Consider the following 123,609-nt stretch of genomic DNA (forward strand, 5'->3'; position numbering starts at 1 on the left):
TTTAACATCAGGTGCACTGTATGAGTGCCAGTTTCATATGACATTTATCAGCATGGTATTAGTGTCTGTGGCTGATAGATTTATTTATTTTTTGAGAAGAGAGACTGTATCTCATCCTTACTCATCATTGAATATTGCAACAAATCTCACTTAAGAAGAAAAAAAAGAACTGGTATTTTCTATCTGGCCTTTGAGGTCCCAACATCCCCTTCTCATCTCTCCTTTCATCTCCGTCTCCAGCGGGTGAACACCCTTTGTGCTTTCAGTAGGTGCTGTATGTTATGGGTGTTTGCGTAACCTACAGCACTTTGGCTTGTCGTGGGAAATTACCCCGGTGACAGAAATGTCTTTGCAGGGGGAAACGTCAGGAAGAGAAAGTCTCCCCATCTCAGACGGAAACCTCAGCAAACATGGCTGGTGACGCAAAAGGGCGTCAGCGAAGGGAAAGACAGGGCTTCACGATTATTTTCAGACAAACTTAAACAGAATCTCTTGTCAGACCCCTTGCTGCTTCATCATTTGGTATCTGACATTTTAGAGGAGGAGATTGGAACATGTATGAATTCATGACTCAGATGGAAGAGGGATAGAAGGAGACACGGTGTCTCGGTAGCTGTCACCCCTCAGAGGCCTGAATTAAATCTCAACAGTGACCCTTTCTGTGCCTGAACATTTCCTAGACATGTGGGTGTGATTGTCTACACAAGTGAATAATGTCTGTCTCCTTTTTTTGGTGATGGACTGGCAAAGTGGCCAAAGTATAAGCCTGGTGTATTCTTGAATATGGCTGTCTCCAACGTGGGTTAACCTGGAGAGGAAAGTTAATAAACACAATGACTGATGGGAGAGATTAACAGAGAAGCATTATGGGACAAAGTTAAAAGAGAAGTGACAACTTTCTCAAATCCCGAGATTTGTATTTTTCTTCTTGTTCCTAAGTCTCAAACAGAGATGGGAGATGGTAGCCTTTGTCTTTTCTAGTCCAGCCATTGGAAAAGTCCAGATAGGTTGACTTTGTCTTAATTGTCCTTGCAAGGTTCAAGGCTGATTTAAAACAGTGGATGGCGTGCACCTCATGAAATGCCTATATTATATATTTGGTAAGAATTGTTAATATAATTGATGTGCTCAATCAGGGTACATATAATTTTGTATGTGTACACATTTGAGTGTGCAGTACATCTTTAAAGGAATAGTTCCACATGAGATGAAAACATTGATAACCCTTTCAAGCAGCCATTGAGCTTACCTTATCCTAAAGAATGGAAAGAGTGGGAAACATGTTATTAATAGGCCATACCTTGTTTGTTCAATCAAAAACATAACTTCTGTTCCAAGCTGAGTGTATGTATTTTGGTTTTGCATGTTTTCTGTTAAGGTCTGTCAGTAGCAGTTTGTTTTGGTCTATTTATGATTACTTTGTCTTTTTAGGAGGCCTATTTCTTTGTCAGTCCTCTCCAGGTGTCCTGGTTTAGCTGGTTTTTAAACAAAAAAAGTCAGTTTGATAAAGTACAGATGACAGTTTTGGAAAAGGCAGCATCTCAATGGTTGTTGTAAATCTTCCTATAGGCTGCTATTAGACTTTAGCCATTTCGCAAAATGCCGTTATTCGTAGATATTCCACAACAGTTTCCCTTATATTGTCCAAGTAATCATGGAAGAGGACATATAAAGACCGCTAAATTACACACCTAGAGGTGGATATATATATATGTATATATTGCGTCTTTCTAGTCCTTCGACTACTCAAAAGTGCTTTAACACTACACGTCATCTTTTACAACATTACAACATTAACTGATGGCAAGGGCTACCATGCAAGGTGCCACATGCCCACCAGGACTAACAAAACATTCACGCAATAACACTTTTTTTAACTGATTCAAGGTTCATAATTCTTCACAATATACCATAACTGTTTCTGCCTGCTCTGACTGAGTCATCCCGATCTGTATTTGAAGATCAAACATTGTGACAGGTTCCTGTTGGCTATCCCTAGTGATCAGTGGGGGCATTCAGCTTTAATTCAGCACAACGCTGACAGATAACTGGATGAGACAGCACTGTGCATTACTCTTTTATGGGAGAAGAAGAGCAGGCATCCAGCAGTCTCTGCCTGTGGTGTAGAAGAGAAGTTATGTTGTGAAAGAGCATCCTGCCTTGATCTTATTTTCTCCCAACAGCCAATCATAGTGAGAAGACACGTTGTAAGATACCTAACAGCTGTAAAAAGAAGACTGACATGATGACGGAGGAGACAGAATAGGATTGCGTTGTAAGCCACTGTTTTACGTTAATATGTGCGTAGAATGAGACGGCCTGTCTGCTCCAAAGTGGTCTAACATGATTGATAATCTACTTTTATTTTTTATTCAAGCCATGTGCACACAGATAAAAAATATGATATGATACAGAAAATTTGTTTGTTTTTTAATTCAAAATAAAACTTCCATATGGTAACATTACATTTGCTACTGTGGGTTGCTACTGCTCAACAAAATAAGGTCAGTGCAGGCTCTGGTCTTCGGCATGATCAGATTACCGGTATGTGGACCTCGGGGGGGAAAAAGTGGCTGTTGTTTTACTTTATATAAGTCAGTTTGTGGTAATTTGATGAAACACAATTTTGATTAGTGAAATGCACCATGTGAGCACAAACTACAATAATAGTGGTCATAATAAATAAATGTATAAACACAAGTGATTTACCATGTCTGTTGAAAATGATCAGTAAAAACATAAAGGAAATAAAATTGACAAAAAAGCAAATGGACAAAAAAAAAAAAAAAAAGGTACATGGAGAAAATAACCATAAAGGAAATACACACAACATATACACTCTCTTAAGCCTGGTTATACACATATATAAGTTGTTATAGGGAAAAAGTAACACCAAACTAGAAAAGTATACATTTTTATATACAGCCGGGGCGGCTGTGGCGTAGTGGAGAGCAAGGTAGTTCTCCAATCAGAGGGTCGGTGGTTCGATACCCGGCTTCGGCAGTCGATGTGTCCTTGGGCAAGACACTTAACCCCAAGTTGCTCCCGAAGGCTTTGCCATCGGTGTGGACTGTGCATGAGTGTTAGTTAGAGTCTGATGGTAGCCTGTCATCAGCGTGTGAATGGGTGAATGATATGTAATATACTACTGATTGTAAGTCGCTTTGGATAAAAGCGTCTGCTAAATGACTGTAATGTAATGTAAATACCCAAAAGGCGGTATTGCTGTAAGAGACATTAGACATGATATAGAGGTTTGGATTATAAAAGAGGAAGACACCCTCAATATGTAAACAAGTCCTTTAATGTTGGCACAAAAGGTGTAATGGCAATTTAGAGACACTGACGTGGTTACTAAGTGTTCCTCACAATGTTTCCCGCCTTTTTCATCATATTCTTGAGGGAAATTGCTGATTCAGCCTGTCCTTCCTGTGTCATTGATTTGACAAGTATCCTGGTGGTATGATATGATTTTATCTCAGTGCTCTGGGGGCAGTATTGTACAAATTGGGCATGTTTGGTGCAATATAATAGTGGGCACTGTTTTATTGCAAATTGTACAGAATTATCTTGTGCTTCTCTGGAATTGAAAGAATGCATATTTCTCAGTCTACTAATATTTGAACTCCACCTTTTCAACCTGAGCTCCTTCCTCCACCTACGAGCTCACTCAATGTAGTTACAATCGGCAGAAAGACTACTGGAGGCGTGAAAGCAATGTGTCACTCACAAGGTTCTTGCTTGATTCAATTGTATTCCAGTCAGGATTTGGATCAGAGTCAGCATGTGAGACATGGACTATTTATTGATTGGTGTTTTATAGCTAAATAAAACTTGCATATTTGGACCTATAACTTAACATATAAAATAAATACAGTGTCTTTGAACACTGGTCCTGAGAAGTTGAAGTAAATATTACTAAGTTGTCACTGTCACGCCTGTTCACTCTTCCTGCACTATTTCTCTCAGCTCACAGCCCAGCCCCCCCCCCTCTCTCTCTCTCTCTCTCTCACCACACTCTCCCTCTCTCACCTAATCAGCCTCATGCAGTGCACCTGTCTGCCACGCCCACCTCGTCAGCACAATCACTCTCACCTGCTCACTCTGCTGCACCTACACCCTGCAGTATTTAAACCCCAGTCTCACACACACACTCACTGTCAGATCGTTCTCTGCATTATGCCACACCTTCCAGCGTTATTCCCCGGACTGACTTCCCGTTGCCGACCCCGCTTGTTTGGACTTCCCCGCCTTGCCTCTGCCCCGGTTAACCGACTCAGCCTTCTGTCACCGACCACGAGATTTGCCTTTGCTCCTTTTGGTTTTTGTCTGCCTGCTCCGCTGACGGATCAGCGCTCTCTAGAGTGGAATATTCCCTGTGAGTTATCTCCTGCCTGTCTACCTGTTTGTTCCGCTTTGAATAAAGCTCCAGAACTTTACTCCGTCTCCTGGTCGTACTGCACTTGGGTCCACACACCACCCGTTACATAAGTTTTACTGTTTGTGACGTCTTTGGCTAGTTTTCTCTTATTCTTAAAACAAGGGTGAATAGATCTGAACAGATTTGATAGGGTACCATTCATGTCAAGATGACAAAAGTCATAATTTATTGTCAGTGCATTTGTAAGTAGTTTACTGACTTCGAATGTTGTAATATCCAAACACAGAAACATCTGTGAAACTTGATGCACCACATCTGCATCTGTTTCCCATTCACAAATGGATTTTTGCACAATCGTAGAGAGCAGACCATATTTTAAAGCGTATCTAGTAAAAAGGAAGAACCACATACTTGATTTACATCTATACCTGACTTGACACAGTTGGATAGAGAATCCATCACCAGAGGTGAACATGGTGGACTGATTCATGGAACTCAGGGATCTGAGAATTTGCTGGTCGGAGCCTCTTATGTGGCATATGTGGATCCTGGACATTGACAGGAGATGGAGATGAAGATGACGCACCTGTCATAGACATTTATTCAGCGACTAAGGCAAAGAAAAAAGGCTTGTGAATATGAAAAAATCTAATCTTTTGTCAGCCAGATGTTATCCTTCACAACACAATAAGCCAACCAAAGTACTTATTTTCATCTCTTACAATGTTCAACATATTAGGGGGAACTGGTGTTTTCTTAGATATCTGTGAATTAAATGTATTTGAACAATTGAAGAGCAGTAGACAAAAGGGAGCAGGTAGTGGGGACAGCATCCATTGGCTCTGTATGCAAACATGTGAGGGTCCGGGCTTGCCGGCATGTTTTTAATATGATGGAGAACCAGTTTCTCAAAGCGCCTCCCCAGATTTTAATTTCTCTTGTATAGTTCATTCTTGTGTAGGATGTATCTTATCTTATTATCCAGGAGGTGGTTAGCTTAGCTTAAAATAAAGACTGGAAACAAAAGGAAACTTTTTGTTTCTTAGTATAAACTCTGTTTTTAAACAGTGAATCCTGCCATGAGTCAAACATACTCATAAATCTACATTTTATACCTCTAAATAATAAGAGATTTTAGTCAAGAGCATGATGAATTAGGTTTACATCTTTTCCTTCAGACAGAGCCAGTCTAGCCGTGTCTCCTTGTTTCCGGTCTTTGTAGGCAAACAGACTGCAGCTTCATATTTAACGCACAGATGTCAATCTTCTCAGCTAACTCTTGGCAAGAAAGTGATTTCCCAAAATGTACTAAGGATTAGTATTTTGTATCTTAATTGAATCCAGAAGTTTTTCAGTTAAGGCAGATTGACCACCACTCGGAGCCAACTGATACATATTGAGTGTATTTGTAGTACATGCACACTTTTATGCTGGTTCTGCTTTGAATGATGTTGACATGGAACTTAAAAAAAACTTTTATCAAAGCCCTGTTTGATCATAACAGTATCCAGGTTTCTGATCACCTGTTTGCAGTTGCGTCTCGATTTCTCACCGTCTCTGCCATTATGTTGTTCAGAAACACATTTCAGATGGCAAATCCAGGTTTCTTAAAATCCTGAAATAATATCCATAATCAGGATACTGGTGAAGCTTTAAACATACTCTGTTTACATGTTCAGCATCAATGAATTGTTCTGCCATAGTGTACTCGATATTGCCTATGTGAATTGCTTTTTTATGTTCAGTCTTATTTTGAAATTGAGTTTAGTTTTACCAGCATTGGGCTTGCCAAGGAAACGGATCAGCAGATACTAAAATAAGAAACCTGTCAGTTGGCATCTGTCAGCATTGCTAATTATAATGTATGCAAAGAAGGTATGGGGCCCTCTATGTAGATTCCTCTGCAGTCAAGACAATACATGTACAGTACAAACCACCTCAGGGTTTACTACGTGAATCGCCACCCACAGTGCTACGATGCCCTCCCATTGGGCCTCATGCTGACATTCTGCATTTCAGCACAACTCAGCCGCAATATGCTGGGACGACACCACCAACTTCCAACACCCACCTCCTCTCTCTGCAGAGGGGACGATGAGTCATTGCATGAATAGGAAGTGAGATGGTCATTAAATCAAAGGTATGTCTATGCTGTACAGTTGAGACCTCAAGAATCCATCTCTTTTGTCTTGCATGATAATTTGAAAGCACTTCAAAGAAGATGTGATGGATTCAACCTGTCTTCTCTTCCTCTCTACAGCTGCACAGAGGAAATGAGGCATCTCCCTCAAAGTCCTAAAATTCATCACAATAATAGGCTATAATTCATGCATTTCAGATAGGAGCACCAAATTGGCATAAGTGACAATGGAGACACTGTCCCTAGAGTGTACACGTTGTCCAGACAGACAGATATGTGTGAGAATGGACATTAATAAGCTTATTTCATTCAGCAGATCCTCCATCCATGGCTTCATTTTTATCCAACCTGCAGTTATTCTCCCTTAGGACTTGAACTGCATGTAAAGTTGACTGCCTTTCATTTTCCTTTGATAAATACCGTGCAGTTAATGACCTCAGATATTTTTGTGTGTTTGCATGTGTCCAACCATGGATTTATGATATGTTGGGAGATTAACACATTACATTAGTCATTTAGCAGACGCTTTTATCCAAAGCTACTTACAGGAAGTGTATTCAAGAGAACTACTAGTCACCAGAAGTCATAAGTGCATCTCCTTTCTTAAACAAGCATCTAAAAGCATAAACCAGAGCAAAAGTATAGTGCAGAAGCAAATTACTACGAAAACAATAATTGCAACAAACTAATACGAATACAATAGGTGCTACAAACTAATACGAATAGGATAAGTGCAATATACGAATACAATAAGTGCAGCGAACTGATACGAATACAATAAGTGCAACAACTAATACGAATGCAATAAGTGCTACGAGGAAGGCTCAGGGTAGTACTTCTTGAAGAGGTGAGTTTTCAGCCTGCGCCGAAAGATGGGCAGCGACTCTGCTGTCCTGACGTCAGTGGGGAGTTCATTCCACCACTGTGGGGCCAGGACAGACAAAAGCTGTGACCGGGTGGATCGGCCGCAGGGACCTCTGAGCGACGGGCAACCAATCGCCCCGAGGCAGCAGAGCGAAGTGGTCGGGCGGGGGTGTAGAGCTTGACCATGGCCTGGAGATGGGAAGGAGCTGTTCCTTTCACTGCCCTGTAGGCTAGCACCAGAGTCTTAAACTGGATGCGAGCTCTTACAGGGAGCCAGTGTAGAGAACGGAGAAGGGAAGTTTTGTGGGAGGACTTGGGGCGATTGAACACCAGACGTGCTGCAGCTTTCTGGACAAGCTCCAGAGGTCTGATGGCTGACGCCGGGGCTCTGGCAAGTAGTGAGTTGCAATAGTCCAGGCGGGAGATGACCAGAGCCTGGATGAGCACCTGCGCCGTCTCCTCAGTGAGGAAGGGGCGAATCCTCCTGATGTTGTAGAGGAGGAATCTGCAGGAGCGTGTGACCGATGCAATGTTTGCTGAGAATGACAGTTGGTCGTCCAGGGTCACACCCAGATTCCTCACAGTCCGAGTTGGACACACTTGGCAAATTTTCATTGGAAAGATATGCAACTGAACAGTGATCTGCCTGCTTGATATACAGATGTTGAATGCAGAGATTTGCTCCATGAACTTAACATCTAAGCTTTATCAATCAATCAATCAATCAATCAATTTATTATTTAAAGTGCAAAATCACCATGGTACATGGTCTCAATACACTTTACAAAATATCAAGTACAATAATAACAATATTAAAACAATATTAAAACACCACAGGAATATGATAAAACAGTTAAAAATTAGTTTAAACCAAAGTATTGAGTAAAAAGGTATGTTTTAAGACGGGACTTGAAAATTGCAGTGGATGAAGCTTCTTTGATACATAGTGGGAGGCCATTCCATAGAAAAGGAGCACGGTAGGAAAAGGCCCTGCCACCAGCAGACTTTTTATTGATTGGTGGGATGACAAGGAGGTTAGAACTAAGAGAACGGAGTGGACGTGGCGGAATGTAGGGAAAAAGTAGATCAGTTAAATAAGAAGGTGCAAGTCCATTTAATGCCTTATAAGTTAAGAGAAGAACTTTAAAATCGGCTCTAGCCTGAATGGGCAGCCAATGTAATGATGCCAGGACAGGAGTTATGTGACAGTACCTACTTGTTTTTGTTAAGAGTCTGGCGGCTGAATTTTGCACAAGCTGAAGGCTCCTAGTAGAACAGATGGGGAGGCCAGAAAAAAGGACATTACAGTAATCCAAACGGGAAGACACAAGGGCATGGAGAACCACCTCGGCGCTACGCCGGGACAGAGCAGGGAGGATTTTTTTATCAGTTCATGAGTTCCAATTTCTTTATCCAAACTCTGTATTTCAACATTTCACTCTGTTGAAAGATATCTCATTCTTCCAGTTATCTTTGTAACTTAATCTCCAACACCTCATGGTTCTTTGTTGGTTGGCTCATATTTCCCTCATATTTTTCCTTTTTGGCGATGGGGTGGTTAGGGTTTTAGTGTTCTGGGTCCATCTGTGGGACCAAACTATTAAATCAACTCCTTGTGTCAAAGACAGAACTCTGTTTGACGAATTTGGTGTGAGACTGGGAATTAATAAAAGGGATTTTAACCAGGGCATGATGATTAACTTGATCAGAGATGAAATGTTAATGTCAAAATTGTAATTGTTATATATGTCAACAATTACACAAACATTTTTGGCAGTAACATAAACCAACAATATGAAAAATAACGACTATGTTGTATAAGTCTGCCTCCAATTAATTAATTCCAACTATCGTAAGTAAGAGTATTTTAGTCAGTGACCAGCAGGGCAGCCGAACATGCAAACATTTTAAATTTGTCTAATGATAGAATAGCTATTTACTTGGGTTCAAATGGAGATTTCTATTCAAGCTAATTCCTTATTTATGTGGTACCAAATTACATTGGTCTTTCCTGGAAGTTTCCAAGGAAAAAGTATTATCTGTAGGCTGTTAAATTCACTTTCGCATACTTTCACATGACACATCTGGCTGAAACAAACTTCAAGCATCATTTGCAAATTCTATTCATCTGGCTCTGTTGCTGCTGGATAATAATGGTTGTAGGCACACAGGATAATGAGATAGTGCACTATGATCTCATTGTTACTGTGTTTAGTCACACAATGGTCCCTGCATCAAGGAGACGCAGTCTGTCTTAGTGATGTAAGAATTTTTGTCGAGGACCACAGTGGAAGACTTGGCATGAAGTCTTCTATGAACTGCAGCTTCTCACAATGGATGGACAGGATATCAGCAACAGAGCGGATCTGGTCGCTGTGAAAATGGCAACATGAATAAACAGGAAATGCTGAGACCGTTGAGGAGCACCCTGAAGAGTATGATGATGGTAATCGTCTCGCCTACATAAACATTAATGTAGTTTATGATTGTTTCGTGATTGGGATCTGCTCCAAAATGTAATGGGTTCCTCCTTGGCCCATGAAACACACTTCCACCTGGCTTCATGAAAATCGCTTGAATCATTTTGTCCCTAACCCTGCTGACATCATTGGGAACTTTTTCTGGATTGAACCTAATGTTTAAAACAAACACCCAAGTCAGTATCTATCTTTAAATTTCTGTATCGTTTCTTCTTATACTAATTTAATTTGGCTTACTACTGTCACTTTTTATTACATTTTAACTTGTTTTCATATGCTAAAGAAGCAGAATTGGGTTTATTGCCAGGTTATTCACATACAGGGAATTCGCCTTGGTGTTTGGTGCATGCAATAAACAATAACAATAATATACCATACAGATATCAAGGAAATAAAAATACAGGTGACGTACTGCAAGAGTCAAGCGCATTAATATAGAATAGACAAATTATAATAAAACACTAAAATATACATTATGTACCATATAATCAAAATTGTGAAGCACTTTGTAACTGCATTATCAAAAAAATATAATAAAATATTAGTTCTCACTTCAACAACCCTCGGAATTGTTACCATTAAAGCAAAATTGTTGAATTTGGTTTAATAGATTTTTTTTTATTATGACATTCCTGTGAGTTCAGATGATTTTTAAGAGGGAAAAACAGCTTACATTTGTCATGTTGGAAAAAAGGAAAAGTTAAAAACTGATGTTCAGTAGCTACTCTGAAAGCAAACAATGATAAAAGAAGGTGATCGCCATCAATCTCAATGTGTGCTGTAGTAATTGTTACAGGTTGAACGATGACTCACTTAGAGCGAGTCACTGTGTTCAAGCTCTTTGAGGCTTATAGTCTGTATCCTGGAGACATGTATTTTATAAAATACATTAATAAAGGTTAAATTAATACAATGTAGTATATGTCATATTGAATTTTAAATGAAAGTATACCATACTGTAATGGTTTTATTGTAATCCTTATCAGACATCACCTGGCTTTTTAGATCACCAGTATGCATAATATTTCTAATAAAATATATCTATATAATCATGTTTATCACACTGACTCATTCATAAGCACACACTGAGTGACTCATCTATCACTCTGTATCAGTTATTCCAGTTTTTCCCCTCATTCTGCCTCTCTCTTTATGGTATTCCAGAGCATGCCCAGTCAGTGTGACTCAACCTGCAGAGCGATGCTGCTACAGGACACCCCCACCAGGTTAAATTACGCTGCCTTCAATCCCTAAAGCTACGGGATAACGTTTTGTTTCAACTCCCAACCCCCTTTTTAGCATTTATAAGTAGTATAACAAGTAATAAATGCTTAAAACACACTTTAATCTGGTTGAAAGTAAGTATAAGGACATTTTGTGTATTGATGTGTCATCAATATAAAGGATACATTAACCAGTGTTTTTATAGTGAGCATAATGAATGCTTGATAACAGAGTTTATCATTGCTGTCATTGTCATACATAACTGTATATAATGATGTATGGTATACACTTATTCTCACAGTGTGTTGTAAGAGACTGTATGAAATTATTGAAGTGGGGAGAGTTATTGCACATTCTTTTTTTATTCTATTGGTTTAAAGCCTTCTCCGGTATTAACATTTTCAGTAAATTGCAACACCTTCCCCACAATATGTCAGGGTAACACAACACTATTCTGTAGGTACAATTTATTTCGCCATTAATAACTAAAAGCATACTGGAATTACACAACACTGACATGTCAATTTATGATAGACATGTTAGCAAAAAGATGCTTGTTTTCCCATCCAGCTGTTACCAAGCAACAAATGCATTTGTTTGGAGGATGTTTGTAGTCACTCTTCTTTTAGCTCAGTCTTTGGTCTCTGCCAACTCCTGAGGAAAATGTTTGGTTCTTGAGTTGCTAACCACGACGTTCACCAGCTGGTCACTAACTGTTTCCTGTTTTTGGTGCTGATTACATCAGCTGCGTTTGATCCCAACTACACAACTGTGGGTGAAAATGAGTCCAGCCACACACCATCGCGGCTGGTAAAATAATATACTTAATTTTCAGTTTTGATATGTTTTATCTCAAATCTCATGAAAAAGAAGCTTTTGGCACAGTGAAACATATGGATGTTTGTTGTTAACACTGTAGAATTTACATTTAGTATTGGTATTGAAGAGAAAAACGCTTTACATTCATCTTTATTTAAGCTTTGCTGCGGTGCAAGAAGGTATTTTTTACAACCAGTGCAAGATTTATGGAAAAGTGGTTAAAACTGCTCTCATTAACATAACATTGTAATACACACAGAGTCTTGCCAACTTCATCAGTAGATTATACACCACAGATGTTGAGGAACACAGCAGCAGCCAACATAAACTGTAGAAATAGTGAGAGAGAACATTGTGACAGACAGCAAAAACATAATTTGAGCTCATTTCCTTTTCTGTGCTCAAGATGTGAACTTAAAGTGCACGTGTTTTTCCGGCCAATAGAACATCTGCCTATACACATTCTCTCAAATAAAGTAAAAAATAAATCACATCATGGTTTAGCGTCATTCACTGTCATTTCATTACAAGGAAGTTCTCTGGATCCAGGCCAGACATTTGTGAGTGGTGAAGATGGCTTGCAGGTGAATAGTTGAAATTCTTTTCATACATAAAATGGAAAAAATATGAACACATCTAATTGATGGATGGTTGAATGCTTTAAAAACATGGATAGTTTGTTTAAATTATTTTGATAAGTGTAGACATAAAATAGCTTCAATGGAGGGCTGCAACAACCTTATTAATAAAAAAATACTGTGTAATACTAAGAACATATTGAAGGTACATAAGAGAACATAGAGTATAAAGGGAAATATATCTGTTAAAGGTAAACTTTGTGCCATGGCATCTTGCTTTTATCACTGATAACATGATAATTAGCCACTTTCGACTCCAACACTATCATCATCTTTGATCAGGTCGGCCTGATCACGTCAAAATGTAAATGCCTACCTGAAGGAAGTAGAGGATGTGACCTACTGGGGTCAGGACGACAACCTGCTCCTAAACATCAGCAAGACTAAGAAGCTGATAGTGGAAGAAGAAGGGAAGGAACTCCCTTAATATCAGTGAGTCCTCAGTGGAGAGGGCACACACCTTCAAGTACCTTGGTGTTCGTATCACTGAGGGCCTGAACTGGGCACTACAAACTGACTCAGTAGTGAGAGATGTAAGGCAGAGACTGTTTCACATGAGACGCTTGAGGAAATTTTGGGTAGCCCCTCAAATACTGAAAAAATTCTACTTCTGGATCATCACCGCCAGGCACGGTATCAGCACCAAACTGGACCGCAAAACCCATCAAAGAGCGGTTCTCTTGAACATAGGCGGTGCTCTATCCTGCCTAGAGATTATTTACAACCCTTCTCCCCTCTTTGCACAACAGTTCAGGAATTGGTGGGATTACATTTCACTGGAAATGTACTTTATATGATTACATGTGACGAATAAAATAAAACAATATTTATTGAGTTTGTACAGATTAAACACTCCTGAATAAAAGTTACATCTCGTACTCTGCATGCCACAGTTTCCCCATCTGTAAAGTTTCAACTGCACAAGACCTGTGGGAACCTCAGCTTCAGCTCACATGCAATTCATTGACATGATTCATCTTTGGTGAGCATGTCAGTTTCTGGGCCTCCAAGATGCACTTCAAGGCGTTGTTTCCCGATCTTTGTCACGCACGATGTTCTCCACCTTTCAGCCTAAACCCTATGGTCATCTCCTCCACCCTCTTCCTCACAGGTGTTTCTTTCTTTCATCCACAGTGTTTTCCCCCAAAGGACCGCAGCTGACTGGATGTTGTGCAATGTACTGTTCAACATGTCAAACCAGAGGAAAGCAGCCATGGCTGAGATACATCAACTAGTGGTTTTGGCTGCAACTTATATCTGAGCTTATAGTCCACTCCAATCTTTTGTTTTACAGAGAAACTTCTGAACTTGTCTGGGTGCTTTTATACGTATTCGTTTAGATGTGACTCAAGTGTCAAGATAAATTGAGCTGGTTGCATTGAGACATACCTTAGTCATAAAGCAGGCATCTCACGGGCAATGCATGTGTGTCCTACACAAGGGATGGAGCCTTGACAAATCTCCACACGCATGCACGCACATACCCCACCTGCACCATGACAACACATCCATTTCTCTTCCTCCCCGTCATCTCATAACTTTCCGTGATGACATGTCCACATTTAATGAATCCTGACAGATGGATGAAGAAAAGAACACAAGCAAAACGTATATTTGATGCATGTGGGAGACTTAAACGGAGTGAATGGAATAAAATAAAAGCAACAATAAGTTTGAGGTGAGAAATCCTGTCAGCTCTCTGCAGAGATTAAAAAGTTAAAAACAAAGTGTGAGTTGAGTAAAAAGACTCCCAAAGAACATGTCTTATGGCCACCAGGACCTGTCTCATGTCATCTAGTTTATACTGCCCTCTAGTGGTGCAACAACATCCTAAAGCCTTAACTGAAACTATAGAGGTTTCAGTTTTGACCTGTACATTTTGCTGCAGTGTTCAGACATTAACAGACACCTTCGTTAATGTGGATGACTGAACTTGACTTATACAGACATACTGTGTAGCAGTTTCAGTGTATATTACTTAAGCGGAATTTCTGTATCTCTACCTGAAAATTTGACTTCCGACACCGCACGAGTGGCAGCCTTTTACAGCTTCCCCGCTAATAAAGGATTATCTTATCTTTTGTGTTAATTTTTTTAATAATGCAGAGTATTTTGCGTATACGGTTTGGTCATTCATTTGTCTATGAAGGCCTTTTGGTGTTCATACTGTATATTCTGGAGGAGTAAAGCCACAACATTTGGCAGATTTCATACACAGATAATCCAAACAAGTTTAATAAATCAATAATTTGTAATAATAGTAAATTCATAACATAACAGACCAAGAGGCCTGCATATTTATACATTGACCCTGAACACTAGCCTTTCTTCTGCCTCCTTGGTGAAATTGGGTGCTTTTGTTTTAATGACATCTGCAGTGAAGGTGAAGATACCGGTCTTTTTCACAGCAGACACTCTTGACATTTCAAACAGAAAAAGCAAAGGTGTTAATAATAAAATGAAGGACGACTAATTCCATCTGGATGTTGGTTCATTGATATTGTTCATGCTGGCTCACTGTGACAAAGTCATAGCATACTAGGACACTTAAATATAAGTCAAAATGTCTGCTGTGAAAAAGGTCTACTGTTTTGCAACAAGAGGTTAGCCCAGTTTCATGAAACAGCCTCACGTGGCGAACTGTGCCTCCTCATGAGACCTTACTCCCCCCTTTAACCCTCCCCACCGTGTGAGAGCTGTAACACAAATTTGACTAATTCTGGGTGCAAGTAAAGCGCATTACACTTATGTATTCTAATGTGAGTTTAGAACACAGTAGCCTGTTGAGGATTTGTTGAACAAAGTAAATGCCTTATGACTTTCCTGTGAGATGCCCCAAAAGATTATGAGGACATTTTTTGTCAATATGCTCTTACCTTATCTTAGTCAACAGATTGATAATGACCAGTTATGTATTTATGCTTAACCTATTGAAGTCCTCATTACACAAATAATGAGGACAGCATGATAACACATAAGTTATTTTTTTTCCCTTCTCCATGATCCATATAACGCCCTTCTGCAGTCTTAAATCTAACTTAAGAGCTGCAAATCAACAGTTACATAGAAAGTAATTCAAAAAAACTTTATCTTTCTTTGTACATTTCAACAACTTTACAACATTGAATAAAAACAGTTAAATGTCCTTTGGTCCTTGTGTATCATAGTGTACAGTATTTCGCTGGCATCTTTCAACAGTTGTTGCCAGAAACAGACACCCAGTCCTGACCGACACCAATGGACAGTCTATTTATGGTCACAAGAAGAAATCTGCTTCTTCCTCCAAAATTCAGGATTAGCATGGCAGAGACACTAATTCTTAATACCTCCCAACAGAGCCCATTCGGACATAAGGAGAGGGATCAGTCATTCTTCTCCCTCTTCTCTCTGCGGGCCTTTTGCTTGAGCTGTAGTATCTTCAGCTCAGTCATAGTGGAAAATGTCCTGTACACCCACACCATCTGTCAATGTAAAACACAAACATTCACGTATGGTGTTGTACCTTTAACATTTTATTTGATGTAACAAGGTTGAGGATGAAAAATAAAGCTTACCACAATTATGACTGTGTTCAGCAGGAGAGGAATTGAGTACACCAAAGATATGAACATGCCCTTGGAATCAAAGTACTGGAAATTAGAAAAGGACCTGCAAAATAAAAAAAATACACTTCATGAAATTTTCTTAATGACTGAAGATGTCCTGTTCTTGAACAACAGAGCCTCTACATACACATTATTTCCCACATGAAAGTAGCAAAATAGTTTTCTGCTGAATAATGAATGGTCCTACCTCCAGTTCATGGCTGCCAGCTCATTTAAATATTCAGCACTGTACACCAGGCCAACTGTAAGATAGAGATAATGTCAGTCAGTAAACAATACAGCCACAACATTTAAATGTATAATCTTGTTAAACCGATCCAACGAGATTTACAGGATAAACTGTCTGTTATCTGGTTTTGAGATCTACTTCAGTCTTTACTGGTAACACACACTGATATGAAGTTGTCATTGCTTGACTGAAAATATGATGAAACTTTGATACCCATGAGGGACATTTAAAATGACATGAGCAGAAGCAGACCAGGGATAAACATGACAAAAAGGAGAAGAGAAACACATACAAATAACAATACAATTAAACAAATCAAAGTTTGAAAGCAATGTAGTGTGCCTCTAATCACATGTACACAAATTTGTATTGTTGCTTATGTATATAATTAAGAATACATAATATGATGCTGTAAAACCTGATTATCAATTTTAGGTCAATCTTGTGATAAATCTTTCGGAGCAGGTTGAAAACTCACCTCTTCAAGAAGTACTACCCTGAGCCTTCCACTTAGCACTTATTGTATTCATATTAGTTTGTTGCTGCACTTATTGTATTCATATTAGTCTGTTGCACTTATTGTATTCGTATTAGTTTGTTGCACTTATTGTATTCGTATTAGTTTGTTGCACTTATTGTATTCGTATTAGTTTGTTGCACTTATTGTATTCGTATTAGTTTGTTTCTGTACTTTTGCTCTGGTTTATGCTTTTAGATGCTTGTTTAAGAAATGAGATGCACTTATGACTTCTGGTGACTAGTAGTTCTCTTGAATACCTATGTTGAATACACTTATTGTAAGTCGCTTTGGATAAAAGCGTCTGCTAAATGTAATGTAAAATGTCTGACAAACAGTGAGGTGTTTTAGTAATGAGGGTGTGAAAAATAAAAAGGTATGAATACAGGAAATAACGTTAGTAAGTTGATAGTTGACTTAATATTACAACTAACTGAAAAGTGTGTAGTTATACTGGCTAACAATACACAGATTCCATTAAGTACAGTCATTGTAGGCATCTCTTTTATTCACTTACCCATGACCAGGAAGTGACAGACCTGAGCTCTGTAGTACCTACACGTCACCACGGTCAGAAACAAACACACAACATGGAACACCAGCAGGCCGATGAGCCAAGTCTCCGACCACTGCACCTATGGACAGTAAATAAAAGCACATATTGGGGCAGCTGTCACCGTAATATAACCGCCCCGAGAGGCTATTAGCCGGGATAGCTAACGTTAACTCGTAGCTAGCTAGCCCCTCGAGAGGAATGAAATGTAACTTACAGACACGAGAAACGTCCATATGGATGTTATTCTGATATTGCTGAACCCATCGATGGGGATAGAGCTGATATTCTCTGCTTTCTGCTCCGTCATTTTCACAAAACCCTGCTCAGCCTAAGCGTCTGTAAACAAGCCCAGGCTGCTTTGTCGCAGTAGAATTACGTCACAGGGTGATTTCTTCTTCGTTGGTTTGTATCCACGTTGCATTACAGCTACCCTCGGGTTTATTCTCCCTTCTCATATACAGTTTTTGCTCAGTATCTATAAATAAAAAAATGCTGTGTTGACGTGTTTCTCCACTGTACCCACTTGTTTGTTGCTCATGTATCAACACAAACAAAATGTAATTGTTTTCACTCATATAAATTCTACATTCACCAGGACTGAAGTCTTTTGCTACTTTAAGATTTTTTTTTTTAGAAAATAACTAAGGCCTATTTATATGACTCAATCAACAAAAATACTTCTGCGAATATCATAATGAAATAAAACACAAAGTGGATAAAAAAAAAATGAAATAACAAAAATCCCAAACAAACACAACAGCAGGGCTATCTCAAATCAATTTAAAGCTATCAAGTAAAAAAAACAAACTTTAATTCTTGTTTGTATTACTTATTCTTGTCTCTGCTCTATTTAAGTTGTCTATCTGAATTGTATTATTATATTGTTAGAGTACTGTGTACAGTACCAGTCAAAAGTTTGGACACACCTTCTCATTCAATGGTTTTTCTTTCTTTCTTTTTTTATTTTTTTCTACATTGTAGATTAATATCCAAACTATGAAGGAACACATATGGAATTATGTGGTAAACAAACAAATGCTCAACAAACCAGAATATGTTTTATATTTTAGATTCTTCAAAGTAGTTGAATGAGAAGGTGTAAGAAGGTAAAAGACAATCTTACCCCTGTTTTGTAATTACTTTCCATATGTATTATATGTATTCCATGTTTCAGTTTGTATTTTTAATCTCTAGTTGTTGCATTCATAGGGACTTGTAGCATTACTTTTGTGTAGGAGTAAATGCAGGGATACAAACCCAAATCCCCTTAATCAAAATCAAACCCGACTTATTCTTACACGCACATAAATGCACACATATGAACTTACACACACACACACACACACACACACACACACACACACACACACACACACACACACACACACACACACACACACACACACACACACACACACACACTCATGCTCATTCACATCTTGACTCATTTTTTTCCCTTTGTTTTCTTGTTGTTTATAATGTATTATTATTATAAATCATATCTTGTAAAAATGCTTTTTCAACAATATTTCATACCATATGTATTTTCTTTTTGTATTCGTTATAGTATTGTGATTTAAAAAAAAATATTATATAGGTGGAGGCTTCAAATAAGCCCAGTGGGCTTTCTGCCTCTTCCTGCACTGTAATATCATTGATCAATGTTATTTGTTATGTTTCAATTGTGCAAATAAACTAAACTAAACTAAACTAAACTAAACTAAACTAAACTAAACTAAGGTGTGTCCAAACGTTTGACTGGTGCTGTGTATATGCTCCTGTAGGCTCATAGGTGTATCATGTTTATGATGCAAATGATCTTTTGCGTGTTCTCGTGAACTCGTCTATCCTCGCGAGATTACCCCGGAAATAGTGGGCGCGAATTCGATGAGCAGCGGCACCATGGTCCACCCTCCTCCCAGACAGTCTGTGTTTGTGTGCGGCTGCCTCCAACCACGGTCGGTAAACAGTCACTTTACAAACGAACAAGCCGGTCTTTGCTACTTCTTACAACGACTCAAAACCAACACAAACACACCCAGCTGCTGTCCGGCTGAATATCTTAGCTGTTAGCATTCTGTTTAGCATGAAGCGTCTGTTAGCCAGCTAAGCTAAGTTAGAGTGTAACGACCAACCCGATGTAACGTTCTGACGTTACTTTCGTTTTCGTTGAGCGTCGACCTGTGGCATTACAAAGCCAATAAGAGCTGCAGTTTAAACCCTCAGCTTGACTGTCTGCGCCACTTGAATCGAGGCTGTGTGTTTACTTTCAGTTTCCTTTCATCCCAAATGTAAGTTAGGTGAGCGAGATGTCGAAAAGGAAAAGCAGCGCTGTAGGAGACAACCCCAACAAACGGGTCAGACCTGCTGCGGAGGAAGACGTGGAGGATGAAGACAGTGACCAGGAAGAGCCAGCACAGAATGGACAGGTTTGTACCGTCACTCTCCTCCCGTATCTGAAGATCTTGCTCCTACAGGGACATTATCATCTATTTTCCCTTTACTTTACATTACATTACAATCATTTAGCTTTTATCCAAAGCGACTTACAATAAGTGTATTCAACATAGGTATTCAAGAGAACTACTAAGTGCATCTCCTTTCTTAAACGAGCATCTAAGAGCATAAACCAGAGCAAAAGTACAGAAACAAACTAATACGAATACAATAAGTGCAACAAACTAATAAGAATGCAATAAGTGCAACAAACTAATAAGAATGCAATAAGTGCAACAAACTAATAAGAATGCAATAAGTGCAACAAACTAATAACAAACTAATACGAATACAATAAGTGCAACAAACTAATAAGAATGCAATAAGCGCAACAAACTAATACGAATGCAATAAGTGCAACAGACTAATATGAATACAATAAGTGCAACAGACTAATATGAATACAATAAGTGCAGCAACAAACTAATATGAATACAATAAGTGCTAAGTGGAAGGCTCAGGGTAGTACTTCTTGTAGAGGTGAGTTTTCAGCCTGCACTGAAAGATGGGCAGCGACTCTGCTGTCCTGACGTCAGTGGGGAGTTCATTCCTCCGCTGAGGGGCCAGGACAGAAAAAAGCTGTGACCGGGTGGATCGGCCGCAGGGACCTCTGAGCGACGGGGCAACCAATCGCCCCGAGGCAGCAGAGCGAAGTGGTCGGGCGGGGGTGTAGGGCTGGACCATGGCCTGGAGATAGGAAGGAGCTGTTCCTTTCACTGCCCTGTAGGCTAGCACCAGAGTCTTAAACTGGATGCGAGCTCTTACAGGGAGCCAGTGTACTCTGTCTGTCTTTACTTAGTTTCTGAGAATGTAAAAAAAAGTTAAAAACACATACCGAGTAGCGTTGTATATATTACTATCATAAAGTATATGTGAAATGACATGCAGAGTTCCCCTGTGTTTAGGTGCAGTGTGCTGGTGAGGTGGTGAGTGATGCAGGGATTGTGGAGAGCATCACACTGAAGAACTTCATGTGCCACTCTCTCCTTGGCCCGTTCACGTTTGGTTCCAATGTCAACTTCGTAGTCGGCAATAATGGAAGTGAGTGTGGCCCCTGTGGTATTCAGGGTTAATTGAACTAATTCAAGATTAATCCTTGTTTCCTATTGCAGAAGCAAGTGAAAGTCTGTGCCTTGAACTATAGCACTAAATTTGACCTAACCTGTTATACATTACATTTACATTTACATTACAGTCATTTAGCAGACGCTTTTATCCAAAGCGACTTACAATCAGTAGTATATTACATATCATTCACCCATTCACACACTGATGACAGGCTACCATGCAAGGTGCCACCATCAGACTCTAACTAACATTCATGCAACATCCAGTCCACACCGATGGCAAGCCTTCGGGAGCAACTTGGGGTTAAGTGTCTTGCCCAAGGACACATCGACTGCCAAAGCCGGGTATCGAACCACCGACCCTCTGATTGGAGAACTACCTTGCTCTCCACTACGCCACAGCCGCCCCTATTAGTATACAGTGTTTAGACTTTTGCTGTGTTTAGACTTTTGCTGTCCTATAATTAAACACCTCACTTTTTAAACCACATGTAGGAAGAAAAACTTGCACCAAATCATCATATCTTGATCAACCGTCTACACTCATTTTTGTTTCATTCGATAAACAATTAAATATTTGTGGCAGTGGATTTAGCTTTTCTTTCTGTTAGTGTTAAATATTTATTTCTTCATACTATGAGTTCAACATGTGCTGTTCTGAAGTCATCAGGACAATCCCACGTATCTCTGTAAATATCCATCATTAATTTATATGATCAGTGCTCAGAGTTTTAAGTTGTGCAAGTGCACTTTACATTTACATTACATTACAGTCATTTAGCAGACGCTTTTTTTTTCACTTATCATGAATGATCCAAAAGTTGGATCTGTGTAATGGCTTAAACCTAAATCTTTCTAGAATGCTGTATTTTCTGTAATCCTTTTTATCTTTGATTTTGTTCTTTCGTTTATTTCAGTATAAAAAATATTTGTTTTTTTGCTTATGTGACAGGTGGAAAAAGTGCCATTCTGACAGCTCTCATAGTTGCCTTAGGCGGGAACGCACATGCCACAAACAGAGGTTTATCCCTCAAGGGTTTTGTGAAGGAAGGAGAAAGGTAGACCTTGCACCACATCATGTAATGTACATCATTTTTGACACGCAGGTTGTATTTGCTTTAAGTGTCTGTCAGTTTAGGCAGACCTTCCATGAATTTTGTCCTTCAAGTTCTTCTCACTCCCACTCTGCACTTTAAAGAAATTCTGGTGTAAACATATCTTCCATGAAGGCTTATTTACTTACTAGCGCTGCAAATTGGACAATGAATCAAGTATCTATTGTCTTTTCTCTATGAGAGAATAGGACTCTCAAATCCCATCATGTTTGACATTTTGATAAGTATCACATGCAAAAGAAACTAAAAGTTGCATCTTTGGACTTGTAATATATTTAATGTGTGTTACCCTTTCCTCAGCTCTGCTGATGTATCGATAACCCTGCGTAACAAAGGAAGGGACGCTTACAAACCTGAGGTGTATGGTACAGCCATCATTGTAGACCTGAGAATAACACGTGAGGGGTTGAGAACCTATAAACTGAGGAGCAAGTCAGGTAAAGATTGTTATAGAAGAGTTATAGAATACTCTTATTTTATTTTTTTTATGAATTGGCAGCTATTCTGGTAATGGAATCATAATTTAAGTACACAGTTGGTGGCTCCAGTCTTTTACATGTGGAAATGTGCTGCTTTTCCATGTCTGGATATTATAGTAACATATAGCAATTTTTCATGTCTCGTTAGGCTCAAGGAATTCTTCATCAATTTCTGACATTTTATAGACCAAATGATTCATTTTTTGATGGTTAAAAAGAATCAGATCGATGGATAATGTTTAAACAACGATACATTTATTCTTATCACAATTCACGACGGCGAGTGTGTGAAGGTGTAGTATGCAAATTACCACTTCTGATAGCTGCTTGAATCTATATTATTAGCAATTCATAAACGTATGTATTTTTTTCCTCTTTTAGGTCAAATTGTCTCAACCAAAAAGGAAGAGCTGTTGTATATCCTGGACAATTTTAACATACAGGTATGAGCTATGCAAATCATATACATTACAATGTTGTTTAATCTTCATTACAACAAAATGAAATCTTGTGGGATAAACCTGTGTTATTGTATTGGTTAGAGGGAGTCATTTTTACCTTTTCTCCAAAGGTCAACAATCCTGTGTCAGTTCTCACTCAGGAGATGAGCAAATACTTCCTACACTCAAAAGGAGAGGGGGACAAATACAAGGTGATTGTATTAAAACACATTTATATAAGATTTTTTTCTCTTTTGTATTTGTTAACTTTAACTGTGATTTCTTTCTTTATTTTTTTTATTTTAATTCCTCAGTTTTTTATGAAAGCTACCCAACTGGATCAGATGAGAGAGGACTTTGTTTACATCAAAACCACCAAGCATGTCACAGAGGATAAAGTCGAGCAACATAGTGAAGTAAGAATCAGTTTGGCTGACGTATTCATATTAGAAGCTATAAACCAATATTTTACAAAAACAGAGCAATGACGATTAAATATTGGACCTGGATGTTCGACAGGTGGAAACAAACACAACTCCAAATGTAAATAATCAACGTTTTGCATAAATGCGATGATATGACAGTGTTTCCACTGTCCCATGTGGCCAAAAAATATCAGTTATTGTAGGATTAATTATATTGATGTGGGACTATACTCTTAATCAATTTTAAGGCTACAATGTGGATGAAAATGTGTAACACTTTGACCAGCAATTATAGCTACTCCTCTTTTTTAACTATGTTTTTATATGACCATACACAATTATTACATTTCTGTTTCAGTGCTTGAAAGACTTGAAGCGGAAGTACCTGGAGAAAGAGGACCGTTACAAGAGCATGGCATCTTTGGATGAAATGCACACCAAACTGGAGGAGTTGCAGAAGCAAATGGCCTGGGCTTTGGTGAGATCATTTTCTCCTTTTTTTCTCTCCCAGTTTTCTCTATCCACTCCCCCACCTTCCTGTGAATATGGATTAGTGCAATAACTGTTTTAAGATCATTTATCGACAGCGGACACTCGTGGTCATCTGTATCATTGGTTGTTGATATACTAGATAACACCCAAAAGCATTAAAGAATTTCAGAACAGAGCATTAGTAGTTTCCAACAATATCTTCTAATACTGTGTATATATCACCAATTAGTGTTCACTCTGATCAAACAAACAGGAGTCAAGTGTTCTCTGATCAACCTCGGGTCCCTGATGAGAAATCTCCCTTATATGTTGCAGGTGATTGAGATGGAGAAGGAGTTGGAGCCAATTAAAGAGAAGCTGCAGTCAGACAGACATTCTACAGAGAAATATGATGAGAAGGTGGATGAATGGAAGGTATGAAACTTTTGTAGTATTCTCCATAAAATCAATGTGTGTGGTGTGTGTTTTTAGAATAGCCGGTAATTCCTAGTAATTCAATAACAACTGCTCTTGTTTGATAACACACACCGCAATTTAGCACTTGTCCACGAATAGCACTCTTCTATCCTCTAACCTTAACCCCCCCCCGCTTCTCTGATCTGTGTTTATGCAACAATGCAGAACAAGGTCGAGGAAGCTGAGAGGAAATCAAGGCAGATCCAGGAAAAGTTGGAGGGGATCACACAGCAAGTCCAAGAGCTCCAGCCCAAATGCGCCGAGCTCAAGACTGAGGCCCAGAGAAGAAATACCCTTCTCAAGTCTAGTGAGGTCAGAGTTCAGATAATGCATTAGTCCAGCTGTAAAGCAGACAGACTGTCAATTGTTTGAGTCACTTTCATTCGAGTACTGCAAGTGAATTGAATAAGTCTCCCACAATATAAAGCAGTGTATCTGATCTTCCTGATTGGTCATCTGGTCAGATGTAATTTAGGCCAGTTAAAGTTATTCTAGTGTTGGTTGTTGTGTAACTGACCAGTGTTTCTAATCTCCAATTCTGTTTGCGAGCTAGGTCACTGTCCACAGATTCAAGGCTAACCTGAGGGACCTGGAAAAGGACAAGGTTCAGCTGTCCTCAAGGATAAATGATCTCAAACTGAGGTACGGCCTCATTTTGAGTGTTGCATTCAAGTTTGTACATGTATTTGTTTTGTGTTGACTCCCCTGTGCTTTTTGTCGTCCTTCCAATTTTTGCTATCTCCTTTTTTTCATGCTTCTAGCATCAGCCAGACATCAGGAGCGGAAAGCCAGGCCAGGACGGAGCGTACGGGGCGGATACAGGCTGAGCTCGAAAACATGGGTCACCACATCTCCACTCTCAGCCAGCAGATTGACCAATATCAGCATGTCTGCAACGGTGCCAAGGAAGAACAAGTAAAAATAAGGTAGGGAACAAAAACTGGGCTTTAAAAGCACATAAATAAATGTCTGCGCGTTCAGAAAGTGTTGGTTCAAGAAACTCCACTCTGTGCCTGACAGTTGAAGTTGAGCTGGAATAAATGTATTGGGGTTATAGGAAAGAAGATTATCATTTACAAATCATATCAGTATGTTCCTTAGTCTTTCTGTTCTGTCAATGCTTCCACTGCCAGTAGTTTAAAATGTAAATGCAACAGATTTTAGGATTCCCTGGTCTTTTAGTCCAGATAGGCCTAATAAGTGTCCTCAGCAGTTTGGCTTTGAAACATCGATGGGTGGACCATCCCAAATTTAAAAACGGATTTTAGAGTATTGGCTCCCAGCCAGTCCTAAAAAAACCCATTAGAAACAGATTTATTGGTCTGTTGCAGATGTGAAATATTAACACCCACCCCCGTCTGTCCTCAGGAGAGAGCTTGAAGTGCTTCAGAGGTCCATCGAGGCCAAGAGAAGGAACCTGCAGACTATGGAGAGCAGTCGCTCCAATCGCCTGCGGCGTTTTGGAGAGCACATGCCTGCACTCCTCAACGCGATCCAGGAAGCTCACAGAAAGGGCCAGTTAAAGCACAAACCTCGGGGGCCTCTGGGTAAGACCTGGTTCACAGTTGTGCTTTGGTGAATGTTTCTGTTCCATGCCTGATGTTTTTTTCTCACCCTACTCAATCAAACAATCGTGCATAATGAAACATCCAATGTGACAGTGCACTTTGCCTGGCAGGTAATTAAGATACATATGTAGTATAGATGAGTTCTTCATTCCTTTGAAAGCACACCAATGTTAGACCCATTTAAAACCCGTAAAAAGGCCACTTTTATAAAGTAATATGTTTTTCTGTCCTTTAACCAGCCATGCTAAAAGCCCAATAAAAAGGTTACATCTCTTTTCACATTTCCTTCCCATCTACAGGATACCATATTAGCCTGAAGGACCCAGAGTTAGCCTTGTCTGTCGAAGTATGTCTTAAAGGGCAGCTGCAGGCCTTCACTTGTGATAACCATGACGATGAGAAGGTGCTGCAGGGCCTCATGTCCAAAGTGTTCCCAACTGGCCGTAGACCTGCCATCATCACCAGCAGTTTTCTTTCAGTAGTCCATGATACAAGAAGGAGGTGAGGTCATGGACAATATTCACATTTACACAGCTTAGTTTTGAGTCTGTTACTTAAAGGACACATTTTGCTTGAAGTTTCCCTTAAACGAAAGTTGTCTTGGTTGATTTTGTCTTTTTTGTCAGGGGCGTGAATCACCCTGAATACCCCTCCGTGCTTCAAGCTCTAGAAATTGAAGACCCAGTTGTGGCAAACTGCTTGATTGATCAAAGGGGTATAGAGAGCATTCTACTCATCAAGGTAAGCATGCTTGCTTCACAAGAAAAGAAAAGTCCCAGTAACACAAGCAGGGCTTGACATTAACTTGTTTGTTCACCAGCCTCTAGTGATTTTCCAAAGTTACTATCCACTCAGCATTTTCACAAGCCATATTTTCAGTGTCTGGATAGTTTTAGTTTGATTAAAGTTGACTAGGGTGTGCTACACCCTTTGCAACTGTTTTTGATCACCCAAATCAAGACTACATAAGACAAAGAAGAGTAGCTCCTTATTGCATAAGTGGTGCAGGGGTGTAGGCGATAATTTGAAAAGGTTAAAAAGACAAAAGCTGTAACCGTAAAAGTAAAATACCTATGTGGAATAGAGATTCAAATTCACAAAAGTCCTAAAATCACTATTTTACTGTAATGCATCACACCATTATGTATTATTAATAATAATAATAATAATTAAGCCTCCATTAGTCCCACAATGGGGAAATTATTTCTCTGCATTTAACCCATCCTGGAGGAGCAGTGGGCTGCAATGAAGCGCCCGGGGAGCAACTTGGGGTTAGGTGTCTTGCTCAAGGACACCTCGGCATGTTGCCGGTAGAGGGGTTTGAACCACCAACCTTGTGGTTACGGGACAAGCGCTCTACCTCATGTGCCACAGCCGCCCCAGAGATGTCACACTAATAATGCTGTATTCAAAGCTATTTTTGACATGCATGTGCTAAAGGTTTCTAGCTGACTGAGGTATTTTTTTAAATGATGACAACAGGACAAATCAACTCTGTATGTCTGTGAGTTCATCTACAAAACTCCTGAAGGAAGTTGCAAAACACCTTGTGAACAACATACTAGTGTTCAGAAGATTTAGGTGCATTGACATGAGTTTTGTTTTTTACTCTGTGTGTGTGTGCACTTTGGGTGGTGTAGAATCGGACAGATGCCCGGAGAGTGATGCAGAGCAGAAACCCTCCTCAGAACTGTACCCAGGCCTTTTCAAAAGAGGGAGATCAGATCTTCAATAACCGGAATTACACTGCTGAGCAGACCAGGGCCAACTATCTGTCGGGAGATGTTGAGGAGGAGATCAGGTTGATGGATAATAAACTTGTTTAGCTTCAATTTTTAAAATATACACACCGTACATTTCACAACAGGGAGTAGTCGTACGAAATGCTTCTATCTTAATAACTTCTCTGTCTCCCGGGTCCTCTCTTTTCTCTCAGGCACTTGCAGGAGGAGATAGAGAACCAGAAAGCTCAGGCATCTCGATACCAGGAACAGATGAAAAAGCTAGATGATCACATCAAACAGAACGAAGGGCTGCTGAGAAGAACCCAAGTAGAGCAGAAGACTACCAAAGTAACCCTTTTACCACTCACACACAATTTCTAATGATAATTCCTTCTGTTTTCTAGTATCAGACAGGCAAACTGATCATTATTATGTCAGCTTTTGGCATGCCAGTTTAATGCATGAAATTAAACGGTGATTTCAAATCAATGCATAAATATAGCATAACCAGTTGACCTTTCAGTTGAAAAGCTGCTAAATCAAAAAGGAATAGAATCTAGTACTCTACACTGATGTATTTTATTCATTTGTGTATTTGTTCCAGGATAAGGCCACAAAGCTACAGCTGGAGCTGACGGACCTACAAAATATGGAAGAGCCTCAGTCAGAGGACCTCAATCCACTGGTTGGTACAGAACACATCAGTGCAGAACAATAATCAGCCCTGATGGACTTAAATTGTACTTATCTCAGTGGATACACATAGGAAAGAACATATCCGAATATTAACTGAAGGAAACAACCCACATAAATGCATGATCTCCAAATAAGTCACATTCCATTCAGCAATCAGCAGAGGTGTCTCAGGTGATATGCTTCTGTCACCTCTCTACTACAGGAGGAAGATCTTCAAGAGATTGTGTCTAAGATATCGTCCAAGCGTGCCGAGTACGATGAGGCCCGCGCTCAGATGGCTGACTTAAAGGCGTCCTATGAGAAGGCAGAGCAGGAGTACAAGCAGCACAAAGAGCAGATCAACACCTTCGCTGAGGAAGCAGACCCAGTCAAGGTGATATATAGACAGACCCCAGGTTTTCAGATGTCTTGTCTTTGGGGATAAAGGAAAGATTTAGAGCGGCATCATTGTAATTTGACTAAAAATCAACTTGTATTATTGCTTAATTGCCTAAATCAATGTGTTTGTCGTTGTGTGCTTGTCCTTTTGTCCTTTTAACAGGAGGAGCTGAGTAAAGCTGATCAGGATGTGATGAAGTGCAAACATCACAAGAAACACTATGACGAGAAACGCAGTGCCCATCTCCGCAACATACAGACCTTTGAAGCCAACCAGCAAAGCAAAGAGCAGGACCTTCAGGTGTGAAAAACCGAGATACAAGGGGCAACTTGACGCAAAGGTCTTTCCCGCAGGGCTTCGTTGCTAATTTTAAAATTTTAAATTCATAAGATGAACAATTCCGTATCATTTTATTTTGCATTCATAGCTGTGGCTGGGTCCTTATGTTTTCGGGTTGTCTGTCTGTATTTACGATCCATTCTTGTGAACGCGATATCTCAGGAAAATCCTGACCGCTTTTCTTCAAATTCTGGCACAAACGTCCACATAACACCCAACGTTGAACTGATGCGAATTTTGTCACTGTGACCTCTCAAATCACATTTTTGTCCATAACTCAATAATTCATATACTAATTATGACATTTTCACACAAATGTCCGAGAGGATAAAATGATGAAGTGATGACATTTTTGACAGACATAGACGTAAACTGCAACGTGACTTGCTGGAGAGGGCATACAACTGGGAGGCAGTAATTCCAGAATACCCCCAGAGGGGAGCTGTCTGCTTTCAGTGAAATCAATAGTGTGGGTCCTAGAACAACATTTTCAGTTTGAGATCAGAGAAAAACTTTCATGAATGCACAGAGCAACACAGAGCACACTTAACTTTTCAGCATTGTGAATCTTTAGTATATATTGTTTTTTGTAACTTTAAATAAATGTTAAATTATGAATGCTATAAATGATGCACATTGTCGTATCACCTGCATGGAGTCTCAGAAACCGATGGTTTGTTTCACCCTGCGGTTCAGGCATCCGTGGCCAAGGCTACAAAAATCTGTCCAGAGCGCCTAGAAGTAAGACGGACAGCTAGGAGTCTAGACAGTGAGATCAACCGACTCAAGGTGAAGATCACTACCCAGCAGGAACAACAGGGGGACCGCGAGGAGGTTGTGAGGTATGTCTTTAAGACCATGGTATCACATGATTATGTATTGATTGAACTGTAGTGTCATCACATACGTGTAAGCATTTGTTTTACATCTTCACACCATAATGAAAATGTTTTAAACATCTTTGTCTTTCTCACGTTCTTCCCATGTTCAGGCAGTATCATGAAGCTCTGGAGAACTACAAGAACATGGCACAGCAAGTGAAGTACCTCAACAGCTTCATCAAAAGTCTTGACAGTGTTATGAACCACAGACTCCAGGTGTATGCTCAGCTCAGGAGGTGAGATGTAAACAAATTGTGTCCAGGAAATTGACCTTTACACTGCAAATGCTAGTGAACATGAAATTAGGAGCTCTTTCATTTATTTAATATTTTTAAATGTATATTATTTCTTCCTTACATGTCCAAATTGATCACTTTTCCCTGCAGATTCCTCTCGGCCCGCTGTAAATACTATTTTGATAGCATGCTGGCCCAGAGAGGCTACACTGGAAGTATGGCCTTTGACCACAAGAATGAAACCCTCTCCATCTCGGTAAGACCACACTCAAGCCTCATTTTCCCCTCTAACAATGTTCATTGAAGCGTTATTCTGTGCAACACCTGTGAACTATTGTTCACATGTTCAGTTAAAAAAAACAACTGTGAGAGTCAGCAGTTGGCTTTGCAGCATCTAGTCTATTAAAAGAAAGACTAAACGATATAGCACCAAGGGAAAAGTCTAAATGAGAACAGGTTGAACTTTTTCATTGATTGTCATTACTCTTAAAAACACTTTTTTATCCAGGTGGTGTAAAGTGAAATGAAACTGATTTCTCCTCCTTTCCTCTGAAGGTGCAACCAGGCCAAGGAAACAAGGCTGACTTGAGTGACATGCGCTCTCTGTCTGGAGGCGAGCGCTCCTTCTCCACTGTTTGCTTTGTTCTCTCTCTTTGGGCCATCACAGAGGCGCCTTTCCGCTGTCTTGACGAGTTTGATGTTTACATGGTAATAAGAGACAGTTTTTTATTGATATTGCATGTTCGTCTGAACAAGAGTTAACACTGCTTCGTTTGTAGAAAGTTCATTTGCAGGGTTTTTGGCATTACTTGAAACTGTCTCACTGTGATTAGCCTTATTTATCAAAAGATAACATGATTGTTGGTTTTTGGTTTTCTTCCATTAGGACATGGTGAACAGGAGGATATCAATGGACATGATGCTGAAGGTGGCTGCTGGTCAACGCTACAGACAGTTCATCTTCCTGACCCCACAGAGCATGAGGTATTCACTGATACAACATCACTTATCAAAGATCTAAGACCACCTGGATGTGATTGTTTTACTTAGTTACTGCATATTCACCTAGTAAATGAACCATGATGAAGTAATCCATTCCAGAGTGAAGGCCATGGGTTTTTAGTCTGCCGTTTAGTTTCTGTGAGACAGAGCATCAGCCACTTAACCTTAACGGCACTGTCACATCTTTGTTCATTTTCCTGTTTGTTGTTTCAGCTCTCTTCCGGTGAGTAAAATCATCCGCATCCTCCGTCTCAAAGATCCAGACCGTGGCAACAACACACAGAGAAGTCAAGACGAGGAGCAGTAGTGTTGCTACTGCTATCCTGGCTTCGGTCTTGAGAAAGATTACTTTTCTAAGTGACTGGAAGCTATACATATTGTTTAAAGTTCTGTTTAATAGGCAGTTTAATGTTTTGTAAGGGGATTTTTTTTTTTATATCCCCTGCCAAATGTTAAATGGCTCAAAAATGGACAAATTGAAAAGTTGTCGATGTCATTGTAAGAAATATTTAAAATTCATTAAACCAAATCAAATTGCAGTGTTGGTGTTTTGTAGGTGATCGAAATGTTTGTAGGTCCAAATATTTTGATTTGGATCTGCATCAAAACATTCATCTTGAAAACCCAATTGAGGTCGGTCTTGAGAGGAGGAAGGATTTGCACCTTTAAGGGCTCTGTGCCAAATCCTCCACAAAAGGCGGTCCACTGGAATGCACTTCCACTGATGCACATAATATCTGTTGACAACCTACCTGACCTCCTGAGGAAGGAGGTACTTTTTTATTACATCCCAGAGAGCTACAACAAGCCGACAACATGAAGCCAAAATCTCTTCCATCGAGGTTGTTTGACAGAAATTCTGCATCAGTTGAAACTCTGAATGTGCAAGCAGCAAAATATCAACGGCATGTGGATCACCAAGAGAGTTTGGATCACTCTGACCACAATGACAGCCAGTCAGTGGCAGAAAACAGCAGACAAAATGAGAGGAGCCACAGAGAAGTTCATTTTGCATTCCTGCCAGAGAGGTATGAGCCGCTGGTGGATGAGGAGGCAAAAGAAGAGAGGAAGAAAAGGAAGAAAGCAAAGTACAAAAAAGTCAAGAAGGTTTGTGTTTTTCTTGCTTTACATTTTCTTGAAATGTTGACATTCAGTGAACAGGAAACTGTATTAAGGTACTGTAATAGTTTCACTTTGGTTAAGTAAAAATGAACCCCAACATTTCATTTAATGTTGAGGTTCACAATCAAGTTGTTTTAATGGATAAATTATTGAAAAACCAGCAAACTCAGAAATTGATCAACACAAATCTATTGCCACTGCCATGCTACAAATTATCTCGAAAATGATTAATTTGCTCAGTATGAGGGCTATTTTTTTGTACTTTGGCTTTTATGCTGTCATAATTCCACATTTAGGTTGTGATTATTGAGGTAATAACTAGTCATAAAAATGATAGTTGAATTGTGTACAGCTTTAAAGCTCACTGATCATTAGAAGGTCATAAAATTAAATAAACTTGATCATAAAAATGAAGATAAAAGCGTGGAGAAACAATAACAAAATATACCACAGTTTTTGCTTTGCTTTATTATCTATTCTCCTGTGTGATCAATAAACCAAAGGCTTTAAACTATGACCTCAAACAGCATGATTGAAGACATTAATACTGATTAACACGTTTATCAGTGACCAGGCAATCTTTGTTTGTGTTGAACAATAACATACTCTTATTAGTATTTTATTGTTAGGTACTATATATATACTGTTTTATATTATCAGTTTGACTCAACTTCCAAACGTATGCATACCTATATGGATGTAGAGATTGAATAGCAGTTCAACTGAAGTCATATTTACTCACTATAATGAAAAGGATAAACTTTAAAAAGTACAAGTACTGAGTTACATTTTGTTCATGTTCAGTGAATATGAATTTATACAGTGTATTTTGTGTATGAAAATTCTTAATTAATCCAACTTTTTTCTTTTCTTGTAGTTTTCATTTGGGTAAATTGAAATGTGAACTCAATATATGGCATTGATCAATGAGCCTCATTCAATTCATTCTAATCCAGTGTTGATTATTGAAAAACTCTGGAACCAGTAAGTTGATGAATCTACACCATTGGTTGTCTAAAAGTAATCAAATGATTGCAGATGCAAGTTTTATCAGAACTGAAATCAATGAGCAAAGATCACCTTTACCCAACAAATCATCAGCAGTCTTTCAACAGTTTAAATTGTTTCATTTGTGATTTATAGAAAATTACTTGTGAAGTGTGATCACAACTAAAATTACTTTATTTGGACATGTCAAACTATCATTATACGTTTTATAATCTTTACCCTGTTATAATGTCATTTGTTTTGTACTTGACCCAATAATCAGTTTCAAATTTAAATATATTCTACTGGTGAGTAGCGTCCTTTGTACATACTTCACTAAGGAAGTATGACTGTTTATGCTCAAGTTTTCTAAAACATCTGACTTCCTGTATCCGCTTCAGCCGGTCAGGCAGTTCCTGTTCAAATAGTACAGCAGACAATAGTGTTCACTGGGCTTCTTGTTTATATAACAGCCTAAATAGAGACTGCACCTCTCCTCCTGTGGTGCTATTGTTCTAAAGCCCCACATGTGCAGTTTTGTTTTAAACAGATTCTGCCTGAATTCATGTCAACTCTTAATTCCCATATTTGTTTAACCTAATTCTGTCAAAAACACTAAAAAAAGCTTTGTAGCTGAATGATGTTGGAATATAAGTGATAATGAAATGGCCGTGTGGTTTAATTCACCCTTTGAATCCTACTCTGAATGACAGAGCAGCTATCTTAAAAATATAGATTACTGCGTTATTGTTTAAGTCTGCAGAGTTGATGATTTAGTTATGAATGTATGTTTGTCTTTCAGAATGTTGGCAAGGCACTGCGCAGCACCTGGAAGTGTCTAATGCTTGGTCTTTACAATTTTGCCCTTGGCTACTCTACTCCAATCACGGTGGCGGCTACGTTTGTCCCTGACTTTCACCCAGGAAGAAACACGACCTGAGCCCAGCCACCTGCAAACTGCACTGTAGCTACCAACCAGTTAACCCGTGGACACTGACCAAAGACTTTGATATGTTGAGTATGTTTAAGTATTTGAAATTAGGTTTTTATATAAAAATAAAAAGATTGTAATCAAAATATTAGAAGAATGATTTTTTACACCTTTGCCTAGCTCACTGTGAACTTGTTATGCATTTGCTTTTCTTACTGTAAAATTGTGATCTTATCGATTGTTGTAGCTATAATAATATAAGGTATTGCTCACTTATTTTTAACCAGATTTGGAGGAATATACAAGTTAAGATCATAAAATCAGAGACGGAATCTGTAACGTTGCTCTTTGCATAGATCCAATATGTATGTAGGCTAAGCACTCCTTATTAAACCTAAATTTCATATTGCTCATGCATGTATTAACCCCTGAAAAACATGTGCATTTTTCATTTGGAGAATCTTTTTTTTTTTTTTAATCAAGCATCTAGCTGGTGTTTGCATGTGTGCAGAGGGATAATGTGGGGATGTGGCATCTGCAGCAGGACAGGAATGGCAGGAACATTTGCTGTAGCTGCAGATAAAGTGAATCAGGTTAAATATACGTTACAGGCAGGAAACAGGGAAGTGATCGTCAGTGAAGTACGAGTTAATCAAGGCTGAAAGGGTGTGGAGAGATACAGGGAGTACGAAATCAGAACAACTGGACCGTTGATCTCAAGAGCATTCTGCAATACTCAACCCGTCTAAGCATCAGACTGATGGCCAGCAGGCAACTGATGGTGATTTGGAGGCTTTGGATACATTTGTGTGGAATACAAGTTTAAGATGATTCTCGGATTGGGATTTTATGGTGTGACTTTTGAAGGTTGTTTCTAACATTTCAGTGTTTCTGTTCGTGTATGAGTTTGTTCAGTTTGAAGGTTTTTCTTGTCATGATATTTGTAGGTTGATGTATGATAAAATGTAAATAAACTGTCCAACAAAATTAAATAATTTGTTAATGGTGGAAAAATAAAATAAAATTTCATCTCGAAAAAAAGGAAAAACACAAACTTGTAATTTCCAGAATGTTATTGAATATAAAAGGACACAAGCTAATATAAGGAACACAGAGTTGTGTGAGGGAATAAAATAAACTCTTATTGCAGGTTGCTTTCAAATGCCTTTGTTGTCACAGGCAAAGCTACAGCACACTGTTGCCAACTGTCGAGTCTCCCAAGGCCAGGAACCTATTTAGTTTGAACTCAAAGTCAATGGGACGTTCCCGGGGAGACCGGTAGATCCCAGTCATCGCTGAACTGAGGTAGGGAATGAGCGCACAGTTCTCTTCGAACAAGGCCAGCTTCTTTTTGTACTTCTTGCGGCTGAAGTCCGTGCTCTTGTTGTTGAAAGCTGTAAAAAAAAAACACGAGATTTAATTAATTAGATTGATGAAACATAATATAATTGCTTTCATAATTGTTAAGTTCAAGCAATTCACACATGCTATTTCATTTTGGCGCCTTGCCTACCTTTCAGATAGAAGGCCACGTAGAGGAGTGATGATCTTTGTATACTGAGGAAAGGGTACTTTGGTTTGAGACACCCAACCGCTGTCATGGCCTTGATGACTGATACTGCCACACCCTAAAAGAAAAAAACAGACTTGACTCAAGCAGGGCAGATGTCAAAGACACTTAAGCAAAATACAAATATAAAATAAATGTTTGAGTTTGTGTCTGACCTGTTCCAGATAGCCCAACGTTGGAAGGGAGGTGAGGGGTATAGGTTCACAAAGAGGAGGAACTTTAGTGGGCAGCTTCTGGTCCCAGTAGGCTTCAGGAATCCTTAAAAGATAATATCTCAACACCAACTTTCTATCAGTATACTATCTGTGATGGCCAAATAAAACCACCCTTTCTTTAATACAGGTAATGTAAAACTTATATGTACAACTAACCGTGTGAAAAGAACACATGACTTACAAAACGTTTCTTAAATACAAAGACATAGTTCCGCACCTCATAAACTTGTCCTGGTGCTGCTTTGTCTCACAAATGTAGATCCTTTCTCGGTATTCCACAGCATATTCCATCTTTCCTCGAACCAGAGCTTCATACCTTATGAAAAGTAAACCTTACATGAACGGAGAACTATCTCATACACAGCACTTATTGTACGTACATATTTCTGTACACACTTGAATCCCTTTGCACTGACTTATTTTGTTTTGGTTCTTAGAAAATGTTTTCTCAGGAAGTTAGTAAAAGTGAATAATCACGTGTGTGTCACAGGCAGATTTGAACATCATATGATGTTCAATATAACAAACCTTTGCTTTCCATCCAGATAAGTGACCGGGCAGAAGCCCTTCATCTCAACCTGCTGGGGGAACCTGTTTTTCACCTGAATCTCAGTTATCTTTCTGGGCAACAGGTGGGGTTCTGGGAGAGCGTGTGCACAGCCAGGAGGTACGAAATGATCTGGAGTGGACAGGAACCGCTGTGGTCGAGAGAGCAACGTACAATGTCACTGTTCAAATCGTTTATTTGCGCGTTATCAATGCTTTTATAAATGTAACTTAAAAAATATTTCTATTTTGTTTTCCTTCACGATTTCATAGTGTGATATACAAATACTTTCATCCACTGGATAGTGGAAAATCAGTTTAAATGGACAAGCTGTCAGCTTCGCCACACTGACCTCTAGATGTTCTTCGCCACACATCTTGTAATAGTGTCCCGCGTACTCAGCGGCGTGAGTTAAGGCTGTGATATCTGAGCAGTCCACCAGGTGGTGATGTAGAGCCAGACACACGGGGCAGTAATGGCCAAACTCTCCAAGCCGACACTGCAGCTCCCTGGGTGTGATGCACAGTCTGTTGATGGAGGCAGCTTGCTCTTCAAAATTAAAAAGCAAAGGGGGGGATGATTAAATACGTTTTCATTGCATAGAGGGTTTGGCAGTTATTTTACTGTAATGTCAAAAGCCATGCTGAGCTCATTTCTGGATAAGCTTCTAGTACTTACTGCTGCGCGTCCTCTCCATGTAGTTGGAGATATATTTCATGCTGATGCTGACCTCCTTTATAATGCTGTTCCAGATCCACCATTTGCTATTCAGGCCATCGAGCAGGATCCAGTTCTGATATTGGTGTTGGAAGTGTTGCCTTACATGCTCCATCTGCTGCTTGTAACAGGAGTTACGAATGTGGAGGATCTCTGAGCTGTCATGCGTCAGGTGAGGCCTGCAGTGGTAGAAGAGAGGGGTACACGACATGTTTTCATACATTAACTTTGAAGGTTTGTTATTTTAAAAACAGCTCTCATACTTGTGATTTCTGATGTGTATTCATAAAGATGATTATAGTTGCTACTGATGTGTGTTTTCTCACTAACTTGTTGGGCTTCATCTTGTCCAGAAGGCCTCTCCTCAGCACCTCCACTGTGTCCAGCTCCAGCTCAACAACTATCATGGGAATGATGCTCCGAGACAACATCATCTCTGCTTGCTTAAGTGTCTTCGGAAAGCCATCCAACACGTACCTGGGATGCCATTAAATATTAACTTCTCAAACAAACATCCTCAAGTAGCATGTGCAGATTTCTTGAGAGTCATAGTAAGAAAAAGTCTTGGCTTGAAACTAAAGAAAAGCACATTGGTCATTCTAAAGTAAAAGTTAGGATCTTTTCAAGCCTTGAGTTTTAATAACTAAACAGAACGGATGTCCCTAACTTACCCTCGAATGCTGCAGACCGAGCTCATGAGCGCCACCTCCAGACACTGAATGGCCAGTTCATCAGGCACAGCGAATCCCTGGGAGAGATGCTTTTTCACCTGGACAGCCAGATCAGTGTGCTCCTGATTGCTAAGCACTGTACGCATAACACTGCCAATGGACAGACAGGCCAAGCCATATTTCTGAGCAAACATCTGTGCAACTGGAGAGTTCAAGCAAAGTGAGAGAAATACAGAACATGGAAAAAAAGGATGAAGAGAGAGATTAGAGATTGAGAGATTGACTGAGTGTAATAAACAACAACTCTGTGTGGATGATTTTGAAGCTGTCTTGCTGTCTTACTAGTGGTTTTTCCAGATTTGGGTGGTCCAACAACTGCCATTTTAACAGGAAGGGACAGGGTGGGCTTTGGCTGCCTGAGGTACTTTAAGGGGTTCAGCATAAATGTGCTGCGGTTCTCCTTAGACCCAAAGAAGTAGATATACTGATGGAAGATTAGGGGATATGTGGTATTGAGAGGCCACTGCAGAGGCTGGAACAAATCTCTCTCTTTATATTGCTGTAGAAGGGGGGAGTATGGGGAGAAAACAGTTTGTTAAAATGCACAATGTACAGGACAGTCATGAAAGTATTTGAAATAAAAAGACACATGTGACATTTCCTAAATGATATACCTTTATGGGATCCCAGCAGCCAAAGGCACTGTGGAGCTTATAGGAGGAGAGCAGCAGCTTATGTGCCAGGCTGTATGAGATGGGTTGGCATCTTTGGATGAGTGACTCCCTGTTGGTCAGCAGGGGCTGGATTTTCTGGAGCAGCTGATTCTGTACAATACGGGGCTTGCGAGAGGCACTGATTGAGACTTTGGATATGTTGAGTTCACTCAGGAGCTCCTGATGATAGAACAGCACAAAGCAGAATATAGGAGTATAAGGGAAATTACATGAATGTGCATTATGCAGACCTCATAAAGTCACATTAGGTTTATCATAGATCCAACTTGTGACTCTGTAAAGCAATAAGATTTGTTCTCGCAATCAAAATGTAAAAGTAATTAATTAGTTAGTTAGTTGTCAAAAGTAAAATTAAATCGTAACGTCTAATGATGACAATTTCCTTAACTTACAACCTTGTTTGTTTGAATATTGTAAAACTTATTTCAATCTTATGTATATTCTATGCAATTCTCCAGACTGTTGCAAAATAAAGTAATAAATGTGCATGTCTGGCTACTTCATTAGTATGGTGTTTTTGTACCGTCACAGTAACGAGGCTGTTTTCATCCGTCAAATAACGATCTGATATCTCCATCTCCAGCCTCTCAGACGCCGCCTCCTCAGTTTCCTCATTCTCCATGTCTTCATTTTCCTCCTCAAAAGGGAACTCCTCCTCCAGCATGTCCTCTATCCCATCCTCTACGTTACCTTCAGCTTCATCCTCTTCATCGTCTTCTTCATCCTCACGATATCTTGACTGAGGAGTTGAAGATAGGAGTAAGGAAGGTTAAGCAGTGATGGAGAGGGGATAACGGTGGTGATAATGAGTTTGTTTACCTTTGCTTTTGCTGCCATTGTGAGTTCAGCCCTTCTCTTGGCAATGTTGTCCTCCTGTACCAAAGAGATTTACTTGTGGCAGATACTCACACACAATCTATAGTCACTGCCAGGACAGTCAGTTAGAATAATGCAGACAATAAAGTTGTTTTTAAAGATATTCTCCTGAGTGGACACTTGCTTACCCTGTTCTTCTTACGTAGATCATGAAGGAGGTTCTTCCGTCCTTCGCGGTGGTTGCGGCGCTCATGCCAGCTTTTCAAGTATGTCGGCAACAGACGGTTCTGGACATCTGTGACATCCACCGCCATTATTACCACAACGTCCGGGAAAAGATGATTCTGCAACATATACTGCACCTCATCTGGATTGTGAGGGAAGCCCTCCAAAATAAAACCTGTAGATCTTCAAGATGGAGAATGGTAAGGTCAACAAATACACTCTACATGTAGGCAATGTACATAAATACATATATAATGAATTAAGGTAAATAGGTGTAAAATATGTAGGGAAGTGTATACGTATGAAAGGTCTGTATGTGAGCCTGTGTTTTTAAGAGGGGGAAGAAGCAGAAAGGGAGCATGCATGAGAGATTTATTTAATGATTTATTAAAGGAACAATATTTGGGGAGTGACGCTTATTAGCCCTCTTCCTGAAAGTTATTATAATGTGCATTACATTAAATACAGTAAGTAAAGTGTATTGTGTGTATGTGTAAAACTACATGTATGGCTCTTCTTTCCAGTATGGTGCGATAACCATATCCAGGATCTGTGGAGTCAGTGGATCTCCATCAGACAGGTAGGCTTTGATTGCCTTTTCCTCATCAGTCAGAACCACTTCCTGCTGTAGACACACAAAATATTTCAAAATATCATTATCCTCACAGGCACCACAATACTGGAAATCTTGCTACAGGGGAGTTTATCCAAAGCTGACCTCCGTGTCATTTATGTTGGCGGATGTCTCCTCTAGCTCCTCCGTCTCCTTCTCGACGTCCCCCCTGGCTTCCTCTATCAGGGCTTCCAAATCATCAGGAGACTCCTCTGAAGACTCTATCTCATCAGCATACGGGACCCGCTGCTTTGTCTTGGCCATAATGAGCATTTGGAGTTGTTCTCTAAACTGAATATGGAAGATGCCAAGCTGTTGGGCGAGCCACTCACCATGAGTGGTCTTGCCGGACCCTCGGGTGCCAAGCAAAACGACCCGCAGGACAGGAGGCTTGGATGGAAGGAGATAAGAAACTTGTTAGGGATTTTTTTTAGCTTGTCTTACTTTGAATTTTTATTTCTCTACTTATGTCAGCTTGTACCTTGAGAGGCTCAGTCTGTGCAACAAATTGAGCAGGGTTTTGAAGGAAGGATACCCTGGCTTCGAGGTTTGAGAAGTAGAAGGTCTTCTCACGGTACATGGCGGCAATTTCCCCCGTACACGGCCACAGGACATCATGTTTTTTTAAGGCAACAGGGCAGAAATGTTGGGTATCGCCTAATAACCTCTTGACTGTTGTGTCACCCTGCTTTCATTGAGAGGAAGGAGAAAATGTTTGTTTATATCATTAATTGACGACAAAGCAGTAAATAAAAGGTCTGTATCTTCAGTATCTTAAATTGTAGTATTATAAACCAGTTTATGATGTCAAAAATGACTTATTTACTGACTTCTTCCTCCTCCTCAGCTGCATCATTGTCACTGCTACCTTCCTCGGCTCTCTCCATCTCAGCTAAGGCTTCCATATCCTCTGCCTCCTTGTCCAGGTCCTTTTCTGACAGTTCCCAAGATACATGCTGAAAGGGTTCTGAAAATCATGCAAACCAGGTTGAATTAAATTTCTTACACTATTAGAAAAAACATCAAAAATCTGTCACAAGTATATTATACTATATATTAAACCTGATTGTCCATTCTGGTCAATTAAAAGACATACGGTTTTTGGTGTAACAAAAAATTCAAGACTGTCATTGATTCAAGAAAGGTTGCCCTCACTCTCCATTTGAAGAACCATCTCTTGTAGAAGGTCCTCAGGGCTTCTGTCGCCAATCTCGAGTACTGAGTGGGCGACAGTTAATGCGGACTGCATTTGGCCCCATTCAGACACAAACTGTTGCAGTTGCAGTTTATAGTCATTCATCTCTGGGCCGTCTGGATAAGCCAGGTCCCAATGATCAGGTTGTACCACATCTTGAGCAAAACAGAATGTAAATGGTGAGAGTTTAGGATGGAGAGAGAAACGGTTATTTTGTTTAATGCTGCTTTTAGGGTGCATGGTATGGTTAACTAATATAAAAAAGGAATGTAGGATTTGAAACAATGATATTGGCAGGATTTGCAGGGCTGGTAGTGTCGGATTGATCAGGATTTTCTACAAAGGAAATGAATTCATGCTTTATAAACAGTGCGGGTTAAATTCTGCAGGATCAAGGAGCCTTTGTGAATTTAGGCTGCTTTAGACATACAGCTGGTACCTTCGGTCTCTTCGGTAACTGTCTCCAGATTAGTTTGCAGCTCTGCAGGCTTGGCCTCAACCTCTGATTCTGTCTCCTTCTGGTTTCTAAAATGGTCAGCAATTAAGCACAAGACCAAAGGCTGCATAAACAATCCATTTCCGATTTAATAAGCGATCAAATTTGACAGTATAATTGCAGCTGCACTCACAAGGCCTGTGTCTCCTTCTCAGATTGTTCGTCCTGCAACCTCTTCCTTACTGCTTTGTCCACGCTGTCCTTGTTTGTCTCATACAATCTCTTCAAAACTGTTCAACACATTTAAGTGCAATGATACATGAACACTGACAGAACTTTAATATATACTCAAGTCTACATAGTCAAATTATGCTGTTGTGTGTCTCGTACCCTGATTGCCATCACTGTCACTGAGACAGAAGAGAACGTCTGGCAGGATTCCAGCTTGATGTAAGGCATTCATTTGGGAAAAGTTCTTGGGATAGTTGTCAAGCACCCAGCCAGCATCAGATTCAGCCTCTTTAGTCTGTAACTTCAGAATTCAAGCTGTTTATAGATATGATACATATATTTCCTATCTCAACTCGATTTCTTAATTAAACTTTAGCTGGTTCATTAATTTGAATGAACTTTGACATCATGTTTACTGAATATGGTGAATGGCAAATGTTAAAAAGATTTCTTACAAATAAATTAAATCCATTTATAAAAATGGATTGAATAGGACAAAAAAGCTTGTGTAAATGCAGCTGCCATGTTTCAGATTTTGACAAACCTCTTTTATACGCTTCTCCAGCACGTCAGCATACAGGCTGAAGGGAGATGTGCTCATATGTTTAGCTTCTTCCAGCGCAGATAGCACCATGGCTTGTACCTCTGGATGATCCTCTGTCACTGAAAACAGCAGAAAACATTTGCACACAAATATGGTATTTTATGATGGCACAGCTTCCACACATGAGTCAAATGTTCAAAATAATGCTATATTGTAGTTTGAAGGGCTGGTGTGTGAAATAAAACATTGTTAGGGGAATAGTTCTTAAGCTATGAAACTTTTTGTTGAAGTTATCTCAATAATAACATTGTTACTGTATTTAATACAACTGTACAGGTGAAAATGAAAATCACGATCATCAACAAAACTAAACTTGCCTGAGTTCAGATCGCCATCCTGCTCCTGCTCCATCTTCATCTTGATTTTCTCTATAGCGATCTGTGTTGTCTCCTCTTTGATTTTGTCAAGCCTCTCCTGCTCAACCTTGTCCAGAACCGGCTGCACCAATACCTCCATATCAAGCACCGAAGCATTGTAGTGCTGAGCTAGAAGCTTACATAGAGTGCTCTTCCCCGCCCGTGGAGGTCCAATGATGGAAACTCTGCAAGGGGGACTGGGCATCGGCGGAAGTAAGTACCGTCTGGGGTTTGTGACAAACTTCTGGTAGGCCTCCTGAGATGAGAGGACGTACAATTTGTCCTGGAAGCTGCACAGGGGTTGAAATGAGAGTTGGTTGACATTTTTTCCCAGTCTCATTTGAAGCTGTATAGATTCCTCACCTGGCCACAGAATACAAAAGATCACTCACCCAACACATAATTCAGGCTTTCCAGGAATGACCTTGCCCTCCCTGAGAGCAACAGGACAGGTCTGGCTCCAGCGGCTCCTTCTCCATCTAAAGCCAGGGGCCACTGTTCTGGAGGAGGACATTGTTCTCAATAGGTCTTCCTGGAATAGAGATGGACTCAGTATTAAACAAGTAAAAAAATCCAGCGAAAGGTACATTTAATGCGTCAGCATTGCCTTTGTGTTTATAGATGTGGGTTATTTGAAATACATTTTTTAATAAAATCTGAATATGGTCACTAATGGCAGACCGTGTCAATGTCCTCTGGCAATTCTTCATCATCAGTCTGGTGGAGGAGGACTGGAATGGAGACACGCTTTATTGCCATGGATCCAAGACGAGACATTACAGACTAAAGACAAAACAATAAAGAAAATAAATCAGCCCATAGAATACATGGGTAGTTGAAAATGCACATTTACGCTCAAACACACACACATATGCCACACAGACAGCATTGCTGTATCAAATTCAAGCCAGCGCCGGACTAACAATGGCTACTATTTAAAACATACTTTGGTGAAAAAATCTATTCAAGAGCATAGGAAATGCAAAGTTGTATTGTTAATTATCATGTTTGCAATACTGCAGCCTTGAAGATGATTCATTTATCCCTATTGCTTTACCGAATGCAGCTCTTCAGGTGGGTTGTTTCCATCCAGCTCCAACAGGTAGAGTGGGTTGTGGCCTGTCATGTAGTCCTGAAAAAATACAAATTAACTTACAATTTACTAGGTTTAAAAAACATGTATTTAGCAACCAGAGAGTTGTTTTGTTTTTGAAGGGCAATTCATCTTAACCTTTATCTGATTTGATTTACAACAGAACATTAAACCTGGTTGTTTAATCAGTCTACTAGTCTGTCAGACCATCTCTATATTATAAGTTATATCTACGGTAACATCACACAAAACAGGAGACCACAGAGGATAGCAAAACTGTCTTTAATAGAAGAATAGAACATATTTAGCTACCTTTATAATATAAAAATACTGGTGGCTTTCTAAATAAAGGTTAAAACTTTTACACAAACGCAATATCTTTGACTGCACCCTGGCTTGAGAGAAAAATCACCCATCAGAGGGGCAGATATTTATCATGTAATTGCACACAATCCATTGACAAAGTTCACAATATTTATAATGATTAATAAATGGATGGATGACTTAATTTCAAATGATCAACCCAACTAAAAGCTGCATTATGTGTGGGGAGTGATATGTTTGTTTAACTTCGCAGTGTGTGAGCCATTCAGAAATGTTGGAGCCTTGGGGAAACTCACCTCCAGTGGTCTGAGCATAGTATCTTTGTACATGTTGATTCTAGTGAAAGCATTTTTGGCAAAATTTCCGGGTGTCCAGCCAATAATATCCTTTTGAAGTTCCTGCAAGCAAAACAACCCCAATTTATATAACAGGATATCATGACAGCACGGACAGGCCTTTTTTTTTTAAGTATTAAAGGTTATGGTTGAATAAGAAATATTCATTGGAAAAAAATAAAATAAATTAGAAAGAATAAAGTAAAAAAATTAAATCTAACTTTTTTATTTACTGTGTCCAAATAAGGCCAAATATAATGACATTAGTTAATGCAGGTAATATTACTAAGAATAATCCAAAACAAGTTATTCTCTAACGCCAAAGACAGGAATGGTTAAACCCCGTGGAAAGAGGTGTTTTCCTTTTAGCCATACCTTCTCCTCCTCCTCCTCCTCCTCCTCCTCCTCCTCATCCTCCACCTCCTCATCCTTGTTCTTCCTCTTCTTGTTAAACACTTCCTTACGTTTCCACTGTTCTCCGCTGTGAAACTGCCCTGTCTCTGGGTGCTGCTTCAGACCCGACAGCCGATGGACCAGGTCCTTATCTGCACACTGGTGGAGGATGGCAGTGTTAAGTTCATAGATGTACCAAAGTTTGTCAGAATATGAATGTTTAAATTGTAAATACTTACAAGGTAATTCAAAAAGGAAATATATTACTTGAAACAGTTGCTGCTTAATGCAATGCACAACTCTAAAAAGAGGACAAGTTGGTTACCTTGATGTTGATGATGAAATCAGGTGTTAGTTTGAGGTTTTTGATCAGCTCCAGCTGCTCATGAATTGTCAGACCCTCTTCTGACAAGAACGGTAGGCAGCTCAGTACATACCCTGTAGTGCAACACATGTTTAATCGAGAACAAGCAGTAGCAGAGCTCACACACTAGTGTTTTGAACTGAAATGTGCAATCTGAATACATGACCACTATGCTGAAACTGAGTGAGCTGCATGATTTACCATAGTGCTCCACTTCTGGTGAGTTAAGCCTGGCAAGAATCAGCTGGAGCACCATGTCTTCTGGTACACTTCTCCCCTCAGACAAGATATTCAAGAGCTAAACGAAAAAGAAAAGCAATTCATACAGCATATTTATATATACAGTATATGGGAAGACACATGATGTTCAAAAGGATCACATAACCTTTGACACTCACCTCTATGCCTTGCTTTGTTTTGTTTCTTAAGTGTGTGTTTAGCAGATCTGTATCTGAAAAATTATAAAAGCTGATGAGAAATATCTGATTGAATATGGGACAATGAACAGAAATACAACGATTGTACTTACCATCAATTAAGATACACTTCCAGGACTCTGCAATTTTTTTGGCCAAGGTGGATTTGCCAACACCCTGCCACAAAGAATACCACAAAAAGAATATGGGGTCACTTAATTATATTGAGGGTATTAGAAAAGATGCCAGTGTTTTGATGTGCTGTTGCTCAATTGTAGGGGCTGGTGGCAGCACTCTAAACAGAGTTTGTGGTCGGGGAGTGGAGACTGAGACCTCAAAACCAATAAACTGCACCCAGCAATGTTCTCTGTACATTAAACCTACATTCTTATAGCCTGTAAAATGTTGTTAGCACTTGAGTTGTTAACAAAATTTAGTAAGGACTCTATTAAATGTTTGATACTCATTGTGTTTATTTTTTTGATGTAATAGCTTCATGCTCTATGCATATTTGCCAACTAGCAAATACCAAATGATGATGGGACATCTTATATACAGGTGTGAGTCAAATCTTGAGCTTTACGTAAGGAAGGCCATTTATGCATGTGTGTGTGTGTGTGTAAACCATTTATGATTGTGTGTGTGTAAACCATTTATGCATGTGTGTGTAAACCATTTATGCATGTGTGTGTAAACCATTTATGCATGTGTGTGTGTGTGTAAACCATTTATGATTGTGTGTGTGTAAACCATTTATGTATGTGTGTGTAAACCATTTATGCATGTGTGTGTGTAAACCATTTATGATTGTGTGTGTAAACCATTTATGGTGTGTGTGTGTAAACCATTTATGCATGTGTGTGTAAACCATTTATGATTGTGTGTGTATAAACCATTTATGCATGTGTGTGTGTGTGTAAACCATTTATGTGTGTGTGTGTAAACCATTTATGCATGTGTGTGTGTAAACCATTTATGTATGTGTGTGTAAACCATTTATGATTGTGTGTGTGTAAACCATTTATGATTGTGTGTTGAAGGCGAGTTTGTGTGTGTAAACAAAGATACATACCGGTCTTCCCACTATGATGAAGCAGGTGGGTTTGGCAAGAGCCTCTCTCTCAGCTTCATCTTCTATCAGGTTGTCCACCAAACGGTCTACTTGACCTAATTGAATATCAACGTAACGTGCAGAGAGAATGACGTCATTGACAGAAAAGTGATAGACAAGATCAATGTAACAGAAGTTTACTCACCGTCACTTTGGAGCATTGTTATATGCTTTTTTTTTTTTAATCCGTTTAAACTTTTAACATCGTTTGAGGGACTAAGATAACGTCACCTTTACGTAACCTAACGTTCGCTTCTCAACGTTAACAGTCACCCGATGCGGTTACCGTAGCAACCAACAAACTAAGGGGGGGAGGAGGGGGGGTCCACGTTGACGATACATACTAAGATAAGATAAGATAAGATAAGATAAGATAAGATACTTCTCAATTCCACACTTGTTAGTAAGTTAAGCGCGTTAAGAGTGGAGTATATTCAGTTTAAACTGCCATAAACAATTGTAGCTGTTTTCTGCCAATGAAAGGTAAAATCGAGCGTCAATTATGAATCGCATTTTTCAGCCCTTCGAGCTTTTTGGCTTTGAGAGCCACCGTATCAGATCGGTCATGACAGTCACCTGACTAAAACAAAGTCATGTTACTTTTCACTTACATGCTAGCCGTAATTACTACACACGGTTAATTAATCAAAAACGTTCAAAGACGTAATTTAGGCTACCAAGGGAAATGCATATCATCTTAGCTGGGGAGGAATTGTTGCTAATGCGGCTAGCTAGCTAAATTAATGGTAAGTAACGCAGCTTAGCTGGGACATAGGACGCAAATACAATGCACCCAGTGGCTAGCAGTGTCATGTTTAACTGACGTATGTATGTATACCTTGTCGCTTTTGTATTTTATGATGTGAGGTATTGGATTTTTATATCGTGTTTCGTTTGCTCTGCAGCTTGTCTTCTCTACTGGGCTGTGACTGTTTGGAGGATACAGGGATAAAGATGCCTCAATCAGCCGCCACCATCAGTGGGATCCAGAAGATGGTTCTGTATGAAACCAGAGCCGTACGTCCGCAATGATCTTTATGTTGTTATTGTCACTTTTTCGTAATGACTTGCAACACGCCTGATCAGTCGGTTCAGCGGTTACACCTGCAAGTAGCCAACGACAGCTCTCTCAATTACAGCCCTTGACAAAGTGCTGATTGTAAGGACAGGATGAGGGGAAATGATTTTTATTGAGCAAAGGAAAGTTACCAGAGCATGCCTGTGGTAACTTTATTTGCAGAAACTTGTTTTACATTCATACAGGTCCACATCTTTTCTCTTTGGAGCCATTTAACCCCCTCATTTGTTATTGCATTAGAGGCACACACTACCTTGCACAAGCACTGTTTCCCAGCTTTCTAAGCCGAAAGAGCTTTGCTAGTAAGGAAACATTTTTTTATTTAGGGCAGACAATATTCAGGACATTTGAATGTTCAAATCGCTGACATTCACTAGCTCATCACAGCCAAAGTCCATCACTTGTTGATAACAGTTATTGCTCTTGCTGAAATGTGGAATCTAGTGATGGATTTCCTAATAAGATAAGATAAGATAATCCTTTATTAGTCCCGCAGCGGGGAAATTTGCAATCTCACTGATGTAAGAAAGCCACCCTTCATCTATGATTAATGTCTTTAAAACAAATTCACAGATGTAAACACAAGGGTGGAAAAGGAAGTAGAGATTTCTGTAGGAAGTCAGCAAACACTAGGTGGCAGCAAAATAATGTTTGGGATGATTTGCTACTCCAGGGTTTCCCCAGTCTACTTTGATTTACCATGAACTCCATGGTGTCAATTACAATGTCTAGACAGTCAGAATGATATCAATTTACCAGACAACATTACCTGTAAATATACATTTTGTTTTGATTAAGTTTGTACACATTTGGTATAAATATGCCAATATGCTCACATGACAACAAGTTCTTGTGCATGCTTCTTTCCTAATTGTGGGTGTTGCTTTGTTTAGCAAATCCATTTTTCCCCCTTATTTTCAACGACCTACAATGACACCAGTGTTTAAATACGGGTGTGCTATAACAGTGTGATTGATGGCTGATTCAAAGTCACAAACATTTAGACGGTTAGGAACGAAAACATTTGTCACAGTTGAGCTATCATAATTTCTTATTAAACCCCTACCTGCCCATTTTACCGAACGGTGGATGAACTGACGATGGCTCCATAGGATAGTGTGAAACAGGACCAAATGGCTCTAATGGTTGCGGACTGTACTGATACATGGTGTTCCAATTTAATGGTCTTTAGAGGACAGAAAATCTTTAGTCATCTCCCAACCCATTGTGAGAAAATAATGATTTGAAAGAAAAAGTCATACAAGAAAGACAGACATCTTAACAATGCACATAATCGAATGTAGCCTTATGATAAAATATGTGCTGTGCCCAAACGTACTCTAGACTGTAGCTACTATAATTACAGTGTAGATTCTCACATACGATTCTATGATGTATGGATTGCTTTTGTGTGTAATTTCACAGGCTTCTGGTACATTTATTTCTCCTTGCGAGGCTCTTTGTGGAGAGAAAAATGATGCACATTATGGGAAAATAATGCCTGAAGACAGTTATACTTTAATAATGATCTGTACTGTAGACTTGGCTTATAATCACATGGACTGTTTATGTCTATTGAAATTTGAAAATGTGTCTTCTCCTTTGACACATTTACCTACAGTGTTCTTATGCAATCACACAAGTTAAAGGATTATTATTGTAATCAATGTGCACATATTCCCAGAAGCAACCATGTAGGCTATATGGCAAACACCAGCTTTGCAAAAATGTATCATAGTAATAGTATACATGTATGTTGCTTTTATGTTTCTTTCCAGAGATATTTTTTGGTGGGGACCAATCAGGCACAGACCAAACACAGAGTCCTGAAGATTGACCGCACAGAGCCTAAGGACCTGGTCATTATTGATGATAAGGTAAGTGCAGAGTTTCCACCAGAGTTAGTGCAGTGCTAATGTATATGGTTATGTAATACAGTACCCGCTCGGATAAAATTGTACAATCACTCAGCCTGTCCCAAGTGTATTATGGGTGACAGCTTAGCTGTGCAAGGCTGCTTGCGCCTCCTTTTTCTTCTCTGTTGCTCATTACCAGGATCTATGAGCTTGGATTTGATTTTTTGCGTTGTGGGTGATTATGATTATGATGTTTGTTGTTATGTAGCATCCATGACTAAATATCCATCACCCTACACTCTCATTCCTGCAGATATTATTCTGACCCTGTTTGTGGTTCATTTGATTGGTAGGATAGAGTGTTTTATAAACAAAGTGTGGTTGCTTGAGAATGTGATGAAGAAGTGAAGGTGAACAGGTTTGAAGCTTGAAACGCAGCCTCATCTTTCACTTTCTCTTAGTTCACATGTAAGAAAAGCTAGCGCACATAATTAGGGCTGTGTATTGGCAAGAATCTGGCAATACAACACATATTATGATACAGGGGTTATGATTCAATATATTGCGATACTGTAAGTACATTAAAAAAGTTAACTTTTTCATGCACTCAGAACAGTAGGATCTGCTTTTGCATTTATCAGTACCTATAACATCCAACATCATAGCACCACTTTTCTGTGCAATCTGAGCGACTGTCTGCTATGAATCTTTACATGTAAAGTTTAAGAGAATTTATACAGTATCACAAAACATTTTTTAAGTTGTGAAATCCATGATTTGGATGAAGAAGGCTCCTGTGAAGATGACTTGCATGCAAATGTGGTTGGTGGGTTTGCATTTCTTTCATAGCTGCTGTTAATGCATTGAAATTCTTCTCTTAATGCCTCATTGAGGATCTTCAACCCTTTTCTATAAAAAGGCGATTGCATCAACAAGGCCTTCTAATCATTTACATACTATTGCACAGAAAATAACTCTATATAAGTCTCACTGGCTCTGAATTAGGCAATTAGTTAACATTTGCCCCCATTGTGCAGCCGCTTGTCTTCTGTGAAATAAATACACATAAATGAACAACTTCTTACAGCTTTATTCATGAATATCTGTTTGTGTATTTGTCTATAGCATGTGTACAGCCAGCAAGAGGTCCGGGAGTTGCTGGGCCGCCTGGACCTGGGAAACCGCACCAAGATAGGCCAGAAGGGTTCCTCTGGTCTTTCCAGGGCTGTCTCAGCCTTTGGCATTGTGGGTAAGTAGAGCCCCTCGACTCTCTTCTTCACTGGCATAGCAACAACCATTGTGGGGCGCAATGGTGGCAACGTGTAACTCATTTGTTCTACAGCTATCCATATTGACCTGGTTTTGCATATTGCAGTAAGTGCTGGAGATGGAAAAACATAAAATAAAAGGAACACCTGGGACTTCATTGTAATTCATTACAATATAGCCCCGCATCTACCTTTGTGGAGCTTATAATGTTAAATTTCCATCTGTGGTGTAATCATAAGCAACAAGAAGCTTTTTTTTTTTAACATTTCTAATACTTTCCTTTTCTTTAAAAAAAAATTACAATATTGTTTGGGAGATTTGCTTATAACTATAATATTGATATACCGTGCCTATTAAAACTCTTTGGTGTTATTTTATTTTTTGTTTATGTTTTGTATTTTTCTAATCACTCTCAAAAAGCCACATGAAATCCCTTCTTATTCAAAATGGTCTGAATACTTTTTATAGACACTATATTCTTTAATATATATAAACTAAATTGTGTTAATAACTAATCTCTGCCCACAACGCCTTTTCATTATTTTAGTAAATTAACACTTCTATTAGTTGTGAAAACGCAGGGTAGGAAATGTTATCAAAGCTTCAAATAAATAATGATTTATTTTCTGGAAAAGACAAACCTTTGAATCACAATGAAAACTATAATTCTTGATTCATTTTTGGAGGAAGAATAGCTCATATCGTCTGTATCTGTGCTTTGGACATTGGCCTACAGACCCAATTACAAAACAATCTATTTTTTCTGGCCTTTTGTAACCCGAGACATGGAAAACAGGTCATTTTTTTCAGGTCAACTTGTTCTCTCTGTCTGCCCCATAAATATAAGCCAAGGTTTGTGTTAGATGAGAAGTTTGTGAAACTGCTCATCACACTCTGTATGTCCTCCGCCTGCGTTTTGCACTCCAGTGGCTGTGTGGGAAGTAATTTGTGTGACTGAACTCTGAGTATCATGTCCTCAAGTCATCACCTACATTTCATGTAACACACACTCTAATACACACAACAGAGGAGTGTTTGAATGTGTCCCCATTACTTGTCTTGGTGATAATTTTTCAGGACCCGTCATCACTGAACCTTGATAATTCCCCTGTAATGGCTGTTTCTCTGTCCTCTGGACGGGTTATTGATGGTAGTTAATTTGTTTGTCCTAGAAGCGTTCATTTGTAAGAAAACAATTGCAGACACGTTGGAGTTACTCATTTCTGCAACACATACTTTCTTTTTTTTTTTTATACATTTTTGCATTTATCCCCAAAAAGGAATCTAATTCAAAACCACTTATGAGCCAGAATCAAATGAAACCAAACGATAACCTCAACAAACCAACTTTCTTTCAAAGATGTTACTGCCTATTAATTCACCTATTTCCCTCGTAAAATTAAGCATGTGCAAAGTGGCTCTAAACTTTCATATCAGACAAACATTATGTTTCGGTAATACCAGCCGGACCAAATTAAGGTTAAAAAAATCATAAAAACATAAATTACAAGATTACCAGTCTACAGCCATGCTAGAATATCTGTGAAGCTGCACTTAGACACAGTTTGGTTTTCAGGTAGTTGCTAACTTTAACATGCCGACATAGTCACACCACGGAAGTTAACATGCTAATGTTATCTTAATTCAATGTTAGAACCATAAATATCAAATATGGTGGTGATTGGGGGCTGTTTTTAAAATCAGTGTTTCTTCCTCTGCAGAGCATGAATGTAAAGAATATAATTTCAAATGGGAATCTATCCACTACTTGTTGAGATATTTCAGTCTGGACCAAAGTCGTTGACGGACTGACGAACTAACTCAACCATAAAGTCATGCTGCTAGTGTGGCTAAAAAATACATCACAATTGCAACAGTTGTACTGTACATTCTTCTCTCCAGTTCATCCAGTAGGTGTTTGTGTTTGTGTATGGAGCTGTTTCCATTTCCATTTGTGGAAGAGAAAGATGCTAGCAATCGTTAACTAATATTAGCAAGGCCCATCCTGGCCATGATAGCAACACATCCAAGCTAATAATTCAGCGTCATCACTGAGGCTGCAGATAGGTCGGTCACACTGACACAGACATATTCTGACTTTGACGTCTTCTTGAATAAATAAGATTCTTCATATGGAATAAAAGAGTGTTTTGGCCAAGTTGGGTTCAGTCTAAGTTGAGAGACCCTTTGCCTGGTACATTTTTAGAACTGTATATAATGAGTACTATTATTGTAAGTAGAATTGTATTCTCCTTCATTTGCCTGTTTTGTCAGTCTGACCCCATCACTGCCAGGAAGCAACAAAATGAACTAATATAGGAATTGTCATTCAGCAAAACCAATAGGGAAATAATATTAAGTTTGCTCTCATTTAAGACATAACTTGCAAGCTTAGTTGATTGTTATTGTGCTGTGAAAAATACCCCACATTTGCAAATTTGGATACACCAGCTCATACTTACTGTAAATGCTTGAATGAATAGGCACTCACAGTCCCAATTAAAGTCATCCTTGGTCTAGTGTTGCCTGTAAAAGAGGAATCCTTTGCACATTTGAATAGACTAATTCTTAGGTTGTTTAGCAGATGTGTAAATTTAGTCAGAAAAGCATAAAACTATATAAATAAGAATAATGATGTCTTACAGGTGACTAAATATTATATTATGTGAGGCAAAATTAAGCAGAATTACTTAATAATTAAATCCACCATCAAAACAGAAGTGTCATTCCATATTTAATGAAAGTATGACCACATAGAGCGACTTGTAAGATACTCGTACAAAAATAAAGAATATCAAACAATTGAATCTCAAAACAGGTATCAGTGTAATATTTAGACAGAATGAAAAAATGATCTTAAAGGGATAGTTAATCCCCAATTCAAAAATACATACGTTTCCTCTTACCTGTGGTTCCATTTATCAATCTATATTGGCTAAATAAATAATCTATAATAAACATGAAAACCTCTACATCAATGTATCTCTGGTGTGGAGTTAGAAAGAAACAATTTTAACAGACCAGCTAGCTCTTGATCTCTCCTTGAAGCTAGCGGCTCAAGGCTACATTTGCCACTACTAGCATAACATACCAAGCTTTGACCTTTGACCCAACTGTTATGGTTCAAGGTGCATTTTTGGTAACATAGGTGCCATGTTCTGACAAGGAAAAAGAATAAAAGGAATAACTCTGGTTCTTCTGCATTGATTTAGATCCTTTGTTAAAAAAAGTCCACCATGAGTCTGACAATGTTATATGGAGGAGCAGTGCTAAATCAGTGTACTCTTTGATTCATTTAGTGCTATCTTGGCAATTCACACATTTTTAACCCTCAACCCCTAAACTCTGCGATTATACCACTGCCTTGAGTTGTATAAAGATGTATAATGTGAGCGCTTTGGATGTGTAAATGGGGATATCTAGCTTATTAAATCTAATAAATAAGATGCAAATCTGATATTTTACCTTTCCTCCCTGATAAACACACAGATCTTTCAAACTCCATGCCCCATTAATCAAATTTTGCAAACACAGAGACTGAAATAATTGATAAAGTGGAATAGTGTTGAGCCATGTTTTAGACCGACTTTATTTATTTATGTAATTGGTTGTTTTTGTATCCACGGATTTACATCATACTGTAGGAGCCAGCATTTGTAGCATTCTCTTTGTATGTTGAAACACAACGTCAACATCATTACAGCACAATGATACTGGAACATCTGTTATTCTAAGTAGTCTGAATGAACAAGGACTTCTTATTCAGGTGCAAAATTGCCTCTGTGACACACAATTCATCTGTGAACAGTTTAGTCTCAGCAGTAATATAATGAAGGTGTGTCGTCAGCATGCACAATTACATAAATTTCTGGTCTGGATGGGGCATAATAATCAGACCATCTAAAAAAAGCAAAGGACATCTTCCACAACCCTTCACTATGTTTTGAATGTCCCTGAAAATAAAATAGCTCATCAAAAGCTGAAATTAAATCATCGATTATGTCACGGTTGCTTTCTGGGTCAGATTCGAATTATGTAAGACTGGATGGACCGTGTAGTGTATAGGTAAGCTAGTGAAGTATGAGACACAAACACTCCCAACTCCCCTCTCAAATGGAGTCGTTTGCTTGTTTGTATTGTAAAGGCTGTAGCTGAATGCATGCAACAGATATGTTGACCTGAACTTCAGTGGCATTGACTTATATATACTTAAATAAATCAGGTTATGTCAGGGTTAAGGTGGGAAAAATGTTCCTTGAAAGAAACATTTGACTAGTTTATTTAAAAAATAAATACATTTGTATGTTTTTTTTGGTTTTTTTACACAGGGTTTGTACGTTTCCTCGAGGGGTACTACATTGTGTTGATCACCAAGCGTAGGAAGATGGCTGACATCGGTGGCCACTCCATTTACAAAATTGAAGACACCAGCATGATCTACATCCCCAATGACTCGGTCAGGGTTACACACCCTGATGAAGCAAGGTACTGTCTCGTTTCCCCACCTATAATGGTGCAGTTTAAGATCTTGTGGCCAGTCAAGTGTTTTTCTTTTTTTATCAGTCATATTTTCATCTATACACTTTCACCAGTCATTATTTAGCACACCTACACTTAAAGGACTCAGTTAGTCATGAAATGGTAAAGTCTTTTTTGATGAACATTGCAATAAATCAAAATTCTGAATTACAAGAAATTCTACATAATGTCAGAACTTTTAGGAATCTGTTTGAAACCCATTTTGAGAAAAAAACGCTGTTGATATTTGCAACATAAAGTCTAGGTTTAATATCATATCTTTAAAATTGTATGAGTTTGTGCGCTCAATTAGTTTTTTATAAACACGCAAGTGTGATCGTAACCTTACTGCCTTCTAAGATCTGTAATAAATGTATTTTGTCAATCATCACAAATGTACTTACATTTTGATAGATAGACTATTAATATATAAGCTTAATGGCTTATTAATAAATTCCCTATATAGATGACTATTTTTCTGATACTTATATCAGATGGGCGTTTGACTGACTGAGTTTTTGCTCTCCTAGATATGTGCGGATCTTTCAGAACGTGGACTTATCCAGCAACTTTTACTTCAGGTAAGGCAAATTCTTAGTCAAAATTCTCTCGTAAATTTTTTTTCATCAAGGAGGTTATATCTGTAGTTTGTTTTATTGTTAGCAGCATACCACTAAAACATGGGTACAGGTTTTACCTAATTATGGTGGAAATTTAGGTCATGTGCCAACGAGCAAATTACTGTTCAGATTCAGGAGTTTGATCTGTTTCCTATTGTGACAAGTGTCTCCATTGTAGTCACACAGAGTCAGCACAAAGCCGGAAGAATTTATTGAATATTTCTGTGGCATTTCATGCAAAGGTTTTTATGTATTCTGTGTAATTTGTTACATTTTTGAGAAGCTATTTTTATTAGTATAAAATGAATATGATGAACAACTAAGGTTTTGGTCACAACGCAACACAACAAATTGTACAATGTGTTGCAGAAGTTTAAAACTCTATTTCTGTAGTTTGGCCAAATCTTAATTCATCATGGGACAGTGCAGGCTCTATTTATTTCAAATGATTTTGCCGTTGTACCTTGCAGCTACAGCTATGACCTGAGCCATTCGCTGCAGTACAACCTGACTTTGCTGCAGAGGCCTTATGAACTGTGGACGTCACCAACTTCCGCCACTGAGGAAGAGGTACACAAACAAAGCAAGCAGGACTGCTTTGACATCTTTGAAGATGAGGGTCTGCCTACGCAAGGTGAGAGGTTGTTCAATCAATAGCCCTTACATACATCCTCCGCGTGTATCTGCAACGACCAATGATGTCATATTTATTTGCATGAATACAAACCACAATTGTCCCCCGTCTAGTCCGCAAGCATATCAGATGTGTTTTTCACTCATCTCATGCTCTCATTTTAATCTATGCAGCTGTCTGCACCTGCTCTGTTCAGCTAAACTGCAGTTCACTGTGTAATGCTTCACATTGACTGTTTAACGCTTCCTATGAACAGCAGCTGTCAGTCCTGCTGTGTGTTTAGTTCAGTTAGCTGTTAGCTCTGTTAGCCAAACACCCCCTAGGACTCCAACTGGCTTCTTACAGCTTAAAAGCTCTCCTTCTACCGACATGAACAGACGCACTCCGCTGAAGTCAAGCGCTTGGTTCAATTTGTCATTTGCTAAGCAATAGTGATACATACATACATACATAGAGACATACACATAAACATACATACATATGTCGGTAATTGACCTGGGAATTGAGAATGGGCTGCACATCCTGCTTATGGCAGGGAGTTACACCCTCACTTGGGTTCCAAATGGCCTTTTCTGATGCCTATAAACGCCCAGAACACAGCAAAATCGAAAAAAGGGAAAATACAGGCAGATGCAAACAACACCACACACTTCTAGTGGGTCATAATGGATGATTGAGAGGGTTAATTTGTGTATCAGTCTATATATTGTTTTTTGGTGTGAATATTATAGCTTTAATTTAATGATAAAATAAAATAAAAATGTTTTAAAAACTATGATATTTGCCACAGTCAAAGTTTTGTTGTACTGCAGGATTGCATGTTTTGTCCTATGAGATATATTTAAAAATCTACTTCACTAGCCTTGGCTGATGTGTTATGGCCTGTTTATTGTAATTCAATAACATAAGCTTTTGTTCCACATCCTGCATCCCCGCAGGTTTTTTTTTCCATTTGTTGCTTCCCAGCTGATAGTTTGATCTGACCCCACTTTAGTAAAATGATCCTAAGGTTTTATGTGTTCCTACTCTTCTGCCACAGTGGTTTACGGCCTCCAGAATGAGCCCTACTACAAATACGTGTGGAACGGGAAGCTGCTGGAACGAGTCAAGGACATTGTGCATCATGACTGGCTCATGTATATAATCCACGGCTTTTGTGGCCAGTCCAGTATCCTTTGAGAATTGCCAAGTCAGTTTCGTTCATGCATTGCATAATTGTTTGGCTGTTGCTTTTATGTGTCTGTGTTTTTGTTTTTTTAATTTACATGATCCACTTGTTGCTTTGGATTTAAAAAGAATGTGCCATGCAAACTGTGTACCATTTTGTTGGGACATAGCATCTTTCAGCATTGACTTATTTGTGATTACACACTAGTACAGTAGATGATACAGCTTTATATCTCACAGTGTTGTTCGTTGTCTGCACTCCCTCTCATCTCTCAGCTTCAGCATCACTTGTTGAACTGCTGCTCCGCATCCATCACAGCCCGTGGATAACACTGTGAGCGAGAGTGTATGATTCACCAGTAAACTGCAGAAGTAATTTGTGTTTGTTTTAAAGGCTTTAGCAAAAATGTATGGCAATTTAGCAACGGTTAATAGGTATGCAAACACTGGCACTTGCATAACCACTCCATCTATTATCTACAGGGAGAAGGCAGCAACATTGTGCATACTTAATGAAACATGTTTTTTCTTTTTGGATCAAAGACAAATCCTATATATTTTTTTGATTGTTTGAATAACTTTTCATCTTTCATTTCACTGCTATTGCTACTCCAAGCTCTTTCTTGAAAGTTTTGACACAAGCTGCAGACCAGGGATTAGAGTTATGCTCCACATGATTAACTTCCTTTTGTAGTATTGATGCATGGGTGACTGATGCAGAGTGGCTTAGGGCTACACTAGAACGAAGAAAACAGTTTGATTTATTAGGGTAAAAGTCTGCCTGAGGTTCAGGTTTTAGATTTTCCATCAATTCATCTTTGCATAAATCACATTGTGCAGTGTAATTTTTCTGCCTTTCAGTCAAAACAAGTTACTCTGTTATTTTTCATCAGTAATTTTTAATGAACGGATGATTTTATGCCAGTTTTTTTGTTTTTTTTAGTTGAAGTATGCCAATAACAAATCATATAATATGCACTTTACAGACAGTGCTGCTATCAACACTGTTGTCACTCTTATCATAAAGCGCGTTGCCAAGGTGACATTGTGTTCCTGGAAACAGTTTAGCGTGCATTGCTGTTTTTCTGAGAGCATAAGAGGACGGATGGATGCAATAAGAGGAGACTCAGCCGATGGAGTAAATGGAGAAATTTGGAGCATCAGGAGACACTGAAGCAGGCAGAAACATAAAACATTTTTTTATTGAAAACAGGCGATAAGGGGGAAAGGTGGGACATTGCTAACGTGTAGAAACAGAGTTCTTAAAAGTGGTTAGTCTACCAAAAAATAATAATTTATTATATAATAATTTATTGGTCTGCTTGATATTACAAACTTAAATGTACTTTTGAGTTTATTGAGGATGTTAATGATGATATTAATAACATTGATGATAATTTCAATCGTGTATATGTTAAGCTCCTTCTGATTTAAGTTGGATGGAAAATAAGACTAAATTTAAGATTCATTTTATATAATAGATTAAGCTATCTGTAATTGCATTTCTAGTGTGTGTCTCTCTGTGTGTGTGTGTTTGTTTGTTTGTTTGTTTATGTTTACTAGTAGGGGGATTGTGTGTTGTTGTCAGTTATTATTATTCCTCCTTTACCCACCAACTACAGAGCTTCTGATCTACGGCCGACCGGTTCACATCACCCTTTTTGCAAGGCGCTCTAGCAAATTTGCCGGGACCCGCTTCCTCAAAAGAGGAGCCAACTGCGAGGTACAGCTGTTGCCGAGGCAACAGGAAAAAATAGATAGCGGAGGCAAGGCTGAGGGCCACCGGGATGATTGAGATGACTCAGGGTGATCGCAGGGGGTTAATTTGACCCGCTGCCTCTTCCTACAGTATGCATGAGTGTGTGTGGGTTTGTGGTGGGAGGTGGGAGAAACTTAGGAGCAAACATAGATGTCCTGCCATCCTGAGATTAGGTTGGATGCAGTTCCCACTGTTACCTGCTATTGTGGTATTTTCTTTACTGGAATTATGCGTCATTGTAGCACACTGCCTGATTGGCGTTCATCAGAGACTGTTTTACTTGTCACAGAAGGAAAAGCACCTGGGTTATTTATATTGTGGGCCAGCATGCACAATAGCCCCTGAAAGCGCTTGTTAATATTATCAATTACACCTTCGGTTATCCTGCTGTGTGATATCAAACAGCAGATGGAATTTACCCGGTTGTTTCAGACTAGTGATGTTAAAATTCCCATTTTTTCCTGAGCGCTTTAATAGAGTATTTTTCTTGTTGACCTTGATCATGTGGATCTGCTGGAGAACACCATGTGATTTGATCAAAAGTTCCAGAACAGCAACTCAACTGCTGTTTCTGTTTCCATTATTTTCTATTGCCATTTTTTTCTGAGCACTTCATGGCATTTGCTAATAAGCTGAAATCCTAAGTTTATTATTGTCTTTGGAAAAAGCAGTTAAGTACAATAGCTGTTGTGCTTTTGATTGTATCACATGATCTTCCTCCACTGATAGAAACAATCAAGATTCAGATTGACAAGTCAACATTAAAGAGAATTTCTAAAAAAAAATGGAAATCTAAACATCTTCCAATTTTCGGAAATTGGCAAGCCCCATCGGCTGATAAGGATCATCTAATATGATGGAAAACTCCAAAACAGTTGTGAAATTGTCCTTTTTGGTGAGCTTGTTTTCCCAACCTTTGTGTTTCTCTATTATTTCCAGGGGGATGTGGCTAATGAGGTTGAGACAGAGCAGATCGTCCATGACGCCTCAGTGATGTCTTTCACAGCAGGAAGTTACTCCTCATACGTCCAGGTGCGAGGTTCAGTCCCGCTCTACTGGTCCCAGGACATTTCCACCATGATGCCAAAACCCCCAATACGATGTAAGAATGAACACTGTTTTTCTTTCTTACTTTGCACATCAATAGCTTCTTTGTTTTCCCGTATCAGCATTTGGTAGTATATTGTACAATGCCTCTTTAAAGTATTCATCCCCCTTGATGTATTTCCTATATTGTTGCATCACAACGAGTAATTAAAATGGTTTTTTTTATTTGGATATTATGTGATGGATCTACTCAAATTGGTTAAAATTGCAACATTGAAAAAGAAAAACAGTTCAAAAAAAGACTGAAAAGTGATTTGTTCCCCATCTGGTGCTGCCAAATTACCTTCAGAATTCCAATAATTTGTTGAACATAGTCCACCTGTGTACAATCTAAGTGGCACATGATCTGTCCCATGATCTAACAGAGAACCATTAAATCCATTATTACAAAATGGAAATAATATGGCACCACAACAAACCTGCCAAGGGAGGACCAATAATCACTGCAGGCAAGGAGGGCATTAATCAGAGAGGCAACAAAGAGAGCTTCACAGTGGAGAACGGTCCATCGAACCAATTCAAGCCGTGCACTTCAGTAAGCTTGAGTGGACAGAAAACCGACTTAGCTTAAAGAAAACATGTTTGTGTCTCCCAGATGACTTTTTGTTGACAAACATGTCATGAAATTTGAAAACACATTTTAAAATTTCTTTCTTTTTCAGAACACGTTTTTTGTTTTTCTTTCACTTAACCAATTTTTACTATTTTATGTAGGTCCATTACATAAAATCCCAATAAAAATAATTTTAATTCCAGCTTGTAATGCAACAAAATAGGAAAAATTGCTTAGGGGGTAAAAAAAATTTGCAAGGCACATTATATCATCTTAGAAAAATGGTATCCTGGCTTGGATTATTGATTGGCTTTTTGCTGCTTAAGGTGCTCAACACCTTCTTTATAGTGGAAAAGATAGAGTTGGAAAAGCTTCTCAGGATTTAATGGAAGATCTTTCTCATATCCACTTCACCCTGATACATAAAGACAGATAACAGATGAAAAATACAGGTATATTCTCTTTTAGTGGTCAGCCATACAGTACCACAGTAGGTATTTAACTATTGATGTTTATAATGCTAAATGTATTCATTCTAGCAGCTGTCCAGGACCAGAAATAACCTTTTGGGGACAGAGGAAGAATGTAATTGGAAAAACTGCATTAAAAATGAAAGTGGCTTTATACAAGGGCCATTCCTCTCACCCACTGGGACAAAGATAAAAAAAATGAGAATGAAATAGGTGAAGACAGGACACCCCCCTCCTGGTTCTCATCTCTTGTCTCATTATGAGCAGGATACAAACACAAATCCAGGGCCAAAGGGAGGTGATCAGGTCCCTGAGACTGATGACATTGGAGACTGCTTTGTGTGTTTCTGGTTTGTGTACGCAGGAAGATATTGTTACTTGCATGGGTACAATGCCTGTATTATATCATGATCTTTTACCCTCCCAGTTTGCCATTTAAATCATCCTCAGTTGGCATTTACTTCTGTGAGATAGAGACACTGAGCGTGTCCCTGAGATACCTCTGTGATCCTTTAAGACGGTCCTTATCTGACATTTCCCAAATGTTGTCAAATTTTTGCACCATTGGGTGATATTTCACAGTATTAGTGCTTGTAGTTTTAAACATGTTTCTCCTTGTGATTAGTATACTCGGTTCACTTTCTCTACTTTCTCTTCTTTTTTAATTATTCCTTTAAAACGTACCTGCAAATGTCATTTCGGTCCTCACTTCTCAACACTGTACTTCTAACAAAACAACGTTTGCCAGTGACTTGTAAGCTACAGTTCCCACTGCAAGAGACATTTTTTATTTTTTTCAAAAAAACCTTTTCCTTCCTTTTTATTATTAAAAAAACGATTAAGAATACATTGAAAAATCACTTTGACGTTGACTACAAAGGGGATAAGTAATTGTTATGTCAGTTGGACTAATGCCTGTCTGTGCTTTCTTAGTCTACCACCACTTTGAGTGTTGTGAAACTAAAAATGCAGCCTCAACATGTAAAAACCAGGTGCAGCCAAGTGAGTGATATGCTGGCTGCAGAGGCTGACGCCTGTTAGACAAATCTAGGTCAGTGTGGGACGTGTCTGTGCATATAGTCCTTATCGCATTGTGCATCATTATCGCATTGTGCATCATATATATATATATATATGTGTCTTTATAATGGCTCTGAAGTGGACAAATTGGTTATGAAGATGACCTTTATTGGGTCACTTTTCTTCATTGTCGTTATTAACATTCCCTTTCCAGGGTACAATAAGAATGTGAAAGGGTGTATGGTGATGTAAATTCACAACTACCCCCAAGGCCTGAGTACAAGTGCAATGGACAAAGTGATGATGAAATAGTGGAGTGTAAACTAAGAGTTTGAGCTCCTGTTTATATTGTCAGTTTTTACAAGTTGGCATGATCTGACCTATTTCCTTTAATCTTTCTCCTGGCTGCTCCACCGGTCCAATTTGACTGCTGGCTGCAGGTGTGGGGCTCTGCAGGAGAGCCAAATGGAGGCATTAAACAGTCATTTAAAATAAAGAATGTAATGGAAGTGACTGTTTGTTTGAAACCGTGAACAATGAGGATCAGAGGCGCGGGTCAGAAGCACGTTTGTTTGGCTCAGTGTGCCGTTCGACTTTACAGTCCAGTATTACACTTTTATATGTTCATATTCATTGTCTCTATTGTAAGCAGACTGGCCCTATTAAAACAAGTTATGTTGTTGACCTACTTTTACTCTTTATTATTCTAGTGATGAAGCTTGAGTTTGGAGAAACTGAATTTCAGAATTCCAAATTTTTCTCTTGGTTTCTTACATTTTTAAATGAAACGGATTCTGTTGACACTTTAAGCAGAGACTTCCAGCTTCAATCCAATTAAATAAGACACAATTTATTTTCCTCGATGCTTTAGAATTTATATTTTAATGGAAACAATGGAATTGTGCTAAAGTTCAGCAGTCTGGAATCTTTTTGTTGATACATGAGCTTCAAGTTTGCACAGTAAAGTGCTAATGTTGTTTTCAATGGAGAAAAACTGTTTTTCTGTGAATGTCGCGACAGACACACAGTTTGTAATACTGCAAATATATAAATATTGCGAAACTTGCATCAGTTGGCCCTAGGCTCAATCACCATTGCGGCAACAGTGACTTAACAGACATTTATTTAAATGAAAATCTTTAAGATGCCACGTTAACCACCTAGCAACATGTGATACCATGTATTCCCTAAACACAAAAAAATGGGTTTTATTTATCTTACAGTGGACCAAGCTGACCCATATGCCCATGTAGCTGCGCTCCATTTTGACCAGATGCTGCAGAGGTTTGGCTCTCCTATCATCATCCTCAACCTGGTCAAGGTAACACACACACACACACACACACACACACACACACACACACACACACACACACACACACACACACACACACACACACACAAAAAAATCAGAATTAATCATCCAACTGCTCTCTGTTATGAAAAATATTATATTATGAAAAATAATGAAATCAAAACAAATGGTTATGACGAAGCTTTGAAAAGTATAACGATAAAAAAAATGCTTAAAGCCATTCCATGTTAAGTAAATACACTAAAATAAACAAAAGGTTGCATTAGTTGCTGCATGCTGATTTTCTTTTAGTTTCATCTTCATCCCTTTGTGCAACGCTATTCTCTAGTGCTGTAGCAGTAATTTTTGCATTGCCTTTTCGGGCCTACACATGCATGACAACCTAAGGCACACAGCCATACACTCTTTGGTTTCAAGCTCACGTTGTCACTCACAAGGGAGCTGTGAGGCGAGGGACCAATCGCAGGACCGCACAAGCCACAGCCATGTGATATCAGACTGCGGGGAGTAAGGGAGGGGACACCCTGCTTACACACTTACACTCTCTATCACACACGCAATCAACCATGAAGTCATGTCGGTCCATTGCTTCCCAGCGGCATGGCGGTTTCACACCGGGATGGGTGCCTGGTTTTGTCATGGGTCGGTGCATGTTTGTATGTTAAGAGAGGAAGAGTGGAAGGGAGCACATGGCCAAGCATGTGAACCACTTTTGCAACCAGCCAAATTAATTTGAGTCCATTTATTTTTAATGCCGGAGATAACATTTACTGAAAGATGAGAGAAGATATAGCATGAGCTGTTAAGCACATCATTTTACTATGTAAACCTTTACATTAGAATAATTACAGTACACATTTCTGTCCAAAACAGTGCCCATGACCAGCCCCATCTTGTATGTAGATGTATGATTGTTTGGATTCATGTTATCATTCATGATCTGTAACTGAACCTTCGCACACCTATAATCATGATTATTACTGTAAACAGCAGATGTGTGTATTTGTAAGTATATGTGCGCACGTAGCGTATTTCTAGTCTCTTATCTGTGGAATGTGTGTGTGTGTACATGCCAAAACTGTATGAAACGACCTCGCTGAATAGAATAGGAAATGCATCCGTAATCTAACCGATTGCTGTGCTGCTTTGCCACTGCTGGATGTGTGGATGGAGATGTGAGCTGCTAAATGATGCTTCCAAGGCCATTATCACCCAGGGTGATCAATCAAAAAGGCATAATGTGTGCAGAAATAAGTTCATGGAGCAATACCTTAATGGACTGTTTGACCACAGGTCACAGAGGCTGACTGAGAGTGTGTGCATACTTTATTAACAATTTTTTTTAGTTTCTACATATTATTTTCCTCGTTTACCAAGTAATTAAATATCTGGACTTGAGATCAATAAAACCAACAGCAATGAAGCTACACAGATGTCTTGATTTAAATCCGAGAAGACTGCGGTGAAGACCTGAACTGATACCACATGTCAGGCTATATGTGCTGGTGTCCCCATGAAACCTAATTTCCTAGCCCTTAGGGTAGGGGAGTTACTCATACATGTGATACACGTATTTCTCTCCGTTGTGCTACAGAAACGAGAGAAAAGGAAACATGAGAAGATTCTGAGTGAAGAGCTCTACCCAGCTGTGATCAACCTAAATCAGTTCCTCCCTCCAGAGAACAGCATCGACTACATTGCCTGGGACATGGCCCGCTATACCAAGAGGTGGGGACCATTAATATGCTTGTTTGTGTTGAACTTTTCCTTAAATATTAGTAAATGAAATATAGAGGAAACTGGACATTTATTTCCCTGAATTAGACATAAAGAAAGCTTAAAAGTTTCATCTTTCTTTTTTTTTAAGATATATATTTTTAAAGGGTCCATCCAGTATAAAACAATGACTCATGGTGGTTTCAGACCAAATGTGCAAGAGGGAATAGTTTGCTCGAGTTAGTGTGAATGATGAGCGGCTCAAAGTGACTAGCACGCTACAAACTAGAATAATGGCATATGTTTGTAAAAGGTTGCACCTTTTGTTTTTTGTGAAAAAGCCCCCAGAATTGAACCTTGTTTGGCTTTGTGTTAATAATGGAAAAAGTGCAGAAACCCCATTACATTTCAAAACATAAATTAAAGTGCACTCTTTGTGCTTGTCACTAGACATTTTAAATTCTAAAAGCCTTGAAAAAAATGAATGAAAAAGACAAAGTTATTGTAAATCATCACAGTGACTCAGCTACAGCAGCAGAACAAAATATTTAAATGATTTTTCCATTTCTCTTTCTCGTAGTAAATTGTGCAATGTTCTGGACCGTCTGAGTATGATAGCAGAGAATGTGGTTAAGCGCACAGGTTTCTTCATTAATCGCTCCGACTTCTACTGTCATACCATCAGACCAGACGACAGGTGAGCTTTTCCTTGACACTGACACACACACACACACACACACACACACACACACACACACACACACACACACACACACACACACACACACACACACACACACACACACACACACACACACACACACACACACTTCAGACCAGATTTCAAGCTGTGTTCACTTGGGTGTTGTGTGTAAACACTCAAACTATTGCATTACACTTCCAAATGAAGCAAACCTTAAAACTAAAATGACACCTTTTCAGAAACTGCTCATTACTAACATCGTTTGTCACTTTTTGGACTCTATTTAGATAATTAGAGGTCATATCAGGTTGAAAAGAGAGAAGGTAGCAGTGATATGAGAGAAAGTGTAAGAAGAAGGTACCATGTGCTAGGCCAGGCCACTTGCATCTCAGACTTATTTTTCTTAATGAGGTGGTGTATTATCCATTTTCTATTCAAACATATTCAGAATCAAACATTTATCGACACAGCTTAATTTTGAAACTCTCCAGATATGAATTCTTAATGGGAATTATGCCTGATGACAGTTTTGTCGCAGAGAGTTTGCTGCTAACGAGCTGAGTAGATTTCCGTCCATGTACTTAACTCGTGGCTCTTCCATTGCTAGCATGTCTTAATCACTCTAACCCAACATTACCATTCTGTTACATAACCCAACGACCTAGCCACGGCAAGTACTAATAACCCTTTCCTTTGCATTCCCCAATGCCATCTCACATTCTTTGTTATGCACACTCACACACTCGCACTCATGCACATATGCTCTCATATACACACAAACAAAAATCTCCTAAACTTCTACTTAGATTCACTTTAGTAATTATGGCAGCTGTAGCCTTCCTTACATGCATGAATTAGCACACGGATAATGAAGCTAATCAGAGATTTCTATTTGGTTTGTCTTGTTTTTATCATACCAACCTTGCTTTTAGGCATACACTTAGTTAGACACACACTCAATACTTCAACTATAATCACTTAGTGGTCTTAATCAGGCCACAATGTTCATGCCACAATGAGATGCACTTTGCTTTAAAACAGCTATTTGTTTGACGAGCTCCCCCTCCAAACAATTTAAAGGGAGTCTTTCCTCACAGATATTCTTACTTTGCCTGCTAGTGTTTTTTGTTGTGCATGGATTGATCCAAATTGATGGATGAGAGTGTCTTGAATTGAGGAGAAAAAACTAATAAAGACAGAACCAGGGCCAGAAATGGACCATGTTCTGTATCTGACTCTTCTTGGACTTTTATTATAAAGAATGCCATTAAAGGGTTTAACATTTGGAATTTTTTTTTTTTTTTGCCAAGAGTGAGATGATAATATCACTCCTCGATCTGTATGCTAAATTTAAGGCACCAGCCAGCCGTCAATTAGCTTAGTTTAGCATTTTTTTAAAACTCTGGATTACCGTGGGGTTACACTTTAGTATTTGCAAATGTTTTGGACTGCTCCCTGTCTTTATGCTAAGCTAAGATAACCAGCTGCCAGCTGTAGCCTTGGATTTACTATATAGACATGAGAGTGGTATCAAGCTTCTCATCTAACTCTCGCATTAAAAGAGAATAAAAATAGTAGTTAATTATGATTTAGATCATGTTGGGAAATGTGAACTGTTGTAATTTTCACATCTTTGGATTGGGTTTGCATATAAGCACCAAAGTTATGCATTTCCTTCTGTGTCTATCCTTAGCCGTCTGCTGAATATCTCTGTCTGTACTTGTAGTCCTAATGGGGCTCATTGTGTTAAGATATCGGCACTGTATGTTTGTATCTAGTGCATTATGTTCAGCCTTATATATAATGTCTATTATAACAGTGATCACACCTCTTTGTAGGAGGAAAAGATGAGTAAATTTGCCTGCAGAAGAGTATAATTTATATGTGCACTTTTATGCATTTGTGTGGATCCAGTATTTTATTCTTTAAGTTGATTTAAATGTAATTTTTCAGGTGGGGAGATTTAGGTGGACACCTCACAGCCAGTGGACGGGTGCAGGTACGTCACAAATCTAAGAACTTTCGTTGCTAGAACCTTCGTGTCACAATGCAAATATTCTCCAGAATTTGTGTCTCACTTGCAGCTTTTGTACATAAGAAAATAAAACAACATAGCAGCGGTTTCTAATGGAGACTTTATCAATTGAGTTATGCAAGGTAACAATAAACCCACAAATCAGTTCAGGGCCAAGGAATCATCTTTTCTTATCATTTTTATTGAAAAGCGATTCAGCGTTCATTGCTATAGCTTCAAAACTATGCCAATGCATTTAGGTGCAAATTAGTTTTTATGAAAAACCTTTACATACAGTGATCTTTTTAAAATTATGGAAGCTGTAAATTGCGATTAATTGCAACCAATTACAGAAGGTAAATGCATGGGGATATGTTTGCTATTCATACCCCATTAATAACCTTTCCAAATAGTATTTGTCTGGCTACATACATTAACATACTGTAAATGAATGAAGTGCCATTAGTAAGTTTCTCCAGTCTTTGTTGTTGTAGACTGGTGTGTTGAGGACGAACTGCGTGGACTGTCTGGATCGAACAAACACTGCCCAGTTCATGGTGGGGAAGTGTGCGCTGGCCTATCAGCTTTATGCACTGGGAATGATTGACAAGCCCAAACTCCAGTTTGATACTGATTGTGTGAGGTAAGCATATATTTTGCTATAGCTGAATAAGTTTTATTATTTATATTAAATACATTTGGTATATGTGTTTTGAACAAAAGTAAAAACGATGGTCATTATAGAAATATATATGAAATGTGTCTAAAAACTCCATTTAAGATTTTTATTTTTCACTTATTAGATACCCATTAGAAGCAGCAAATGCAACAGCTATTGTAACCCTATTTGCTGCACCAAATCCATTTTGCACTCTCTTTCATCATCACAATACTTGCCATTATTCCCCACCTTATGCTGCATGTATCCACACTTCTGTTCCCTCTGCTACCTATATCCAGTTCTGCTTGGAAACTGAAATAGCTTCGCACATCCTGTTTTTCACTGAGGTCCCTGTGGAGAAGAAACAAAGTCTATGTGGGCCTCTGTAAATGCATCAGGGAGAACATTCACCATGAAATGTTTGTCTTATTGTTGTGTCTTATTGAGAGCCTTTCAACTGGAATTGTATACAGCTTACTTTATGTATATATTAAGACACCTAAATAAGATTTCTCAGTTCTTTGGTAGTTTTACAGGAGTCATACATGTGATATGCCACTATGTTGTACGACAGAAGTAGACAAATACATACAAAGAAAATCAAACACATAGCAAATTGTGTATCAGATACCTCAAATCACTAAATAAAAAAAACAACAATGTAGATTTACATCAAGACCATTGTCAATATTAATGTATATTTTTGTGTGGTTTATGTGTGTTTGTGTGGCCCAGGTTGTTTGAGGAGCTGTATGAGGACCACGGAGACACTTTGTCGCTGCAGTACGGCGGCTCCCAGCTGGTCCACAGGGTCAAGACTTACCGCAAGATCGCTCCCTGGACACAACACTCTAAGGACATCATGCAGACACTGTCGCGCTACTACAGCAACGCTTTCTCAGGTGCGTTTCTCACACACATGCACGAAGAATAATTATGAAGGGGCTGTATTATAATACAGGTCACCAATCTGTCATTTTGATCATGTGTACCAAACTCCTTCCATTTTATCCTGAAATCTAGACCAATTTGTGCTTCTATATTCCCACCTTTGAATGCTTGCGGCTTCTCTAAATAGACTAGTTGTAACTTTGAAACAGGAAAAGGGACCCAGCACATAACATGGAGTAATTTACACACACACTCGACAGCACATCGTACAAAATCATATTGAGTTACCACAATACGACTAAGTACAAACTTTTTCCCCCAGCCTGTGATGTAACACCTTGTTTTACAATGACAATCTGGACATACCCATTTTAGCATCAACTTCTAAGCCCACACAGTCAGATCCAGCATAGTTCCCTGAGGACTGTGGGTGCCGGTATCAACGTCTTCAAAAAATTCAATAACATTTTTCTTTCTTTTAATATAAATTCTTAAATTATTGTCAACAACTGGGATAAGGGATATTTCGAAGGCATTTGTTTTCCGATATTATCTGGAGAGGCTGAATTTATGTTTTTATCCGTTTTGCAATTTGCGACTAGGATTTAAATGCCAATCAGTACTTGATATAGTGGCTTTGCTGTGCCTGCAATTTGGATTTCTAATATTTTAAAATTACACCCTTGTTAGTTGGTTGACACAGTGCGATGATGAAAATGTCCATGCCTGTACTAAAGTGTTTCTACAACACACTAGTGACTGGTCCACATCAACAGGTGGCATCTGTAGCCCCAAATATAAAAAGGAAGGTTGTGTTCTGTGTATTAAAGGGTAGATCTGATATTTTTTCCATGTTTTTTTGTGTATTTTCTAACTGATGGAGACAATATTTTTTGAAATTGGTCCTTTATTGACGGACAAAGTTGTAGCCGGCATCTTTGAAACAAGCTGTAGGGCCAATTGCTCAGCGTCAATGTAACGTTACGTTCACTTAAAGTGCTTATTTTTGCCACTGACAGGCTTAGTTTGATTATATGTTCTTTATTTTATTATAATGAAATATAAAAAAAAATTCTGTTTGTTATTGTGTTCAAGCTAAAGGAGAAGCCTCCTAGTGGATTCTGAATAATGGGCATCAAAAGGTCTCTTTTTCCTCTGAAGGCGTACTGGTCACAGGAACAATACCTCTCTCAGGCTTCAAGGCCCTGCAGCAGCTGGTTCATTATACTTTGCATGTTGCCTCTCTCTCTCTCTCTCTCTCTCTCTCTCTCTCTCTCCTCTCTCTCTCTCTCTCTCTCTCTCTCTCTTTCTCTCTCTCTCACTGTCACTCCCCCTTGTCATCTCTTCAATTTGTACAAGCTCTTCATCAGTATGTATTGGTTGATCCACATTGTCGAAGTCATATAAATATTCAGCCATGACATTGAAAATCTTTTTGATAAAACTAAGCTACACCTGATGTATTCCTACATATTATGTCAGACAATTCAAATAACAGTCTGAGCCTGTCAGGGGCAAAAAAAATGAGTGACGTAAATGACAGTGCCAGCATGCCCCGATAGCATTACATTGCGGACTGTGGGTGGCTGCCGTCTACTGTGCTCTCGTTCAAAAGTGGACTAATCTGAGAAATAGTTGTCCCTATTAGTAAGTTAGACACAAAAACATGGGAACATGGGTTCCAGGTTGAAAAATACTGGAGTTGTAATATCAGGAGTAATAGAGTTGTGCTACTTGACCTACTAAGTCGACCTCCTGTCTGTGTCTTTGCTTTAGACTCTTCTCATTCACTTAATTTTGAAAAAAAAATAAAAAATTGAGATCATTGGTTGGTTGCAGAGCTGGGAAAGTTGCAGAACGTTTGTTCAGAAAAAAGTCAAGTGAGGCTCATATAACACAGCACACACACACACACACACACACACACACACACACACACACACACACACACACACACACACACACACACACACACACACACACACACACACAGACTGTAATACACAATAAGTCACTATTCTACGAACTGCACACTCAGTAACTACATGACCTTTGTCAAGTCTTGTCATTTGAAGTCATTCACCAAGATGACGGTTGCCCTGATGCTGACTTATGCCTCTGCACCACCTGCAAAGCATCAAAATAGAATATAGAATGGCAAGAAAAGTAAAAATAATCTTTGCGACAGTTGCAGAACCTTTTCAGTAAAAAGTTGGAATACATTCACATAGGTTGAGGACCAACTACCGGATCACATTGACCCAGTGTGTGGCAGGCTCTCTCAGCTAAATTGTAATCTAGCCTAACCCACTGTAAGATCATTTATTGAGTTTCCTTTAAGCAAAATGCTCTGAGTGAATTTGAGTTCCCTCTGGTAAACAGTAACAAATGTTTAGGGCTTTTATTGCAAAATTCAAGAACCAAAGGAGTTGATCTTGTATGCGTTGCCTTTGTAAAGGTGGAAAGGAATAATGTGACGTTCACATTGAATCAGGCATAACCCAATATCATTTCAGTGTACAAAAGCAGGACAGTAAAGGTTGTTTAGGCCAACAAAGAATACTGGTAACAGTAAACAGCGTTGCCATCCAATGATAAAATATTTAAACTTTTTTCTATCATCCGCTACAGTTTACATAGCTCGCTGACTCGCTCACACAAGAAGAAAGTTGTTTAGGTTTGCAATAGAAAATTAAAAGACAGCTGTAGTTTCATAGCTTTATGCATTACAGGAATAATTGCATAAATAGGAGACATAAAATAATCGTCCTGCCATTTCATCAGACTTTGTTTGTTTTTCTGTGCTGTCCAGAAGGTGTTGTTCATCTGCCTGATTCCATGTGAAGTTGTTGGTGCGTCTTGGCCTTGTATTGTTGTACAATGTAATTTAAGCACAACCAGATTGATTGATTGATTGATTGATTGCAGTGCGAAGGCTCAGAAAAATCCTCAGCTTTACGCAGTTTTATCTTCACGTTCTGTGGGAAAGTACACTTGACAAAATCAACAACTTAAAAAATATATATTGACGTGTGAAATTGATTGCAATTTCGCACATCAACCAAAGAACAAAATTTGTCTTATTTAGGAAAACTATCATAGTATAAGTTTACTTTTTTTTTTAACCAAAACAGAACAATGGGATTGGCATTTGTATTTATCACAGTCCCTTAATCATCCAACTTCTTTCCCCCAACCTTTGTGCAATCTTAGCCACTGTGTGCCACAAATCTTTGCATGTTAACTATTATTTAAAAGCCAATACAGTGTTTTTAAGGATGGATACAGTATCACAGAACATAACCTTGCAATAGTCGAGTGTATTGTTATATTTTTTACACCAACTGATTAAGTAATTAATCACCTAGCGGAAATGAAAATGTATTTAGATGTAAAAGAATGATGCATTTTACTCATGGAACATGATAGTACATAGCTGCTTTTATTACTAAACCGTAACAGTATCTGTATTTCTAATTCTTGACTGATTGTATCTGATTGGAATTATAATTCGAGGTGTTGTCCACCTCAACTTAATTAAACCACATCTGAAAAGTACTCTGTTGCATCCCTAGACATGTACATGCACTCAGTGTATGACCCATTGGTTGTTCATTGGCCAGGTCCTCTACTAAGCCATAGCTTACTTATTGGCTATTTCAACACAGTAATCATTAATGCCTTTTCACATCAAGTTTGAAGGAGACTTCAAAACCTCTTGGAGCTATTTGGAGATGCATTTTTCTGATACTTATCAGATCATTTACACCAATCATCCCTCAGTACGCAGTAGATGACGTGTGCTTTGACATCTCTGCCAGGCACACTGACAGCTTCTCTCTGACTCAGAACATTTTGTACATACAAGCATACAGTACACACTGCAATGTGCTTTGTAGCCTTAAATTAAAGGAGCAAATTTGAGTGTTTTGATAAGACCACTCAAAGGGGGGTAAGTGTGCTGAAATTGAACAGACCTGACATATTTTTACTATGAGCTCTTCATTAATACATCTTGTGAGACATGGCTTTTTGTCAATTTCTTCTGTATCACATGTACATTATGTTCACAACTCCTCAATAACTCTTACCCAGTGATGTGTTGTATGCATCTCAGGCTGAGAATTGAAAAAGAGAATGGCAGGCTTTAATAGAAGCCAATTTAGTTTCTAATTATCGAATGCAAGTATTGTAACAGCATGCACGCGGCTTCAAAGTTGGGGGAGGGATTAAAACTGATTGGGCAACAGGCAAAACACGTGCCCAATGGTTCACACACAAACATTTATAGGGATTATTTTAGCACGCTCCCATTGCAAAGCATGTTGTCGTGTGGTGGTTCAGAGAGTTTTTAACTGGTAAGTTTCCTGTTCATGTGAAGAGGACACGTGCTTGAGTGAGTTCAGCTTCTGCCAACATTAAACTTTTGATGGTTTTGAAAAATCTAAAATTATAATATACAATACAGTATAAGATTATTCATATATGTCGCTGTATTAGGTCCACTGTAGGGAGAATGAAAAACATAGTTTCAAAGCAAAGGTAGAGGTTTAATATTAAGAGGAAAACTCTGCGATTAAAGTTTCAAAACCGCGGTAATGAAAAACCTGATTAGAATCAACTGATTCGATTTTGGTGGTCAAAGGTCAAGGTCGCTGTGACCTCATGTCCGTCTTGATCTCGTGATACCTCGGTTCCGCCTTTAGGAAATTACAAAGAATTTGGCAGAAATGTCGATGTGGACTCAAGGATGAACTGATAAGATTTTGATGGTCAAAAGTCAAGGTCACAGTGACCTCACAAAAAGACATAAATCAAGAACATATATACACATTATTTATAAAAGAATCATTATTTAATATACTTATTTGATCAAATTAATTTCCTCATCTCATTTTAGTCTTATAAACTCTTGCTTAAATACTTACTAAATATAATGATTTCAATGTTTTTTTTTTGTTAGATGCTGACAGACAGGATGCCATCAACTTGTTTCTCCAAGTCTACCAGCCATCAGAGTCCAAGCCACATCTGTGGGAGCTGCCCACTGACTTCTACCTGCATCAGAAGAACACTATGGCCCTCCCCCAAGACAGACGCAGGTAAACACTCAAACTTGCTGTACTGTGCGGTTACACACAGCAAATGTGTATGAAAATATTTAAAAACAGCAACTCCTTGCTGATGGATTCGTTTGCTTGTTGTAGGTCATATAGAGGCATCAGTATTCAATTAAGACTGTTTCATTACCATTTCCTGGTAGTAGCTTTAAAGTTTGTGTATGTTTGAGTTCAATTATATACTTCAGTCGGAAATCACTCACAAAAGATAAGCACTGAAATACATTTTTTATAAAGCCCAGGTTTAACAAGTTTGCCCTGAGTAGTGCTTCTGTTCACATGGGCAAGATTTTTATATCTGATTGCTTTGCAGTCATTCCATTCAGTTGCTATCAAACTTCCTCTTTATCTGGATTAAAGACCTTAAGGTGTAAGCGTGCGTGACACTATCAAGGTTTCTTCATGGCTTGCAGCCACAGCCCGATATGTTGTTTTTCAATATTTTTTTCCTAGAATGCAGTGCATTGAACTCTCAGGGTCAATGTAAGATCACATTATAAACCCTTTTACCGTTAAGCCACCCACACATGATTGGCGGTTAAACCACTCTGTGCTCTCTGTGCCATTGTTTTTGTATGGAGAGAGCATTTCAAATTAATTTCAACTTTGAAATAATTGCCCCTCAGTTGCCACTGACCTTGTATTAGCCATTTACTGGTTATCGACAATGGGATTAACAAAATTTGATTTATCTAGCGTATTATTATATGCACTTATTTAAAAGTAGCATTTGTATACAGTGCCAATGTACAGGATACTTATGTCATATTTATGTATGTCATACTGTATATAGTTTTTTTGCCTGTTTTTGTAGCCGTTTTCTGTCCAAGCTAATGCTTTAGTCCCCTTTGAGGTGCTCATTATTAACTTGTCATTTGGTGTGCCCTTACACGTTATTCAGTATTATTATTTTATTCAGTTATTCAATAGTGACTTTAAGTATTTCATCACATCGGTCTACAGTAGTTTCGTCCTTGTCATTTATGTATGTACTACTTTGCAAGCTGTTTTTTCTCCATTGTCTTCATACTTACATAAAACTAGACCCAGTATTCTGCTTCAGGACACTAGTTTACAATGCCACAATGGGCCAAGGTAGTTCAGCCATTATACCAAGAAATTTGAATGGCTGGAACCAAAATCAATTCAGCACCCACACACTGCCCTTTTTCTCTCAAACTCACCTAAGTAGCAGATCACACACTAAATCATCATCTGTGCTTTTACTCATTGGTAAAAACTAGGAAAAGACAACACTGATATCTCAAATCTAAGACCATAGCTAGGCTCATATCATGATATCCATATAATATCAATATATTTCCCAGCCCTACAGGAAGTTTTACAAATTTGTTTATCTTGTCTGTCTACAGTTACACACTGTGGTGGACAGCTGGAATATTGTCCTACCTTCCTGTGGCCTATGATGAAGGTATCTCTTATGATATATGCAATAATGTCTACCATATCCATAATGTGTAACAGATTAATGCCTTGATCCATTTAAATTAAAGTATTAAAGTTGTTCATTCTCATTAACGTTTACGATAGAGATAAATCCTCAGCCAGCCATAGGAATTCTCTTATGTTTGTGTGAATTTACAATTGCCAGCATTTTTAAAGGACATTTTTCCTCAAAAAGGTGGGCACTGTAGTTTTTAGCAAAGGGGTGCAAATAGTTTACTTGCTGGGGACTTTTAAATTGTCTGCAGATTGGGTGAACTAGGGAGCATTTATGGTTAAAGAACTGTGTATTGGAGATCATCATAATGGAAAAAACCCACTGCAACATTGTGACTCATTGGTGTTTTTAATAGTTTTTGTACAGATTTCTAAGTCACAGAAGAATGAGCTATATCAGGCTTTAGCTATCCAGCAGGTACTTATTAGTAGGTGACATTGTTAGTATTGGTGTTTTCATTGGACATAAATATATAACAAAATATCTCCAGATGATATTTGGATTAATGCCTTTAAATGTTTTTGCAGTCCCCTGTGAGGACAACATGAAGAAGATCAAAGTGAGGAGAGTGAACCGCTTTGAGGAGAGTATTGACACCTACACAGAATTCTTTAAACCTTATGAGCTTACCTCCTTTGATGACACATTCTGCATCGCCATGACCAACTCTGCACGGTGAATACACACACATACAGAACCTTTTACACAATCAAAGATTTTGTTGAGACATAAAAGACCCCAAAATGAACTGGGTTGTAATCTAAAAGCAGAGACATATTTACAGCAACTACAGTTTTTCAGTTATTGCTTAAATATTCTAAATTCCAAATTTCGGACCATATCTATGATTAAGGGATTGCCTCAACTCAGCTCTCAAAATGTCGAAAGCTGAGCCTCTGGCTAGAAGCTAACAGTGCTAAGAGCGCGAAAAGTGCAAACAACGGCAACAGTGCTAACAGTGAGTGACTCCATTCTCTCCTCAGGACGCCATTACTTCACCATATCTTTACATAGGAAATAGTTGTGTGCTGCTTTCCATAGCTCTGAATTTCTAATTTATCATCTTTAAACATTGGTGAAATGTTTGTTGACATTGGCAAGTCGTCCCAGATTTGGTTTATGGGTAACAACTTTGATTAATAGTGTACCAAACATTTATTCACTGTTATTGTGAAGTTACTGCAGGTTGTCGGCTAATGTGTTCCCCTTCTAATTTGTGCTCATAAAGGGAATTTATGCCAAAAACGGTAGGAGTGGATCCAAGCCCATTCACAGTTCGCAAGCCAGAGGAAACAGGAAAATCTGTGCTGGGGTGAGTGTATCTCAGGTTATGTACATGTCCAGATTTGTGATGTTTTGGTTGGTGTTTTCTTTATGTAATAAATCCCATGTCACTGTGTCCTCATACACATGGCTTCATTTGACACTGTGTTCTCAGGTTACCAAAAACAAGGCCCTGTCCTTTTTCCTGTCTTTGTTTAGAACACACAGTGTTGAATTCACCCCGTGATGAACTGTGTATGTGCATATATTTATTTTAAATAATCACTCCTGCACACACATAACATACTATGACAAAATAGCTCCTTGATTAGAAAACATCATGTGCTGATGACGCATATTTGTCTCCACGTTATTGCAGTACAGCGTGAACACGACTACACTACACCTGACCACTCTAATGTTCTGGACTGCTTCAATGTTTTCTAGAAATGCTTGTTCTTTATTTGGATCCCTGTTAGCTTCCAATAAGTGGTCACTCAATCTATTTGGGTCCACACCAACACAATAACAGAAAATATACAGCAATTTAAAATCACACTGTATCGCTTAATCAAGAAAAGCAAAAACCAAATATAGAGATCAGAAAATAAGTGGAATGACTCTTTAAATAGCCTTGTTAAAGCAGTCGATTTATGGTCCCTGCATCCCACTGACACTGATAATCCCTGTGAACACAGCTCATGTATGTTAGTGAAAATAATCTTGATCAATATTAACACCATCTATGGTTATAGAAATTCTTGCAGGTTGAGTCACAACCTGGGTAAGATGCAAACATCCGCCATAGAAACCAACTTAATGGACATTTGTAGATAACAAGTCAATATTCAGTTCAACCAGAAGGAAGGTTTAATTTCTTTCCCTTGTCACTTCATCTAAAGTCTCTACCCAAATACTTCACTTTAGGACTGGGTGGCATGTATAAACAACCAACTGCAATAGGCTCGCAGTATGGAAGTTGAATCCGTAGTCATAATATTTTTAAACCATGACTCATATCTTTCCGTAGCACAACAAAAAACAATCTTTATGGGCCAACAATGTGTATTAACCTGGCCGATATAGCAACTGTATCACCGTCAGATTAGAAGACGGCTTTCACATCAATTTTCTTATGTCACTGAAGTGGGCACTATCCAGAACTGCCCATTAAAACTAAATTGCAGGGAAAACAAGGCACCTTCTGGCTGTACTTTCAAAACTGGCCAATGGGAAAGGAAGGAGTTTGGACTCGTTCGAGAAGTAGAAGGATGATTGGTCTGACCTCTTTTTTTTGGTTCCAGGTACAAGTTTGCTGTGCAAGTGTGTCATGCCATTGCAATGTGATGGGCATTTAATCTCTTAAAACACTCTGGTCCTGCTGCTTGTCTGCCTGATACATGACCCCATAACATAAAGTAGCAAATATTCTTTGCTACTATATGTGACAGTAAATTACCAACTCTCTCATTGTGGGTGTTCCTGCATATGTTAATTGTTGTGGCTGTTTGTGGATATTTGCAGCAACAAGAGCAGTAAGGAGGAGACGCTGCTCCAGAGGAAGACTGCAGCCAGCGCCCCTCCTCCCCGAGTGAAGAGGCTATCAGCAGCACATCAGAGGACGACTCGGAAGAGGACCGCGACGACGACGGATCCGTGTCCCAACGCTCGACCCCGATAAAACTACTAACAGAATCTGGCGAGAGCACTCGGACCCAGGAAGTATGAAAACACAAAGCATCTAATGACCAATGTCTGAAGAGAGATTAACATGTTCACATCAAGGAAGCACATTTACCACAGGGTTTTACAGTTAGATTAGATTTAAAACACTTCAGTGTGAAATTGCAAGTAAAACTAAATCTAAATTTAAATCTAAATTGTTTAATTTGAAGGAAACAAAGTCTTATGATTCAAGGATATGACTTCTCCTCTAAGGACCTCAGGGAAATGTAATAGCAGTTTATGCCACCTGCTGTATTTTAGGAAGTCAGCAGCATTTTGCATACCAATTTAAGTATGAGACCCTAATTGTATTCTTCTCCTCCCACTTCCCCCTGAGTCAACATCGAATTACGCTCTGTGTTTCTGTTTGCGTCAGTCTAAAGTAGACATAAACTTAATCAGCCTCAGTGTCGGGGGTTTCAGAGCCGAGGGTCTAAATGGCGTGGGTTTATGTTAGGTGTGGGACTTAAGTTATTATTCCTCGTTTTTTTCTCCTTCTCTTTGCATAATAGACACAACCCTCTTCACATGTAGTACTGTACACATACCAGTATAACTTGATCCATGCTACCTTTAAAACTAATGAAAGGTACGAAACATCTGTTGGAAAGCTGGCCAAAAATGGATCTCTGAATCCTTATGTTGCCAACTGGTGGTTCTGACTCTGACTAGCTTTTATTGAGTGACATTTCAATCAAAATCTAGAGAAACAAAAGCAAACTTTATTATCCTTGGGATTTTTTCCTTCAGCATGGGGTTCTCTGTGCTCTTAAGAGAAATATAAAGGCTGAAATATTCAATCGTTTTCAAAAATATATTATTTTATACGTTTTGTGGTGATATGGAAATGCAAGTTTGCTGAGATCTGTGCTTTAATTTGGAGTTTTCAATCATTAGATATTTTTGTCCTTGCATATCTGAAGCATAGTCTTAACAGGAAGCATTCTTGCTTAAACCAGCCTGCTATCTCTGCAGCTTTTCATGTAGCATAATCATTATTATGTCCAACAAGATCGAGATATTACTGGGATTTGATAGGAACACCACTCCTTTCTGGTTCTTGTTTTTCTCTTGTTACTTTCATGGGAAATATAGCAGAACGGTTAGTTCTTCTATGGCTTCCTCCTCTGAGGCCCAGGTATCATTAAGAAGTGTATGTAGGACTTGTGTCTTGGGATTTTGCCTGCTTTTAGGACATCAGGTGATATGTGGCCACCTGCAGGTGTCTTCACTTTGTGATGTCTCATTTAATCTGCTCTTGTGAAGAGAGATGTGTTGTGAAGGTCTAAGTCTGCTTTGACAATATCCATGGTTATGTCTGGACACATCTGAAAAGAGGTCAGTTGTTAAGCAAATGTTTTCTTGTTGTTATTGGATCCTGTCCACAGTGTTCTTTTGTTAATGGTCACTAAATGATCTGCTTTCTTGATGTCATCTGTTATTTTGTTCAGTTCCAGTTATGATTTATTTCCTTTCTACTACATTCATTGAGATGTTGGTATCAAATCCTTTAACACCAAGATTAGCTGTGACAAAACTTTGTGCTTGAAATAGCTTACAAAATTTAGCGAGTACAGTGAAAAGACGCCTCATTATGTTTAACTGGCAAACATGTAAGAAACAGTTGTCATGTCAGCAAGTTTCCTATTTGAACATTAGGCAGACACGGAGCAAAATGAGATGTTTCTGTCCAACTAGCGAATGAAGGTCCATTATTCACTCTCCTTTAAGCTCTGTTTTGGTCTCCACCAACTCCTAAAGGAAAAATCTGTCTATTTAGCAGCTAAATAGCTGCAGAAAACAGCTTACCAAAATAATGAGCTAAAGACTTTGTAGAGATGCGGTGAACTGCAGAGTTTGTCTGTGTTTGTCACTACAAGCGACATCTTCCACATTGAACATAGTTGTTTGATCGATTGCAGCCTTAAAGTTTTCTGCATCAGTCTATTTGAATATCTCTTTATTATTGTTTTTACATATTTTAACATATGACTCCTTGCAGAGCAAAGTACGGAAGTTTTTTTTGTACACATTGCTGCAGCAGAATGTTAGATTAGCCATGGACAGACACAAAGATGCACAAAAACAACTAACAAGCAAGTTTTGTGTTTTGTAGAAAATATGTCTGTATTTCTCAAAGTAATGTATCAAAAAGGTTGTCTTTATGTGAGAAGTCATTGACCACTAGATGGAATTTGAAGATGATTTGCAAATTTGCTCTTTTTCAACATGCATCAAGAAAAAAATATATCAAAACTGTCCACATAGAATCTGAACCAAAACGAATTAAATTGGACCCGTTTTGAGCTGCAGTGGGGAAAGCCTACTGCAGCAGTATGCATACATTTTATGGTGTATTTTTTATAGGTATTCTCTGCTATTCGTCTCGGGTCCTTGAGCCGGGAGCTCATCATGAATATTTTGGTCTGGGCAGCTAGCTGTGTGCGTGTGCGCGTGTGTGCGTGTGTGTGTGTGTGTGTGTGTGTGTGTGTGTGTGTGTGCGTGTGTGTGTGTGTGTGTGTGTGTGTGTGTGTGTGTGTGTGTGTGTGTGTGTGTGTGTGTGTGTGTGTGTGTGCTGTGTGTGTGTGTTCTCATGCGTCTCGTGTTGCTGCCTCCAAGCCCGTCACCGAGAATGGATTGGTTGGGTGCAAGCACAAAACAAAACTGTTGAAATATTTAAACATCAGATCATTACTACACTTGCCATGTAATTACACATGCTCATTTCATATTCCCCTCAATATGGGCATACGTGTGCCTGCATGAGCATGAATATATTTGCAGTGTGTGTGTGTGGGTGTGGGTGTAGATATAAGCAAGTATGTGTTTACCTACTCGTTTGTGCTCTCACACGCCATATGAATGTGTAAAAGCTGCAGGAGGTGTGTGTGTCTAACGTACTCTGTGTTTTTGCGAGCTACAGTGTGTGTGTGCGGGGGCAGTTTGTGTGTTTGTGTTTGTTTGTGTGTGTTTGTTTGTGTGTTTGTGTTTGTTTGTGTGTGTGTGTGTGTGTGTGTTGTGTGTGTGTGTGTGTGTGTGTGTGTGTGTGTGTGTGTGTGTGTGTGTGTGTGTGTGTTTGTGTGTGTGTTCACAGCTGCTGTTTCTTGGATGGTCCTCGAACACCCTCATTCGTTCCCCCCACTATGCACCTTGGATCAATAAATTGTGAAAATTGAAAGCATTACAGTATGTTAAGCATATTGCAGTGTAAGAGAACAATGGCACAGCTGACTGCTTTATATATGCTGCTGTTACATAACAAGCTTCTCTCAGTTCTTATAGAAAGCAGGTAAATTACACCTTCAGGATTTATAAGTTTCTCACAATATCATAATTTATCTGTTAAATCTCACAGGCCTATGGTCAAAAATACCTGATTTGACCAGTACAAGTACCTTGATTTTTCAGGAATTTATTTGATTTAGTTTTCACAATTAGAGCAAATCGCACAACTCTTTCCCCAGAAGACACCCAGAAGTTTGCTCTATATGTTTTTAGCATTTCTTGCCTTCATCAGGGTCGTATCTGACTGAGGCCATTTCCAGTTTCCTTATATAAAGTCGATTAATCAGTCATGTGACCAAGTATACAAAAGAATATCATCGTCATCCTTGTAAATTGATCCTTGAAAATTGGGTTGCACTTTAAATGTAAAAATCCCATCACCACTTAGTTCCCTTTTACCACGTGTTTCCACGTAACAAGTCACAACATTATACATTATTACCTTGAAACAGAAGGGAATGTTTGTAACATAAGGGAGGAGGAATTTCAGCATTATAATATGGTAACCAACTAGTTTGACTTCCAAGATTTCCATGTGATTTGACGATATGCTGATAGTAGACCATATTAGAATGTAAACATCAACCTATAATATCTCATTATTATAAGGTTTTAGCCCGATCAATGTTGACATATTACCATTTTTAATCAAATTATTGCATTCACATAACCATTTTATTGCAGGTTACTCATATTGTTAAATATGGTAACATATTACTATACTGTTACTAAATAGTTTTGCCTCATTGCTATCAATAATTGGGTTTCCCAATTATTACCCCTTGTTTTGGCCCCTTATAACCTTTTTACATAACTTTCAGGCTAATATGACATGGTAATACTTAATTATTACCTCTTAATATCAAACTATTATCCCACTATTTAGGTAGTAAAGTGCTACCTAAAAGGGTAAATTCCCTGGATTAGCCAAAAACATTCTCATTAGGTTTTGGATCTATAAATGGTTTATCAAATGATCATATCTTAGTATATTGTATCAGTTTCCCAATGTAAAAATGACATAACCATAACATAGAACGTCCTATTTCACATGGGTTACTCTGCAGTAGTCAGATCATGCTCATTTGTTATGAAATGGTCCAATGTCTGCCAAGAAAACACTCACAACCACAATATAACACCATCCCCGCAATCTCACACCGCTCCACAAGGCAAGATGGATTCATGCTGTTTACATGAAATCTCCGCCGAACCACCAGCATGTGAAACTCCGATTACTCAGACCATACTGCTTTCTCTCGCCTCTCCTATTGTCTGGTTCTGGTCAGCACGTGTCCACTGTAGCCTCACCGTATTGTTCTTACTTAATACAAATGCAATCCGCCTTACTCTGCTGTTGTTGTGATGTATTTTTATGTTTTGTAGCTGTTGCAATGGGCTGTTATTTGATCATCAGCCTTGTGCTTAACAGAAATGCTTAATAGATCACAGCAGTACATTACGCATTTTTCATTTATTGGGATTAATGTAGCTTGATTACTTGTTTCCTAAGAAAATGAAAATCGTAACATAAATAATATCATGTCCTAATGAGGAAATACACCTGGGAATATTTATTGTTTTTCTTTATACTTTCTGTTTTCATAGCATTGTGTAATGATGAATTATTATTGGCCATAGTTTTATTTCATTTTGTCATAGTTTTAGGTGATTAAACCACATCTCATTGTTTAATTACATTTTTTGTTCATAAAATGTGTGTATTTTACCAGAGCATACTCTCATGATCAATGGCCCTTGGTTACGCTTTCATTTTCTTCCATCTATATTTTGCTACCATTTTAATTATTTTTTTGTTATTGTTTTTTCAAACTTCCCTTATTTTGGACTGAAAGAGTTCTGATTAAACAACCGTCTCACATATAGCCTTTTAGACGCTTGAACCGGTCTGACCTTTTTAGAAAACCAATCTCATGTTTGTTACGATTAATATGTCTCTATAAACTCTGTACACTGTGTGCAAGACCCCCAGGAGGGCACTGTCTCTGAACATGAAACCACCTCATCAGACACGAACAATCAAATTACGATCATAGTTGCTTAAATTACTTTGAGTTGCAGCTACTTGATTTGCTGTTTGAAGGAGCTGGCTGTTAGCAAGCAGCTTTACTCGCTGACGCATATCTCTTTTCAAAGTTGCGTTAAAACTTCTGTTCAATGCTTTTTGTGTTTTTCTGTCTCGGTCATGTATGTACGCATGTACTGTAGCTTCTAAACCTTAACCTTCTCACCTCGCCTCAGGAGATCCAGCAGCAGTCAGTTAAGGAGCCCTATGGACTCAATCTGGCTAAGTTTCCTGCTGAGAAAGACCTGCTCATTTATGAAAGGTAATAACCACAAAGCTGGCGCACACACATGCATACATGCACTCTTCTAATGCACACTGGCCATGGTGTATAGGACTTAAACAATCTTTACTTTAAAATCTAATAAAATCCAATGCAACAGCTCAGCCATTTATTCTCAATCACAAATATAATGATGTTCAGTTTTTATTGACGCTGTCAGACAGGTATTTGTTTACCAAAATATATATTATATTGAGGTGGCAGTTTCCAGTGGTGTTGAACTGAACTGCATCATATTGAGATGTTTTTCTCATGTTTTGATGATCATTCGCTGCTAGCTAGACACACACACAAGCACAACCACACAAACATTGCATATTTTTTTATTGGGTCTCATACCTACCAACTCAAGCTAGATTTTGTTTGTTTGTTTGTTTGGCCTTCAGCTCTCAGTATATTGTATTTCTAGCATGTTTTTTTTGGTGCCACGTTGAAACACACTGCAGCCTTGTTTTCTGACTGCATCTGTCCATTCAACTGGTCCTGAGGAAAATGCTTTCTTTATTATTGGTATGGACAATGCACCCAGTTCCCAAGACAGAGATGGGAAGAACAAGCAGTAAGTGTCAGCAGCCCCCTCAGGGTGATATATGTCATTTTGCAAAAGGGACATTGTCAACTCTGCCCCGCTGTGTGCATCACACTTCTGACCTCACTGATTTTTGTCCACCTTTCCCCTCCCTTCACCCCGAATTTATTTTTCTGTCCGTCCTTTCTATTTCATTTTGTCCTTTCTCCCTGCTTGCTCCCAACCATGTTGATGAGATACTGTGAATAGCCGTCATCAGGCTCTGAAAATGAACACAACTATCTGTTCTTTGGATGAGAACTGCACGTTTGATACAATGTAATGCATTTGCTGGAGCTTTAATAGCTTTTTTTTTTTTACGCACTCTGCCATCCTAAACCCACTGAGGATAACTGGGCCAGTGTATTTTTTCAGTGTAGTGTATGGTCTTGTCTTTAAAGCAATAATTACCATTTGAAGATTTACAAGAACACATAATATTTCAGCAAATACATGAACTTATACATTAATGAGTTCCATACAGCGTGACATATCTAAATGGTGTAATTTACTCTGTGGACCACATGTTTTAAACAAACTTGACCCCTTAAAAAGAAGCAACTTATGACCACTTATCACAGGTTATTTTCTCAGTGTACAAAAAGTAATTGGTGGATGGCATACACAGTTTTCAGGCGTGATTGAAGCAAGGGAATTAATCTAAAAAAAATATATAGAATTGTTGTGAATAATGTTGTTCATATCCTCCTACTGTAGTGGCACATAATGAGAATTAAACTACATTCATTATTGAAGGTGGGATGTTAGCAGCAGCCAAAGCTCTGCTAATCAGTGTATTAATATTAAATAATCATAAGCAAGAGCCAGAGGGGAACTCTCAACGGCTGCATGTTATTGTGTCTTTGCGAGAAAAATAACCTAAAGCGAAATTTGAGATTTGATGACAATTTTGGAGATCTCCACAGACATGTTACGCTCATCTCAGAGTATTTGTATTAGAAAAACTAGGTCATAGGAACCTAATAACCTTTTTACATTATTTTTATTGGCAATTTTGCCATAATTTGACAGATGACAGTGTAGAAATAGGGGAGAGAGAGTGAGTGTGCCCTAGAAAAAGAACCTGTGTGACCTGCAACAAAGTATCCAAGGCAGAAATCGAAATATACTCTAGACTTTTGTCATTTTGCAGGAATATTTGTCTTTTTCATTATTCATTTTTTCCCTGCAGGTTTGCACATCTGGGCGAGAGCCAGCACAGGGTGGAAAGAACCGAACACATAAACGTGGCAAACATCATCTGCTTGTGAGTAAAACATGTGACAAATTAACCCAAACACACACAGTGACAAAAAAATGAGAAATAAACCCATATGTACCCAAACACAATAATCCTCACACACGTGTGATATTAAGCAATAGGTTGCAATATGTACTCCAGTAGTCAAGTTAAGTCATTTTATTTATTTAGCCTCCTCGCCACAATGTAACCTGGAAAGAGGAGAGGCTGAGTCCTTAGGGGGACGGAGATCCAGATCCACTGTGGAATATGTAACCGACATCCAGAGGACGTTGGTACAGGGGAACACAGTTGCTCGCACTAAGTGGTCTCTAAGGAAGCTTCTAGCTTTACGCTGTTTAATCTTCAACTCTTATAACCAAACACTCTTTCTTTTCTTCTTGACATCCCTGCTATTTCCCGGTCAGTCTACCAACCCCCATTTGCCTTCCTGCTGGCTGTGGCTGTGACCCAGCGAGTGTTTTTTCCTCAGCCTGATTCGAAATTCAACCACACGTGGGATGGCCAACGTGTAGCTGTACAGACGCATTAGCAATTCCCCTCTTTGTCTTGTTTGTCTAGCTACGACTCTCACTCACATGTTTGCAGAGACAAACTCAATGGCAAAATGTCTCGTCATGATCCCTCTCAATGTGTATTCTCTTTTGGCTCTTGCCCTTTTCACCTTCTCACAGATACTGGACACGTCTGCTTTCAGGGGCTCCAGGCTACAGTGTTTTATCAGAGAGAATAGAATAGAGAATAGATGGCCAGACGCTTTGCCCCCTCCTTTAATTCTTCTACCACTCTAATGCCCATATGCTGAGTATGAGGCTCCAGCAGCCAAGAATAGTTTGGCATGTAAAAATAAAAGAAAGGAAGTATTAATATTATTAATATGCTCTGCGGAAAGATAGGTTTACCAGTCACTAAGCGCAGTGGTCTTAAAAATGTTAGCCCCTACTTAAAAAAATAACACTTTTCACTCAAGATGAGAGATGTTTAGGCTTTTGTGAAGGCTTTCGAAAGAAAGAGAGCTCAGAGGCAGCACGATTGAGAAGTTGTTCTGATGTTTTGCTCTAACAATTCATCCAGTTATCCAGATGGGTTATGATCTTGAGCTGTATGCATCATAGATGTATGGAACATTCTCAGAAATTGTTAAAATGATACCTGTACCTAATAGAAAAAATGGTAAAAAGAGAGGACAAAATATATATATGTGTTTTTGTTTTTCTTCATCTTGTGGTGCACTTTGCTGCATTAAAGCACAGGTGATGGAGAGAGAGAGTGTACAGGTGAGGAAGAAATTTCTGTTCGTAGACGATTTCACAGCTTTGTAAAGGTCCAAGAGTCAAAAGGTTTGTCATGGCCCTGCATTTTCTATAAAGCCAGATGGAGCCAAAGGTCACTATTCAGAGGAAAAAAGGTTTAAGGTCATGTGAAATTGACACTTCTGGGTGGAGGTCTTTTGATGTGCATGTCCCAGCTCACTAAGCTTCTCTATGACTCACTAGCTCTTTTTTTCTACATGCATGATTGCTCAAAGGAAATGCCATTTATAGTGCTGTACAGGTGAATGTTATTGTACATCAGACAAAGGTGGTACAGTAGACACACAGCTTTTGGCTTTACAGCAGTTGGGGAATCAATATGTCTTTTCATCCTTGTTCAGTTTGCGTCACTCCTCGCCCGCCTATATGTTAACCTTTCATCACTCTGTACACTCGTTAGTCCATCCATCCGATTCTGTTCTCCTCGTGTCAGGTCCACAAGGTCCAGCCAGTACGTCTGCTGTTGTGCAACAGTGCTATTCTAAGACACTGTTACAGCACCCCAAACGTGTTTTCACCGTTAGGAGTCCCTTAGTCTGAATCCTCCCTCTGTGTAGTTCCTTTGTTGACCAATCAGGCATGACCAAAGCTGACTCAATCGGTGGAGATAAAAGCGGAAAAGGATATATGATATGGCGGATACCTGCTGAGAGTGAGGTGTGTTGATTGGTTCCCTCCTCAAATTAAACTAGCTTTTAAGTCACAGATCCAGATGGATGCACCCTTATGACTAACTGAAAAAAAGTCACTGTCTTTAAAGTATTCATGTGTGACAAAGGTGTTTTGCACAAGCCTTATCGTTATTATGATCACCCTTACAACTTCTAATCTGGCAGTAAGCAAGATATAATTAAAAGAAAAATAATGTATTGAATCATTTAGAGATATATGTTGCTTCCATATAATTTTGTCAAAACATGAACATCTGTTATTTACAACAAGTTCCTCATGGTGCTCATATAAGATGTAGCTGGCACACTATTAACCAGATATTTCACAGCTGCAAGTGAGACACTGTAGGAAGAAAAAATCTTTGTAGCTGGGGATCCCTGCTTTACTGTACTTTCACATCATTTGGCAAGTTGGCAGGCTATAAGTATGATCTGTAAGAGCTGCTGTGTGTGTGAAGAGTCACCACAAATCATCAGACAGAAGGCCAATCAAAACTTGTTTCTTTCACAGGGAAAAACGTATTGATTTGTTACCTGATGGAGAGATGAAAGTAAAGACTAATTGAATAGTCCATCTTGTTTTAAAGCTTTTGAGACCAAGTCCCTAAACCCCCTCTGAATTAAAAAAAAAAATTGATTAAAGACCTATCTTTTTAATTTGGTTTAACTTTGTCATTGTTCGTGTTTGTTATATTGTGATCAAACTGGTTATGTTTGTTTTCTTCTTTGAGGATGCATCTTTGCATGACATATGCTTTACAAAACATGTTAATATTATTTAATAAGGAGACAAATCAACATCATTTTGCACAAAAAAAGACTCTCAATATAGCAAGCAAATTGTTACGCTTGACTGAAGTGGAAAAGTTGTGTTGGGTCCCAGTGGTTTAATTGCATTCATCCTGATTCCTAAACAAACATTTGTGCTACAATTTTCTTATTGGATTGAAAACCTTGCTCCAGCCTGTCCAAAAACACAAACAAATTCAATATACTGCATATTAAATCCTCTCAGCTTCTTAGTCGCCTACTGACAGTGAATCATCAGTTCAAGTTGGGTGCATAGACCCTGGTACTTACTTGCAGGTCTAGTTATATAATTATAATTTACATTTAACACTTAGTTGAGGACTCTATAATAACACTTACTAAGTTCTTAATTTATTTCAAGGCTTCTTTGATCTACCAGAGCCTCTGTTGTGGCTGTGATTCAGCCAATAATGTAATGCAGCCATGTGTCTGAGCAGCAGCTCACCGGGGCCTCAGTTGCTGTTGAACTTGTTTACCGAGTGGATAACCTGACGAGCACGTAGTTGATAATCCACCCTGAAGATGATGAGACATGCTTCAGAAGATAAAATATGAGTAATTCTGCTGTAAAAGCGGCCACCTCGACAACCCTCTTATTGTTGCCATTATCAGTCCTCTTAATGACTCACTCTCAATGGATATTCATGCGATGTTGTTGGTGGGATTGGAAACATTTTTCTAGCCCTTTCTGTGTTTTTTTTCATCATTTAGTGACATTTATTGAACTTGTCTTTTTTCCCCTCCTTTGCTTGGTCCCTTTCTCTCAGAGAGCCGGTGTCCTGCTTCCCGGAGGACAGCATCTACGGCGTTTCTCCACCGCAGGTTGACAGAGACAGCCGTGGTGAGTTTGAGAGCCATGTGTTGACGGGTCAGGGGCAGGTGAGGGTGCTGTGCAGGGAGGACATGTTGATGTACAGGGAGTACGTCAAGAACAGATACATGTAGGACGCACACAACATGGACTGGATCTCTGTTACCGATATGCAAAAAACAGATTGACGTCACTTCGTTTGTTGCTGCAGGACAGAGCAAGATGTTTTCATGCATTTGTAAATCCATTTTGCTTCAAGCTCTTGGACTTTTTTCTGCTCAGAGAAGACTGTGTGTAACGGTCGTACTGGCACGAGTACCACCTATGTTTCCTGTATTTGGACCAGGTTGATTTATTTTTCTTTTCAATCAAAGTCATTTGTCTGTTTCAATAGCTTCAAATATTATCCAGTTATGTAAGTGTTTTCGTTTATTCACACATACCTCAACAGGCTACCTATATGGTTCTTTTTTTAATTGATTTCAATTCAATTTTAATTGCAACCCTTTTAATTTAGTCTTTTTAAATAAATGTATTTTTCAAACATGTCAATAGTTTGGACCCTTATTTATTTTGAATCTTAAATGTTCGCTATATGGGATTCAGAGCATTCATTTAGCAGGAAACAGCTATTTGCTAGGAACAGTTATAATGGAGTAATGTCTACCAGAGAGCACTCTCCCTCTGTGTGTGTTGTGATCCAGCTGCTCGGCACTGCGCTCATACTTAGATCCAGTTGACAACACCCTTGTCACAGAAACCCCCTCAGGTTAGCAATATAAGCTCTGTTCGCACTGTTGCCATTGCTTGCTTTGCTCCTGATGTTAGCACCGTTAGCTGATAGCCGCGGGCTCAGCCGTCGCCATGTTGAGAGCTATGTGGGGACAATAGATGATCTGAATCCCATATTGAGCACCTTTTATATGTGGGAATTAATAATATGATGGCAGGCCCAAAGATTATGATGATTTACAGTATACTCCACCTCAGAAGTGTTTTGAGTTCAGCTTCTTTTTTTCTTTCTTTTTTATTCACTCTGTGAAACCATTGTGCCATGACGGGGATTTCAGTTCTTTGTTTGTTTGTTTATTTAAATTGCTCTCAAAAACTACTTTGGAACAACAGTGTTCGGCCTTTTTGCACGGGACTAGTATTACCAGGGCTCCTCATATAAGTGATGACAGACAATTGACAGGCAGTTATTACAGATCACTAAAGGTCCCCAGGTAATATGAATGATAAATGATGGAACTCATTAATGCACTGTAAATGTATATCCAGATAATCTGCCTTTTTTTTTGGGCCACCAGACAAAACAAATCACTGATACTTTGATTTTGTGGGTTTTCATCAAAGTGTTTAGTCTAAATGCCTTTCTTATGTGTCAGCTGATTATTATGTGCACCAGTTCTAAATTAAACATTTATTTATTACCACAAGGGGCACTTTTCGACACTGTTATTTCCCCCCCGCTTTGCTCATCTACTTTTATGTCTTCTTTGTACTTTTCATCCCAAAATCCCAAGATTTTTATTTCTTTCATGCGGCTTCTCTTATTATTCTTCATCCCTCCCACTGTCCTCTGTTTTCTTTCTCACGTTTCTTTTTTCACCCATTAGTCAGCCTTTTGGCTTTTTTTCTGTCTGTCACACTTACTCCCTGCTCTCACACAGTCTTCTAGCACTCAGCTTTCAACCACAGGTGTTAGGAAATGTGAAATACGATGAACAATGTCTTTCCCGTAATGCACTATACACATTCAGTCGGCATAGTGGATGACCACTGTTCTCTGCATCGGTGCCTCGTGAGGATGGAGGGGGGTAAGTGGTGTTTCAGCATGTGATGTGGTAGAGAACAACAGGGGAACTTGAAATGAATAGACTGCATTTATAACCCAATTAACTCGAGATGGTGGAATATGCTTCATTTTTTCTTAATTGGAGTGTCGTGAAATATTAAGAGTGCACTGCAGACATCTAGAATACAATCCAGGAATCAAACATCTCACCTAAAGAGAAGAAAGACACTTTTTAATCTGTGTCCTTCAGTCTGCTTTCTCTTCTTTGGAAGCTTTTCAGCTCACTCATAGGCCTTCTGCCTTTCTACTCTGATGGTTGTTAGTTGAATAACACTACTAGAGAGGAATATGATTAAACTCAGGCTGCTTTGCTTTTGTTCTTACCCGGCATGTTTCGGATTTTAAACCATTCCTGACCATGTCTAATAGCTGTTTGTTTGTCTGTTTGGCAAGTAAGCGTTCCAGCCTTGCCTTTAGTTTGGATGATAAAGATTTATTTTTCACAGTGTCTAACTAATTAATTCAACTGAACAGCAATGCTTAGGTCTTATAACCCATAAAATAATAATAATAATGAACATAACATATTTAAGGAGGACATTGTTTTTTTTCTTTATCTCCATCATATTGGTATCACATTAACATGTACAGGTTAATAACGCCAAAACATATCTGCTCATATGCATATGACTTCAAAGAGGTGTTTTTAAACGTATATATATATATCTTTTTTTTACTTGACAAGGAAACTTGGTCATTTTAATGCCTTAAACATCAAATAATGTACACAAAGCTGTAGCTGCGATTTTAAACCCCAACGCCCTAATAAATGTTTGACTAAACATCAAAAACAAAATCACTTATAGAAAATCACACCAACTATTTTATTTATCTTGTGCAATATCCGTAAAGGTTGAATTTAGGCTATGAAAGTTCTTTTTGGATGACATACTGGTACTGAACTTTCTATTTTATTTTACGACACCTGTTCAGATCCACCAATCCGTGTCTTCACAAGAGTTTTATTATAATTATCATGTCATTATCATAAAATTGTGGTTGAGATGACATCTGCAGAGAAACAGGTACAGTACAGTCGGTCGGTCTTTTTGGGAATCCTTTCGTTTTCAAGGAGCGATATGTGTCCCTGGGTGAAGTCTGTGTTTTCTCTTGTGAGAAGTATTAGACATTTGTGGGTACATTTATTGAGGTGTTATGTCTCTTCAGTTAACGTGTTCCTGCTATGTATCTGTTCAGCTGTCACAGATACATTTCATCTCCATCTTCCAACTCCACTATTCCCTTACCACCCAGCGTTTTACTTTGTTCCTCTCATTCTTTTGAGCCATATCCATCTAATATACTTTACTGTCTTCCATCTTCTCCTGTCTTTGTTTCCTCTGCTTTATAAATGGCCTCTTCTCCATCTAATTAGTGACATGCTCAGTTTTTCCAGAGTAATCTGGTAAAGGGTATGTTTGTGCTCGTTTGCTTGTGAGAGCCTGTGTGAACTCCTGAAAAGGAGAGCACTGCTGTCTGTGTTTGCAGGCAGTGGGACTGTAGGCGGTTTGGAGGCTGTTTTGAAGGGAAAAGAGGTCCTTTATGTAAGGCTGTGTTTTTCTCATGTTTTATGTTTATAATGCCAGATGTCTCATTACATTGAAACCTCTCAGCACGCATGGGTATAGATGAATATATGCATCTAGTCACTGATATTTTTGGAGACAGCTTGTTCTCGTCAGTCCTCGCAAAAATAGCTGAATGTTTGTGTGCGGGGCACCGGTGGTAAAGTACTTCTATTTAGGTGGAAATCCATTTTGTTTGGTTTAGTCCATCATAAAAAACAATCCGAAATTATTGTGAGATTTATTTTTGTCTTGCGTGTAGATGGGTATCTGACATGAGTCACTGGGCTCTTCATGTGACCGCTTAGCTTATGAATTAAGACAACCCCCTCTCCGCTGACAAAAGGTGGCCAAACAGCTGTTGCCTGGAAACTAAAACTAGTTACCATATTGCCTTGCTGCTTTGAATCTCCCCCTACCTTAACCTGTCCCTCAATATTTCATCCATTATTGTATGACATTTAATGGGATACAGCTTTTTTTGTTACAAAAATTACACATTAATTGTCAATTGTTAGATCTTATTGCACGTATGTATGTATGCATGTGTGTATATATACTGTATATATATATATATGTGTGTATATGTATTGCTGTATTATAAGTAAGTAATCTTGATATGCATCACATGGCCCCTCAGCCAGTTCTTGCCTTCTAAAGCAGCGTTATTAGAGGGAAAGAGATGTCAAAACAGATGGTTTAATAGAAAAAGATACATTTGAACATGTGTACTGTGAACACTTCACACATTATTCAGCAGTTGTAGACCACTCTATGTTTAAATACAAGTAAAACCCTGTGCATTTTTCACATTAGTTATGCCAAGTCTGAAGCATAAACAATAAAAAGCTATAATAAAAATAGTAGCGTAGAATAATAGTTTCAAGTTTTTGGGGGGTAAATAAGAGCAGGAATTAAGTTAACGTCGAGTTAATATGTCAAAAGGAAAATGAGAAGAAAACCTTTCAAATGTTTCAAAGGACTGATGGCTTTGGCCAAAGATGTAAAATGTAACAGCATTAATATTCTACAAAGTATAACAAGATGACAAACTGAATCGTGTGTCAGCGAGCCATGGTCTGTGAAGATGACGTCATTTTTTTTTTCCATATATGGTTGTTAAGCTAAGCGTCTCCCATAGTGCATTAGCTTGTTAGCCAGTCTCTTGGTCAAGACCATCTGTTACGCCTACATGAGCTCCCTCTACTTCTCCACTCTGTTTGTAAACTCCCTCTCACTTCATAGCAGAACAAACTCTGGTCCTATTCACACGTTAAACACAGGTGTAACGTGTCATTATTCTTTTGGCTGGCTGCCTTCTAATTTATGCAAGATATTGTCAATGATATTAGTTACAACTCAATCATTTATCTATTTGCCTACTGTTATTGCCTTAGCATGATTAAGACTAAACTAATCACAGAACTAGACTAGTCTTGGTCTTAAATGCTGACCCCCCCAACCCTGACTAATGTAGTTCACCTGAAAGGAAGATTAACCACATATTCTCCTTTTGAAATTAAAGTCAATTAGCCTGTGTATATGATATATTGATTTGCTCCAGCTATTATTCAGTGTGGAACTGGGATGAATTAGCCTTTGCTTTCAAAGTATTAATCCAAAACATATGTACATAAAAAAGGTTGTTTTTACAGGTTATCCACCCAAATATGCATGATGCTTGTACTTCACACCTTGTTTGGGGGCTTTTGCACCACCTGTTCCTCAATTATTTTCTCTGAGATCAAAATGTATGCTTTTTGTCTAAGGTAAGAAGATTAAAAAAAAAAAAAAAAAGGCTGTAGGCCATGGTGTGTGTGTGCCATGTGTGTGTGTGTGTGTGTGTGTGTGTGTGTGTGTGTGTGTGTGTGTGTGTGTGTGTGTGTGTGTGTGTGTGTGTGTGTGTGTGTGTGTGTGTGTGTGTGTGTGTGTGTGTGTGTGTGTGTGTCTCCCCCCCCCCCCCCCCCCCCCCGTCAGGCGGGCTTAAAGCTCTCCTCTACGTCTCCGCTCCCTCTCGTCCTCCGCGCTCTCCATCCTCCTCACATTCACCTTCCTCCCCGAGCTGAACACCGGCCAATGCTTCACAACAGCCCGGCCCTGGGTGTCTGTCCCATGCGTGGGAAGCACAACAAAATAAAGGGCTTCACTTGAGCGGGTCCAAAGGAGCGACTAAACAAAAAAAAAAAAGGATTGCAATCCTTTTGCATTTGAATTGTTACACTTTCCAATCGGACAAGGAGGACTTCAATTTCAGAGTATTAATACGAGGGGGACTTCAATTTCAGAGAAAATCTCAGCTCATAACGTTGTTTTTTTTTGTCACGGAGGTACGTATTCTAAACTTTCCAGAAATGTTTATGTCTGTTGCAAATGTTTTATTTTGTTACTTTGATTTTGGTTTCTCCAAAAATAACAAATCCATAAGAATGAACTAGTTATGATCGCAGGTATAATTTAGAGCACCAAAATCACACTGCAAGTCTTAAACTCAGTATTAATACTAATTTGTAAAATAAGTTATGATGATATAGGTCATGTTTTGTTTTCTTCGGATCGAGCTTAAGGCTGTGATTTAAGCACCATGGACAGCTCATGTAACCTGCTGCTGCTCCACCACAGTGACATATCCACCCTAAAACTGAATTTAAATTCCGTCATGCCTGTGGTTTCTGACGGTAAAGTCAACATTTAACAGTCAACTGTTGGTTTTAAGCTTCAAACCAGAGTGTTGGAGAGCGTTTCGTATGAGCTACTTGTAAATCAGGCATAGTTTGGATGCAGGGCTTACTATTGTGAAATGCAAGTAAGGTAGAGTTGTTTCAGTAGTTACTCACAATGGAGCAGACCCAAATCGTAGAGGAATCCATCACTACACATTTCGCTGCTGCACAAATCAAAATTAACAAATTAAAAAGTGAGCTTTACAGCAGATACTAGAAATTACAAAATATATATGTTTTAGGGTGGATTTTCCTTGTAACTTTTGCATGACTCTTGCAATAGATTTTCTACAAATGAATGAAGTCTAAGCATACAACTGCTATTATTTACATTTAAATTCAAAATACTCTAGGTATTGGTAAATGATATGCTTTTTTTAATATTTCTTTGCATTGGATACGCAAACACCATTGCCTTTAGATTATCATTAACAAACCAATCTACTTCTGTTGCTGCCTGCAGGACAAAAAGACGACAGCTTGGAGATGATGAACGAATCGCTGGTGGTGAACGACTCCTTAGTGAGCCCTGTGGCTGGAGAAGCTCTCCCGTGGATGGAGGCTGATTCTCTGGAGCACAACGGCAGCCTGGAGTTCTCCACCGCCCCATTAGATTACCCCATCAACCCCTGGGACATTATGCTGTGCATGTCAGGAACTGTCATCGCCTGTGAAAACGCCATAGTGGTAGCAATCATCTTCTACACGCCGACACTAAGGACGCCCATGTTCGTCCTGATCGGGAGCCTGGCCACAGCAGACCTGCTGGCCGGCATGGGATTAATCCTCAACTTTGTGTTTCAGTATGTGATCTCCTCTGAGACTATCAGCCTTATCACTGTAGGCTTCCTGGTGGCCTCCTTCACTGCGTCCATCAGCAGCCTTTTGGCCATAACAGTGGACCGTTATTTCTCTCTCTACAACGCCCTGACATACTTCTCAGAAAAGACACTGCAGTACGTACACCTGATGTTACTGGGGACCTGGGGGGTGTCTCTGTTTTTGGGCTTGCTCCCTGTGCTCGGCTGGAACTGCCTGGACGATCCGACCACCTGCAGCATCGTTCGCCCTCTGACCAGGAGCAACGTCACGCTTCTGGCCGTCTCCTTCTTTGTCATCTTCGTGCTCATGCTGACCCTCTACTTCAAGATTTGCAAGATCGTGTGCCACCACGCCCACCAAATCGCCCTCCAGCAGCACTTTTTTGCCACGTCGCATTACGTCGCTACCAAGAAGGGGGTGTCCACTCTGGCCATCATCTTGGGGACATTTGGTGCCAGCTGGCTTCCCTTCGCCATCTACTGCCTGGTAGGCGAGAGGGAGTATCCATCAGTGTACACTTATGCCACGCTGCTGCCAGCCACCTACAACTCCATGATCAACCCCATCATCTACGCCTACAGAAACACAGAGATCCAGCGCTCCCTCTACGTGCTTCTCTGTGGCTGCTTTCAGTCCAACAAGGCCTACCGTTCCAGATCACCAAGTGAGGTCTAAAAAGGTGCTAGTGCTCTTTTTGTGTGAGTGTTTGTGTGTGAAAAAAAGATGGAGCAAAAAGACAAACCCACCATGTGACCATTGACAATCTGCTTGCAGTTGAAAACAAATGCTTTACAAACACAAGGAGGATGTGAAGCAAAAAATGTGTCTTTCATGCATACTGTATCTGCACTTTACTATGTCTCAACACAAGTTAGGATGAGATTTTGGAAAATGCTGTGAACAAGAAACTTCTGTGAAAAAGACAAAACAAACCTGCGAATGTACTTAAATGAGAAAAAGAGATCTTGCACTTTAGTCTGTGTTTTTGAAATGCCAAAGCAGTATTGTATAGCCCCTATTGTGTTTAAACATTTCAACTTGTGAGTACTGTGTGCCATTTTTCTATTTTATATGGTATTGTCTTTGATGTGCATTTTTTTTACAAGAGGAATAAAAAAAATCTAATCCAGCAGCGGCTCCATCATGTGTCATTACTGCAGCACGTTTCTTTCAAAGACTCCTTGCACTTTTATTTTTATTTTTTTGCATCCTCTTCACTTCGTTCCAGCTTCTTTCTTGAGAAAACCAGTACCATGTCCCTGAGGAGTAGCTTTACTTTACATACGTTTGATGTGTGTGTGTGTGTGTGTGTGTGTGTGTGTGTGTGTGTGTGTGTGTGTGTGTGTGTGTGTGTGTGTGTGTGTGTGTGTGTGTGTGTGTGTGTGTGTGTGTGTGTGTGTGTGTGTGTGTGTGTGTGTGTGTGTGTGTGTGTGTGTGTGTGTGTGTGTGTGTGTGTGTGTGTGTGTGTGTGTGTGTGTGTGCACTGCAGAAGTCTGTAGCCTTATCTGTCTTTGTCTCATCAACATCTACAATTATGATTCAGGTGCAAAGCAGCCTCAGGCACGTGTATGGCATGTGACAGAGTGGGAAGAGCAGTGCTGATTATAAGTCTGGCTGCTCCCCCCTGTCTGCTGAGCAATAAAGACTGATTGAACCTTGCAGCCTCAGCAGCCACAAACACAGCAGCAGTTTATCTGCCTGGCTGTTTAAACAGGTAGTGGTTGAGGGCATCACAGTGCCACACAGGGACAAGAATACTGTTGAAGACCAGGACGTGCGACCAGGCGTGCGTGGATGCGTACACAGATATCTTCTGCTTGTAAATGTTTTTACACGCCAAGCTGTTACTGTTTTTATTAAATCACCACCCTAGATATCTAATAAATTATATTTTCAGGAGTAGTATAGTGAAAGAATGCATTTCTCTATACGATAAATGGTAATTGCCTGTCCCCCCCCCCATCCCTCCACCAGCTACCAGTGTTTTGCTGAGAAGGAGAAAGGTGTTCTTTCCTCCTGATTTGTCCGTCTGAAATATACCATTTAAGTGTAAGAATGTTGAGAAGATACGGGCTTTGTGAAAAAAAAAAAGTCCAATATTTACTTTGGTTGCTCTGGAGCCAAAGAATCCGTCAAAATCTTTGTTAGCGTCAACTTCTCCCATGGTCCCATGGTTCTCTTCCGGAAAACGGTGGATTGCACCCTCTGGGTTGGGAGCGAGTCACTGCCCCAAGCGAGGGAGTTCAAGTATCTCGGGATCTTATTCACGAGTGAGGGTAAAATGGAGCGGGAGATGGACAGGCGGTTCGATGCAGCGTCAGCAGTGATGCGGGCGTTGTACCGGACCGTTTTGGTGAAGAAGGAGCTGAGCCGAAAGGCAAAGCTCTCGATTTACCAGTCCATCTACGTTCCAACCCTCACCTATGGTCATGAGCTTTGGGTAGTGACCGAAAGAATGAGATCGCGAATACAAGCGGCCGAAATGAGCTTCCTTCGTAGGGTGGCTGGGCTCAGCCTTAGAGATAGGGTGAGGAGCTCAGACATCCGGAGGGAGCTCGGAGTAGAGCCGCTGCTCCTTCGCGTCGAAAGGGGCCAGCTGAGGTGGCTCGGGCATCTGATCAGGATGCCTCCTGGACGCCTCCCTTTAGAGGTTTTCCAGGCACGTCCAACTGGTAAGAGGCCCCGGGGTAGACCCAGAACACGCTGGAGAGATTATATATCTCGTCTGGCCTGGGAACGCCTCGGGGTTCCCCAGGAGGAGCTGGAAAGTGTTGCTGGGGAGAAGGACGTCTGGAGGACCCTCCTTAGCTTGCTGCCCCCGCGACCAGGCCCCGGATAAGCGGAGGAAATGGATGGATGGATAGAACTCCTTCCATTGGAGTTAATAGACTCAGGACCTGTCACTTGTCTCTGGCAGTGGAGAAACCCGTGTGACACAGATACAGGAAAGTGAAGCTCAGTAGGGCGTATCCATCGGAACTGTCTCTGAATCCATATTGTCAGGCTTCAAGTTATACGTTCGTGTCTGGCAAGACAGAGCACGGACCAATCAGCATCATGTAAGGAGCTACTGGGAGCTATGGGCGTGGCTTAGGTGTGTGCAAGATGACACGGAGAGACCACGGTTTGTTCTAAACAACATGCTGGATCCTAGAAAGGTTAGCGTGGATGCTGCAATAGCATCATTTATATCAGAACTGGGGATAATTTATGTGTAAATGGTTGTCTGTCTCTATGTGTTGGCCCTGCAGTAGTGTGGCGACCTGTCCAGGGTGACCCCTTGAGCCCCCCCCTCCAAACAGTTTTCATGTACGTAACAAACCATAAGGCGGGTCAGATGATCAAGATCGACCTTTAGACCAGAATTTGGTCCGTCATAGATGTGATAATGCCCGGCCCTCCTTTTCCTTTTCATATGTAAGCAGTCACAGATGTTTTGCTTCCCATTGGCTTTTTTCACAATGATTTCATATATATAACTCGTGGTTTTTTTTCTCTCTTCGGCAGCTTGTTCCTACTCACGTCTTAACAACGGTTCTCAAAAAAACGGCAAAATAGGGGTCACTGCACTTGCTCCTCATGTGGACTATCAGCTGTAATAATCTCCTGTTTTGAGAGCTGTGAAGCCGATCATAAAGTGGGGTAAAGGTGAGGGATGCTGAAGGCCACTAATGGACTGCAAACGGAGGCCTGAGCGCTCTGAGAGCAGGAGATGTTTGTTCACCTTCTTTTTTTTTTCTCTACCTCAACAGCTGTCGCTTTTGGTCACCCACCAAATCAGGCAACCACCAGTTTGTACACAGGCCTCAGAAAGTGAACTTGTGGCAATAAGCGATAGTAGTAATTATTCATTAATTATTGTATACAGTCATTCTACAATTCACATACCCTCCAAGTAGTATCAGGTAAAAGTTACTGGATTTGCGTGTCAATGTTTTTATGTTATTGGCAGCCCACTGTTAAGAGCTGCATCAGCACACTGCTGGTCTGGTGCAAAGTTATATCAACTATATATTTATAAAAGATATAATGATATATATAATAATATCATACCTGATCACAACTTAAAAAAAAACAGTTAAGAACAACACTTGATGGTGTTAAGTTATTATATCAAGTACTGGTTCACATCTTTGTATGTATATATTTGGGAATTTATTCAAAGAGCAGCGTTTATTGTGCTACAGATGTGCAACTACAAAATTGGGATTCATACATATTTTTTATGTATATCAGTACACAAGGCTTATTGATTTGACCCAGCACAAAGCCTACTGCTTTGCACTTGTGGAGGTAATAAAGACACAATACAGACTTCTTACCTCTGTACTTGTATTTATTTACTTCTATCTATCTGCATCACTAGAGCCTGATTTCGGTAGCACGATTTACATGTCTGATATCTGACTTGCAGCTTGAAGTCCAAACAATAGCAACAGCTTATTTCATAAAGAAAAAGTCATTAAATACATTTAATATCTGTGTCATCTATTCTCAGCAGCAAAGTGGGCTTTTTATTTTTGTAGAGGTTTATATTAACAACACTAAAATGCGTCTACCCTTTGATATCACATCCATTAGACTAAATAGGGGCTGGTAGCAGTGTTTGAATTATGTAATGCTTGATCAGTGCAGACCTGAGCAGCTCCTCCAGGCAATTACCAAAGTACACAGTCTAATGATTCACTCATTAATTACAGCGGTGTACCAAATGCTCTCCATAGGAACTCTACTATTGCTCATTTAGCCATGAGCTCGATGGAAAATGCTTTGAATTTATTGATTGTGTAGTCACCCAAATAACATTTTTTTGCTTCCCTCCTGGGTTGTCATTTGTATATAGGAATATTTGAAATACTGTACAGATGAATCGAAGAAGAGACAGATTCCAAGAAAATGAATAATGGCATCCATTTATGATAGTTCTCCCCATGGAGAGCGCAGTGGTGTCCAGGGAAAACGTTGGAACCGACATTAGACATTAGACACTGGGGTTGACCATGATGAGCACAAACACACACACACACACACACACACACACACACACACACACACACACACACACACACACACACACAAGCAAGCACCAGACTCAAACACAGACAAGCAAGCACCAGACTCAAACGCTTTATCTCCTGGAAAAGCAGAGACAAGCCCACATCAGCTACATAAAAACGGCTTTGCAATAAAAGCTGTTGTCATTTGCCTTCGTCACTCTGCCTGATGCCTGTTCAAACAGTGTGTGTGTGTGTGTGTGTGTGTGTGTGTGTGTGTGTGTGTGTGTGTGTGTGTGTGTGTGTGTGTGTGTGTGTGTGTGTGTGTGTGTGTGTGTGTGTGTGTGTGTGTGTGTGTGTGTGTGTGTGTGTGTGTGTGTGTGTGTGTGTGTGTGTGGCGCTTGTGTCTGGGTGTCTATGTGCTTGTGTTGGCACAGGATTGTACTGTATGAGTGCTTGTTAGTAGCCTGGAACCTATCAGGATTTGTCATGGGAAATTAACCAGATTCTGGGTGGGTGTGCAATGCATGTTCGGCCTATGCTGGCTGTATTGTGTTCTGTATATGCTGCGTGTGTGTGTGTACGTGTGTGTGTACGTGTGAGGGTGTGTGTGAGAGAGTGAAGCCCATAACCTGACCAAGGGGCATTAGCTCCTCTCCCTTGGTTTTCTCAGAAAAACTCTGTGACATGGCGAGTGAAGGACATATTTTAAGGTACAATGAGCTTAATACGTGTTATGGACAGCAACACACTGTTTTCAAGGTCTGTACTCACACTAATTATGTGTACTTTAGAAGTTAAACAACACGTAAAAAGGGCAGTGTCCCCTCTTAATGGAGGTATATTTATAGAGGAAAGCTGTTAAAATGATCAAACATCAAGAAGCACATTTCCAAATAGGGATGAAAAGTTTTCAGTCATAAAGTGGTTACATGTTTATGGTACATAGTTAACATCTAATATCAAAAGTACGTTACATAACTGACATATAATATGTATTATTAGTATAACACTAAAATACATTTTTGAGCTACTACTGCCTAATTACTGCTCCATCACCTTTGCTTGTGTTCACATGACCCTGATAATGAGCCACGATTCCATGAATGGATTCGAAGCAAGAACTTTCTGTCATCTAGTACAGTCGTCCAATGTCCTCAAACTGATACCTTCCTTTTTTAGCCCTCATTTATTGCAGCTATGGAATTCAAAATATCAGGTGTCATCTTGTTCTACTCATTCAACTGTTAACGCCACAAAACTAATTCTAATTGAAGTAGTTTATGTCCTAGTTTTACTTTGACTTACATTGGCATTCTTTCTTCTTGTGCTCTGTATTGGACATACTTTGCCAGGTGAATGGACAGGAGGTAACTATCTGTATCTATCTGTATTGGATTTGCTCCTTCTGAATGGTCCTTGCAGACTTAAGGTGCAAAAAATTGTGAATGCCTCAAGATAGTCAGGAGAAATCACAGTAGGAAGTGGCCAATGAAAGACAAAACACATTTTGTCTTTTTGGGACAATTTGACTCATATTTAGCCTCAATTTTCGCAACCAGGTCAAAGTGACTATAATCATCAGGAATTATTATTATTTTGACATACAAGGGTCTGGCATATGTTTTTTGTTTTTTTTACAAGTTCATTACAAAAACTCAGGCAAGGAGAGAAATTATAATGCCCAATTTAATGTCTTTAGTACTTTCCTGAGTGAAATGGGTCAGTTTGACCTGGAAGATAATAAGAAAATAGATAAAACTGCTCAAGTTAAACATGTCTGTTTGTAGAAGTTTCAGGTGCACAACTGAAGGTGCCTGCAGACAGTTCACTTACTGAAATACGTCTACGTTACTCACACCTTCATTCAGCCTCATAACCTACCATCAGCTTACCTTGTTTGATACTCCTCTACTTTCCATCAGACCCAACCTCAGTAAAAACGGTAAAGACTCAATTCTTAAAGGGCACTTCTGTAACAAATCATCTCTCCCCATGCCACACAACACTCTCCCACTATCCCCCTCTCGTTGACTCCGCTCTCATCTTCTTTTCAATAGAAATTCCTATTTACTTATTAAGAGATTAGTCACCACTCTGAGTACAGCAATGATGACTAATGTAAAATTTGGTGCATAAGGGATAAATTGAGCCATGACCAGCCTAAGGACTCAAAAATATGACTTTCATTATTATCTGAGCATGATAACTTCATTCCTTACTGTTAGCTTTAATGCAGGGATTTGAACAAAATAAGTTAAAGATACTTTTAGACACATCTGGATGACAGCTGGGTTAAAGTATAGCTTGTAACAATATAGCATGAGCATAGCATAGCAGGAGTGATAACAATCTATAATAATATAGATGTATAAACATGTTTCATGATTATAAGTATGAGATGTTACGCGGTATGTGTGTCATATTTCTTTCCTATCATCTATCGGTCTCAAAACGGTTAGCCCTAGAAGCTATATTTCTGGGATTCCAGCGTAGCCAAGGTTTCCTGCAATGCTCATTTTTTACAGTCCGATTAGAAACGTGAAATGCAAGACTTGAGTTTGTGTTGAGAGACGCCATAGCCTGTTTAGAAGCTCATTTTAAACCAATGAAATGAGAAATCATCGTCAGACGATAGCCGATTGGTTCCAACAACTCCGTCTCAATCCCAACTCGTCTAATACAGACGCTTGGTCAGTGCCCATCGGTGTCTGACACCAATGCACGGAGGCACCAGTAGGGTGTGTATGCTGCACACCGTGCTTTCAACTAACTCCAATGTAAGTTATTACATTGGAGTTATTAGACACTCTGGGCAACCGATGTAAAAAGCAAGATAGTCCAGACAAGGTGGGCAGGAGGGGTGATGAATGGGTCAAACAAACACAGGACTTTGGTCCATGTGAAATTAAAACTTTGTGTTGACATTTCTTCACGTGAGTCGATAGTAACGTGACTTGTTTGTCACTTGCTAGTCACATGGGCCGTTCAAGTTAAGGACAACCTTGCTCTTATCCTAAACATAACTATCCTGTTAAGACAGAAGTTTGCTTTAAAAAGACACTATGCAAGTAATAAGTTGAATTTGACAATCCGTCCCTAGTTTGTCCAAAACTGACACTAGAGGGGTTCGTAGAGCTTCATAGTTTAAAGCGTAGGGCCAATGACCAAGTATCGACGAATGGAGAGTGAGAGCGTGTTGGTTAAGAGATCCCATTTCAGCCAACGCCTTCTGCCTCTTTTGCTCTCCACAAAGACTGTTAACCTGCATTCAACCAAAGTCTGTTGGAACCTGATTGGTCAATGTTTCACGGACCCCAAATGGAAACCAGAACACAAGAACATAGAGCTTTATAAACCAATATAAGGACATTAAAATAAATTCTCAGGCAAACAGGTAGCCAATGCAGAGACTTTAAGGTGGATGTAATGTATGCTCTCTTTCTGCTCCCAGTCAGCACATGTGCAGCTGAGATTTTGCAATGCAATTGTTAATACAAATATTCTGCTTAAGTTTGAGGTTTTTAAATATTATAAAAGCTCAGTTGTAAAGAGAAAAAAAATAACATATGATAAAATAACACTGACAGAGGCATTCTCATGCATAATGTGTACTGTTACTTATTATACTTTAAGTGCATTTTGCTGTTTTTACTTAAGTCAAGTTTTAGATACAGGGATTTTGCTTTGTGGTAAACGTTCTATCACTATGAAGAGATTTATATACAGCATACAAGACACAAATATTAAATTAAATTGAAATATGACCAAACATTTGACATAAAACCTTTCTGATGTCAAATGGCTCAAGTGAACTGGCCGAAAAGGGCAGCAAGGAATGTTCAATACCTGAAGAGATGACCAGACTTACATAATGACAGCTGACCTGAGCGCTGACACTGAACCGCCTCCTGCAGCAGGTGAGCTCAAACGTCCCTCTGCTTCAGAACCAAAATAATTAAAAACGACATCTGGCATTTGGGTGCTCGGACAGACCTATTCTAAAATAGTTGTTTTGTTAGTCATGTTCTTATATGACTTGAGGCCACTTAACAGATTGTGTCATGAAAAGCGAAACGGCACGCAAGGTCAGCGTCTGACTGTGCAGGATCAAGCAATCAAGCAAAGGGGCTGTAACTTTTATAGATTTTAGAAGGAGCAATTGTAGCAATTGACCAAAAGTAAGACTATAACTCATTTAAAGTCCCACAAACATTTATCAATTGTTTTATAATAGATAAATGAGAAATCTCAGCTTACTTTATTACATTTAAGAGCATATACTTCAGATGGTATTCAACAGTCAAATCCAGGATATAACAAAAGCCCCTAATAACAATGTTACTTATCAAAGTAGTCAGACTAATTTGTGACTTGTACTTATTACCTATGAAGGGCACATTTGAAAAGTTTTTAAATGGGCTATAATATAAATCACAACGTGAAAAAATGAATATTTGAACGTATTCAGTGACCATAGTAATCTTTTAAATCATCCCACAGAAGCGTTGCATAATGGGCTTGTTTACATTTGTTTAATCTGGGGATGAGAGATTGAGAGAGCGTAGGCGTGCTGCGGACTGTGTTGGTGATAATAGAGTGTGTAGGAGGGAGGGCAAACAAACAGTTATTTGCTAGGCTGTCCTGTCATACATTTAACTGATTTCCCATAACAACCAAAAACCTCCACTGTGCATCAAAAGAACGAGTCTGAAATGATTTGAAGTATATTTTTTGCTGGAAATACTCACTATTAGCAGGGCAAATGTGTATTAATCTGCAGCTGAAAATAGTTCCCAATAAATGCACCATTTTCTCCCGTTTGAGGCACATTTACTTAAATCTAAAGCACCCAGCTGTTTTATGAAATCGAATCAATTGTTTGTTGACATTAAGAAAAGTATGGAGTATATCAAGCATTACACTTACTTGTAATATAGGAAACTGAGCCCAGAATTGGTAGATAGAGAAAGCTACAGTTATAAAATGAGTTTTAAATACTAAAAAAGTGATCTTTCTGAAGAACCGTCACCTGAACTGAAGACAGTAGAGGATTTAGAACAAGTAGAAAAGGTGAATTAATAGAATATGATACAAAAACTGGTAGAGAGAATCACTGCAACCTTTTATAATAAGAGTGCAAATTCCTCAGATTAAATTAACCTCAATAGATAGATACACCTTTTTGCCTGTAAATTGACACAGGGTCCATATTCTTATTTTTTGTGAAAATAATTGGTGAAACATTGTCATTATTTCACCAATTGAACCTGTTTCAGTCCTAAATGGGAGCCTAGCTAATGGAGAGGAGACACTTTAAAACTAGCCTTGGGTCCTTTTAGGTAAAGTGATGATAATCATTATCAGAAAAGTAGTTTTGAATTATTTTTAATCCACTCGGAATCATTAGAAGTCCTCAAGGCTTTTTAGACTGCCCCTGAACACCACTCTATTCACACCACGGCTGTGTCACAGGGTGAAGCATTATGCGTCCTCTTGATGTAGTATATCAAACAATAAATGTCCTGAATCAGAACACATCTTCCCACCCACTTAGTCGTGATGCCCTTCAACATTAAATCTTCTGTTGTACTTTTTGTAGTTAGCTGGGGAAAAAAACACAAGTTTTGTTCAAAAGTGACACATCCAGTTATGACAAATGTGGGCCTCTATAAAACCACGAATCATGTGATGAACCCTACTTATAAAAAAGATATTATAAATATAAAAGCACCAAATCCGAGTTCTCATACCCTCATTTTTCATATGTGTTCTAAACAAAGACATTTGTGAACATGTTTATCATCTTTCGGCTTTTATTATGAGATGGTACATGGCCAGCATGAGTATCAAAAACAAAAAATACATTCTTCAGGTTCTCTTTATGCTGTAATGATAAAACACACTGTACAATGCTCATTTTAAAAGAAAACAAAATGTATCAAAAATTTTCATCCATTTTACTGCACATGACATGTGTACCATGCATTATCAAACATATTCATTTATATGTGACTGAAAAGAAAAGCAAACTTGATTGGCACCAATGGATGAAACATATTTCTGATATATTGTACAAAAGCAACATTACTTTGGTTTATTTGTGGCAGAAGGCAAACTTTAAAAACGTTGTATTTAATTGTTTATTCAGGGGGTAAACTGTCTTGTATAAATTCTTCATGTTGAATGTTATAATATAAAGTTAAGTCTTTATACAGCAATGAAAACCAACTGTAAAAATGATCACTCACTTTACCCCAATATTATCTCATAGATGTATTACTCTAGTCCAAGAAGCTGTGCATGATAAACCCAGTATGATGTCCAGAAGGGATCACAACAATGACAATGATGCCACCTAGAGGCAGAACTGAGGTATTTCATCAACACACAGCTCTCAAGCTTTCTTGTGTATTTTAATCACAGTGAACCTCATATATCATCTCAGGACAACGTTGTCCTAAGGTTGTTGTTCTTTACAGACACCAGGTCGCTTTAGGTTCCCAGGCGGGATCATGAGTCCTCTTCATTGAAGAAAAAGACATAGTAGAAGAGAGCGCTGACAACCAGCAGAGCGACTGACAGCAGCATGTTCCTCCGGTTCTCTCCTCTTAACGTCTCCAGCTCCTTGTCTGGAAACGACAAACACAAAATGATGTCAGGGCGCTAATGTGTACCAGCTATCAGTACGATTTAATATGAAAACTCATGAAGGAACTAAACCTGCAATTGCTCTGCTGGTGAAATATTGAAGCAAAGGCAAACTAGATGTATAGTAAAAGACTATAATAATATCAAGCATGGGGTTTCTGTGACTCTTCAGGAGGGACTCTGATCACTTCTATGACTGATTGATTGAGTCCTTCCTGATCAATGTTGTTTATCTGAACTGTATGTGTTTGGTCTATATACCATATAAATGGTAAATGGACTGCAGTGATGTACCCTTATCGACCTCAAAGCATGCGCTCCAGGATTCTCCCTCTCTTTTCCCACAATAACATTCTCACAACAACAAAACATGCCCATGCAAGACACTGGTGTTGTCATTGGAAGCAGTTTTGGGTTCAGTATATCAGGTAACTATATCATGATGTCCATATTGTAAAATAGATTGTACATACAGTACCAGTCAAAAGTTTGGACACACCTTCTCATTCAACTACTTTGAAGAATGTAAAATATAAAACATATTCTGGTTTGTTGAGCATTTGTTTGTTTACCACATAATTCCATATGTGTTCCTTCATAGTTTGGATGTCTTCAATATTAATCTACAATGTAGAAAAAAATAAAAATAAAGAAAAACCATTGAATGAGAAGGTGTGTCCAAACTTTTGACTGGTACTGTAAATAAGGTAAAACAAACTGCTGCACATGTTAGGCCGAAAGAGAGCTCTGCTGTTTATATGATTAAATTATATACTTGTTAATTAATACGATTATATGTTCCGCTTGTCGTTTTCTAAGTAAGTTTTTTTTTTTTACTAAGCAATATTTTTGAGGATTAAGTCCTTCAGTTATGTTGAACGGCATATCACCTGTGTTTTCATATCTTAGCAGCAATTACTTTTCATTTTGAAACGCTTGGTCCAATTACACAATTAAAATGATTACAGATATGTACAGTACCAGTCAAAAGTTTGGACACACCTTCTCATTCAACTACTTTGAAGAATGTAAAATATAAAACATATTCTGGTTTGTTGAGCATTTGTTTGTTTACCACATAATTCCATATGTGTTCCTTCATAGTTTGGATGTCTTCAATATTAATCTACAATGTAGAAAAAAAAAATGAAAAAAATAAAGAAAAACCATTGAATGAGAAGGTGTGTCCAAACTTTTGACTGGTACTGTACACCTACAGTGATTTTGACAGCATGTATAAGCGTTTGTGGATATAGATTTTTTGGGGCTTTTGGATATAAACTTACCTAACTTTAGCACCCTCTCATTAATGATAGTCATCTCATCTTCCAGGTCCTGCCTGTGGAGCAGAGAGGGAAGTCAATTAGTAATAAAGCTATTCATTATTTATCTTCCTCACTGTCACTCTCTCCATCATCATCATCCTCCTCCTCACCTGTCCTTGTCAGAGAGCTTCTCCTTCCTGCTCCTGAACTCAGCCCTCACCAGGTTGTCTTGGCACCGCGTCCTCCGCTCCTCCAGACGGTCAATCTACGAGATATACACCGTAGTTAACCGGGGGATGAGCACCCAGCACAGGGGAAGCATGGATGAATGAAACGGGCAACGTGACGCTATAAGTTGAACGTCAGATGCAGACACCTAGGAATGTCTTCCAGCGTCTTACCTCAGTGGCGACACTGGTTTTCTCCCGTCTTTTGTCTTTCAATTTGGCCATTTTTTTTATGTAGCAGAAACTACTAGTCCAGGCTGCTGAACTGTGACTGTGCGGAAGTGTTTTTCTTCTTGGTTCTTCTTCTGTTCTTCTGTTGACACGTTCTCCTTGAAGGCTGTGCTGCCCTCTATCGGGATGCGTCAGCGTAAAGCTATGGTTTATGAGACTGGTGTGACTGGTGGTAAAACATGTTCAATGGTTTTCTGACCACAGCTGCCAAATGAAATTGACTCTTTCAATCAGGAATACCAGGGGGGAGGATTTAAACTTAAGTTCACTTACAAAATCTACCAGAAATCATCATATACAGTACCAGTCAAAAGTTTGGACACACCTTCTCATTCAATGGTTTTTCTTTATTTTTATTTTTATTTTTTTCTACATTGTAGATTAATGTTGAAGACATCTTCAAACGAACTCATATGGAATTATGTGGTAAACAAACAAATGCTCAACAAACCAGAATATGTTTTATATTTTAGATTCTTCAAAGTAGTTGAATGAGAAGGTGTGTCCACACTTTTGACTGGTACTGTAACTTAACGTTAAAATGAAAATAATGGACTGTGTTTTTCGGAGTGGAGGCTGGCTTGACTGCAGTAATAGCCCTGAGGAGGGACAGGAAACTGTCATCCTCCTCCCCACTGACAATCACACAAGTGTTGTTGAGATTTGTTGTTAATTGGATTATTCCACTCGAAAGGACACGACTTGGTCATCTGTGAAGGATTGATACGAGGGTATCCATTCTCTTCTCTACGTGGGTATTTTCTCTGAGTAAAAAGAATGCCTCTCTTTATAAACCGGGACCAAATATTTGCGCATCAGGTACACCTGCTGGAGCACAAACTGAGGGTAATCACTGCTAGAGCGTTATTCCAAATGTGTGATTAGTTTATTAGAGATTGTTCAGGGACTTGTATTGTAGTTTAGCCATTTATCATTTCAAAAATAACTACACACAACCCAGATTGTTTGTAATATTTCATTGTGTTTGCAGAGTAAAGAGGAGCGAATATTGGAACTGGAGACAGAGAATGCTATTCTCCATTTAAGACTTGCCGAGGTAATAAGATTTCTGACATTCATTACTTACAGAGTTAAACCTTTAAGGCCTATGGAAATCCCTGATCACTCTGTTTTATTCTATTCTATTCTATTCTATACTGATAGATGGGCATGATTCTTTTATAGTTATTCATTGACCTCCTAAGCTGCTGAAGAAGGCTTTTGTGTGAACAACTGTTTTATCTGTATTAACTTTGCGCCACTAGGCTTAAATTCAAAAGGTTTTTTTTTCCACCCTGATGTCTGCAGAGTCTGGTCATGTGATGTAACTTCACTTGTAGGTTAATCAGAGCAGCCCGCTCTGTATTTGATTATAATTATCGCTGTATGGAACCAAAAATCCAAGTGGACAGTAGAGATCAATTGAACCTGAATGGCCATGTGTCGCCTTTATACTGTACAGTATGTTATATTATGAGAATATGGACACAAAAAATCCTCTCAGTAGACTGTGCCATTAGGTGTTCAATGCCAACACTTCAATTAGACTAGTCATAATCAAGCAGCTAGTATTACTCAGAGTAATATGTTTAATTGGGTTTTATAGGCCTTTTGTCTTAGCAGGAAAAGCACATGTGTAATAAATGACAATTACATAGAGTGCCGGTTCCAGGCTCCTGATATTGTGCATGTTTTTGGAACAGATATAATAGTGAACATAAATAAGATTTTTTTAAGATCTGTCAATCAAAATGCTAATCAATGTGTACAAAATAATATAGCTGGATAATTAAGCTGGATAAAGGTGAGCAGCCATGTATTCACTTGCTGTGAAGCATTTCATGTTAATGGTCTAATGCTGTTCATTACTGTAAATTCAGTTCCTATAGAACAAGTAAGTAGTCCCTGATCATTTTAAAATAGGACGCTACGCGGCTGAATTGCACAATGACAGATCATTTAGCATCAGAGCTGTTTCTGTACAGGATAACGATTGTTCCTTACTATCTCACAACATTTTTTGTGTGCATTCTATGTTCTTAACTACTCAGTTACTTAACTAACAGTTGACAAACAAATCAGCCCCTCAAAAACTTTGTGCAAGCATTGTGTTCAAATTATATATCACATGATACATGTTGTAGATAATCAACTGGTCATACTGGAGCTTGGCATAAAGTAGAAATTAAATGGCCTAGTGGTGCTGAATGAGTTTATTGATTTCATATCTTTTTCAGTGTTTGGGGAAACTCCGTCGGAACCACAAAGAGGAGACCCTGAAGCATCATCAGCAACAGAAGAATGTTCAGAAGATAACCCAGTTGGCACTTGCCAAACTCCTCGCTGAGGTCCAGGTACCAACGCACTGAGATAAATGTTGTCTGTGTACATGGAAGGTTAGGATTTCTCTTTACGTCTGTTTGTTGCGATGTTATATAGCAGACAAACAGCACACACACACACACACACACACACACACACACACACACACACACACACACACACACACACACACACACACACACACACACACACACACACACACACAGAGCAGAATCACAATTAATTTGTCCTCTCTGTTTGTCTGTTGCAGGCTGTGAAACAGGACTTGAGTGAACTTTTCGCAGTGTATTTCAGTTTTTCCACTGAGCTGGAGGAGCAGAGCAAGCAGCTGCTGAAAAAAGTAGAGCAAGCCAGCTGTTCTCTGAATGGTCACCACGGAGACGAGGTCAAGAGTGAGTATCTGTGTTAACATAGATGCAGCATCTCTGACATTGTCCTTAGGTTATGTTTCTGAAGGAATTTCTTGAGGATGGAATTTAGGTGTACTGTCTGGCACCATTTTGGCAGTTGTTTGGATTAAGAAAATCCTAAAATTGGCGTAATGGTGGAGTCTGGGTGCAGCGAGTTTGGGTGAGCAGACAGCTATTAGAAGAGCAGCACGTACACTCTGTCCTTAACTTTGACCTGTAGTAGATTCTAATTTATAGGAGCCAAATCTTGCAGCAGTGCTTTTACAGGACACTGTCGCAATGCCTTATTTAGGATGTTTAGAGTCTACTGGACTGCACACTAGAGTTTACCTGAAAGGTTTTTTTGGGACATGCACATGTTTTAAGAATCCTATGTAACTTTTCATAGGATCAGTTCATAAAAGCTTACGTAGTGCTTTTGTCACGTGGGTGTTACGACAAACAACTAATTCATAATCCTTAATAGAGTCTGCACCAGCATCTACTCATCTTTTATACGCTGCAAACTGTCGGAACTTATTTGAATGATCTTTGAAGACATTATTTCAACAATCATTGTTTGTTCCCTCCTTCCTGGTCTCACATTTTTCTACCTCTCTCTCCTATTCACTTTTCTGTTGTGCTCCCTCCTTCACCCTCTCTGTGCCTCTCTCCATTCTTAAGTGGTTTACAGGTAATGTTCTGGCTGTATCTCGATTAGGCTCTGTTTGCTGGTAATCCTCTCGCACTGTCCCTCCCCTCTTCACTGCCCTTCGAGGTTGTCCAAGGTTGGCTTGTTATAATGCAGCCCTGCAAGTCAGCTACTCACCATTGTCTGATTATTGATGAAAACTGATCCCTCTGAGTACATGCTATTATGCTGCAAGCTGCTTTAAACAAAGTGTTTTTTTGTCAGAACAAAATCAGAACAAATAAATACATTCAAATGGATTCAGAACAGTATAAATATTCAGGTATATGAATATATATATATATGTATATTGGGACCCTAATAGAATGTCCTGCTACCCACCTGTGGAATGATCTGTTCTTATGTTTGTAATAACATGATAATGAAACTAGGATTGTCGACACAGCAACAGTACTCAGAAAGGTTTTTTTTGTGCTCTTGTCTTATGAAAATTAAGTTTGCTGGGAACATGCCCCAAAAAATAATAATAACCTACAGTTTCACACAGCGACTTAATAATCAAAATGCTTTAAATACAGACTTTTCTTTACAATGAAAGAACATATTTGAGCGGATAGGTGAAATTTGGAGGACAGTTTATGTTCCAAATACTCTTAAAACACAGTAAAAATCCCTCTACCATATTCAGTTCTATTTATGTTCAACTAAGGCTTTTCTTGAATGTCTCAGCCTGTCCTGAGTGATTGGAGGTGTTTCGTGCCAGGTGTGTGTATGTACTTGTGTGTACCAGGATTAAAGACTTGGCCTGGATTCAAAGATTTATACCAGAGAACAGATGCCTCTGCCTTTGGAGTTGATTTCCACACGGATAACCATTCATTCATTCACTTTACTGCCTTCTGCCTTAAAATAGCCTGAGCTACAGTTTACTTTACTCAGCTGCAACAAATTGCCAACAAAATCAATCCCGGTGGTTCACAATATCTGATGCAGCATAGAAGCCGGTGGAGACTTTGTAATGATGGTCTTTTTGTTAATTGTCTCGACATTGCTTGCACCAATGGCTTAAACTTTAACCTCAGTCCATGACAGTGAATTGATTGGACTGTTTTCCCTTAACTGTCTTTCTGCTCTCCCTGCCCAGATTTGCAAGATGGTGTTGCAGCTCTGGAGCGCTCTCTGGAGGAGGAGAGGGAGAGGTGCAGAGCTGAGAGGCAGCGAAGGAAAGAACTCCATAACGCACTGGTGGTGAGGACAGATTTTAGGTGTCAAAAGATAATGGACAATACAGTAGGTTCTGATAATGATCTTCATTGTCATTCTTTGTTTTGCTACAGGAGTTGAGAGGGAACATCAGAGTTCACTGCAGGGTGCGACCAGTTCTACCCTTTGACCACGTCCAGTACTCCACCTCTGGATCAAGGTGGGTCAACACATGATACATCATAGCAACATGAAATGCTGTAAGATAACAGGGTTTCAGTTGTACTGTGCTTGAAAAGCTATGCTTTCCTCTCTCAGGCCTACGTCATCAGAAGAAGTGGTCTCTGCAATCAGTGATGTGAGTTCCACGGACTCTTAGAATTTATTTTATCTTATTGCTGCTAGCTGCTTCAGTGTTCTCACTTTTCTGTGTTATTCCTCGTTTGTTATTTTCAAGGACACGGTGATGGTGAATTGTATAAAACCAGGGATGCTGGTGCAAAACAAGATGTTTGAGTTTGAGAGGTAAAATCCAACATTCACATTGTTCCCACACATTACTCTGTTTTATTTTCAGTTTATTAATAATTACCCTGTGTTTCCACCAGAGTGCACGGACCAGAGAATTCACAGGAGGATGTGTTTCAGGAAGTCAAGCCGCTCCTCACTTCTCTGATGGACGGGTGAGCAGACAACAAAAGACTATATCAAATCACATGTCATTCAAATGTATTCATTCAACTATATTCATTAAACTATACCCAGTGGGAATAAGAAGAAACAATCAAATACATGACAAACAGCATAATATGACTGCATGGCTTGAATGTTGTCTGTTTCTCTACCCTGCAGCTATAATGTGTGTATCATGGCGTACGGGCAGACAGGCAGTGGGAAGACTCACACCATGATGGGATCCCAGCTGCTGGAGGAGCACTCAGGCACACAGCAGGAGGCACAGCAGGGAATCATCCCCAAGGCTGCTGCTGAGCTCTTTCGGTGAGAAAGAAACACATATTATATTCATTTGTTTATGTGATATTTACAGTGCATAGAGACTAAACTCTGCAAGAAGTAAATAGGTTTTTATGCTGTGCTGAAAGCCGCAGTAGATATTGTCCAATTTGCTTGATTCTTATTCAGTCCTAACCATCAGATATAACTTAAATTCAGCCCATTAATGAATAATCTGCTTCAAAGTTGAATTGGGTTAAACTTTGATCTTTTCCTTATGTGTCCATGATTGTGTATCGGTTTCTGTGTGTGTGTGTGTGACCCAGGCTGATCTCTGAAAAGCCAGCAGAGAGCCACACAGTCGAGGTATCAGTGGTAGAGGTGTATAACAACGAGGTGCTTGACCTTCTGGCCAAAGAGGCACAGGGCAACGGCGCCGACCAGCGCCGGGACGTCATCACCACCTCCTCTGGTACCAGCCAGGTCACCTCCCTCACACATGAGTGAGTACAGACCGAGCGGGCTGACTGTGTGCAGAAAAGTGGGTCATATTCTGTGTAATGGGAAAGAGGTCCATTGTAGTAATGAACATAAGAGAATTATGTTCTCAGATATGTTTCTCAAAAGTAATCTGGTCACCTAAACTGAACTAAAAGAGAGGGAATTTTGGATGTCCTGACTTTCTTAAAGTGAGCAGCTCCAACTGAATGCTAACGTTGCTCTGTAGCTGTTGGGTTTGTAAATGGGCAACTTTTAGCCACACAAACTTTCGAAGTGAATAATTTATTAGATGTTGTGTTTTTCAGCTTGTTGCTGAGAAGTGCACAAATTCAAAAATCTTATTATTATCAACTTTCATTGTTGATTAGGCTAACTTGTTCTTAAATGTTTCTTATTTACTTATTTTGCAGACATGGAGCAACTTTAGCATCCATTTTGAGTTGTTTCAGGCCTCCTTTTGAGGGGATGTGACGGGCTCTTTCGCTGTGAAATGCAGTTTGTGTTTGGTGGGTTTTTAGAGCTTTTACAGTGAAAACAGCTGCCTGTTGTTGCTAAAAACAACGCTGTCAGAGTGGTGAGAGCGAACCAAACAGTAAAGTTGCGGGCAGGAAAACCAAAACATAAAGTTAAAGACGCTGCACTCCACAGAGCCTAGAGGGACTGCAAGGTAAACCACCTTTCACACACATGTCATTTGATCCATTGTTAATAATACAAAATAGTGATTATGTCAGCTTTAAAAATGAAATGCCAGGTGATAGTGTATGTGTTTCATATGTTTCACAGGCCTGTCCATGATGCCTCTGAGGTGATGCAGATCATCAGCGGCGTTTTAAAGCTCAGGGCTCACTGTCCCACCCTCGTCCACACTGACTCCTCTCGCTCTCACCTCATTGTCACCCTCACAATATCCTCCAAGAGTCCCAACGCTCTGGCTCTGGGTGAGACGCATTCATATACACACTCACACATCAGCATTAATGACACCGGTTGGCCCCACGTTCCAGCATTGTGACTTTATTACCCTTTCTTTTAGCCCGCAGGCTGCAGAGTGCCAAGAAGGACATGCAGCGCTCCCCTCAGAAGGAGTGGTGGAGTCCACGCTGTCGCCGTGCCAACCCTTCTGCCCACCACTCATCTGATGATCATCTCTTTTTAAGCACACCTTGCTCTCCATGCCGCTCCCCTTCCCATTCTCCATGTCCCTCCCCCAGGCCCAGTATCTCTCAGGCTCCCTTCAGGACCAAGCTGCAGCTGGTGGACCTTGCAGGGAGCGAGTGTGTCGGTGAGAGAAGCTTGATGCTTAACGATGTGGATTGAGTTTGCAGGTGTCATGGGAACTTTGGTTCCTGAATCTCACTGTTATTACTGAAAAATATACCCAGAATTGCAACACGGGGCTTAAGGCACATGCTTAATTGTGAGGCTGTAGATAAACTGCTGCTTAAAATGAAGGTGGAGACATGTCTTTGCTCTTATGAGTTGATTCATAAGATTAAAAAAACTATTCTTAAACAGCGGAGAGTATTCCATTAGAGGTAAACTCACCACAGTTTTCAGTTACTTACTTTTAGCCAAATATATTGCTTGGTCTAGATTAAAACAATCAATCTCAAGCTCAAATACAGCTTGCTTCTATTTTCTGTAAGTGTCTGCCCCTTGAAATATCAAATGATTAATCTACGGATAAAGGTTCACAGTACAAACAAAGCAGAAGATGTGGGTCTTTGTAATTACCCTTTTTCACCTTTATGTACAACATGCAAAAGGTCACTGAACCCAATAAAACGAATGCCTCTTCACTTAGCAGATCAATTTGCTTCATTGAATATGACTGTGTGTTTGTGTGTGTGTACCAGGTATGTCTGGAGTTTCGGGTGCAGCTCTGTGGGAGGTGTCCTGTATAAACCGCAGTCTCTCTGCTCTGTCTGATGTACTGGGAGCTCTGGCCGAGCAGAGACCACACGTCCCCTACAGGAACAGCAAACTCACTCATCTGTTACAGGATGCCATAGGTGATGTGCACACACACACACACACACACACACACACACACACACACACACACACACACACACACACACACACACACACACACACACACACACACACACACACACACACACACACACACTCTCTGACCTATGACTCATATCTCCCATGTCTGTTTCCCATGAAAAATGTCTTCATCTAGCTGAGAGATTCCACATACCAATATGGTAACCAGATCTCTAGCATACACACATGTAAACAAACCCAAACTCACTCAAAATACTGTGGAAGATCTATTTGTCCATGCTCAATAGTAAAAAGAGAAACAAAAAATACATTGCATATAATTAAATCTAATCCTTTCCTTGTTGTTTAACATCTCAGGCTTGTATCTCCTCCTGTTCATCTCCACCAGGTGGCGATGCCAAGCTGCTGGTGATGCTGTGTGTCTCTCCCACGCAGCACTTCATCACCGAGTCTCTGCAGTCTCTGGGCTTTGGCGCGCGGGCCCGCCAGGTCCAGAAGGAGATACCACGAAGGAAGAATAACACCCTCAAAGTTAAGTGATGAGACAGAGGAGAGATTTTATTGTTTGCAGATGCTGTGGCAGCATAGATCCTGTAACAATCATGCCACCTAAACAGATTTGAGGGTATAATTGTTATTTCATTATTCTTGTGTGTTTAACTAGGGAATAGATGGGTTTTGCCAGAATTGTTACATATTCTGTCTTTAAATAGAACTTTAAACCATGTTTAACCAATTTACCATGTCTTATGTGGCTATCTGAAGCCACAAATACTTGTATGATGCTTGAATGCAAAACACATTAATGATGTGAAAATAACCCTGACAATTACCAAGGGTGCTAAGTAGTTATGACTGACAATGAAATTACACAAACGTTGGGTAATGATAAATCAATATAGTATGAAATCACAGTATTTCGACATTTTTTCATGTCCACTGTAGATGATGTCAATAGTCAATAGTCCTCTATCACGCAAAAGGCTTTCTGACTGAAGAAGTCTTACATGTACGCTGCTGTAAAACATATCAGTACTTGCATGCCATGCCTTCTTTTTTTGTGTTTTGGGTGTAGTTATATTTATGAAGTACTTGTACTCATGTTTATGTTATTTGTATCTATAACATCACCTTTTTTTTGGTGACACATTATGAGTCTTTCAAACGCCTTGATAGAATAGTCTTAGTAGAAAACGTTGTAAGACTCTTAAATAAACAGCTGATATGCAGATAATTTGTATCCTTGTGTATTAGTTTGTTCCAGAAAAATGTACCGCAAAACATGTTGTTGTTAGGTAATTAAAACAGGGTTTGAGTAATACATTGTGCAGCCCCTCTAAGAATAAGCTATTCATATAAAGTTTATGCTAACAACATGCTCTGAATACAAACTACGTTTCACAGTGGGGGGGTTGTTCCAATAAGACGTCTGCTGCTGTGTAGATTACAGCAAAGAGGAACACATACAATCACTTTAGCATAAGGGCAAGATGGAATTATTTTTAGCTTTTGTTTTACCATGAATTATTTGGAGCAGCGTGCTGTGAAATGTGTTGTCCGATGTGGCAAAACCCATCAGGGTGATAATAAGGTACACCAGCTAATGACAAAAACTATGACAGGTCTGTTGACTACAGTTTATTGTTAGGGGTAAACAAGTCAGGGCAATTTTCTCCAAGGTGTAACAGTGTGACATCTTCCAAGCATGAATAGAATAACTCACTGTACACACACGTTTAATGAGCCTCCTCCTAACAGCATGCTGCAAACTGCGATGAGAGCTCTGCACAATGTATTGGAGTTATAATCCTCACGGTCCCAAAGCTGACATGTTTTTGAGGCGCGGATGTCATGCGCCAGTGTGACATGAAAGCTCAAATGCCCAAAGCGTCTTTGAAACTAGCAGGCTTAGAGGATAAAGAGTGACAGGACAACAAAAAAAAAATAAGATTATAATAAGAGTGACAAGATAATAAACATGAAAAGTTCAGGAGCATCCTCTGTTTCGACAGACAACTGGGAACAAAGAGAGACAGGAGAGGGGAGGTGAGAAGACGTGGAGAGTGAGGAGAGAAGCCGAAGAAAGACGAGTGCAAGTGAGAATGAGACGAGGGAGACAGCGTGATAGAACATGTTTATTATTAACCTTCATTCTTTATTTACATCTGACAAACAGTATCTGAGATGTCTGTCATGAGGGTTCTTCTTCTCAACAAGTCCAGATGTGGATAATTAGGGAAAACCCGTCAGATAAACTCTTATTACGTGGATAAGTGAGTTAGCTTGATTTGATTGTTAATGATTTGACACTTTTTTTCGGTTATTCAAAACTGGCTTACGATGTATCTTGATCATTGCCAAGACATTTAAATGTGAACCCTCATATACGAACCTCATTTTCAGATACGAATGACCTCCTTTCTTAAAAGTATATTGAAAGATAGATGATATAATTTTAGATGAAAATTAAGAGATTAATGAGTAACCAGTACAATCTCTTGGTGTAAAACAAAAATAAATGTTGAAATGCCTTTACATGATAAAATACACAATATATTCAAATAACTAAAAACAACTAAAAGATTCTGATGGTTGAAAGAAAAATTGACTCAGGAAACAACTAAACTATGACATTATGATGTAATCATTCACACAGGACTCTGTAAGTCAAACATGACTTTACTACTCCAGCCAAGTCTTAAAATAAAAGTATCCTCCTTATTCTCATTAGCTAACGTTCTCTAACTGCAGTTTTAAGGCTTCATTTGTTAGGTTGCATTAGTGAAATAATAAGTTGAACAGACTTCTTTTGTTCATAGTACCCCAAACTAAATTAGGATTACCTCTTTTTTTTATTTAACAGATTTTTGTAGCTTTTTTATCTTTCTAGATATTTATTTGCATACTTATTTACTTTATTTCTTGGTCATGATTCATTTTACTGTGTACAAGTTTGTACTTCTGCACAACTATCCACATATGAAGAGCAGGGCTCCGCTGTGGAGATGAGACAGACTCAGCTCAACAATAACAAACCCGTAACATTTAGGGCTGAAACATAAACATTAGATTTTTATTAATTCAAGCAAACTGTTACAGTCAACAGTTACATAAGTTACATGGTATACAGTATTGATCTAATCTTCTTTTTTTAAACCAGGGTTTCGGTCCCCCGTTCCTCCCCCTCCCCCCAAACATAGAAACAGCAAATCCATACAAGCGCAGGCAAGTAAGTAGTAACAGCACAATACATTCATCAACTCAACGATACGTTTTGTACGAACAATAAGGCAAGTAGAAGAAAGAACGAACGAACAAACAAACAAACAGAAAAGGATGGCAGACATTTTCTTTGAAATGAGCCAAAACAAGGCATAATGTATTCTTCTTTCAGGCCTGAAAAGGCAGTATCACGTAAAATGTATTCTTTCGAAACGCCGTTTGCTGCTGTAGAACCGAACGAGGTAAGGCTTCTCGTTAGTGTGCAGGTACACGGTAAAGGGGGAACTGAGGGAAGAGCTGCCTTCAGTGGTGTCGAGCAGTTTGTATCTGGTGCTGGTCAGACTCTCATTATCTCGGGTACCTTCTCAAAATTCAAAGTTTTCCTCAGCACACTGAGTATTCATCAGGGACAGTAAGAGAGGCAGGAAATCTGATGTACATCGATGGCATCTAACCGTCCGTTTCTATGGCAAAGAACTTGAGAAAATAATGAGAGCTCAGTTTGCTAAAAACCCACGGCTCAGCGTTTATCTCTGACATGGCCTGATATCAACACGAGCATACGTGGCTCTTTAGAACCTGGACAGACAAAAAGCTCAATCTCTCGGCATACAATTCCCTGGGGTAAAAGTTGGATGTTAGTGGATGGATATGCAGGTGTGTATGTGTGTGTGTGTGGCCAAAGCAGACATATTGCTTCCCCTTCTTCAATTTTCCAACCATACAGCAA

The 123,609-nt window shown here is 39.2% G+C and overlaps 8 protein-coding genes across 8 annotated transcripts; 5 read left to right on the top strand and 3 right to left on the bottom strand.

The window, feature by feature from the left end:
- Window positions 1–15,616: 15,616 nt before the first annotated feature.
- Window positions 15,617–17,815, bottom strand: tmem18 (transmembrane protein 18). The gene is made up of 5 exons (XM_054618709.1): window positions 17,668–17,815; window positions 17,415–17,532; window positions 16,339–16,393; window positions 16,101–16,194; window positions 15,617–16,007 (listed from the first exon to the last, which is right to left on the bottom strand). The coding sequence occupies exons 1-5, from the start codon at window positions 17,758–17,760 to the stop codon at window positions 15,909–15,911; spliced, it is 459 nt and encodes a 152-aa protein (XP_054474684.1). The 5' UTR covers window positions 17,761–17,815; the 3' UTR covers window positions 15,617–15,908.
- A 1,507-nt stretch (window positions 17,816–19,322) lies between these two features.
- Window positions 19,323–31,787, top strand: si:dkey-119f1.1 (Structural maintenance of chromosomes protein 6-like). Its single transcript, XM_054618556.1, has 27 exons — window positions 19,323–19,411; window positions 19,750–19,882; window positions 20,855–20,990; window positions 21,969–22,074; window positions 22,432–22,568; window positions 22,992–23,053; window positions 23,182–23,262; window positions 23,365–23,466; window positions 23,834–23,953; window positions 24,283–24,381; window positions 24,589–24,735; window positions 24,977–25,065; window positions 25,185–25,349; window positions 25,792–25,970; window positions 26,291–26,492; window positions 26,618–26,732; window positions 27,632–27,792; window positions 27,928–28,063; window positions 28,320–28,400; window positions 28,614–28,784; window positions 28,953–29,090; window positions 29,826–29,971; window positions 30,121–30,246; window positions 30,397–30,502; window positions 30,802–30,954; window positions 31,133–31,230; window positions 31,462–31,787. The coding sequence occupies exons 2-27, from the start codon at window positions 19,763–19,765 to the stop codon at window positions 31,553–31,555; spliced, it is 3,270 nt and encodes a 1,089-aa protein (XP_054474531.1). The 5' UTR covers window positions 19,323–19,411; window positions 19,750–19,762; the 3' UTR covers window positions 31,556–31,787.
- A 66-nt stretch (window positions 31,788–31,853) lies between these two features.
- On the top strand, window positions 31,854–35,291 carry LOC129107156 (required for drug-induced death protein 1-like). The gene is made up of 2 exons (XM_054618557.1): window positions 31,854–32,355; window positions 34,160–35,291. Exons 1-2 carry the CDS (start codon window positions 32,065–32,067, stop codon window positions 34,295–34,297), a joined length of 429 nt encoding a protein of 142 aa, XP_054474532.1. The 5' UTR covers window positions 31,854–32,064; the 3' UTR covers window positions 34,298–35,291.
- Window positions 35,292–35,419: 128 nt separating this feature from the next.
- On the bottom strand, window positions 35,420–47,418 carry ak9 (adenylate kinase 9). The gene is made up of 35 exons (XM_054618736.1): window positions 47,400–47,418; window positions 47,216–47,310; window positions 46,257–46,320; window positions 46,126–46,178; window positions 45,929–46,025; window positions 45,689–45,801; window positions 45,346–45,522; window positions 44,932–45,033; window positions 44,276–44,350; window positions 43,900–44,001; window positions 43,611–43,750; window positions 43,180–43,508; window positions 42,803–42,921; window positions 42,418–42,553; window positions 42,221–42,317; window positions 42,031–42,116; window positions 41,552–41,746; window positions 41,227–41,363; window positions 40,878–41,081; window positions 40,502–40,786; window positions 40,287–40,408; window positions 39,747–39,966; window positions 39,562–39,615; window positions 39,266–39,481; window positions 38,683–38,901; window positions 38,351–38,567; window positions 38,009–38,210; window positions 37,668–37,814; window positions 37,299–37,516; window positions 36,973–37,169; window positions 36,602–36,771; window positions 36,291–36,389; window positions 36,014–36,116; window positions 35,802–35,916; window positions 35,420–35,682 (listed from the first exon to the last, which is right to left on the bottom strand). Exons 1-35 carry the CDS (start codon window positions 47,413–47,415, stop codon window positions 35,474–35,476), a joined length of 5,130 nt encoding a protein of 1,709 aa, XP_054474711.1. The 5' UTR covers window positions 47,416–47,418; the 3' UTR covers window positions 35,420–35,473.
- Window positions 47,419–47,802: 384 nt separating this feature from the next.
- fig4a (FIG4 phosphoinositide 5-phosphatase a) lies at window positions 47,803–92,655 on the top strand. Its single transcript, XM_054618495.1, is given in 25 exon segments — window positions 47,803–48,000; window positions 48,160–48,271; window positions 50,111–50,209; window positions 51,314–51,437; window positions 55,786–55,942; window positions 56,506–56,556; window positions 57,066–57,229; window positions 58,269–58,397; window positions 60,019–60,119; window positions 61,095–61,257; window positions 64,529–64,626; window positions 66,215–66,348; window positions 66,917–67,033; window positions 68,993–69,038; window positions 69,548–69,696; window positions 70,450–70,616; window positions 75,569–75,707; window positions 77,099–77,157; window positions 77,715–77,862; window positions 78,416–78,499; window positions 79,975–80,033; window positions 80,036–80,172; window positions 85,723–85,808; window positions 87,590–87,664; window positions 91,220–92,655. Coding segments are annotated over 24 exon segments (2,727 nt in total). The 5' UTR covers window positions 47,803–48,000; window positions 48,160–48,208; the 3' UTR covers window positions 91,398–92,655.
- Window positions 92,656–97,895: 5,240 nt separating this feature from the next.
- Window positions 97,896–98,903, top strand: LOC129107477 (G-protein coupled receptor 6). Its single transcript, XM_054618976.1, has one exon. The coding sequence runs from the start codon at window positions 97,896–97,898 to the stop codon at window positions 98,901–98,903; it is 1,008 nt and encodes a 335-aa protein (XP_054474951.1).
- Window positions 98,904–109,025: 10,122 nt separating this feature from the next.
- ccdc167 (coiled-coil domain containing 167) lies at window positions 109,026–111,701 on the bottom strand. Its single transcript, XM_054618887.1, has 4 exons — window positions 111,540–111,701; window positions 111,309–111,403; window positions 111,160–111,212; window positions 109,026–109,854 (listed from the first exon to the last, which is right to left on the bottom strand). Exons 1-4 carry the CDS (start codon window positions 111,588–111,590, stop codon window positions 109,736–109,738), a joined length of 318 nt encoding a protein of 105 aa, XP_054474862.1. The 5' UTR covers window positions 111,591–111,701; the 3' UTR covers window positions 109,026–109,735.
- A 672-nt stretch (window positions 111,702–112,373) lies between these two features.
- Window positions 112,374–120,888, top strand: kif25 (kinesin family member 25). Its single transcript, XM_054618940.1, has 15 exons — window positions 112,374–112,442; window positions 112,588–112,653; window positions 113,834–113,950; window positions 114,190–114,331; window positions 116,125–116,228; window positions 116,318–116,403; window positions 116,502–116,541; window positions 116,641–116,708; window positions 116,792–116,866; window positions 117,036–117,182; window positions 117,464–117,640; window positions 118,425–118,579; window positions 118,675–118,923; window positions 119,498–119,653; window positions 120,046–120,888. Exons 1-15 carry the CDS (start codon window positions 112,374–112,376, stop codon window positions 120,195–120,197), a joined length of 1,803 nt encoding a protein of 600 aa, XP_054474915.1. The 3' UTR covers window positions 120,198–120,888.
- The last annotated feature ends 2,721 nt before the right edge of the window (window positions 120,889–123,609 follow it).

This window comes from Anoplopoma fimbria, chromosome 18 (genome assembly GCF_027596085.1).
Source record: "Anoplopoma fimbria isolate UVic2021 breed Golden Eagle Sablefish chromosome 18, Afim_UVic_2022, whole genome shotgun sequence".
In the NCBI taxonomy this organism is placed as follows: domain Eukaryota; kingdom Metazoa; phylum Chordata; class Actinopteri; order Perciformes; family Anoplopomatidae; genus Anoplopoma; species Anoplopoma fimbria.

What these genes read in the sequence shown, in the direction of transcription:
- ccdc167 (XM_054618887.1), bottom strand. Translation starts at nt 111,590, where the DNA reads ATGGCCAAATTGAAAGACAAAAGACGGGAGAAAACCAGTGTCGCCACT. An exon ending in AAACCAGTGTCGCCACTGAG is followed by an intron (nt 111,404 to 111,539) that starts GTAAGACGCTGG and finishes TATATCTCGTAG; the next exon opens with ATTGACCGTCTGGAGGAGCG. An exon ending in TGAGAGGGTGCTAAAGTTAG is followed by an intron (nt 109,855 to 111,159) that starts GTAAGTTTATAT and finishes TGTCGTTTCCAG; the next exon opens with ACAAGGAGCTGGAGACGTTA.
- kif25 (XM_054618940.1), top strand. Translation starts at nt 112,374, where the DNA reads ATGCCTCTCTTTATAAACCGGGACCAAATATTTGCGCATCAGGTACAC. An exon ending in TGCTGGAGCACAAACTGAGG is followed by an intron (nt 112,443 to 112,587) that starts GTAATCACTGCT and finishes TTGTGTTTGCAG; the next exon opens with AGTAAAGAGGAGCGAATATT. An exon ending in CTCACTTCTCTGATGGACGG is followed by an intron (nt 116,867 to 117,035) that starts GTGAGCAGACAA and finishes TCTACCCTGCAG; the next exon opens with CTATAATGTGTGTATCATGG.
- tmem18 (XM_054618709.1), bottom strand. Translation starts at nt 17,760, where the DNA reads ATGACGGAGCAGAAAGCAGAGAATATCAGCTCTATCCCCATCGATGGG. An exon ending in TATGGACGTTTCTCGTGTCT is followed by an intron (nt 17,533 to 17,667) that starts GTAAGTTACATT and finishes TACTGTCCATAG; the next exon opens with GTGCAGTGGTCGGAGACTTG. An exon ending in TGAACACAGTCATAATTGTG is followed by an intron (nt 16,008 to 16,100) that starts GTAAGCTTTATT and finishes TTACATTGACAG; the next exon opens with ATGGTGTGGGTGTACAGGAC.
- ak9 (XM_054618736.1), bottom strand. An exon ending in CAGCTGAGGAGGAGGAAGAA is followed by an intron (nt 41,082 to 41,226) that starts GTCAGTAAATAA and finishes CAATGAAAGCAG; the next exon opens with GGTGACACAACAGTCAAGAG. An exon ending in ATCTACGTAAGAAGAACAGG is followed by an intron (nt 39,616 to 39,746) that starts GTAAGCAAGTGT and finishes TCTTTGGTACAG; the next exon opens with GAGGACAACATTGCCAAGAG.
- LOC129107156 (XM_054618557.1), top strand. Translation starts at nt 32,065, where the DNA reads ATGAAGCCAAAATCTCTTCCATCGAGGTTGTTTGACAGAAATTCTGCA. An exon ending in AGTACAAAAAAGTCAAGAAG is followed by an intron (nt 32,356 to 34,159) that starts GTTTGTGTTTTT and finishes TTTGTCTTTCAG; the next exon opens with AATGTTGGCAAGGCACTGCG.
- si:dkey-119f1.1 (XM_054618556.1), top strand. Translation starts at nt 19,763, where the DNA reads ATGTCGAAAAGGAAAAGCAGCGCTGTAGGAGACAACCCCAACAAACGG. An exon ending in AGAAGGTGGATGAATGGAAG is followed by an intron (nt 24,382 to 24,588) that starts GTATGAAACTTT and finishes GCAACAATGCAG; the next exon opens with AACAAGGTCGAGGAAGCTGA. An exon ending in GATGTTGAGGAGGAGATCAG is followed by an intron (nt 27,793 to 27,927) that starts GTTGATGGATAA and finishes CTTTTCTCTCAG; the next exon opens with GCACTTGCAGGAGGAGATAG.
- LOC129107477 (XM_054618976.1), top strand. Translation starts at nt 97,896, where the DNA reads ATGAACGAATCGCTGGTGGTGAACGACTCCTTAGTGAGCCCTGTGGCT.